The 144,179-nt window shown below is 33.8% G+C and overlaps 12 protein-coding genes and 1 long non-coding RNA gene across 26 annotated transcripts; 9 read left to right on the forward strand and 4 right to left on the reverse strand.

Annotated features, from left to right (window-relative positions):
* Positions 1-763: 763 nt before the first annotated feature.
* Positions 764-7,072, reverse strand: LOC128187103 (uncharacterized). The gene is made up of 7 exons (XM_052857271.1): positions 6,904-7,072; positions 6,346-6,538; positions 6,064-6,254; positions 5,680-5,797; positions 4,083-4,279; positions 3,697-3,849; positions 764-2,187 (listed from the first exon to the last, which is right to left on the reverse strand). The coding sequence occupies exons 1-7, from the start codon at positions 6,916-6,918 to the stop codon at positions 1,645-1,647; spliced, it is 1,410 nt and encodes a 469-aa protein (XP_052713231.1). The 5' UTR covers positions 6,919-7,072; the 3' UTR covers positions 764-1,644.
* A 90-nt stretch (positions 7,073-7,162) lies between these two features.
* On the forward strand, positions 7,163-12,698 carry LOC128187104 (uncharacterized). Its single transcript, XM_052857274.1, has 9 exons — positions 7,163-7,320; positions 8,450-8,874; positions 9,374-9,599; positions 9,709-9,879; positions 10,138-10,297; positions 10,434-10,564; positions 10,673-10,780; positions 11,357-11,498; positions 12,226-12,698. The coding sequence occupies exons 2-9, from the start codon at positions 8,636-8,638 to the stop codon at positions 12,354-12,356; spliced, it is 1,308 nt and encodes a 435-aa protein (XP_052713234.1). The 5' UTR covers positions 7,163-7,320; positions 8,450-8,635; the 3' UTR covers positions 12,357-12,698.
* Positions 7,461-8,450, forward strand: LOC128187105 (tRNA-specific adenosine deaminase 2-like). Its single transcript, XM_052857275.1, has one exon. The coding sequence runs from the start codon at positions 7,885-7,887 to the stop codon at positions 8,410-8,412; it is 528 nt and encodes a 175-aa protein (XP_052713235.1). The 5' UTR covers positions 7,461-7,884; the 3' UTR covers positions 8,413-8,450.
* A 1,566-nt stretch (positions 12,699-14,264) lies between the features above and the next one.
* Positions 14,265-16,468, forward strand: LOC128190532 (uncharacterized). Its single transcript, XR_008244364.1, has 4 exons — positions 14,265-14,412; positions 15,387-15,510; positions 15,913-16,045; positions 16,317-16,468. It is a non-coding gene; the product is annotated as an uncharacterized LOC128190532 (long non-coding RNA).
* Positions 16,469-17,265: 797 nt separating this feature from the next.
* LOC128189741 (uncharacterized) lies at positions 17,266-20,597 on the forward strand. Its single transcript, XM_052861476.1, has 4 exons — positions 17,266-18,113; positions 18,227-18,365; positions 18,460-18,589; positions 18,802-20,597. Exons 1-4 carry the CDS (start codon positions 18,057-18,059, stop codon positions 18,815-18,817), a joined length of 342 nt encoding a protein of 113 aa, XP_052717436.1. The 5' UTR covers positions 17,266-18,056; the 3' UTR covers positions 18,818-20,597.
* Positions 20,598-22,085: 1,488 nt separating this feature from the next.
* On the reverse strand, positions 22,086-32,760 carry LOC128190084 (pre-rRNA 2'-O-ribose RNA methyltransferase FTSJ3-like). Its single transcript, XM_052861992.1, has 19 exons — positions 32,627-32,760; positions 32,363-32,515; positions 32,001-32,080; positions 31,807-31,906; positions 31,374-31,686; positions 30,360-30,468; positions 29,989-30,089; positions 29,474-29,548; positions 29,221-29,310; positions 27,569-27,704; positions 27,271-27,473; positions 26,724-26,823; positions 26,076-26,169; positions 24,772-24,996; positions 23,605-23,707; positions 23,169-23,253; positions 22,749-22,841; positions 22,536-22,630; positions 22,086-22,327 (listed from the first exon to the last, which is right to left on the reverse strand). Exons 1-19 carry the CDS (start codon positions 32,691-32,693, stop codon positions 22,096-22,098), a joined length of 2,454 nt encoding a protein of 817 aa, XP_052717952.1. The 5' UTR covers positions 32,694-32,760; the 3' UTR covers positions 22,086-22,095.
* Positions 32,761-33,182: 422 nt separating this feature from the next.
* LOC128187955 (uncharacterized) lies at positions 33,183-40,801 on the forward strand. 2 transcript variants are annotated; one of them, XM_052858676.1, is made up of 4 exons: positions 33,183-33,264; positions 35,632-35,840; positions 39,327-39,497; positions 39,598-40,801. In XM_052858676.1, exons 2-4 carry the CDS (start codon positions 35,633-35,635, stop codon positions 40,092-40,094), a joined length of 876 nt encoding a protein of 291 aa, XP_052714636.1. In that variant the 5' UTR covers positions 33,183-33,264; position 35,632; the 3' UTR covers positions 40,095-40,801. The 2 variants fall into 2 exon arrangements, with proteins under 2 accessions (XP_052714636.1, XP_052714635.1); XM_052858675.1 differs by lacking the exon at positions 33,183-33,264 and having other exon boundaries at positions 35,449-35,840.
* Positions 40,802-41,534: 733 nt separating this feature from the next.
* LOC128187952 (multidrug resistance-associated protein 1-like) lies at positions 41,535-62,320 on the reverse strand. Of its 2 annotated transcripts, XM_052858671.1 has the most exons (29): positions 61,732-62,320; positions 60,576-60,752; positions 60,286-60,402; positions 60,040-60,168; positions 59,728-59,841; positions 59,452-59,513; positions 58,803-58,937; positions 58,346-58,573; positions 57,578-57,764; positions 57,040-57,360; positions 55,508-55,645; positions 55,072-55,300; positions 52,780-52,843; positions 52,422-52,548; positions 51,723-51,899; positions 50,999-51,166; positions 50,324-50,501; positions 49,824-49,869; positions 49,359-49,548; positions 48,734-48,971; positions 48,310-48,620; positions 46,355-46,554; positions 45,136-45,262; positions 44,739-44,840; positions 44,159-44,305; positions 43,884-44,042; positions 43,592-43,758; positions 43,154-43,348; positions 41,535-42,631 (listed from the first exon to the last, which is right to left on the reverse strand). In XM_052858671.1, the coding sequence occupies exons 1-29, from the start codon at positions 61,855-61,857 to the stop codon at positions 42,517-42,519; spliced, it is 4,674 nt and encodes a 1,557-aa protein (XP_052714631.1). In that variant the 5' UTR covers positions 61,858-62,320; the 3' UTR covers positions 41,535-42,516. The 2 variants fall into 2 exon arrangements, with proteins under 2 accessions (XP_052714631.1, XP_052714632.1); XM_052858672.1 differs by lacking the exons at positions 48,310-48,620; positions 48,734-48,971.
* Positions 62,321-62,414: 94 nt separating this feature from the next.
* Positions 62,415-67,044, reverse strand: LOC128187953 (uncharacterized). Of its 2 annotated transcripts, none has more exons than XM_052858674.1 (5): positions 66,840-67,044; positions 66,252-66,613; positions 65,087-65,754; positions 64,605-64,860; positions 62,415-62,808 (listed from the first exon to the last, which is right to left on the reverse strand). In XM_052858674.1, the coding sequence occupies exons 2-5, from the start codon at positions 66,565-66,567 to the stop codon at positions 62,537-62,539; spliced, it is 1,512 nt and encodes a 503-aa protein (XP_052714634.1). In that variant the 5' UTR covers positions 66,568-66,613; positions 66,840-67,044; the 3' UTR covers positions 62,415-62,536. The 2 variants fall into 2 exon arrangements, with proteins under 2 accessions (XP_052714634.1, XP_052714633.1); XM_052858673.1 differs by having other exon boundaries at positions 66,844-67,043.
* An 11,799-nt stretch (positions 67,045-78,843) lies between these two features.
* LOC128189647 (uncharacterized) lies at positions 78,844-85,996 on the forward strand. 2 transcript variants are annotated; one of them, XM_052861330.1, is made up of 3 exons: positions 78,844-78,941; positions 79,057-79,589; positions 83,851-85,996. In XM_052861330.1, the coding sequence occupies exons 2-3, from the start codon at positions 79,351-79,353 to the stop codon at positions 84,866-84,868; spliced, it is 1,257 nt and encodes a 418-aa protein (XP_052717290.1). In that variant the 5' UTR covers positions 78,844-78,941; positions 79,057-79,350; the 3' UTR covers positions 84,869-85,996. The 2 variants fall into 2 exon arrangements, with proteins under 2 accessions (XP_052717290.1, XP_052717289.1); XM_052861329.1 differs by having other exon boundaries at positions 78,893-79,589.
* Positions 85,997-107,260: 21,264 nt separating this feature from the next.
* Positions 107,261-110,906, forward strand: LOC128188608 (uncharacterized). 2 transcript variants are annotated; one of them, XM_052859774.1, is made up of 6 exons: positions 107,261-107,376; positions 108,163-108,348; positions 108,679-108,872; positions 109,018-109,217; positions 109,317-109,508; positions 109,831-110,906. In XM_052859774.1, exons 2-6 carry the CDS (start codon positions 108,175-108,177, stop codon positions 110,202-110,204), a joined length of 1,134 nt encoding a protein of 377 aa, XP_052715734.1. In that variant the 5' UTR covers positions 107,261-107,376; positions 108,163-108,174; the 3' UTR covers positions 110,205-110,906. The 2 variants fall into 2 exon arrangements, with proteins under 2 accessions (XP_052715734.1, XP_052715735.1); XM_052859775.1 differs by having other exon boundaries at positions 107,362-107,380.
* Positions 110,907-113,290: 2,384 nt separating this feature from the next.
* On the forward strand, positions 113,291-115,576 carry LOC128188733 (uncharacterized). Its single transcript, XM_052859966.1, has 6 exons — positions 113,291-113,944; positions 114,047-114,228; positions 114,777-114,853; positions 114,961-115,122; positions 115,216-115,287; positions 115,394-115,576. Exons 1-6 carry the CDS (start codon positions 113,744-113,746, stop codon positions 115,408-115,410), a joined length of 711 nt encoding a protein of 236 aa, XP_052715926.1. The 5' UTR covers positions 113,291-113,743; the 3' UTR covers positions 115,411-115,576.
* A 3,800-nt stretch (positions 115,577-119,376) lies between these two features.
* LOC128190290 (protein MTSS 1-like) lies at positions 119,377-143,969 on the forward strand. Of its 9 annotated transcripts, XM_052862299.1 has the most exons (18): positions 119,377-119,764; positions 122,420-122,481; positions 122,612-122,685; positions 129,833-129,917; positions 131,683-131,774; positions 132,026-132,100; positions 135,113-135,270; positions 135,513-135,674; positions 135,884-136,024; positions 136,574-136,594; positions 136,925-137,044; positions 137,768-138,179; positions 138,982-139,085; positions 139,817-139,915; positions 140,731-140,911; positions 141,143-141,202; positions 141,399-141,524; positions 141,814-143,969. In XM_052862299.1, the coding sequence occupies exons 1-18, from the start codon at positions 119,693-119,695 to the stop codon at positions 142,551-142,553; spliced, it is 2,784 nt and encodes a 927-aa protein (XP_052718259.1). In that variant the 5' UTR covers positions 119,377-119,692; the 3' UTR covers positions 142,554-143,969. The 9 variants fall into 9 exon arrangements, with proteins under 9 accessions (XP_052718259.1, XP_052718264.1, XP_052718263.1 ...); XM_052862304.1 differs by lacking the exon at positions 141,399-141,524; XM_052862303.1 differs by lacking the exon at positions 139,817-139,915.
* The last annotated feature ends 210 nt before the right edge of the window (positions 143,970-144,179 follow it).

Genomic DNA, 144,179 nt, shown 5'->3' on the forward strand with positions numbered 1-144,179 from the left:
TACTATGAATTATTTTAGGTTGGCACATATATAGGGACAGTGTCTATTGCATTTTGATGAGCGAATGTTTGGGGTTAAACTTGAACAGGTATGGATAGATTGAGTGTGTGAACATCCTTGCTTTATCTAATCTAAGTGTTTTCTAACCTTCGATACAAAGTGTGCGGTCATTCCTGCCCTGTATCGCATTAATACAAGTGTGCAGTCATATCTGCTTGTATTGGTGGTGGTAGCGGCTGACCACTAATGTATGGTCATCCATGCTGGTGTTCAGGCCTTTCTAGCGCAAGTGTGTGGCACTCCCTGCTTGGGTTAGGTTGAGCTGTTGGTGCAAGTGTGCGGTCATCCCTGCTTGCGTAAACGTTGGTACCTGTTGAGTTGCGTAGGTGTGAGGTCATCCCTGCCTGCGTAACTTTGAGTCCCTATATATGTGCAGGAGCGGTGATTAAAGTCTGCTCTTGTAAATATTGGCAGCAATCAGGGCTATCCAAGTTCCAAGGGGGAAAAATGGATTTTATTTATACAGGATCTACATGTATTATTGTACATTGTCCAGATTGTTTGTTTTATGACTCCATGTAGCTGACTTTATCATACCTATTGTTCCTCAGGTGAGCGATGTGGCCCATGGGCCTCTTGTTTTAGTTTGAATTAAAATCTTTCAAATTTATTAAAAGATATAAAAGATACTTGTTACCTCATTCCATATTTACCTGTAAAAATAACTTCTTTTTTTTCCAAAAAGAGTCACAAGATACCTGTATGATTTCATTTTATTAATTCATACATTCATAATACACAATCAATTCTTTCAACAAACAACATCTGAACTCTGCTGCTGCTGCTGCTGCTAAACTTTATCCGGCTAACTGCAATTAAACATATTGCCTACACATTGCTGAATCCATATACAATACACGTATTTTCCAGTTATAAAGGTGCATGATGTTCAAGGAGTTTAATACTTATTGTAGCAGTATGTGGCAAGAATTTTTTTAAACATTTAATTCTGTAGCTGAACCATGAAAGATAATACATGACTTTTACTTATAGGGAATTGAATTGAATAAGGGGGTTTTTATCACATTTTCAAAAGAGTTTAAATCAGCTCATATCTGCCTAACATTTTTTTCAGTGAATTATTTTGAGTGTTATTATTGGCCAAAATCAACACCATCAATAAATTTCTCATTCATAAAAGTTAAGACTAATATCACAATTATTCTTCCATGTTAGTTTCTAGGTCCCTATTTTAGTCATAAATATGAAAACATGTTCATTACTAAGTATGAACAATGGGCACTCATGAAGTCAAACAAATGTGCACAGCAATCCCTTTAAAAATATGCATGGGATACCGTATCTTAAATTAATTATCTTTGATGCAAGTGTTTTATTGGTTTTAACAGTTATTATTTCACAATATCTGCTGCATACATGCCTAAGGTGATTTTGAAAACATGATAAAACCCCCTTTAATTCCTGCTAATACAGTAGGTACATTACCTTTGGTAGATCTAATATATACACTTCAATACTGTATTGCCTTTTTTCATAAATAATGATTTAAAATCTAAACACAAAGTTACTACTGTACTTCCACAACAACAGACATTGACTTTTCTGTGTGGCACAGATTACTGTCTACTCTGGCTTGAAGCGTTTGGGAGGGGGTGCACCATCCACTCCCACCTCACCACCACCACATTCCTCATCCTGGGGTGTTAAATGATGAGTAACCTGAAAGTTTCCAGCAGAATCAATAGGAAGGGAATTATAATTGATGCATACTACATTGGCAGATTCAACAGAATTTTCAGCTAACTTTATTGAGTCATCATTTTCTTGAGCACCAATCGCCACAGTATCTGCCTCATCTTCCTCCTGATCAGTAGAGTTGTCAAAAGTCTGGCTGACAGTAAACAGTTGGGTGTTACTTGCAGTAGCTTTATCAGTGCCACTGTCCGTGTGTTGTAATGGGACCGTGGACTCTTCAGGACAGGTAATGGTGTGTAACTTATATTCCCGTTTTATACATAACAGCTGTTGATATAACAGATCCCTATGCTGAGTTTCTAACTGCTTCATAAGATTTTCTATATTTTTATCTAGTGGCACACTTATTTGTTCCATCAGCTCTTGTTCTCGCTGCTTACTTTTATGCAACTTTTCTTTCAAGTCTTTTATCTGTAATGAAATATCAGAAACTGAAATATGTAACATACTAATCAAAAGAATAATGACTACTTTACAACCATTGAAATTACATTATATATCGTAATTTTCATAAAGAGTATTTCAAGTGTTTTGTGGGGATAATACATTTATCATGAATATTTAGATTGCTTCATGAATTTTCCTTATTTTTCAACTACACTGTATATATACATGTACAAGGGTCAATAAAAAAAATAAGAAGACAGTGTGGCTGTCTGTTATATATTTTTCAGTAAAGTCATAACTAACAGATTAATTAATGTAACAATACTTATATTATCGATATACAAAGTTTCATTCCAAATGATGTAAAGGTATTTTTGTTACCCAATTTTTAAATCAACATGTTTTGTCACAACGGTGCACGGTAACATTGAATACATAACGTCAAGATGACGCACGCACAGTTAATAGAAATATCCAATCTTTATGTCTCTCTGAGTCTTTTGTGCATTTTACCATTCAATTTAAATCGGCAATATTTCACTTGTCATCAAATTTGTTCAAAAATCATAGGTTAGTTCCTCAAAGTTTCCTTTTTTTTCAATGCATGTCTCTTCGTTTACAGTTAAGAAATCTCTGAATGTCAGATGACGTTTATTTTTTGATCAAATATTCATAGATATTCTACTATATTTCGTATTGTTTGATGTTCAAAATACATTTACCACAACCCCACAAAATGTGTTGAGAGTTAAACACAAATGTGCAAATAATTTTTAACCTATTTTTCCACCATTGAGCATTTTCACAGTTTTTATCAGCTTTTGCCCAAGTTAGATGCATACATTACTATTTATACTTTTCGTTGCGCCGTGACGTCCGGCGATGTCAATGCTTTTGGTCAATTTTAAGGAGGACTCATGTATGTCTGTTCAACAAATCTATATACTCCGTCATTATTTTGCACATGGCTTGTCATGACAATTTTTGATTTTAGGTTTCAATTTTCGTTGGTTTTATGACCAGTTTATGGAGATATTACTTTCAACATAATATGCTTTATTGTTCACACAACACAAAGTTTGACCGTGCACCGTGACCTCATTTTTTGCAGGATTAGGTTCTAAATAATTCTCAGAAATAAAGGAATATATGAACTTTCTTGATTTCAAATTGTTTGAAACAATTGCATAATTATGTTTACTAAATATTTAGTAATAATATGACGTTAAATAACAAAGCTATGGAAAAAGTCTTTGTATTTTTTTATTGACCCTCGTATGCAATCATTTGGAATGCTCTGAATCAACCTAAATTTTATGTGTCTTTAAAGTTTAATTAATAAGTGTGCAACATATGAAACATCAACTGTATTATTATTAACACTTAATATACATCAATCTATATACAAAATGTAAATAAAAAAAATATACCCCTTTAATCATACTGTTACTTTATCTGTAATAGATGTGCTAGTCATCTTTTAACTATTTCTATAACAACCTAAGCATATAAACACATCCAACTTTTGCTTACCTCTGACTGCAGGTTCTCTATCAATAACTTCAGATGAGCCTCCATATGATGTTTGTCTTCCTGTAACTTTTCATATTTCTGCTGCATTTCCTCTATCTGGTTGTTTGAGTTCTGATGAACAGCATGTTCTTTCTCTTCCTCAATACCTACATCCTAAGAACACAATAAACCATCAATAACTGTTGCATGCAGAATTGTTCATGATTTGCAGTGCTCAGAGATGAGCAAGTTATTTCAATGATAACTGTTGAATAAAAATCAGCATACGGTACTCTACATTTTTCAATGTGATAATATGACCGGAATAATAAAGAGCAGCCGTTTCAGTTACACATATGCACAGCCTATGCAATATGTATACATATATATATATAATTGTATGATACCTCACTGGAGATGATCTGGGTGGTGTATGTATTTCCATCTTCGTTATCACCAGTGTCCTCATGAATGATCATGATGTGAGTTTGAGCATTTTCGGAGGAATCTACAGTCTCGTTGGCTGCCACAGACACTTGTACAGTACCATCAGGAGACTTCCCATTTGTCAGGCTAACCTGGGTTGATGGTGGGTTCAGAAGAGCTAAAATATCATTTTACACATAAAAATTACCCCACAACTTAATGTTCAAAACATATAATAATAATAATAATAATAATAATAGTTTATTTCCAATCTTGGGCCCAGAGGGCATACAAGATTACAGATATTAGATAGATATGCCTAAATAATAGATTCAACATATAAAAATAGTCCATACACATACATGAACTTGTAACAGCCGGGCAAATGTACATCAGTATGTCAAAACATATGAACAGTGTGCATATAATATATAGCCATAAAGGTAATTTATACAAATATAAAGATAGTATCATGATTTGTATAAGTAATTCACCGGTCATTTAGATCTCAAAGTATTCTGTCTTTTTTTGAAAGCATTGATCAGATATTACCATCAGTTAATCAAACATATTCATTAATTTACAAAGTATTTCTTAAAACTGCTTGGTCCGATTTTATTTCAAAATTTATGTAAGCTTTTAAACAATTGTTTTGCTTTATGTGTGTATAACAATAGGCATTGCAGTAGTTGACTGGTCAATAAAGCCATATCTTAATGGGAAAATGATATACAAAATTTGTTCACAAAACAAACTTAAAGGGTAATGTGCTATTTTGCCCCTTATTAAGATTTGCCCTAAAGTTCAAGGTAGGTATGACTGTATTACGTCTTTGACAATTGCTATAAAAAAGGAAATAAGATTTCAAAAATGTTTAGGCTAATCAAAAATAAACCCATGTACATTTTTTTACTTATCTTTTGGAAGTTTGTTTTGTTTACAATCGATGCATATAAATATGCGAGTTGAATAAACCTAATCAGTTAGGGGACAAAATCAAATGGTTCCCTTTTCAAAACATGTCCATTATGTACTGTAGAATCATTTTTAATCTTGGGGATCAATGTTCGTGGGTAGCCAAAATTTTCCTGGTTCGTTGGGACGTAACTTCTTTGGTCATGTAATCAGGATAGTTTTAACAGATCTTTAAAAAGTGATTGCGTATATATTAAGGTTCATGGGGATGTAAATTCATTGGCAAGGGTTACCCACGAAAGCCACGAACATTGGTTTCCAACAAACAATGATGATTCCACTGTATTTGCTTTGTTTTTTTTTTGGTTCCCATTTAGAAATTATTTCTATTTACTTTGAATATTCATATCTTGGAAAGGAGGTTGATTCTGCTGGTGTAAGTGGGTTATAGTCCATAACTTAATTTGTAAGATAATTGTTTGAATGGAAATCTATTGATACAGTACATGTAAAATAAATTGGCCCAAGCAGCTTTTTATAAAAATTGTTGAATTCATAAAAAAAAACCATCAATTAAATTTCATCACTTATGTTTCAAAGCCATATTAAAGTAATGCATTTATATACATAAAAATTTATATTTATAGACACATGAAGACATACATTTGTAGCCATTGTCTGCTAGGCTGGTGGACATAACAGCTTGTGTGAGGACAGGATGGATTGAGAGTTCATTTGGCTCCATAGAGTCATCTGGGTAAGAACATGGATTGTTGATTTCCTGTCAGACGAAAATAAATTGATATAGCTACATGAATCCTGAGAGTGATGATGTTCCACGAAAAAAAAATAAAAAATCAAAATAACCAATATGTTAAAGGGATCTCATGTTTAATTGTTTTATAAATACATTGTGTTGTAATTTGTTTATGAAATTGAAAATCATAAATATATGATCAGATGCAATTTTAGATACACTGTAGACAACTTAGAGTTCGATAGAGTCATTGAGATAAGAAGGAGATATAGTTTTATTGAGAAACATACCTGAGCTATTTGGATTTGAAACGTGGTTTGTGGATTTCTAAAATGGGTTTTGTAGTGCTTTATGGCTTCATCCCTTCTATTGAAACCATTTCTACACTTGTAGCAGTGCCAGTGAGCACCTTTAAATTTCTTTTCTCCTTTGATGATACCAACAATATCACAGTGGTCACAGCATCTCAAAATTTTAAGCCCTGTAAGTTAAATATAATCAAGTCATCATCTGTTATCTTTATTCATTTCTTTGAAATGACTTTCAAATTGCAATATCAAAAGCCTTCAAACCTGCAAAATCTATTCCTTTATCGACATGCTTTACACGAAAATGAGCTTTGAGTATGACAGGATCATGATAAAAATCTCTCTTCACACAAAAAGGGCAGTGCATGTGAACTGAACTATCCTGGCATCTGTGGTCCATACATCTGACAGGATTATAGTTGTTTTCTGTGCCTTTTATTCTTACACTTGGATGAGTCTTCATGTACAAGAAAAAAAACAGACTTGTTAGATCAATTTTGCAAACAAGTAACAGGCCAGAAATTCTCTTTTTAAAAGTTGACAGTCAAATTATTAATATATCCGTCATCCATATTCATAAACTTGAATCGTGTTGATGAATGAGACTGAAGGCTGTGCCTCTCAACTTCTCCAAAGAGACATGGTCTTCTTGTATAGCATACAACTTGTATGAATAAGTACATTTATTTCACAACTAGTTTTCATAATGCATAATGGTCACTAAAACTGAGGTGGCAAGGGTTTTTTGGAACTTCAGGCGTAAAATTTTAAATATATGACACAATGACATTCTCTTTATGTGGCATCAAGGTAGGTACTTACGACAAATGTATTCATTGTGCAGGAAGTTATCTTCTGAAAATCAACAAGAAATGAGATATTCAATTATCCATGCTGTCAACAGGTAAAGTTTGATATTCCCTCTGCCTTTCTGTGTGTGTAACGTCAGTAAATTTTGCTTATGCTGAAAAATGCGTGACGTCATAACTTTAGTGGTAATAGTTGTTAAGTCGTACATGTATCCGTTTCTTAATTGGTCTTCATGCTAGCCTTAAAATTTTATTTATGTTAAGCTTTAATGTTATTCAAAGTTTCAGATTGTCTGTGCATCTGTTTTGTAACAAACGAATAGGCTGAAGTAAACTTTTCTGATTGCATTTTGAAGGCCGACCCCGATGAGATATTTTGGAAAATTTGAACTTGACTCTACTGGCAAAATATTACAAAGTATTGCAACAGGTAAGTCCTTTACCTTTTCAAAATTCTACTATGCTATCTTTTTCTAAGAAATCGTTTTTAAATGTCTACATGATTTTTTTATTTTTTTAATCAATTTATCAGTTGTTATAAAAATTCAGATACCAGTTTCAGCCGACAAATTCATTTAATTGATCTCTGGAAGGTGTAAGCATATGCCTTAACCGATCAGTTCAAATATTATCTATTCATTTGTAGCTGAATATATTCCAATTCAAAAAAAAATCATGAATAAATCTATTCAGTCATCATCAACTATGTCATCATCCTAATCTGACATGCTACCATTGATCATTATCATCACCTCTTGACATTGTTTTATTGGGTTAAATATCTTGATTGTACTGGTGTCAAACTTACCTTTTATTGTATTACTTATAGGAAACAAAGTTAGGCATAATTAATTTACATACTAGTCGTCCTAAAATTCTACATCTTGTCTGGATCAGGTAAAGGTCATTATCCAAGATTCCAGTTATAAGTACTGGTAAATGTTTTTAGCTTAATGCCCTTTCTTTCTTCTTTTGTTTTTCAATAAGTGAGAGAATGGACGATATTCAGCAAAACTGGATGGTGAGATCTTTTAACTTTGCAGAAGAAGCTTTACAAGCTGGAGAGGTCCCTGTTGGGTGTATAATTGTGTATGAAGATAAAATCATTGCTGTAGGAAAGAATGAAGTGAATGAAACAAAAAATGCCACCCGTCATGCTGAAATTGTTGCCATTGACCAGGTGTTGAAGTGGAGTAAAGAACAGGATATAAACTCTGCCTTAGTGTTTAGTAAAAGTGTTTTGTATGTCACTGTAGAACCGTGCATCATGTGTGCTGGTGCTCTGAGGCAGGTTGGGATTCCCCTGGTTATATTTGGATGTCATAATGAGCGTTTTGGAGGCTGTGGGTCCATTCTTTCTATTCATGATGCCAGTCTTGAAAGTCTTGGTCCTTCTTTTCAGTGCATAGGGGGTATAATGAAAGAGAGGGCAGTTGACTTACTGAAAAGGTTTTATCAAGGAGAAAACCCAAATGCCCCAGAGGATAAGAGAAAAGTAAAGAAAGAGGAGCAAAAAGTTTAAGATATTAAATCTCATAGAAATTTTATTTTCTTTACAGATGAACACATGAAAAAGGTGCTATATGTTTCCAATATTGATAATATCGAGATTTGTGAACAGTTCTTGTTACCAATGATTGCAAACTGTATATTCATTTTACTGGTACTGTGAATGAAAACTGAGAGAGTGTTTTATTGAAAAGCGAACCATACAGTGAATCAAATTCAGTGTAAGCCAAGAGAAGATGTTCCATTTGTCTAGTCTAAGGAAGTGTTTCCCATTAAAATCAGGATTGCTTTCCAAAACATTTGCCACCCAGACAGGAAGAAAGAAACTAGTAATTCTAGGGACAGGATGGGGAGGATACAGTCTGCTCAGGAATATTGATAAAAAATTGTTCGATGTGGTGGTAATTAGTCCAAGGAATTATTTTCTGTTTACTCCAATGTTGGCAAGCACAACTGTTGGAACTGTAGAGTTCAGGTATTGATTAAACTTTTTAGCAAAAATATTCGACCCACTTCAGGTGTTTAATATGTAATAACTGTTATATCTTCATCATGTATGTATCAATGATATTCATCAATCATTATGATTATAATATATATCTTACTCCTAGTTTAGAACTACTTTTTGTTAATCTTATTATATCCAAGTAATGGAAACTTTGTAAATACATTTATACAAAGATCAGCACTGTCAGTTACAGTTAGTGACATTGATATATGGACTATTAATATCTCTACATAGATCTATTTACTATTGTAAACTTGTTTGCTGACTGTTTGGAGCCCAGTTGATTTATATACTAATGCTTACAGGATTTGAAGTACATGTACCTACTTGCTTGTGTAGAGAAAACAAAACATATTTGCCCATGGATGTGTTAGACCAAAGAAAAATAAATTAGCAAATGTATGATTTCCATAGAATTCCATACTTGTAACTTTCTAGTTTCATCCATATTTGTTTCTCCCTGAAGGTCCATCATTGAACCAGTCAGGAACACCACTTTCCGACAGACAGGAGATTTCCATCTGTCGTATGCCACTCACTTGGACATGAAGAATCAGGTTCTCCATTGTGAGAGTGTGCTTCAGCCCCAGCTGGGATACACAGTCAACTTTGACAAACTTGTCATCGCCGTAGGGGCTCGCAGCAATACTTTTAATGTCCCTGGAGTGGAGGAACATGCCTTTTTCCTCAAGGTAACAGGTGCCTTATAGTTGGGTTATTTTTTTGTAGCTTGATGTGGATATATTTTTGAAATGTGTAAAATTTGATCTTCAGCATTTTTTTTACATATGCTTTTTTAAGGATATACCAGATGCAAGGAAAATCCGAAGTAGGATTATACGTAATATTGAGCTTTCACTTCATCCAGGGTTAAGTGAAAGTGAAAGAAAACAGTTACTGAACTTTGTGATTGTTGGGGGTGGACCCACAGGAGTGGAATTTGGTGCGGAGCTGTACGATTGGATTGAACAGGTATGAAACAGATTTTGGATATTTTGATTCTGTAAATTAGTGGTCATTATCTGTGCATGTGCTGGATACTGTATATTTAGATATGAATGTACCATAACCAAAGAGGACGAAAGATAACTTCTCTACTCTTGAAGTAAACATTCACATAGTCCATCTGGGATTTGACATTCATGTACATATATAGAGAGAAAAAAGGGGAATTTATTGTTGTTACGAACAAAGTAGAACTGTTTAATGATAGGTTTTATTTCATTTTAGGATGTTGCCAGAGTTTATCATCAGAGAAAAGACCAAGTTCATGTGACATTAGTGGAATCCAATCAGATTTTATCCTCCTTCGATGAAAGTTTGAGAAAATATGCAGAAAATAAAATAAAACAGAGGGAGCGTTTTCAGCTTGTCAAGTCATCTGTTACACGTAATTTTTCATAAACAGTTTTCTTTAATACACATGTATATATATAAACTTTTACTCTGTATTCCTTATTCCTCAGTTTGTACTTTTAATATAAGTTGACCTTTAAGGTATGCAATGACTGTAACTGTCTTTAAAGAGGTGACATCGGACTGCGTGAAACTGAGCAATGGAGAGGACCTGCCCTGTGGATTAGTGGTGTGGAGCACAGGGCTATCACCCACCCAGTTTGTCAAGTCTCTGGGGGTGGACAAGAACAGAAATGGGCAGGTACACGTTCAAGAATTATACAACCCCTCATACACATAGAAATAGTCTAAAAGTGGAAGGATTGCAGGATCTAACCCCCCTAAACTGAAATGAAATATTATGTTGTAGATTCTTACAGATAAAAATCTACATGTAATTGGAGATCCAACAAATAATGTGTATGCCCTTGGAGATTGTGCAGACATCAGAGATAACCCTCTACCTTGTATAGCACAGGTAACATCCAAACAGGAGTCCTGTTCACACAGGCTCACACTTGATTACATATCTGATTGAATGAAATAAATTTGAATTGCAGTTTAAATGTTTACTCTAGGTTTTTCATCTTCTAAAAGAAGTTAACTTTGTTGATGTTTTTGGCACATTCCTTTGTAATGAGTGAAAGACCCTCTGTGATCTTATGAAACATATGTTTTTGGACTTTTGACATTTAATGATTTATTAATGCACAAATTGTCATAGAAATAATTCATTATGGGAAAAAGTTCACTGTACTTTTCAGTAGATGGCACAACTACACAACGTAATTTTGATAGAGTTTGATACTTCATCTACTTATTAAGAAAAGAGAGTAGAAAAAGAATCAGATATATATCACAATTCAGTTTTTGTCCACCAGTTTTTTGGGTCTATTTTGACAGCTATATGTACATTAGAATTTTTAATACAATTTTATTACAATGTAACAAGTTTTGCTTCATATGATAAGTTTCATAGAAATAAGAATATATATAACTAAAGTCAGGTTCTCTCTGGTACCGTGTTTAATTGTTTATATTTCACATTGATTAGGTTGCTGAAAGGCAAGGAGAATATTTAGCCAATCTTTTTTGTGGAAAGGCTGAAAAGGAGTTTACTTTCCAGAGCAAAGGGATGTTGGCTTATATTGGACGCTACCAGGGGGTGTCGGACATTCCAAAAATAAAAATGCAGGGTATGCACTACAGGAACAATTATTCACAATCCAGGCACATTGAAAACAACCAATAACTGTTTAGAATCTAAGATGAAAGAATGTTAAAGTCATTTATGTTTTTTATTTACATGTAACTATAAGAAATTTTGTCCTCTTAAAGTTTTGGATTTGTAGCTTTTTAGACTGAACATGTTTGAACTAATCACTTTCAACTGGCTTTAATAGTGTTTAGATTATACATGTAGTAACCCAATTAGTTGGGATACAAACTGGACATAAGCAAGTACATGTACTTAGTTTGTTCTTGGATTTAATACTTGTACCTGAGTTTTAAGTCTGTTTATCACCAAGGTTAAATTCATAAGAGGAAAGTAGATGAAATTTTATTGGAATATTAATTTTACAGTGCTTTTATAGTTCTGCATAATATTTGTAAAATATAGTTCTTGACTCATACATACTGTAAATTCCTTATTTTACACGAGACTCATACATATGTCCAAAAAATAAAAGCAAGATTTAAATTGAATTAAAATTTGAGATGTTTTTTAAAGGAATTTTTTGTGGATATTAATTTCTTGGGATTGATTAGGAATCTGCAGAACTATATTATGGGGTTTTTTTGTTGTTGTTTTTTTTTTTTGGGGGGGGGGGGGGGGGGGGGGTAAAGAGTAGAATACCAAGTAATGTGGGATTCTTGATTTTCTACATATGCATTCATTGTGTTGTGAATTGATAATTACAGGAATATCTTCCTGGTTTCTTTGGCGATCGGCTTACCTGACCAAGCTGGGAAGCTGGCGGCTGAGGATGCAGGTCCCCATGGACTGGACCAAGACCATTCTGTTTGGTAGAGACATTTCTAGGTTTGACTGAAGCCCTGCTGTCTGTGTTAACTATAGTGTTAGTGTTTGAAACATGACCTATTATAAAAAGAATGTCTTACGAAAATGAAACAAATTGTTTTGTATATGAATATGAATGAGGATTGAATGCATTATTTTCCTAAATAATGGAAACATAATCTATCATTTATGTATATGAGAGTAATGTGCTACTGCATGTATGCAGCATTTTTTTTTTATATAAGTACATATATATATATTCTATTTATAGATTTATACGTTACGGGTAACTAAAATTTTACCCTAGATTCATTCTGTGATTTTCATGAAACGGTTGACTGACAATAGTAATAAATTCAAATGTGTATGAATATGTTTTGCATGTTGCAAATTTTACCAATGTAAAGTAAACTGGTAAATTCTATTAAGTTAATAAAACATTATGAAAATAGTGTAATATAAAATCAAATAACAGGTATACAATACCACAAAGTGTGATTGTCTTTTCTCTGATAAGAATTCTTTAAAGCAACTTGAATTTTTTGTAATGATTCATTTTAATATACATGTATTTATTTGCACAGCATTAATTTATTGGCAATTAAGAAAATATGTAATAAGATTCCTTAAACATTACCGTATATTGCTTCATGGACGTTCTTGAGACACGTGGCCTAAAAAATTAGGTTATGAAAGTAATTCTAAGCAAGTCAGATACATGTATAAACAATAAATGCATCGGAATTTGTTTGTTTGGAACAAAATACATTCAACTAGATCTGGAGTGCCTTTCAAGTGAGGAAAGTGGGAATAAAAAAAAAGATGCTGGGATTTTTTATATATCCATGAATTGTTTCGTTGGTAACCAATATTCTGAGAGTTTGTGGGCACACAAGCTTGTTTTGAAAACATTTTATCCTTGATAACCGTTAATGGTTCAATATTATTTACATTTCCAGTATATCTGTCAGGGATAACGCTACAAATAAAAATTTGTAAGGTATAGTCCAATGACGCAAATGACATATTGTTGGGGCCCAAGCGGGGTTTGTATAATTATGCGAAATAAAAAAGATAACGTTATAATGCATATACTTTAATTGATATTTATTCAAACAATCGCAGAAAATTAAAAACTATAAGTAAAAAGGAATCATTCTTTTGAATATCATAAGATATCATTACGGTCGGAGCGTGAAAAATATATCATAAAGCCCTTCGCCCTTTATTGGATTTGATCGCGTCCGACCTGAATGATCATCGATAATGACTCTCAAAAAAAAATTCTTCATTTCTAAATAATTCAATACAACATAATTTCCCTAGGTTAAGGACAACATACAGATTTTAAATGGTTACAAAAATCATCTTTAAAATACTTTATAATAAGGCCGTAGTGTTTTCTTGATAAAAAAAAACCCCGCCAAAATAGACACTTCAAGAACGTGTGTTTGTATCAAATACTTCCATAAAATTAGGTTAATAAGTCCTAAAACTAGCACGATGTTTTAACAAATTGGGTTAATTAATAAGTAAAAAAAAATATCTCATTTTTTGTTCACCGTAAACTAAACACCTACGGTATGCATGTTCCGAAGAGTTACAGTTCTGCAGCTCTTCCAGGCAAAGACATGTGTCTTCTTTGTTTATAATGGGGAGAGGCGTGTTGTTTGAAAAATAATTTTATCCAATTAATATTCTCGGTAATTTAATTCACAGGTAGTGTAATTTCTTCAAAGAATTAGGAACTTATATGTTGCTTTGAATTAATGAATTTATGGAATATTGTGGGTCTTAAAAATGTACTTGTATATATAGCAGTAAATAGATTGGATTTTTTTCTACCTTTTTTAAAATTGTATATATTTCACTCTGGAATACATTTACTGTAATGTGGCCAATTGCAATTGACATTTGCGTATTGGGGATATCCCATAATTGACTTTATATGATCAAAATCCTAGGATCCATTATTCATAGATTTACTCTATATATACGTCAGGTAGTACACGTACTGTGTTAACATGAACCTGCTAGCATGCGGTCTGGTTCTTCTATTTGTGGTGCTGGAATTCGACTGCATCCAGGTAAAAGTTTCCATTGATATTATGTTCCTTTTTTTTATTATTATTTCGCACATTTTTTTGTTAAATAAACTATGATCGAAATCATGCAGTATAAACAGGTGCTAATTTTCAGGTTGAACAAAAATAACGTGATTTTTTAGATTATTATTCTTTAATTTATATGGTTGACTTTTCCTTCTGCTAATGATAACTTGTACATACCGGTTTATATCGACATTATAGTGATTGATTTACAGTCTTTACTATGATAAATGTTTATATTTTTTTAAATAACCAGTAATATCTACAGTGCACACAGGCATTGAGTTCACAGATTTATGCAACAGATGTTCAACTAAACATGTATAGTGCGTGGTTGACTAAAACTCGGTACTTTTTTGATTGCGAGAATTACTAATTAATATAATCAATGACATTACACCGGGGTTAATTAAATGGAAAGAAATAATTGCATATTCAAAATTAATAATCACAAAAAACTTGTGTGGTGTATACAATATAGTACCAGGTAATTACAATGAACACGATATTAAAAAAAAAAGAGAGTCGAAAGCTCACAAACAGTTATAGGAACTAAGGATATATAGTATTGGGGTTGCTGAGAAAAATGGAGGGAAGCCCCCTCATTGTTAATCAGTTGTGTTACGGGTCTTTAAAAAAAATATAGAACGATTTATCAGAAATCTGACCCCATTTTATGATAAGTGTAAATCTTGGTTGAAGAATTTAACCCCCCCCCCCTCACACATACGTATTCATTGAGGTGATGTCGGACTCCTTCTACTTTTGAAAACTGATGAAAAGTTACGGCAATATATCCTATGATTTTTCTTTCAATTTCCCATAATTATTCCAAATATCGCACTCTATGAAGCAAATGGATTACATCTGTACGTGCATGGATATTCAAATGTTCAAGAAAGTTCTATGCTTATAATTGTTTTGATTTATAGGCGTTACGATGGTTTTTACAGGGGCAATGTTGTGCCAGTGACAATGATTGTCCACAATATTACTGCTGTGTTTTCCCAGTGAGAGGCAGACGAGCCATCGGATGTGGAAGTGGGACCTGCACCCGATTTGGCGCCCGCGGTGAAAGTAAGAACACAACAAAACAAAATAAGTCTGCTATATATATAATATCAGTATAGTTATAATTAAGACATCTAAGTCTCTGCTAATTATCCCCTCTTGATACTTGATTTTTAACTATAAATCCCCTTCGGCCAAGGGTGCTTTGTGCCAAGTTTGGTTGAAATCGGTCAAGCAGTTTTTGAGAAGAAGTTGAGAATGTAAAAAGTTTACGGGCAGACAGACGACAGCAAAATGTGATCAAAAAAGCTCACTGGAGTTTTCAGTTCAGGTGAGCTAAAACTGCAACTTTTGAGTAACACAAGACATTCATGTTAATGTGTATATACAATTTATGTATTGCTGTTATCATTTTGAACTGTATGTATATATGTTTTTTGGGTTTTTTAAATAATTTTCTCACCACAGAATGCCATGTGGGTCATCATGTCACGTGCCCTTGTTTGTCGGGCTTGACATGCGTTGGGACAGGGGAATTTGAGTTTCCCCAGGGGGAGATTGGAGTTTGCCAGAGATACCATTATGGCTAAGAAGTCAAAAGGTATACAGTACTTTTTGAAATTCATTCGGGATCACCGAACATTCATAGCTTGATAAACTGAAATGACAGCTAAATGATACAGAATTAGATTATTTTAATCCACCCCCCCCCCTCTACATGAGAATTTGAATACCAGTTTGTTTGGGGTTTTTTTTCAAATCTAAATAAGAACTGTAAAAACGTCTACTTTATATATTTAGAACTAGAGAATACTTTTATTTATAAAACTTTTATTTTGTTTTTAATTTATTTTATTTCTATTTTGTTTTAGGAATATGCATATACGAAGAGAATATTCATATTCAAATGCAAAGCAATCTTTGAAATAAATATTACGACATACCAAAACCCACTGATTTCTCATTTCTAGATGTTGTCACACCACAAACATCTCAAACTCCCAGCCTTCGGACAATCACATCAGTACCCCCCCTCCCCCTCTTCTTTTCTATCTATATTTGGGGGAGATTTTAGAAAAACTTCATTAACATAAATAGAATATATACTGCAAAAAAGACATTAGACCCTGTTAAGCCAATCTCCAAAACTCTGATTGTATACATTTACATATGTAGGAGTTATATATATCTGGGGGGGGGGGGGGGGGGAGGAGAGAGATATCAATTAGAGTATACATGCAATCATTATGTGTATATACAGATAAAAATAAACATTTCGACCTGTGTGGATTCGGAAAACTTACTTTTTCTTCTGCAGTTTCTGATCCAATTCTTGTAATATCTTTTATTTTAATTTACCCTCATTAATTCAATCTTAGTCTATTGTCATGACTACCATTCTTGTTGATAGTCAAAATTTATAGGCGATATTGATATGTTTTCCTCATTAGTTATTATATCAGTTTGCTTCGATGTTTAGATCGATTACTCGTGCATTTAAGGAATGAGGAATCATTCTTCTAGTATTATGAGGTACGTGATAATTTTGGCCGGGGCATGCACAGGGGCCAAGCCCGTTTTAACATTAGTTTCAATGTAACCATTATGGTTACATTGAAATTAATGTTAAAACAGGCTTGGCCCCTGTGGGGGGCATTGTCAAATCCAATAAAAGGCCGAAGGGCTTTATGATAGATTTGACCACGCTCCGACCGAAATTATCACCTCATAATATTCACAGACTGATTCCTTATTACTTATATTTATATTATTTACAATTAGTACACTTTAAGGTACTACCTCACTACAGCCAGACTTATACTTTTTAAGACACTACGTCACAAGATGGCGATTAAAATGTTCTGTTAAATTGTTCATATCTTTCGATTCGGTAGTATATCGTCGTACCTAAGTGGTTAAAGTATTGGGCTTCTGAACCACATACCATGAGTTCGAATCCGCGCCTAGTGCTTTTGCTGATGTTTACTGAATTAAATTTTCGAAAATGTAATTTTTCATCCAAAATTGCACATTTTTTGCCTACTTGGCTTAAATGCTTCTTATCCGTTATGATATCTATCATTATCAAGTAATTTTCTGCTGATTTGAGAAAAAAATTTCAAGGTGTAGTGAGCCACCTTAAACAAAATTTTAAAACCACGATTTTTTCGCGAACATGCTATGTATTACTACGCGGCGCAGCCATTACCGTTTGTCGGTTATGCTATGAGACACGCCCATTTTTTGTCGCTCATTATTTTATTAAAATTTTTAGCTTCAAAATTGATTCGTAATGTTAACACAGACAAAGACAGTTGAAAATGTAAATATTTGATTATATTGCCAATGAAAGAACAGAATGCAAAGGTAGAGACAAGGTGGTTCCCCGGCCCAGTATAAAGCTTACCATTTACATACAATGTATAGAACCGCGCTTAAAACTGGCTAAATCTTATTATACCAACTTTTGGTTATTCATGAGGGTTACCAAGCAAGACATTTTACAAGAACAAGGAAAACATTAATTATACAGTGCATCAAAATTCCCAGGTCAAAATAATAAAATCCGAAGAACATGTTAAGTCTGATTAGAGCAGAAGTCGATAAGAAACATGAATGTCCTGTTATGTTCGGTCGTTTTCATCGTAGCGATTTTGCAAGTTGGGGAGGTAAGAAAAAAAATTCTTTTGTACTCTTCATTGCTATTTTCTAGCCAAAAAAAAAATAGGCTGAATTTGTCATTTAGATTTTTAAAAATTATTCAATCTCTGCTGTCGTGTAGTGTTCGGACACCTGTTGTAATGATGACAGCGATTGTCCCGAACTCCACTGCTGTGTTAAGCCGCTCAGGGGCAAGCGATCCCTCGCCAGTTGTGGCAATTCCGGCGGCAGATGCACGCGTTACGGGGGTCTAAATCAAGGTACGTCTACAATGTCAATTATCTTCACATCGAATGATTTGGAGGGAAATTGGAAAGTAATGGTCAATAACCATTTTCTTATGAAAATTGGTAGGCTGCCACGTTGGTCACAGATTCACCTGCCCCTGCCTTCCTGGACTTACCTGTGTAGGGACGGGGCTGAGAGAAATCCCCCAGGGAGAAGTCGGGGTTTGCCGAACACGGTCTTACGGCAAGAAATGGCGGTAATCTCTTTTTGCATCATGTACATTTTACACATGCGCGAAGAATATAGCGTATGTTCAACCACCCTCGATTTCTTTCATGTTTTGTGTGAAAATAATTACAGATTAATAAAATTAATTTTAGACCAAAAATAAGTAATTGATACATGTAGTTCAGCTGTACTGAAAAAGTATGAATCTACAAAGCTCAATCGTTTTCTCTATATTTGCAGGTACCAACTGGGATAATTCTTCAGATTATTTGACATATCCCGTGAAGAACAGAGCAATTTTATTTATTTCTATGTCTTTATTATAAATAAATAAAAAATAAAGATTAGTTTCGACCCGGAAATGTCATATTGTGGCGTAATGTCTTTAGTCAAAATGTAAGAAGTCTTCAACATTTATTTCAGGGGAACGCAACCTTTTTAAAATGGAAAACCGTATAAAATTAACATTTTTTGGCATATCTAAATCGTAGGGTCATTCTTATAATTGTCTTCAGAAGTACAGCGTAATAAATGCGTCATTTTAGCAAGTCTGTTTGTAACTGCAAATAAAGTCGGAAAATACTGTACATTTTCAAAAGTTATATCAATATAGACAAAATGTTAGCTCGTCTGAAAAAACATTGACGTTCAAAATCTTCTAAGGTGGTATGCATGGGGCACCTGTCGATATCAATGTGGATAAAAGTACATTATAATCAAAGTAGAATTTAGAATTTTCAAATCTTACAATATTTGACCAAAAGATGTGTTTTAACATTTTTTTTGGAAAGGTAATAATTATAAAGTCCTACCTGGATTTGAACTCATGACTTATAGTGTCCCATACCACCTTAAAGTCAAGATCTGGTAAATGATTCTACAGTGTCTTCTTGGTGCTAGAACCATTACGATACATGTAATTAATTTCTTTTTCCTGTTCTATACAGCTTTAAAGGAATTATGTAGAAAACGAGACTGTACGCAATCAAAATATGTTTCATTAGTAAACAAGAGGCCCATGGGCCACATCGCTCACCTGAGGAACAATAGGTATGACAAAGTCAGCTTAATGGAGTCATAATACAAACAATCTGGACAATGTACAATAATACATGTAGATCCTGTATAAATAAAATCCATTTCCCCCCATGGAACTCGGATAGCCCTGATTGCTGCCAATATTTACAAGAGCAGACTTTAATCACCGCTCCTGCACATATATAGGAACTCAATGTTACGCAGGCAGTGATGACCGCACACATACGCAACTCAACAGATACCAACGTTTCCGCCAACAGCTCAACCTAACGTAAGCAGGGAGTGCCGCATATTTGCGCTAGAAAGGCCTGAACACCAGCAGGGATGACCATACACTAGTGCTCCACCTCAACCACCACCAATGCAAGCAGGTATGACTGCACACTTGTAGTAATGCGATATAGAGCAGGAATGACCGCAAACTTTGTATCAAAGGTTAGAAAACACGGATGTTCACACATTCAATCTATCCACACCTGTTCAAGTTTAACCCCAAACAGTCGCTCATCGTAATGCAATAGACACTGTCCCTATATATGTGCCGGCCTAAAATAATTCATAGTATCTAAAAATTGGAAATCAAAAATAAACAAACTAATCCGGCCTAACCCAAAACTTCTTATGCAGAACAACTTATATACATTGAATATTATTATTGTATAAAAATAATCATCAAAATAATTGGTTAACAGTGGATGCATTAATTAAAATAATCAAGAATCAATAAATCAAGGGCAATAACTCAATACAGTAATACAAAAAAATTCTAATGAAAAAATAGCTGCCTGCTTCAATTTTATAGTCATATCACATGTTGAGTATTGCAGTTCACAAAAAAATCCTTTACAATTGTTTATATATGGGATATTTAGCTACATCAAACTCTGAACCTTCTTGTGAGGCCGAAGAATTGTCCTGGAGCCAAAGTTTTAACAATTATAAAGAATCATCTTGCTGATTAGTTTCTGAGAAGAAGATTTTTAAAGATTTACTCTATATATTCCTATGTAAAATGTTAACACCCCACCCCCCATGTCACCCTACCCCCAGGGATCATGATTTTCACAACTTTGAATCTACACTACCTGAGGATACTTCCACACAAGTTTCAGCTTTCCTGGCTGATTAGTTTCTGAGAAGAAGATTTTTAAAGATTTACTCTATATATTTCTATGTAAAATGTTAACACCCCCCCCCCCAATGTGGCCTCACCCTAACCCCAGGGATCATGATTTTCACAACTTTGAATCTACACTACCTGAGGATGCTTCCACACAAGTTTCAGCTTTCCTGGCTGATTAGTTTCGGAGAAGAAGATTTTTAAAGATTTACTCTATATATTCCTATGTAAAATTTCGACCCCCCATTGTGGCCCCACCCTACCCCCAGGGATCATGATTTTCACAACTTTGAATCTACACTACCTGAGGATGCTTCCACACAAGTTTCAGCTTTCCTGGCTGATTAGTTTCGGAGAAGAAGATTTTTAAAGATTTACTCTATATATTCCTATGTAAAATTTCGACCCCCCATTGTGGCCCCACCTTACCCCCGGGGGTCATGAATTTCACAACTTTGAATTAACACTACCTGAGGATGCTTCCACACAAGTTTCAGCTTTACTGGCTTTCTGGTTCTTGAGAAGAAGATTTTTGAAAATTTCTCGAAATTTTCCATTAATTCCTAATTATCTCCCCTTTAAAACGGGTGTGACCCTTAATTTTCACAACTTTGAATCCCCTTTGTCTAAGGATGATTTGTGCCAAGTTTGGTTGAAATTGGCCCAGTAGTTCTTGAGAAGATGTTGAAAATGTGAAAAGTTTACGGACAGACGGACGGACAGACAAAATGTGATCAGAATAGCTCACTTGAGCTTTCAGCTCAGGTGAGCTAAAAAGGACAAGACTCAAGACTTGTTACTTATTTCCTTTAAGTTATATGAAACTGACAGTTAAAAACAAGATTTTGCTTTGTGTTTACTTAAATTTTAAGCCCTTGTACACCCTAACAAAGAAAGAAAGTGGGTTCTTCCCACACCAATGACCCCCTCGCGCTAACATCCGTGCCAACGACAGATATTAATATAAGTTGTAGAACTTGCTTATCAATCGTTGTAAAATAAATAAAGTTTGATTTAAAAAAAAAAAAACCCAAAGAAAGCTCTTGTTATAGAGCATTATTAAAAGAATTTATATCCTTGATTTCATAAACCTGTAGGCATCTTTCATTAGTAGATCTTCACCCCAATACCGAATTCTTGTACATGTATAAGTTTTTTTGTTATTTCACAAATGTGAAAAATCAATTAACTGATGGCCTCACCAAAAAAATCACCCCTACACCACACACAAAATCTTCCAACACTTTGCATGGCAACACGACTAACTTTTTTACCCTCTCCCTAGAGGTTTTATAATAACTATTGTGTATATACCTTTGTGTAATCTTACATGTAGCTTAGTTCAACCAACAACAAAAACTTCAAGTATATTACAACTATCTTTTATTTTTGCCCATTCTCTTGCCCCCTTTAGCTTTCCCTTTCTTTCCCCTGTTTTTAGCAGACTTCTTGTCTTTGAAGTTGTCTTTCTTCATCCGGGGGTCTACCACCTTAAAGGGCCCCTGTACCCCTTGGGGGCGCCTCACTCTTTTCCCTGTCCCTTTCTTGGCCACTACATAAGTTATTTCCTTCTTCTTCTTGGACAGTAAGCCTGCCTTTTTGTAAATTCTGAAAGATATTCAACATGTTTATTATGCTTTGCAAAAAAAAAAATAAGTACACTACATAGAAAATAAAACTCTTTTCATTTCAGCAAAGACTTATAACTCGTTTGAAAATACAAAAGTATTAGAAGTAGTTCAACTGTCAATAATATTAAAAACATCAGAGTCTATTTGGCAATACAATTTAAAAATCAGCCTTTTCTAAAACCTACTGTTTAATTTGCATCCATTTATCACGATCCGCTACATCAGCTGTATCAGAAATAGCCTCCGCCTTTTTTCTAACTCGTTCCAGTTTTTTCACCTCCTAAAATGTTAAAACAAACCATAGGTACATGCATGATTTAGTTCACAAAATATTTCTGTTATTGAATATGATAATTAAAATGCTGAAATATGTATCAAATTTCAGGAAACCAACCAACCTTTCGCTTCTTGCGGGCTTTAGCTTCAGCTATCTTTTTAATTGGTCGTGCATTTAGCGCTTTCATTTTCATTTTATATTCTTCTATTTCTCCCTGCATAATGAAATAACTCAATTTATAGAAAGAATGATAAATGATGTGTGTTTTAAACTCATATTGCATAATTTGGAATTGAAATGATTTTGATGATGATGTACTATTTTAAAGAGGGAAAACTTGCATCAATTTTCACTTTGTCATAATCATCTCCCGAAAGAGAAGAGGTTATGGATATTTTGTTATTGATTTTGATTTTCAAAAAGAGCAAAATTCAAAAATTGGTACAATGTTTATCTTTTACCAATCTTTACAAAATCTCACAAAGCGAAACTTTCTAATATACAGTGTGTTAAATATCAAAGCATGCTAACATCCAAGTACCTTTGTCACTGGAAGCGTCACTCTGCAGTGCTTGGATTCATCTTGACGAAACCAATCAGGAAGGTTATCATCATTAAACATAAACCTTTAAAAAGGCAACAACATTAATACGAGTACATAGAATGTTGATATAAGTACATACAGTATTCTCTCTTCCCTTTTAATGTCAAGCATATAATCACATGAACTTGGTTAGCATCATTGTGATCAAATCTTTAAAGAACTCTTGCATGTATTAAAAATGTGATAATTTAAGTTCACACTCCCATTAACTTTTTTTTCAAGACTGCTTTTTGTCTCCTAAAGGTAAATATGACATTTTAATGCTAAAAATTTTGAAAATACTTTACATTACTAAACTATACATGAAAACATACAACTTTCCTGCAAATTGCAGAGTTTATCTAGTCCATTCAGGTGTTTATTAGTGCATTACCTGTGGTATCCTCCCTCCATTATCTCCCTTTTCCTTTTCCTGGACTGAACCATCTGGGAACCAATAGCCATGCCGGCAGCATCAAGTCTGGGGAGGTTTTCATCTGGAGCCATGTAAATTTAACGTTTTCAATTCAATATATCAAATACAAGCAAACCGATTAATTAGTAGTTTTTGTTTAGCATACTTTGTATTCTATTCTGTAACCAAAGACAATTCATCAATTTAATTTGAAGATTTTCATAAAAACTAAAATATAAATTAATAATTGTGCCATATCAAATCCAAAGAAAAATAATTAAATTCCATCAGTATGTGCTGGTTCACACAGGTTATTCACAGTTTGTACTTATAGACTGGATTTTGATCATTATCTAAACCTTTCAGACCATGATGTTATGTATACATGTGTATACAAAATGTACACATAGAAACATTTCAATATTCAAGAAGACATTATGCAAATAAAGGGTGCCCACAAAAGTCATAAATTTTCACCACCCCCTTCATTGGTAAATCATGAATGGGTTAAAACTTAAAACTTCTTACACTAACATTTTTCCTCAGAGCTTACAGGAAAATAAAGATCTGTGCCTCAGTGAACATTTTGCACAACTTTACTTTATATATATCTATACTACTATATTAAAATAATAGACTCAAATTTTTGGGCTTTAATACCGAGAAATCGCACGAGTACTGTCTTTTGTTTTCTATATTTTAAACATCATTGGTATTTGAAGATTACCAATTTGTTTTTATTTTTTCTCAATCAAGCTTCGCTAATTAATAATCAACGAAAATTCCTTTAAAAAAACTGGAAATCATCTGGATTTTTTGGATTTTACAATCTTGCGCATGCACATTACATTCACGCTAAATCATGGGAGGCTCTTTAGTTCATGTTTCCACAATATCATATTTGCATGGATAAACTCAGAAACAATAATTCAAATACGTGTAAACTTTTATTGAAAATTTTCTATATATTCTGTTCGTCAAAGAAAATAAGGGAGATAACTCTAACTCGGTGCATTTAATAAAAAAATCCCTAGAGTTTCGAATGCACGCATGGGTCAAAGTCTAGTTAATGTTAAATAATATTGTCATACATTCTTGGACTATAGAAATTCAACCAAACAATTAAGTGTAGAATTTAAATATTACCTTTAGGCACAACTTCAAATCCTGCCTTTGTTGAAGTCTTGTCTTTTTGACTGTTTTGTTTGATTTCATTAATGTCATAATCACTATCTGATGAAGAATCATCATCGTCATTATCATCTTCTCCATCTTCACTTTCAGCATCACTGGAACCATCAGAACCCATTTTATCATCCATATCATCATCAGATTCAAAGTTGTCATCTGAAACCCCACTGTCATCATCATCTGGAAAAAAATAGTGATCAATTAGTTAAATAAAACACAAAATACTGTAAATTTCTTATATTACGCGAGTACTTACTTCCGCGACAGTCTTCGAAATAACCTGGGAGTCCGATACCCAGGGCCTGATAAATTTTCAGGCGGGCATGTAAAAATTGCCAAATTACATTCCGGGCATGTTTAAATTTTCTGTCAATGTACAATATGTTTACTTGCCATTTCTTTCATCGTACCCAAGTTATTTGCGTAACTTGCTTTGCGCAGTCTACATTCTCGGTAAGACTTGTCAAATAAGCATCAATCGTAATCATTGAAGTGTTTAGTTAAACCTATTGTATATATGTTTGCTAATTTACGAGACGTACATCGACGCCACGTGTAGTCATGATTGGGCTGTCATGATACTACTTTTGAAATAAGCTAAACCGGTCAAACGACCAGCAAGTGACTCTTAAGTGAATTATGAACAAAAACGTGTCGGAAAGTTTCAGCACCAATGGCAGAAAGACAGGCCATGGCTAGTGTATGACTCGGAAAACAATCTGATGTCTTGTGCATGGTGTAAAAAATTTGAAACATTGTCCCTAATACAATAAAATTGATATAAAACCTTTATTTATTTTGGTTGCACCATACATGTACCGGTAAATATAAGAATTTTGAGTTGGGCATGTAAAAATTGGAATGGGCTGGGTTTAAATGTTGGGTCTACATGCCCGAAGGGCATGTGCTGAAAAAAAATTGTAGTGAAGACTGCCGCGATCCCGCTGGTTTGTATCAAATCACGAGAATATAAAATCGCGAATTGGAAATTTTCTCCTTATTTCTTATAGTTTTAAACTCTCAGAAAATAATGGTGAGATCTTAAAATCTGTGAAGGATGCTTGAATGAGCTTCTCGTGATTTTACGCGGATATTTATTCCTTGCGTTTAATTAGGAATCTACAGTACTGTACTATGAGTGACGTCATCAAGCATGAATTTGTATTATTGCTTCATACAAACCTCATCAATGATGTTTTAAAAATCCCAAGAAACAACAGTGTTTTTATAGTTTTGTGAATAAATAATCCAAAACTGACCAGCAATTTTCCCTCCTTTTTTCTTATAATTAGCTGCCATAGTTTGAATTTCCATGTCTTCATCTTCATCATCTTCAATCCCAGCAAATGAAGCCTACAGTTAGAAGTAAATATTCAATGGTATCCCAAAGTGAATATACATTCTCATAATGTAAAAAGATCTGGTATGCAGTCATGTTTATTTTAGATGACAAGATATGACATCAATGTTTATGAGTAAACAAATTGGCCAAGGAATTAGATGACCATCAAAGTCATGGGCAATCCATCAAGTCTTAAAACTGATAGACTAGCTAGTTCATTATTTCTTACAGTATTAATTATTGTCATATTGTATCTAGAGTACATTGACCCTTGTCCTAAAAATCAATCGGTCAACTACTTTTTAAGATAACCAGTGTATCAACAGCAAAGTTCTCCAAAACATTAAACATTTTTTTTCAAAAAGAGTGAGGGTTATGGGAAGGAAATAAAAGCATACTCATATTTAAAATTGTTGATTTTTACTAGATTTGTGATGGGTTTGATAAAACTTACATTCACATACCAAAAGCAAATACATGTGTATAACCTAACACTCAAAATAATAAAATTCACCCTGCTTGTAATAGCTTACTGGACACATACAGTACATGTACAGTGCTTTACCTTACTAAACCAGGCCTTGGATCGGTTTTTGACCATGCTATCTTTGTCCTGTAGACTGACCACTAGGGGATTCCCCTCCTCCTCCTCATCTTCAAATTCTCTGCAACAAAACACATAAAATGTTCAATGGCCATCCATTACCCAGCAGTGGTCAAGATCTAATAATCAAACTTGATTGTTGGCAAAAAAACATTTAAAAAAATTCTTTTTAGCAGAAATTTGCAGAAACAGATAAGTAATAGACATCTTTTCGAATATACATGATCAAACTTTTATTACATTTACTAGATATAGAATGCATTCTTTGTAACATTTTAATTGCAATCATGCATATAAAAATGTCTTGGATCTAATTTCTTTAAAATGCTTTTAAATCTGAAAAGAGGTTACAGTAACAAAGTTAACTTCCAGTTATCCTTTGTGACATCATTCATCACCCCGTTATTGAAAATCTCCCTTTACATTCTATTATATAGGTAAAACCTTATAAACTGTTAAAAATGCAATTTTTTGCCAAGTTTTCATTCCATTTACAAGTCTGACTTACATGTCGTCCTCAGCTGAATCATACATAAACTCTGGTTCCTCCTCACCCTCCTCATCAGAATATGGGTCAAGGTCATCCAAATGATCTTTGCTGTTCCTGTCATATGACTTCATCTTCATGATAACCCTATCCACTTCTTCCTCTTCTTCCATTGCCAGTTCATCCGCCTCCTGGGAGTCCCCTTTTTCCACACTGTCCAGTTGCTATTAATTAACATCATCATGTGTTACAAACATCCAATCATGACTCTTTTGCCCTCAGCTGATATAATTATAACAAAGACTGTAAAGGAACTTACTGATTTGTTTTTGATCTTGTTCAGATTGAAGAGACCAACATCATCTGAGAAGTCCTGTATGTCCTCAGGAATGACCATCTTAAGATCCATTTTATGCCTTAACTTGACCTTCTCTCTTCTCACTTTCTTCAGTTTCCTTTAAACATATACAGAAAACTTACAGGTTTGGTATCAATTTCAAGATGAAGCACCACAGCTTATGATTCATTTAGACACAAATGACATGTTGTGTGGAGATCCATGCACACTGCAGGGATGGGGTAATCATAATCAGTAATTGTAATCAGCTGTAATCGATTACAGGTTGCTGAGTAATCATGAGTAATCAGTAATCATCCATTTTTCTGATTACAAGTAATCGTAATTTAATCGATTACTCTGTGAAAAAGTCCTGTAATCATGATTAATTTTTGATAACTTTTATGATTACAATGGCAAAATTCAATAGGTTGAAATCATTATTCATTGGATCTTATATTTAGTGAATAAGGTTCAGTCTTAAAACTGGCCAGTATTCCTTTATTGCCCTTGGGCATGTTTAAATTCATGTCCAGTCACGATACAATGAGTTTGCTTTTCAACAGTCCTTGCTTTTAAGCGCATTAGAAAACAGTTCACATACTGTGCTTATTTAATTTCTGATCTTCAGACCTGATAGATGCATGCTAAATGACTCTACATTTCAAATGTTAATGATGATAAAATGCAATGAAAAGGCTTGTAAATAATGCAACAAATTACACTGATACCAGAATAAAGAGTCCTGTAATAAAATGCACTGTTTTTTTAAATGAAACATTTAAACTATGAAAAAACTGAAAAACAAATAATGTAATCTAAAGTAATCACAAGTAATCATGATTACAATGATGAAAAGTAATCTAATGTAATCGATTACTTTAAAAAATGGATGTAATTAGCGTGTAAACACCCAAAGTAATTGTAATTTAATCGATTACTTTTGAAAGTAATCGACCCCATCCCTGATGGCAAAATTCAATAGGTTGAAATTAAATCATTATTCATTGGATCTTATATTTAGTGAATAAGGTTCAGTCTTAAAGTTGGCCAGTATTCCTTTATTGCCCTTGAGCATGTTTAAATTCATGTCAAGTCACAATACAATGAGTTTGCTATTCAACAGTCCTTGCTTTTAGGCGCATTAGAAAACAGTTCACATTATTTAATTGGGAAAATTATTTAAAGGGTCACTTTTAGTTGGACTTTGTTTAGAGAAAGATGTCTGCTGTACAACATTTTGAGTTTTCTGATGATCAACCATCATCGGGTAAAAGCCAAAATGTAGATACTGTTCTGCATACATATCGGGGAATGCAAAAACTACTTCAAATAGTAAATAATGCAACAAATTACAATGATACCAGAATAAAGAGTCCTGTAAAAAATGCACTGTTTTTTTTAAAATGAAAAATTTAAATTATGAAAAAACTAAAAAACAAATGATGTAATCTAAAGTAATCACAAGTAATCGCAATTACAATCAGGAAAAGTAATCTAATGTAATCGATTACTTTTTAAAATGGATGTAATTAGCCTGTAATCGATTACTTTTAAAAGCCAAAGTAATTGTAATTTAATCGATTACTTTTGAAAGTAATCGACCCCATCCCTGGCACACTGCTTCTTCTTACCTTTTGAGGGCCTTCTGTTCTTCTTCCTTCAGCTCAGCTAACTTTTCATCAAGCAGAGCCTCTTCATCTTCACTGTCTTCTTCCACCTCCCTGTCATCAATTAGTCATTTTCATTTTTTAAACATGATTACAAATTAGTCCAAAAAATGAAAAAAAGAAATGAAAATCTTTTGTCGATGCTTCATTATTTTTAACATATTGAAGCTACATACTAATTCATGTTAAAAAGTTCATTAAATGATGAATGTCTTACTGTTTTGCTGATTCTGGCGGAGCTTTTGCAGTGGCAAGGTCTGCCTTCAACTTCTTCCTCCAACTTATCACATTTCTACAAAAAAGGAGTTTTGATTTATCCACAGTCCACTGAAATGTACCATGTTTCAAACTTTTTAAATGCATCGCATACATTCATTTTTTTAATTAAGGTTTCATTTGATGTGAAACACACTGTCCTGAATCGTACACTAATGAAAAGTTAGAACTTTACACTATTTTAGAAGATCCTCGAGCTTTAATGATTTTATGGAAGATACCAATACATTATCATTTTTAGGATACATTTGCATCTCTGAAAAATCCATGTTGTATCATAATTGTCCTTTTGATCACATGCAATAAAATATGAGGTAGTTATAGAGGCGTTAGTGAACTTAAAGGGGGCACTATACAGTGCTGGGGTCCTGAGTGGAAGGAATATGATACACCCACACACCTTAATTTTAAATACCGGTAGTTTCAACAAATTAAGGATAACACATATAATTATACCTGATCTCCCTCTTGCCCAGAACCTTGATATCCTTTAGACATTCTTTCAGTTCTGTTGTGGTTTCTTTGTGGTTAGCTATTTCTGGCAGATCAAGAATTACCTACAATTACAACAATAAAAGAATAACTGACATGTACTATTTTTTGTATATTTAAACAGTTAATTTACATCATGTGTCCGACTGCAGTAGACAACATACAGGTACATCACACCATTCATTTCAACTTAAACACTGTTATGAATAAAACAATCTTCTTTTCTAACCAAAATGTTGATCAAAGGGTGATCTGAACAATGATATTAAATCTCCATACAGTTTTTCATACACCAAACAAAATGCAAAAAGTTCTAAAGACTAAAAACATCTTACCTCATTTCTTTGAGCCAGTAAATTAAGGTAGTTGTCGCTGTTGATGAATTCTGATGCCTTCAAGCTGTGAAACAGGGTATAGTCTCCCTCTGGGTATCCCTCTCTTTGCCTGTAATTAATGAAAAATATTTTTAAACAATGAAAAAATTCATAATACCATTTGAAAAAAAAAAGCTTCCTCATGTTTATTTAACCATTTAAATCTTTACACACACTGAAAGTCATATTGGTGTCAAAACAAAACAAGTGAAAAGCTGTCAACGTGACAGCAAACCGGGTTTTCTTTTATGTAAACTGTATCCATAATCCATGTCAACCCTTATCCAGTGAAATGGAGTACCCTACATGTATATGCAACATTTTGCCAAAAAATGACTAAGTTCAAAAGCTGGTATTTTTTTCATAAATAATCGGAAATCAAAATCCTAGCAATATGCACACCTCTGATATACGTACAATTGATCTGCAAAAGAACAACTTCCTATCTTGAGAACTGTAGGAGGAGTTATCCGTACAATGAGGGTACCCTATATGCAATATTTTGCCAAAAAATGACTAAGTTCAAAAGCTGGTATTTTTTCGATAAATTATCAGAAATCAAAATCCTAGCAATATGCACACCTGTGATATATGTACAATTGATCTGCAAAAGAACAACTTCATATCTTGAGAACTGTAGGAGGAGTTATCCGTACAATGAGGGTATCCTATATGCAATATTTTGCAAAAAAATGACTAAGTTCAAAAGCTGGTATTTATTCGATAAATTATCGGAAATCAAAATCCTAGCAATATGCACAACTCTGATATATGTACAATTGATCTGCAAAAGAACAACTTCCTATCTTGAAAACTGTAGGAGGAGTTATCCGTACAATGAGGGTACCTTTTTGGCAGCCGCCCGCCCGCCCGCCATTTTCACCATTTTAATAACCGGATTTTTCCGTTGGAAAACCCGGTTAACAAAAACCGATTAAAAGAATGAATATTTCATATATTTTTGTCATGAAATACCTTGTCCTTTTCTCAGGATGAATGAGATTAATGCCTGTTTTTGGTTCCTCTTCTACATCCTTGAAAACATACTTTGGATCCAAAAATTTTGGATCAATTTTATCAGGTGCCAAGAATTTCTCACAAACAACAAAGATCTCAGCTGACTCATTACGGGAAGCCTGTGGTTTTGTAGCATGGACATGTTTAAACAACTGTTGGAAAACCCACATTAACGAGTTGTAGTCTTTAGAGCGGAACACTTTTGTGACAAACCATCCCCCTTTCTTCAGAAATTCTGTGGCCAGCTTTAATGCCTGTAGTGCCAACTGAGCTGTAATATGATGCAAACACTTAACAGACAGGTAATTATGTCAGTTATACTGAATTATATAATCTAAATGAACACATATATGTATAATTCACATTAAGCAGGAAATTAACTTGACATTACCTTGCTGGAAAGCATCATGCAACCAATTTTTCCCCACATTAGGTGCACCATCATTGAGAACTACATCAGCTTTCCAAGTGTGGAGCTCTTTTTTCAAGTCCTTCAAGCAAGTAAGATAAATTAAACTAAAAAAACAGGTTTTTTTCAAATTTTAATAAATGAATGAGAAATAAAACAATCATTTCAGCACATACCTGTCTACATTTGTCTGTGGTAATGTCGTCCACCAATGTCTTGACATTTCCAATAGGGCGAATTGGAACCAGATCAACACCTAGTGACAAATGACAAGGAGTTCAGTTAAAATCACTCTTATATTCTTTTCATTTAAAAAACATTCTCATACCACACCTCATTTAAAAAAAAAAAACTTTCCTTTAATATCATCCACTATCATAAAAAATTTAAATTATATAAATCTAATGAAAAAAATTTCATATCTACCTTTCATAAAATACAATATTTTAAAACAATACAGGATACATCAGTGGGGGTTATCAACCATCAAAGTCAATGAACATGTACAATCACTCCCCCCTCAAACCTATGAACCTACCAAGTATAACACTGGACACGGGTGTGTTCTCTGCCACCACCTGCAACCATCCTCCTGGTGCAGCACACAGATCGATTACAACTCTTGCTCTTTGAAGAAACTCAAACTTTCTATTCAGCTGAATCAACTTGAATGCAGATCTTGCCCTATAACCTGAAGAGAGAAAAAATATCAACCAACATAGACTGTACTGCTCTCATGTTTTAAATCACTTGATTTTGGTAAACTAGGCTAAATTGACATGATTATATTAAAAGAAAATACCTGTCTCTTTAGCTAGATGATAGAACTTATCCTTCCGGGACTTTCCTGTCTTTGATTTCTTCCCCATTATGAATTACTTACCACCTACTGACCTAGTCTAAAAAAAATGTCAGACACATGTGCATCTGTTTTTCTTAACACACTTCCGGAAAGTGTAAAATCCGAACGTAAAAGGTAAGATTCCGGAAGTATGATGCGCTAACCAATATGCAACGGATTATTGTCATATTTTTTTAAAAACAGAAATAAGAATTTTGACTTTAAAACAATGAAAAAAAAAACCCTTTACTTTCACACGACTCAGAATCACAAGAATTTTCAAAAAAGGGTTTGGGCGTGTCAAAGTTTTGTATGCATATGTAATTTTGGGACCACAATTTGCCATGAAGATCTAAATTTGGAAACATAACTGAAATTCATTATTGTACTGAACATTAGCATAATACATAATAAGAAATCGAATCACTAACGATTTATTATTTATTTAGAGAAATCCAAAGTCACTTGAGTGTTTTAACACTCGAGTACATTCCATTAAAGGAAGAAAAAAAAAGAACAAGATTTTATGAGCGAAATGTCATTGGTGGAGGGGTGGGGGTTAAAGCAAAGAAATCGAAGTGAAAATAAAGAAATTAAAGGTAAATTGAGGTTCTGTGTATATTCCCCCATTATAGGTTTTTCATGATTCGCATGAACGTTTTTTTTTTGCTTGTCAAGATTTTTTTTGGATGAGTCTGGCCCCTTATAAACACCATGTTACGTACCTGGACTGCGTTTTACAAAAGAACTTACGACAAAGTGGTAAATATTTTCATCTCATGGAACGGTTTTTAATAAACAAAACTTATATCAAACCATTTATTTACAACTATTTTGATTTCCATAATTATATTTAAAACAAATATTACAATAAAACATTGATTAGTTCGTGATTATTAAACATTCATTAATTTGGTCGTAAGTCGCAAGTTCTTTTGTAAAACGTAGAACACATAAACCCCCTTCCCCCTCATGCCAACCTATAGTATAGGAAAATTAGGCCTGGATTAGATTTCCCTATGCCAATAGGTGAAAAAAATTTATAAACTGTGGAAACTTATGGTGGCCTATCTCTGCCCCTTGTGTGCAAGTTATTTTTCTAATATGTAAACGGTGTGACCGTTGGACCGAGCGCAGATTTAACACAGTGCAGTTTGATTTTTGTATAATAAAATCTATTTAAAACGCACAAAGTAGGATCCGCCAGTATGGTTGCATACTCAAATCATTCGTCAAAGTTAAACTAAACGTCGCGTGCTCAGTCTACATTATGACGTCATATTTCAGACGTAAAACGTTCGTTTTGTCTTCGGAAATAGCCGAAGAGAGTTACGTGATTCCGAATTTTTTTTTTATTCTTTCATTGTTTATCAATTTAATTCATATGAATGTCAATGTAATAAAATTGAATACTTTATTCAGAATCTAAAAGATCAGTTCCTTGACGTTAATGTTTTTATTTTCCATCTGATAATTGATAAGACATACATAGAACAAGTCGTGTTTCTTGATTGAAGCACTATTGAAACTTATCTGGTTTCCTTTTTAATTTCTTTTAATTCAAATTACCTTCTATTGAAACACTGGAACTTATTTAATCGAGTTTAGGGGCAATAAACATCGATAAGTACCAGTCAATCAATGATCGAACTAACTTTTTAAAAACAAAATGGCTGCCAATATGGCGGCGCCCAGGGCTGGAAGAAATTTTTTTTGGCCTTAGTACCCCTGATTCAACTTTCATTTTTTACTGATTTTCTTATATATACGTGTTACCATTAATCCTCGCTTCGCGAGGCGGGCTTCGCCCGCCTTTTGCTGCGCTCGGTATTAATTATGTCGACATGCAAGATAAATATGTTGACATGCAAGATAGTTATGTCAACATGCAACATAACTATGTTGACATGCAATATAACTACAATCAAATAAGAATTATAAAAAAACCTCAAATATCGCCTACATGTGACATCAAAGATGCTAGATACGCTACCTATTGATGTCAACATGCAACTTATTTATGTTAACATGCAACTTTATGTCGACATGCAACTTAGTTATGTTAACATGCAAGATAAATATGTTGACATGCAACATATTTATGTCGACATGCAACTTTGTTATGTAGACATACAACTTGTGAGTTGTATGTCAACATATTTATCTCGCATGTTAACATAACTAAGTTGCATGTCAACATATTCATCTCGCATGTCAACATAAGTAAGTTGCATGTCGACATAAATAAGTTGCATGTCGACATAAATAAGTTGCATGATGACATAAATAAGTTGCATGTCGACATAAAAAGGTAGCATCTAGCATCTTGGATGTCACAGGTGAGCGATATTTGAGATTTTTTGATATTTTGTATAATTCTTATCTGATTGCAATTTTCTTGCATGTCAACATAATTATGTTGCATGTTGACATAATTATCTTGCATGTCAACATATTTATATTGCATGTCGACATATTTGATAGAAAAATAACTTGCACTCAAGGGGCAGAGATATGCCACCATAGAAACTTATTATTATCCCATCACACAAACCCAGTAAAGAGTCGACCCCACTCTGGACAAAAAGCTAGACTTTCACAATCCGTTTCCGGAAATGTCGTGTTTCACTTTAAAATTTATTAGATAATTAATGGATAAATCACGATAACTATTCAATTAAAATTAATTTTCATTTGACATGGCTTAACAAAACACTTTAAAACCATGCGCATTAAAGTTGTAAGAGTCTATATAAGTGGGGACATCCAATCTATAGCAAAATCACCGACACTGTATGCTTTTTTTTAATCGATAAAGTCTCTTACACTTACATTAAATCAGTGTGGGTTTTTTTTGAATCAGTAATTTTTTACAACTCTGGCAAATGCGATGCACCTTAGGTTGAAACAGAAAGTACAAATTATCGGAAATGATAACGTAGAGTGCGCATATTGTTCTTCACCAGGATGTCGTGTCTGACTGTTTTCATCCTAGTCGAGGCGCTGATCTTCCTGGCAGGAATTCTGTCCCCTGGATGGGTCAGGATCGTCCAGGAGAGTTTGACTTATGGCACAAACAGCACAAACTACGGACTCTTTTACTACATGAAATGTACGAGGGATGGCTGTTTAGCTAACACATTCTATGAAGACTCGTTCAACCACTCTTACCAAGGTTTGTTATTCGTTTAATTTGATTAAAAATGCATGATCACCATTACTCTATTTGTATCTGTATGTAATGTTAATCTCCCAGCCTCTATATAAGTATTCAGAATGACATGAGCAATGGCCATGTCGACTGGGACATATTAAAGACTACTGGCTTATCGCACGTATTGTTAGGGAACAGTTGTACTCTGAGCTTTTTTATATTCCAGCATTTGTTTTATGTAATGACTAAATTACTGATATCAGTTGTCCATGTGAAGAAGCCATTCATTACAGTGTTTTATACTATTCTTGCAATTGATATGTTTACATTCAGATATACTTTTTATGTCAACAGGTACATTTGCTATTGCAAATTTATTTATTACCTGCAGAGCCACCTTAGATAACACGTACATAGACAGATGGTTGTGAGAGCTTGTCGCGTTATCTAGCGCGAGATTAGGAGCAAAACACGTGGCGTGTATGTGATACAAGGGTTATATAAGGCGGGAAAAGGCTACATTGATCTCAATCAACAATATCGCTAAGTACTGATCCTAAATATATCTCTGTTCAATAAGGCACGGAAAGCACCGTGGAATGCTGTAAATGTACTTTTTCTTGTGCACAATATTCCCGGCCTAAACAGAAAATTCAACACAGTGTTGTTTTAAACCCCTGTCACACCGGAGCCTTAAATAATGTTAATCGCCACGGTAAACGCACGGTAAATGTCTCCTACAGCGCCGTAACAAAGCAACGACATCTTTGTCCGTCGCGGTGGGATCGCCTTGAACATTTAAGAACGCCATGCAACGGCGCGCACTTTGAACATGCACAAAGTACGCGCCATGACTCTGCGTTCTGTTAAACACGCCATAGAAGCGTAGTGAGGTCGCCGTGACAGCGCCGTAAGGTCTCCAACAGCGCCACGAGAGCTCCGTTGGCGCGCTCAAGGAACGCAGCTAATCGCAGCGTAGACGCAGTGATAAGTCAATTGCGCTTGCACGGAGACCTCACGGAGTCCTTTAAGATCTCACTGCGTCTCTATCGCGCTCTCACTGCGCATCCACAGCGTTTGAACAAGTTGTTTTTCATTTGGCTGCGTTCACACAGCGACCCAAAAGAGTCGTTGCTGCGTTCATCGTGTTCTCTTGACGTTTCTTCTGCGTTTATACCGCGCTCCCACGGCGTTTCTAGTGCGCTGTCATCAAGAACACAAAACCTCGAACAATGGTTGTTGTACAATAGCAGGCGATGTAGCAATTATTCAACTGGATGTAGATGACTATGTCTGTAAAAGTAGCATTTGCTAATATTCCATGACCTATCAATGGACGTAGATGGAATTCATGCCATTTGGTTCTGATGTTCTTACATCTTTTCTATGTTTTCTAACAACTAATAACGGATCTTTTTTTAGACCTGACTACTAAGAGCTTTGTCCTAGTCCTTCACAAATTGTTTAGAAGTATAGTTACGTTTCAATTACAATGTACCTTTTCATAATTTATGAACAAAACAATTTTTTAATCATTTATTTACTAGTTATAAATTCTAATTCGTTTCCCATACGGGTAACCTACCAAGAAGTAAAGAACGTCTTGTGTATGTGCAGTCAGCGCACAAAGCACGCCGTGGACGCGCGGTAAAAACTCCTAGCACGTCATGAGCGCTCGGTGGAGACTCAGCGAGAGCGCAGTCAATCGCGAAGTAGAACTATGTGGAAACGCAGTTACACGCCGTGCGCGGGGGTGTTAAGGAAGCATATGGAATCTGAGTTACATGTAATTCCGTGAAATGACAAATCTTAATTATTATGTACATATTCAAATACCTAAGCAACGAAACGTAGATCAAAAACAAATAAAAAATACTGAAGACAATTTTTTTTCAGAAATTAGTTTGTGTTACGTAGATTTACACATTGATGACGTCATGACTAAAAGTTGAATGTCGTGTGAATTTGATCGGAAAGCATTGTAAACATATTCAAAATATAACTAATCTAAGAACTCTGAAAAAGTATTGTGGTGTGATTTATTGAGAATTGAACATAAGAATACTGGGGGAGATGTTAGTTTTATCAATCATTCTCTAAAAGGTATGTAAATTTGCTTTTCTTTCTCGGCCAGGCTTTCCTCTGTCGTTGTTTACGATATAAAAATCCGACTAGAACAACACTACCCCGTATATATTGAACTTGAAATTTTATACGTATCGTTAGTTTGATCAATGCTTAAATTGAAAAGTGCTGCTAGAATCCCATGATGTGTGTTGTTTTGATGCAATTTGCCGTTTTCCGTGCAAACTATATAAAAGTTGGGAAGGTTTTACAAGAACCGGATGAATAACTTTTTAATAAGGAAAAACATAGGATTCTAGCAGCGGTTTTGATTAAACTGAGATGTTTTGCTTTCGCTTGGTATGTTTATTTTATTTTGGAAACTGCGGGGTAGTGTTGTTCTATCTCATTTTATGTTAAGGAATATACGTAAGCTATTTATAGTTGTCACGTGATAATACACTAATGTGGCAGTAATGTACTACCCGATTTTATTGCACTGACATCTATTTTAAAGGACAATACTAAGTTTTTAATCTTATTCAAAATAATTATTTTATTCCACGATTTTGAATATAACAGTCAAAATAAGACGCTAAATTGGCCATATGCTTCCTTAACACCCCCGCGTGGGAGCTCCGTAAGAAATCCTCGGTCGCCACCAAGACGCCGTGACATCTCCACTTGTAAAATTTTCAAATAAAACTGTACATTTTTTCTGAATTTTCCTTGCGATCCTACGGCGATTCCATGAATTTCACAAAGCCGTGAACACGCCGTGGGGACGCAACTTGGTGTGACAGGGCCTTAACATAACCGACTGCAAAAATAATAATATTTCTTAATTGAACCTACGTGTCTAAAAAGAAATGTAAATATTTTTTTTCAATAGGCCATTATGCGTATATACAGTAGCATGTAAAACTGACGAGATTTTCGCTTCACAGTTTTGTTTATTACGGATAGTTTATTTGTAAAAGGGCTATATATATGGTTTGAGCCTATAATGCCCCCCCCCCCCCCCTTTAAATGACTGTAATTCATTTGAAGTTTTTTCATAATTTTCATTTTGTGCCAACAATTTAAAAATATGACATCATAAAGGTAACCATTTCCCACAATTTTCTTCGCATTTTTAGCATAAAACGGCTTGTTTTCAAGCAGTTTTTCTTTTTAAAAAAAAATTGAGTAATTGCTTGAACAAACGAAATATTTTCACTTATCCGTTTAAGATGTATCTCTCCAGTACTTATAATTAACAAAAATTCCGTTCTTGTTCAAAGAGTAGCTCTATATTTCCCATTCGAAAAAATATAAACTATTCTAAAAAAAAAAGTAACACCACAATTTAATGTACCTGAAAGACTTTTAAAAAATGGCGAATTTTAGGGGCCAAATTTGACTATTATCATATATAGTTATTTCCCTCTTCTATTTGTTTAGGAGATGATTTATATCCAAGGTACATTGCAGCGGAGTTCAACGTTGGTTTTGCGGTCATCCTTAATTTCTTTGCATTCATCACAACAAAGTGCGCAACCAGAAGAAACAGAGTTAATACTACGAAAAACGTGCTGGAATATGTGATACCTCTGTTTCTTATGACAGGCTCGTGTATGTACATGTAGTTTCAAATGCCTTTATATAAGTGTTGAGTTTTATTTACAAGTAATCATTTTGATACTCATAACTTGTAAGTTTTTGTATTTTGCAGTTTTCATAATGTTTACGGTCATCGCTGAATACGTGACCATTTATCTCCTGGCAAAGAAGACGACTGGCACCAGCAGTATTGACGTATTCGATCCTGTACATGTTGTATCAAATGTAAAGACCCCGTATTCTTTGATAATCACAACTATCGCAATGTTGTTCAAATCATCCATCATCGTCTATTTAATGGGCAAAATCCGTAGCTTGCCCGAGGACTCGCCTGTCAACAACGAAACTCTTCCCCCTCCGTATCAATCATTCAGTAACGTAGGGAGTACCCAAAATAACCCTTACACTACAAACACAACACGGCGACCAGGTTCTCGTTCTACAACGCCAACCCCAGTGTATTATGGGTCATCCGACGCAACGCAACCCCTTCTTTCTGAACCCCGAGAAGTGTTCCCAAATTACCATGGAAATAACACAATGGAGCGGCCATTACCGAATGCCCCGGCACATTACAACCCGTTTGACGAAAGATCCGACCAACCATGATCCACAATTACTCCACAAATGGTATAGCTTAGAGACTTATCTTTTGACGAAAAGTTCGACGACCCTAAGTGGATACAATTCTAGAGACCGTACAAGTTCACACCGTACAAGTCCTTTGACGAAAGTCCGACAACTGAAAATGTTTTATTAATGATGTTATGTATCTGTGGTTTGACGAATGGCTCCGTCCAACAACGGTAGTATGACAAATTCATATTTAGTTTAGGTAAATGAAGTGTATATATCTCGAATGACAACTTGCATAATTGACTCTGTTTTACAAACTCGCACTATTGACTTTATCACGAATAAGCAAATTTAAGCACATTTACAAAAGAATACGATTTTGATCTATTAATAATCTTTGTGATTTCTGTAAGAGAATGTTATCCAATCGGATTTTTATAAAGAACTCAATTTCATCATAAAATAGGAACCGTTACAAGGTAAATGTTTTGAAATGAATTATGTTTATAAAGATAAGTTGTTGCGTCTTTACTTTGACTGCTTTTGTTATGTCATTTTCTTGCCACGTGTATCTGTTCTTTTTATCATGATTTCAAGTTGGTTGTTAAGATAATAGCCTATTATTTTAAGCTTCATATATTCAAACAATTTTTGTCTATTTTTGGAGAATGAAGTTATGTCTATGTTTCGAAATTCATGTTTTATTTGTTTTAGAACTGCTGTATATTAATTATACATTTAAAAAAATACAGATTGCCTTATTTAAGTTCATATACTTATACCACGCGTATGCAATTTTACTTCCAAAAGCTTGCAGTTATTTCATTTGCTGTCATTTGATGTAAAAAAAAAAATAACTTTAAAAAAATGACCGCGGCCCAACTCCCTTCATATTTATTGTTTCATTAATAATTTCACGCCATTTTCCACTTTCACACTGATGAAAATTTTATCAATCGCATTGCATCTATCAACAATTTCAAAAAATGATCCTTTCCTAACATTATCTCTTAAAATTGAAGCCTATAGATCGTTTCCTCCTCGGTAGAATGGGAATGACAAAACTTCAATGAGTGGGTTTGCAGTCTGTAGTATGGGCAGCGGAGAGGGCAAAAATTACATTTTTACAAAATCAATGGTAATTTAAATTCAACAATGCAAAATAATATTATCAATGACCATAAATGCAAAACCAACAGTAGTCCTATGCGAGACTGGCTGTGGGTTTCAGAAGATGGCACCAATATGTCGGAGTTCAAAACGTTGGACTTCACCACAGGTACACATTCCTTTCCCGTTCACAAGTGAATCAATGAAATATATGATTGTAATCGAGCAAACCTTTAAAATTCTTCAAAGTTGCAGAACTGATAGCAATGAGATGGTAGACCTTAAGAATATTTTTGAAACAAACTGTGAGGTTTATATGGGAAAAGTTGTTATATATATAATAGACAACAATGCACTTGCTGATGCAATATGTAACTTTTATTGAAACTCTTTTACAATTTCACATATACATGGTATTGGTACAGAAAATAAGTATATAACATAGTATTTCGTAAAACAGTAATAAAACAGAGACAATTCTGGGGAGTCGGTAATGGGACCATACATGTTCACTAGTATAAATGGAAGGGTTTCAATATGCAACTTTACTGGCATTATGAATTGAAAACAAAAGACTGCAACTGTTTTGAATTCTTTTAGAAGGAAACAGTAATTTTCTTTATTTATTACAACGAAGATGTATTATTAATGTACATGTATTTCATAAGCGCGTCTCTTTTGAAAGTAAAATCTGTTTCCCTCTACTACATGTCTAATTTGATAAATTGTTTTTAGTTAGCATTTCACTACAATAGTATACATTAGTAGTATACCTGCAATAATAGAGTTAGCGCATCAAAGCATCATTGCAATGATAGTCACGTAATCAGTGCATGTCCTGTGTCTCCCATAAAAAAGGGTTTCACTCGATTATCAACATCCTTACCTGATGGATAATACAATATAGTAGTCAGTCGATAATATGTATACTAGTAATATAGCAGCATGGACTCTGCACACCGATCATAGACTCTTCTTCAAACGAATCATTTGCTACTGGTCTTATTAGGTCTTGCTTGTCCCGTTGTATATTTTCTAGAATAATGAGACAATACATCACGAGGTTCAGAAAAAAGTGCTGCATTGCATCGTATGGCCCGCAGTTACTTCGATCAGGTGTTGTAATACGAGAAAAAGCTACTAGGTTGCTTTGATGTATTTGAATCAATACAGTCTTTGCGATCATTATACATTTTTTTAAAACATAACATAAAATAAACATTTTATTAAGTACTTCAATGGGTGTAATATGTTGACTGCCCAGGCCCCTTAAAACATTTACATGTGTGTACGTCATAATGCTCTCAAAAAAAATATTGTACACGTTTTTAAAACTGCGTTCAATTTATTTGAGAATTCCTGCGTTTCTTGCTAGCTCATAAAACAAGCTGTTGGGATCCTTTAGAAGGTGATTAGGCGTATCGTACTCCATTATACACCCTTTGTCAAGAACGATAATTCTGAAAAAAAAATCCAGTATATTGTATTTCAAATACTGACGTTTTTCTGTCTGAATATTTGATAAAAGCACTACAATAAACTTAGATGTTAATATTTTTCAATTTGAGCTTCTGAAAATACGTCAGTTTTAAATAAGATATGCTGGGAACAAATTATCTAATTTAATGTGCATCTTCGTGTCAACATAAAACTTGCCGTCATTCATTGATCGAAATGTTGATCAACCTATATGTATATACATTAAACACACGTTTGGTATCTAAAGATACATTCTAAATCTTGTCGAACTTGTAGGTAAATAATTATCTTAAATAAAAAAACACAACTACTTATGTGAGAAAGAAATGTTAACCATATTGTATTTTTACAATTTTTTAGATGAACATTTTGAGTAAACTAAAAGCAACCAAATTTTGTTTTGGCCATAATATTAATTAAGACTAACTTAAGATATAAGTTAAACGTCTAAATGGGCATTATTATGTAGGTTCCATTTATTTGAATCACCTATTAGCTCTAACCTGTCATAATCCAGCACCGTGTTTATTCTATGTGCAATAGTGAGTACAGTGCAGTCCCGAAATTCCTCTCGGATGGTCCTCTGAATCAAATCATCTGTCTCCAAGTCTACAGCAGCTGTTGCTTCGTCCAGTATTAGAATTTTAGTTTTCTGAAGTAGAGATCTTGCTAGACAAACTAACTGCTTTTGACCCGCACTGCAATAAATCGAGGCAAAAAATATTCATTTACGCTGGATAAAAAACATCAGTAATACAATAAAACAAATTATTCCAGTAATCTTATACAGTCATAATCTTTTCAATTGCTATAACTATTTCACTCTTCCTTGTTTGCGTTAGTAGTGGTCTTATTAAGTCAAAACAAACAAGCATATATATTCGATCGTATCAATATTTGGAATTGCAATGTGGATGCAGGATTTAAGTGGGAAAATTTACCTTATATTTCCTCCCCCTTCACCACATTCAAACTCCAACCCTGAAGGCAGAGATTGTACAAAGGACTTTAGATGAGCATGTTCTATAGCACTCCAGATCTGCTCATCTTTGAACTGATTTAACGGGTCTATGTTCATCCTCAGACTACCAGAAAACAACACTGGGTCCTTTTGAAAGTAGAATGTTAAGTTGGGATTAGATTATTAAACTTTAATTTGCAATCCATGCTTATAACTTTTATAAATCAAATGTAGCATATATCTTAGACGTTATAAAGAATTGTTCAAAGAACCTGAGGTAAAATCGTCAGCTTTGATCTACAGTCATGAAGTCCTAGAACAGTTAGATTTTCTCCGTCAACTTCAATGTTTCCCGAAACAGGCTCTATCAAACGGAACAATGCCATAGCCAGGGAAGACTTACCAGCGCCAGTTCTACCAACAATGCCAATCTGTAAGATGATACAGATTACATGTAAAACAACACAATTCGAGTTTAAATTTTACTTGAACATTATGGTAAAATGGCTAATAAAATCATTAATCGAAAGAATCATCAATCTCGTACCTTAGATCTTGGTTCGATGACGACGTTTATGTTTTTGAGGACCGTGTCCAGATTGGGTCTGTGTTTTGTGGAATAGGAGGAAAATATAATTTGACCTTCATCAGGCCAATTCTTTGGAGGTCTGTGAGTATCGTTAATTAAAGCAGCCTAAAATTATAAGAACATATAAGGAGACAGTTTAAATACAAATCTGGAAAATATATGTGAATGGTTTGGTTATTATAATAAATATTACGTGTATATATCAATCAATATAATTGCACATCTATTAAATGTAATTGTATATTTTATTATTTTTAAAAACAAATATTTTTTTCAATCGTTATTCAAATAAGTTTTATCACCCAGCAGGAGATCTTACCTTAATGATCTATAACTTACAACAAAATTAAGAGCAAGCATATTTGCAAGCGACGATAAATCCTTGAGGACCTCTAGACAGCGGATTAATAAAGGGATATCACGGAGACCCGGGATATCTATTATTGGATATTTGTAATCCCACTAAGATATTATAACATAGGGAGTAATAGAGGTCATGTTTTTTGTTGTTTTTTTTTTTTAGATAAGAGACACTGACCTCTGATTCTGTGTCGATGTATTCGGCAATCCGCTCAATAGACACTACATTTGTTTCCACAAGAGTCAAACAATACACCAACCAATTCATTACTCTTGTCACCTATTTGTCAAATAAAAATGAGCAATTATACTGGCATATGCCAGACTGAGAGTCAAAATTCCAAGACAGGCTATACATTTGCAATCAGACTTGTTTCTAAGATATGAGGATATGTAGCAAAGTTGGTAAGCGCCAGGTATCGATGTTGGATCAATAACAAAATCAAACGTGTTTAACGTCATTTCAATGTTGAAAAAAAGTTAATGTGCCTGCTTGGTAAAAACAATAAAAATTTGTCTTTTGACGTGGTTTTAGTTTCAAATTTTGAACACAACAATCAGATATTAGTACTTACTTGTAGAGAATAGGATATGGATAATCCGGCCATTCCTGCACTGATGGTGTCTCTGGACGCCACCGCCATCAAAGAGGTTGACAAAATTACTACACATCCTAGCAGCTCTGTCAGAACGCACTTCCAACTTTTCATAAAGGTTTTGATATAAAAGTGAAAACATTTAAAGTAATTAAAAAGTTTAAACTCGGCACATCGTTTTAGAAATGACCATATGCAATAAACTAAGGCACACAATGGCATTTCATATTTCTACAAAATTTTTAAATGGTATGATTTAACACGAATCTATAGGATTGAACACTATTCAGTATTTGTATGTATAGCCGGCTCGTTACCCACTCGACCATCTAAGTTTATCATCAAATTTTGCTTTTCATGATAAACATAAAAGGCGAAAACGAAGCATCAGTTGAGTGAATCGTGTCATATTTATTCACATTATACAGTTATAGGTTATTGCAATTCCTAAATAAAAACATTGAAGGGGCATGGTCACGATTTTGGTCAAATTCTATTTTTTTGTTTTTATTATTTACAATGCTTTAGAAATGCATTTCTAATGATCAAATGAAATTTAAGAGTCAGTCCATGAGTTTTAAGCAAGATATAGTGTTCACAATTCTTTGTCATGTAAACAAGGCTCATGCCCTGTTTTTGTTTACATTGGTTCAATATACCAATATAAATATTTTTCAAGCTGATTTGACTATTCTCTTATTCATTTCAAGCATAAATACATGTATACAGTTTCTAACGTTTAGCACATTCGTTTAAGGTCTAAAACTGGAGTTTTTACTTCAAAGTTTAAAATGCAAACAAAAGCTTTGTTTACATAGCACAGAATTTTAGGATCCGTAACTCGCTTATAACGCAACGATTGACACTCAAATATTAAGTGCCTATTAAAAATGCCTTACTGAGGCATTGTAAACTTGAAAATCGGAAAAATGATTTTTGTCCAAAATTGTGACCATGCCCCTTTAATTCTGTATACATTAAAACATTTATCCCAAAGACTGTGTAGTGTTTGACATCCTTAGGCGGCGGAGTGGTTCACGGCTGGCTAAACACTTTTGGATTAGTGTGTTACCCGGTATGTCGCGTAAATTCTTCGTATCATGTTAGGCAGAAAAAAACCACAAGATCCATCTCCACAAAAATACATAATAAAAGTATTCAACAGATGTTGTCAAGGCTGCAAATGACTAATAAATACCCCGATATGGCTACGTCGGTCGAGTTTACTTGGTGAAGATCATTAATCCTTTTTTGGATTTCCAGCATAAAATTGTTCTCCTTGCCAAAAGCCCTAATGACACTTGCACCAGCCAGTGTTTCGCTGAAATAGCTGTAAATTGGGGATCTACAGACAGCTTCTATTCGTTTTACCTGTCTTAACGTTGGTATGTAGGCAGTCTAGACAAAATTAAATACCAATAAAATAAACTGATTAGTTTATAAAATGATTACAGTGTATTTGCAAAAAGTTCGTTATATGATAAAATTTTCAATTGTTCTTCACTTTCAATACTTGAAAAATATCACTATTATACTCTGTCTCCAGCACCTTTTCTTGAATTATTCGGTATTCATAAATACCCATGATATCAAATGTGTTCATTCAATACGATGAAAAAATCCAAGGATTTGAAACGCCTCCACTACCTTGTCATATTTAAAAAAACAAGATATCTGTGAGCCAATGCTCACTAGTGATACCCCCGCTCTGATGTGAATATGCAAAATAAGCAAAGTCGACATTTAAAAGAAAGCTGGCATCCGATTGGTACAAAAATATATCCCACAATATGGCATGCCTAAACAAATAGTGTGTTAAAATTTCAAGCATCTGCGATAAATAGCTGCTAAGAAATCTTTGAGGAAAATTTGTTTGAAAAATTTGGCTAAAAATAAACAGTCATTATTTAACAGGAAGTTGACGTCCGATTGGTACAAAAATATATCCCACAATATGGCAGGCCTTAACAAACACTGTGTAAAAATTTCATGCATCTGCGATAAATAGCTGCTGAGAAATCTTTGACGAAAGTTTGTTTGAAAAATTTGGCTAAAAACAAACAAAGTCATTATTTAACAGGAAGTTGACGTCCGATTGGTACAAAAATACATCCCACAATATGGCAGGCCTATACAAATACTGTGTAAAAATTTCAAGCATCTGTGATAAATAGTTGCCGAGAAATCTTTGAGGAAAATTTGTTTGAAAATTTTGGCTAAAATAACAAAGAACTCATTAAACAGGAAGTTGACGTCCGATTGATACAAAAATAAATCCCACAATATGGCATGCCAAAACAAATAGTGTGTTAGAATTTCATGCATCTGCGATAAACAGCTGCTGAGAAATCTTTGACGAAAGTTTGTTTGAAAATTTTGGCTAAAAATAAACAAAGTACCCATTAAACAGGAAGTTGACGTCCGATTGGTACAAAAATACATCCCACGATAAAGCATGCCTGTACAAATACTGTGTAAAAATTTCAAGCATCTGCGATAAATAGTTGCTGAGAAATCTTTGACGAAAATTTGTTTGAAAATTTTGGTTAAAAAATAAGCAAAGTCGTCATTTAACAGGAAGTTGATGTCCGATTGGTACAAAAATACATCCCACAATATGGCAGGCCTATACAAATACTGTGTAAAAATCTCAAGCATCTGCGATAAATAGTTGCTAAGATATATGCGACAGAAAATTTTGTTACGGACGGACAGACAGACAGACAGACAGACGGACGGACGGACGGACGGACAGACAGACGGACAGACAGACGGACATACAAGGGTAAGACAGTATATCCCCTCCTTTGGAGCGGGGGTATAACTAGAAAAAAACTATGTGAATTTTTTGTTAAAAAAAAACCCCGATAAAATGAAACGGACACGCTAATTTGGGACAGACTATTATTAAACGTATATCTAAAAAGAAATAATTAGATTAAACAGGTGAGGATAACATTCCCACCTCACCTTTGGTATGCATTTTGTTTCTCAAAGTTTCTCTGTAAAAAAAAAAATCAAACATAGAAAATAAGAACATATAACGTTTATACGCCCTTCGATCAAATCATATCTAATATAATATTACTGAAGACATTTTCCTGTATATAACTATTATATGATAAATATCGTATTATGCAATGAAACTTTTACCATTAGGACAAAGTATACAAGTCCAAGAGGAATAGCCACCAACAAGAACCATTGAGCAGCATAAGTGATGGCAGCCAATGTGCCGAGCAGCACCGTAAAAGAATAGAGGGACATTTCAATGTAAAATGGAATCTTGGTATCTACAGCACTCAAATCCTGAGAGAAACGGTTCATTATCCTACCGGACGGTGTAGTGTCAAAGAAACTGATAGGACATCGTAAAATGGAATGCAAAAGGCTTGAATGAATTATATGGGATGCCGATATTGTTCTTGTAACCCACAAAATTCCAAACAGCACCATACAAAAAACTGTAAGAAAATAATTCAATTTGAGTATATTTTGCGACAGAAAATACGTTAGGTATTAAGCTATTTTAAGATAAATCTGTACTAGTAAACAAATCCTCTAAAAGATGTGACACCTTGTCCTATTCCAAAACTGACATAGCATCCGAGATAATAGACGTTTCGTTGTTGGAGCTCCTTGTGGTCTTGCGTTACATTAACGGCGGAGTTCAGTATAGGATCCTCCGTCCAGCGACTCAGCCAGATGTTTCCCATCAGGGACAATCCTTCGCTCGCTTCATATAATAGCATCAGCAATAGGCAGTATTTCAAACCAACGGCCTTAAAATAAGTTATAACCCTTTTCCATTTTACCTGCAAACCGAACAACCAGTGTCATACATCAGTAACATTTTTATCTTTGTGATACTTGAGTTTCAAGTAGGCATTACGGTTGTAAACATGGAAGGAATATTACATATTTTTTGATTATTACAACCATTGTTCACCAAGTCTAATGAAACCACAAAGAATAATTTTGTTCATAATACATCCATTAACATTTTTATGGGTTTTTTTTCTTCTCCATATTATATTCAACCCTATATAACCTTATTTATGTAAAATATCGCATCATCGATCTAGCTGCTTGATGGATAGAAAATCGAGTGAATATTTTATCTTGGATACTTTCCAGTACATGATTTAGTTTTTTTTTTACACACAGGAGAAAATAGTAAGTGAATGCGAAGTATCAGATACCTTTCCTTCCTCTGTTGTTTCCTCCTCTATAAGAATATCTTTTGTCATATCCTTCTCGAAATCGGCATGTGGGAAATCTGAGGATTGTTCTGTTGTTTTGAATTGAGTGTCTAAATTCAGTGATGTTCGATTCTCAAACTGGTCACTCGAGGTTCTTCTTGTTCGTGGATTAAGATCACGTAATGACTCACTAATAATGAATATAACAAGAGCAGTGTTTTAAGTCATATACTTTTTAAAGTTTTGACGATACTAATTATAATTTTAAAATCAAATTTGATAAAATACACGTTAATATTCATTAAAATAATTTGTTTTTTATTTTACTTTTTAAAAATTTAAAATTGATCTTGATTAAGACATAAAAAGAGAACGTTTAAAAACACAGAGAAAATATTCAGTTATTGTGTTATCTCTATTTAAAATATTTTTTTAATTATTATTTTACACAAATCTAATATTTACCTGTGACTCTTTTGGGATGTAAGAGGTCTTCTTAAGCCATCGATGTCTACAATATTTCCAGTCTCTCGAATAATTTGCAATTTGAGGACAACATAATATGTATCATAGAGGACAACATAATATGTATCATAATCATAATTATAATAATAATTAAGGTGATATGGGACACCTGTCGATATTGATGTGAATAAAAGTACATTATTATAAATTCACCGTAGTAGAATTTTCAGAATTTACAATATGTAACCAAAAATTCAGCTTTTTAAAGGTTTTTGAAAGGTAAACTTAAAAATGCCCAATGGGATTCGAGCTAATGATTTACAGACCCATAGTTCTAACCCATTTCGCTACGCTGCTAGATTTGGGAAAGAAAAAAATATAATTAAAAATCATACTTGATCTGATTTTTTATTTCAATAAGAAGTACGCTACGATATACATATAGGGGTGTCCATATCACCTTAATATTACGCATAAGTTCATAATGCCATGATATTTACTTCCGTTCTGAAAATCATTAGTTTGATTTTTAACGTTCTCCAGAAATTCAGCAAAAGGTCCAGCATGATCTAACAATTCATCGTACGTTCCATTTTCTGATATTTTACCATCAGATAATACAAATATTTGATCCACCGATGGAAGCCAGTGTATTCCGTGGGTTACCAGAACACGTGTCTATCAAAGAAAATGCTTATCAAAATTACCTGATCTATTTTTTTAGTTTCAAACAAAATTATATTTTTGCCACTCTCTAGGAAGATCAATTTTAGTAAAATTTATGACTTGCGACTTTGACCCTATATATGACAGGGAGAACAAAACTGTCATGGCCCAAAGGTTTAAGAATTTGTGGGGTCGGTAGAGTCCATAGAAGACTTTACCGACCCCACCCATTTCAGTAAACAGTCAGTAACAAACCTAATACGTAATATTCTATCGACAGACTGATATAAATAAATCTTTGAATGGGGATCAAAATGATTTTAATATCTTCTTTTGATTTAAAGTTCAAAACAAAAAAATACAGCTTGAATTGTCTTGATTTTGTTTACAAACATTGTGAAACATACATATATAGGGGAAAAAAAACTATTGTTACTAAAACCTTTCACAGTCATAGAATATTTTGAATAAGTAATTGCAAAAAATACAAGGTAAAAATTACTTATTACTTTGTCTTTAAGCATTCCAGTTGGTCCAATGACCTTGTTAAAAAGATGACTGCCGACATGAGAGTCAACAGCAGATAGTGGATCGTCTAGCAAGTAAATGTCTGCGTCACTGTACACTGCTCTGGCAAGACTTATTCTATGTTTCTGCCCACCACTTAGATTGACTCCCTGAAAAAAAAACAAGCATAAAAAATCGAGCAAGCAATGGATTTGATCAAAGTGTTGGTGATTGTATTGAGTTTAGTTGTTTTTCGAGGCTTATGGTTGTAAACTTTATATACAGCGATTGCACCCTTTAATGTACTCTTCTCGCAATCTGATTCGAAAGTAAATGAGAGACTTTACATTTAAATATTTATAACCGTAATATATTTTAGCAATCGTTATTAAATGATTATCATAGCAGAAAAAAGCCTTATTCAATTTTCTTTACAATTCATTAAAAAAAATTATGCTCTTCACAAATGTGTGTAATTCCACATGCAAAAAGGAACTTGGTACACTGCGGACCTGGTACATTTTTCTGAATGTGGATGTCTGTTATATGACTTGAAAAATAAACTTTTGTACTTAAGGATCTCAAACAACAAGATCTGGTTATTTTTGTGGTTGTTGCTGAAGTCATTGTGCTATATTTAGTATGAGTTTCATGATATTATATACAAGTGTAAGCTGGTTTATAATGGTTATTTTAATTTTGATATCAAGATGTATGCAAGCTAGCCTTTTCCCCAATTTCGGTTTGATCCCCTGCTGGAAGTATGGTTAAATCTGGAAGAAGAGCGCAAGTTTCAAGGACTGTATTATATCGTGTTCTGTCCATCTTCATTCCAAAAAGAATGTTGTCCTCTACAGTAGCATTTAGAATCCAGGCTTGTTGCGGGGCATATGCTACTGTACCCTGGAATAAAATGTACATATCATAAAGATAACCATTACTTAAGTTTAATAAACGTGCTAATTGATAATGACAATTGACATATCATGTTTTATTGTCAAATATAAGTTTTAAGATTAAAAGAGCTTGACTTTAACCAAAAAATGATAACAAAGAATTACCAAGGCTTTTCTCACCTCCTCAGAAGTATAAACGCATTGCAAACTTATTGCGTATTTATAAAATATTTTCGAAACACAACTTTAAAATAACGAATTGGGTAGGCAGTGTCTGTTTATGCAGAAACATTTTCCTTACTTTAATGTTTCAATGTGTGTTTCCTATTCATTTTTACTGCGTAAAACCTTTTAAAAACAACATTTTAGAATTCAACTAATATCAAAAATATTATAAACTGGTATATAAAAGTCAAAGTGCACGTTCACTGTTTTTTAACCCACAAACTTTTATTATTGTAAATCTTCCTTTTTAATAAACGAATGTTCAAATATGCTTTAAATGCTACCAAACACAACAACTCATCACCTTAATATTGACGGTGCCTTTCAGTTTTGTCAGCTCTCCTAGAATAGCTGACAACAATGAAGATTTTCCCTGACCAACATTTCCCACCACAGCTACAAGTTTTCCCTCATGCACCTCCATATTTATTCTAAATCATAAGAAAAAACTGACGAGCATACTATTAATTATATAATGTTACTGTTTATCTTGATCAAACTTGCAAAATATCCTATTAAACAAAACCAAATGCCGAGAACGAATGAAATGTAGTCCTTATATAGTGAACGTTCCTTGCTTACTAAGATATATTGAAACTTGGGCCAGATTAAGAAGAGGTATAGTAGGTATGACGAGAGTTGGTTAAAAGCTTTAAAAATACCTTTCTAACACACTGCTGTTCCAGTTCCATGCAAACGTTCCATTTGAAATCCTAATAGCAATTTCTGACAAAAATATTTCTTCTGAATGAGACAATGTTTTTGATTTTACATATGTTTGATAGCCATTCGTTTTAAAAACCATTCAAAAAATCTGTATCATTGTCAAAGTAATCCACGTGCTCAGTCATATGGCAAGCCAAATTCACAAAAATGAGCTAAACATAGTTTCACAGTCGATAAACTAGGTTTATTAGCTGTTAACTATAATTTACGGATTCTAAACTATAGTTAACGATTCGTTAACTATAGTTTACATCTGTGAAACTATATTTCACGAATGTAAACTATAGTTTACGAATGATAATCATAGTTTATCTATCTGTAAAAAACGTTAACAATAGATTTTGCGGATAAATATAGATTCACATTTGTTAATTATAATTCACATTCATAAACTATAGTTAAGAGTTGTTAATACTAGTTTCACAAATCGTGAAACTACATTTATCAGACAAATTCACAAAAATGAGCTAAACATAGTTTCACAGTCGATAAACTAGGTTTATCGACTGTTAACTATAGTTTACGGATTGAAAACTATAGTTAACGCAATAATCTGTTTCTCATCTGTTAACTATAGTTAGCACTGAAAACAATCATTTGCGATTGTTAAACATAGTTTATCTAATAAATATGGTTTCACTATTATAAAACAATGATTAACAACTCTAAACTATAGTTCACGAATGCAAATTGTATTATTTAGACATTAAGGCGCCAAATTCACAAAAATGTGATAAACATAGTTTTACCTTAGGTTTACAAACATAATCCCTCATTTAGTATCTGACATGCGGAATTCTCTGTAAAACTATATTTTACGACCCTAAATTATAGTTTACGATTGAATCTATAGTTAACTAGAGTTTTGTTCGTAAATCATAGATACGTTAATCCTAGTTACAGCAAGATAAGCCTTAACAAAGATCATTTTCATTGGTTGTTATGATGTATCAAAAGGTTCGCTGGTAACTTGGCATCTCAGATTATCGAGCAGAGAATTAATTCTCCTTATGCAATTTTGTACAGAGGGCAAATTCGCACGAGCTTCCCTATGAAGAGCCATTTATTTTCTACAATGGCGCACATTTTGTATCGCCTCTCACGATTGGTTACTCGAGATTTTAAATTGAAAACTATAGTTAACACACATTTATACTCATAAACTATGTTTAACAGACGTAAACTATAGTTTACGAACGTGAATTATAGTTAAGGACGATAAACTATGATTAACAAACGTAAATTATAGTTTATCTCTCAAGACTATAGTATAGGATCGTGAATTTATAGTTTATGTTTTTAAATATAATTTATAAATATAAATGACAGTCAACTATAGTTTAGAACCGAAAGCTATAATAAACGATTGTAAAACATAGTTTATCTGATAGATATAGTTTCACAATCGTGAAACTATATTTACCATATCTAAACTATAGTTTACGAATGTAAACTATAGTTTACAGATCTGAATCTATATTTATCAGCAAATTCTATTGTTAACGTGTATTTCAAGACAGAAAAGCATGATAGATTAGCATTCGTAAACTATAGTTTACATATGTGAAACATAGATAGACGTCGGTAACTATAGTTTAGGATCCGTAAACTATAGTTAACAGCCGATAAAGCTAGTTTATCGACTGTGAAACTATATTTTGCTAAGTTATGTAAATTTGGAGTGCTTTAGATTTGTAAACCGTAGTTTACTGATCAAAAAACCTTATGTATCAGATAAACTATGTTTAACAACTGCAAATGATTGTTTTCAGTGTTAACTATAGTTTACAGATGTGAAACATAGACTATCGCGTTAACTATAGTTTACAGATGTGAAATATAGATTAACGTCGGTAACTATAGTTTACGATCCGTAAACTATAGTTAACAGTCGATAAACCTAGTTTATCGACTGTGAAACTATATTTAGCTTTTTTGTGAATTTGGCGTGCCATACAGTCAGCGTGAGTCAGTTCGATGAGTTTTTTCTCGTTCTTATTAATTATTCAAGCTTTATATGCTCATAAAGGAACTAATCGCGCTCACGCTTTCGCATGCTATTTAAAACGATTGCAAGTTTTTATTACATGGTGATCCTTTTTTTTCTTATAAAATGTTTCTCGTTTATCATTGGTAGATTGAAAATAAAAAGAGATCAACTGTTGACCGACAGTCAGGTAGCATATGTGAAACTTGCTTAAAAAAGCATCGACTTTTGAAAGTCTTACCTCTTTGATCCATCCTTTTCATATTGCACTCTATGAGATCATCACTGTTTAAGAATTTCTGTATTCGTTTAATTGCCACATAAAATTTCATATTTTCCTGTACAGATCTTGAAACCATTTCAATGGAGAATTTTAAAATGTTGAAAAACGAAAGGGAGACAAAGACAGTCTTTGCGTCCAAGGGCCTATCGTTGATGAGAATGTAGGTAAGAAAAGTAGCAAAAATCACCTGTAAATCATGAAAATAAAAATTCATCAAAAAGCAAAATAAGAAAGATAAAAAGATATTTTGTTTACAATCAGAATCTATTTCAAATTTCGTTTTCTTCATCAATTTAATAAAATCTTGCAGACTTATTTCCAATGAATCTAGAAGAAGTAAAATTAAAAATCTAATATTATTCAACACATGCGTTTGTAAGATTGATTTACTTACAATAAAAGGTGTGATGTGAAATAATGTTTCTAAAATACGTTCTAAGATCTTAAGATTCAGTAATTTTCGTAATTCGGTTTTTCTCTTTGCAATGATTTTGTCTTTGAATATCATTTCCCAGGCATAAAGCTTTAGTATCTGAAAAGAAAATGAAATAAAATAAAATACATGATATATAGTTAATCTTAATACGTCTATATATACTAAGTACTAAGTAGTATCTGCAGTTACTCAGTTTGGTAAAATTTTATTTTGTTATGAATCAAGTTTATATATAGATTCACAAATTTATATTTCATTCGTGCCTAAAAACTCTAAGATTAGCAAAGATTTTGAAGTCATTTGATACTCATTGTAAACCAACAAAATGTTAATTTCAAACATCCTCTATGATAAGTATTCATGTAAATCGTGTCATGTAGACGGTACTTTGAGGGTAATAGTCAAAACAATGCAACAGATGATTATACTATGAGAGTACTACAACGAAAAAAAAATCAAATACGCAGATCAAAAGTTCGAGCTGCAAAGGTGAGGCCAATATATAATCAAAGTACTGAAGAACTAATGGGAGTTGATCTTATTGATTATATAATTATCTTCAATTCAACGATATGTAATTCGCAATGCAAATTTAATTTCATAGCGGTATCTGAATTATGGCGTACATTGTTTCTAATATTCCGGGAATCATGTTGTGTAATTTAAAAAAAAAAAAGAATTAACACCATCAAACTCTACGGTGCATTACGTATCAATAATCAAAATATTTCTGGTAAATGGTATTCAAGCAGTTTTGGAATATGGCGTAAGAATACGTACGACGCCAAAAAATATCAAATATTTTCGTACCCTTTAAAGCTTGACTATTTTAAAAGTATTCATAAATACATAGATACATTATATCGACTCCATCGATTATTTTTAAGTATATTGTCTTTTATCGGTGATGATTTGTGCTTAGGTCCAAACACTGCTTCACTTCCGGTTTGCCAGAGTAATTGCATATGAGAGTTGATTAAAATCGACTCCCAAAAATACTAGAAATTCTATTTTACCCCAACAATCGCTCAAAGTTGGTCAATTTGTTTTTGGAGCTATGGAAGCGCACGAGGCCAGTAGTTATCCGCGATTTCCATGGTGCTTAGCGAATGAGTCATTGACTCCTCTTGAATGGGACACTAATCAATCCTGGGTCAACTCCCAGCGTAGTTCGACACCGAATTTCAACTAGATATACTGAGACAATGTATGTAAAGTGCCTTGACTTGGCTCAATACACAGCATCAAGTGACAATAGCCGGACTTGAATCAGGGACCTGTGGGTTACAGGCCTTAAGCCTATTACCATTGAGGCTTGTTCTCCACACAATCGCTTTAGGTTTGGAGTAAAATCAAAGAATAGATCGGTAGTAAATCAAGAGGTGTTCAATGATTCCGAGAAGGTTCCTAGTACTGCAGACCCTTGCAGAGATGAGATATGTTTTTACCAAAGATTTTGTGTTATTAAATGAACCATCAGCATTACGTACCTTAATTCCATTGATAACTTCTGATAAAAGTTTGATTCGGTCGTCATTGAGCTTCATATGATCTTCAATAACTTTAAATGATTTTGAGGAAAGATACGCGTTCACTGGTACCAACAACACCATTAAACCACATCCAGCAAACACGGCATATCCAAGAATTTCATAAAGAAAATACAAAGAAAACATTATCTCCAGAAGACTTTCAAACCACATCCCGATTAACGGCATGGAATCACTTATTGTGGAAGTGTCCACTGACATTAAGTTCAATATTTCTCCAACTGATGATTTTTGCCTTGAGATATTTCCGACTTTTAATACCTTAAAAGTACAAAAGAAAATAAATTTGAGACACTAATATTAGGAGAATACGATTAAAGATGTAACTTTAGTGCTTAAACATGACGTCTTAATGCAGGATACAAATACAATGAGCAAATGTTGTTGGGTTTTTTTCATCTAAATGTGTTGAATGTGCTCATTAAGTTAAAAATAAATTTCATTTGAGTGTATATTAAGATAAACAAGATAACCGCACCTTTCTGTACAAGGCTGACATAAGTGTGGCCCTGACTCTCACACCCAACTTCAAAGCTGTGGTTAAGGAGTGAATGTAAGTCAAAACCTCAAAAACAGAAACGACAAACAAAGAAATGGCGAGAAGGTAGCCACGACATGACGCATCTTTCTCTTTTGCTGGTTCTGATAATAACCCGAGTAGTAAACTGGAAAAAATGAGTATTATAAATCAACATAGCGATTTTATTTAATGAAAGGACAACACTTTCTTGCAATACTGCACAATTACATTGGCTATAATTTTTTACACCATTTGGTTATCATTTGGTAATCGATATCATTAGAAAAGGTATAAAAGGGGAATATTATCGAACCTCTTAAAATTTGAGGGATAGCTATGATGATATAAAACTCAGTAGCTTTAAACTCGATTAATTGATACACTTATTAGTTTCACAAAATAGTTTACCTTGTAAAATACATATATTGAGTTAAAACTAAGTTGCGACATATAAATAGAAAAACGTCTGTTGCGCTGTAAAACAATTGCTGTTGGGTTTGCTATTTTCATTTCATAAGTTAGATTGTTAAAATATCCAATACTATTGCACAACATTGTATTAATGGATAAAGTATCCAGATGTTATTCATATCATATAAAGCTTGGTGCTGATTTACAATGATTGTGTCATTAAATGCCACGAATATTAGATTTTGATTTTAAATTCAGAAAACCACAGTACACGAGATCATGTAAATTTTAATTGGATTTTTCTCTTTTACTTACCTCAGTAATTGTGGGCTAGCCATTTTACAGACAGAATTAAAAATAGTTAATACGTGGAGAAGTAGAAATTTCCAACCAAACATATTTAGGAGGGTTAGTAAGAGAGAATGACTGGCGTTGCCATGGTAATCAGAAGCGTTATCTTCATTCTCTTCTTTTGCAACTAATGACTCTCCAGCATCAATTTCTGTTGCCGATTCTAAACTGGGTTTTCTCCTTTCCATACACCTTGAAATGTAAAGTAACTAAATTTATTTTAGATTGATTTTACTCAATTCCGCTATAAATCTAAAATACAACAGAAAAAGGAGAATCGTTTTCTTTGGAACTTGTTTTTGCTTTGTTTATGCAGTGTTTTTTTATATAAAAATCTTCAGTTTAACTTTAATGATATATGACATTTAATGACTGAAATTTTATATTGATATGAAGCTATCGTTACTAAAGTGGTACTCACCATTCTTTTACATTTTTGCCAGATTTTTCCCAGTTCTTTTGGAAATTCAAAAGGAGATGGTCAGCTTTGTCTTTGGACTCCAAAGGGAAAGTATCGTCTTTTGTAATAGGTTTTCTATAGCCCCTTAATATCAACCTGCAGAATGAAATATCTAAAATTATAATAATTAAACCCTGGTACATTTACGTCTTTTGTCATGCAAACTTAACCTTACTTATTCAAACAAGATGAATTTTTTTATATTGCATATGTCGGGTTTCTAAAAAAATTAGGTAGTTTTGGTTAAGGTACCATTTAATATTGGTCAACAAAAATTAACTAGAAATGATAATTAGTGTTGTTTATCATCCGATGTTGTTCTGCTTTTTGGGTCAAGCAAAACAATCTTCCACGAGATCTGAATAGTGTTGACTGTTTGTCAATATTGTAAATTTTAAAGTGTAATGATCCCACTGAAGACCATGTCTATTTTCCATAGCTCATATGATAATAAATACGTATATCATAGTGTATTAATGTAATAATTGCCAACTACTTAATAGATGAAATACTTATCTACAGAAAACTACATGTAGATGAGTTGATGTCGTCGTTTACAAACCTCATACTAACAGTTAAATGAAGCAGGAATCTTTAAATGTGTACTCACGAGAAGACCCATAAAAATAAAAGTCTGCCTGGAAATGATGATGTTGAATATGGATTTTTCTCCTACAAAATTACTTGGGGTTACAATATATTTACGATAAAAAGTGCTAAGGTCCAAGGACATTAAGTGAAAAATGAAAAGTACAAAGTACTAAGGATCGATGAAAGAAAACAAAAAGTTTCGTCGATACTCTGGTTGATTTATAATTTTAAGGGGAATCTAAATATTTAGCACTGGCAATTCGAAGAGTTATTTATCCACAAGAAATTGCCTTACTCCTTCTGTTGATCGGGTAGATATTTCCGCAAAACATGAGATAGTCCATTGTAACCAGTGTGTTGCATACACAGTACAGAAAATTAAAAAAGACTCTTTTTCATGTGAATACATCTGAAATAATAAAATATGCCAAATAAATGTACATTTATCAAACTAATGTATTTGTTGACACGCATGATAAACCTGTTTTTAAAATCATTGATAAAAAATATAACCGTAATTTATGTCTCTTTCATTGAGGAATACTTTAAGAATGTGTTGTTATATTTACTGAATATATGCACATACAAACTCGTTCAATGTACTCACATGGTGCAGAATTTTGTTGTACATTGACATTGATGTACTAATAATGGACACAGCCCAGTATACGAACAGAACTCCAGAAGAGACAAAGCCTTTCCATCGCTCAAAATATAGGAACACACCAACCAAAATCTGTATGAGGATAAATCAAGAACAAATTGTTCTTTCATTACTTCTCTGTAAGTATTCATATTGAAAATGACATTTCACTGAATGTTGTACAACTGATCAATATGAAATTGGTCCTACCAGTGTGCTAATTTGCAAAACTGCCTCTATTGTTTCTTCATGCAAAATGGAGTTTCGAAGTTTGAGCTTCATCACTAATTGCACAATTAGGAGTATCACATTCACAAAGAGGAGAAGCTGGTGAGGTAAGACAAAATACAATATATAAATTTTTAATTCTACAAAGATACTCCTTAGAAAAAATAGCAAACTTCATATTGAATTTATAAGTAAATACAATAAACTTGTCATTATACTTTATGAAATGGAAAATGCAATAAAGTATTGTAGAATTTTAATAGTTCATGTACGGTTTTTGTTACGAGATTCCAGTTTATTCTGTTTGGCTTTGTTTTCTGCCTGAGCAAATAGTACATATAAAATGGTGTGATAATCCACATCCAGGCATGCGTCACCCACACCGGCATGATGTAATTGGAACAGGAAGTAGATATGAGGTGCTGGTCTGTAGTGGTCAAGTTCCGGTTCTACAGGAAGTTGAAAACCAATTCTTTAATACAGTGCCAATTTGATAACTTTAGCCAATCTTCCAAAAGTTCTTCCAAATGATAACTTATACATATGACGTAATAGACCTTTACCTAGACAGTTTTTTTTATTTAAACAATATTTTATTCAACAAGTTTGAATGGGATTTTGCAGCAGTCACAGTATATTTCAACCTTCTCTCTACATTAAAGCCTAATGAGAATATTGAATGTTTACAACTCGGAGTTTTGAAACAATGTGGAAAAAAACTCAGAAGAGGAACAAAATGTTCGGATACTGGTTTGGAAAAAAACTACATGTTTTCTCATGAATATTTAGACAGAGCGTTTTGTTACTGCAATAAAAGCATCTAATGTATCATATATTTGTACATTGATATTAAATTCATAATTAAGACTACCATATAACAATAAAAAAAATACTTAAAGAATTTATGAGTTTATGATCGTTTTGGTATTTATCACATTTTTACCTTTCAATTTAGATTAGTCGTAAAGATAATAAAATTTAAGAAAAAATAATTTACCCACATGATGCAATTTCCCGTAACCTTTATTTCACAATTTTTTTAAATTTCTGTGAATTGCCTAGCAACAGGCGATATCAATAAAGAAAAATTAATAGTTTTTGAATGGTCATTTTATATTTATATTAAACATTTCCATTTAATGAGTATGATTTACAGAAATTGACTTTGAATAGACTTCTTTTTCATTACAGCGACCCAAATAGTATGACAGTAAGGCAACATGTCTAGAAAATAACAATCTCAGAGTGAAATCCTCCCTAATGAACCGTTTTACCATTCGGATTTACTTGTACCTCAACGTAAAACTCTTATCGATCGACCGTTCGTGCTCATGCATACTTTTGTAGCTGGGACCTCTTTATCCCATGTTTTACTTCTATAAAGCCACTTCCGGGAGACATTATAGCACAATTATAATCAGAACTTACCCTCAGTACTTCATTCATTGTTTGAAGTTCAGTCATGTCGACCTCTGCACGGACTAGTAAGTAATGAATAGGATACCTGCGATTCCCAGTCTTAAATACATGTATAGATAAGAGATGAATTTCCATAAATGGTGAAATAATCTATGGAAGCTTGTAGGGATATAACAATATTACTTGTTTTATGATTATCAATCAGACGAAAAAAAATTACACACGGATCCATGCATGTTTATTAATATGAAGTTATATATATGAAAACTTTAAATAACAAGTGTTTTATACTTTGATAATTTTTCTCCGTATTTAACTATAACTAAATATAATTATTATTATTCCATAAAAATGGCGTGGTCATTTAACAATCTTTAAAGCAATTTAATTCAAGGATGCTCGGTGAAAAGTTGGGTTAAAATATGGTAAGTGATTCTATAGAAGATAAAAATGTGGAAAGTTTTACGACGACACTGTCAGTAGGAGATGCAAAGCAATCGTTTATATCTATATATTCTTAGTTGTGACCTTTATATCATTAGCTATTTCTTTTAATCGAAGATTTACTGAAAATAAATTATTGAAAACCCACATAAATCAATATCAAAACAAATATCAAAAGGGTATTCAAGGGTGCAGAATGACTTATGTTTATTCTTACTAAGAAAAATATGTTTATTCTTATAAAGAAAAAGAAAAGAAACTGACCATCAAAAACGTGCTTCTTTCCTAACGTTTCATTTATTTTATCATTTCATGCAGTACAATAATAAATAATAAACAGAATGATTAGCGACCAAGCAGTGATATGAATTCATGCTCGTTTATGATGTTCAATTTTTGTCTTTATAAGATGTAACTGCTGTCGAAGTTTATCGATCTCTAGATTGTTGCTGTTTCGTCTCAGTCTCAATGACACGTGCTCACTCAGCGCCACCTTGTGGTCACTCGGAAGCTCCTCGTCTTTTATTGATTCCTCTACGGCATGTAACTTCATCTTCAGAGATTTGTTCTCTTTTTCCAGATTCTTTATTTTCGTAAGGCATTTTTGGAATTCGTCTGAGCTCCTCACATGTGTTGGGAAATCTGAAATACAAAATACTCTATTTTGTAATATTTACGTTTGCAAATAGACCTTTCACGATAAAAGCGGGAGTCTCTTGCAGTCACTTTGCTGAATTTTTTTTTAGGTCAATAAAAATAAATAATTAAATGGTGTAATTGAAACAATTAACAGAACGTCATATTTCACCTATTTACGTCACTTTGCCCTAAAAAAGAGCAGTACCGCAGTTACCGTAAAGGGGTTTATTATGGCATTGAATGAATTATTTTGACTTCGTCATGTCAAAAACTGCCATCAGGTGACCACACAAATTGAATAACGCGCATTTGTCTGCTCCATTGACGGCTGTTATATTGACATATCGCCAGAAAATTACATAAAGAGTTTAATAGAACTAATTGTTTTCACAGAATTTGCGTATATATAAGGTTAATCAGTCCAAAACTAGCGCGAGTTTTTGTGCGCAATAAATACAATTTTTTTCAATGGCTGGGACTGCAACTCCCAGGTCGTCCCACCAATTTTTTTTCAGACCGGGAGCTACAGATCTGAAGCTAGTATGAAATACATTTTTATATACTACTTATGTAAATTACATGTAAATACATGCAGTGCGCAGAGATTAGGTTGTTGCATTTAGAGGCATTTAAAAAATCATAGAATTCAATGGGGGAAAAACCAGCAGAATATAGATATAATTATGCTAAATTCATTATACGAACATATACGATAGCGAAGCGTTTAGTGCTGTAAATATTTTTCGTTATATGAACTTATAGAACAGCGAAAACATTCAATTCTATGCCAGGGGGATCTTATCCGCTCTGCTCTCAATTACATATATATAAATAATACACATGTTTTATTTGAATATATGTCATAGAGAGCAGAGCGGATAAGATCCCCCCCCCCCCCCCCCCCGTGTCAGGTGCTTCTTTTGTAAAATGGATGTTTTTCTAGTCAAAGATTGGCACCGACCTTGTGGTTTCACTACATACTATTTTTGTTCCTAGTCTATTTTTTTTTATTGTATATACGTTGTTTGTCATCTATATTTTAATATGTTTTGAATAAATGGCCTTTCCTATTCCTGTTACCTACGAGTAACTGTTATAATTTCATAGGAGGGGTCAAACATTAATAAAAAATATTCAGCGGTCAATATTTTTCGTACGAGTTTTTGACTATTCGTCAATATTGAGTTACATAAGGAGAATATACTGCTGATATAACAAATATATATGGTGCTTTATGCCATTATGGTATTTATATACATCCAAAAATGATACCTTTTATATATATATATATATATATATATATATATATATATATATATATATATATATATATATATATATATATATATATATATATATATATATATATATATTGAAGTACAATAATGTATATAATTTAATCTACATGTATAATCACTTAGTTATTCTTTCAAATATCAATTTTTGCGATTTGTTCATTAAATTACATTGAAACTAGTGATAATACGAATTATATATTTTTTGCATTATAAAAGGATAGGTCAGTTGTGCCTGTTGTTGACTTCTAGTATTTTGACACGCATATATTGATTTAACCGAAATTAAACACTAAACGAGAAACCTTACCAATGCCATTAAGTAACACATAACACACATATGCCCCCAAATTTAGCAACTCTAATTTTTTAAAACTAAAATATTGACGGCATTTCATCTAAGACAGTCCGCCTCTACCTAGCATGGGAACCTTTGGGGAAAATAGCACTGCTTATGTCGGCTTTTTTGTGTAATGTTTACCAGCAACTGTTTACATAGTTTACCTGATGCTTCCATTGAAACAAGAGGAAGGAATGTATTGTCAACCAAGTAAGCAACGAACACATGTCTATCTTCGTTGTCTTGACTCTGGCCGTGGGGATAAAACTTTATTTCTTCGGCGCCTCTTGTTCCGATGTGAATGACATGCAAAACCAGTTGGTATCTCTGCGCTGTTGCGTATGCTAATAATGCATCAGGACATTCCGTGCGAAGAAATAGGCTCCATTCTCCCCCATCCTTAAACCCAATGTGTTTAAGCTAAAAAAATGATTTCGTCATAAGTTCCGGTACGAAAATACAAAGGACTAATTAAAATATAACCTTTTATGGTCCTTAATTTTCACCCATGCTTATTTTCCTTCTGATTCAGCGACCAAAAGTATAGTACCTAAGAAACAAGTTGTACTAATTTGATAAAATACGTTAAATATTTATAAAAAAATTAGACGTCAAGCAAACCAAGTCATATATCGCAAATACATACTGAAAATGGTGGTTGATTTTCATGTAAATGTTGGATAAGAACGCTTTTTATATCCTTTTTCTTCATTTCATGGCTTAAAGCCTCGGTGATATTGCGAAATCTACGAGGATCCTCCGACGGTCGCAACATGAGATGGTATAGAATTTTCCTGATGCTGTCCATTTGTTCTATTTTTTTATCATGTGTTTGTTTCTTACTTTTTTGAGTAGGCACAGGGATATTTGAATTTCCCGCGACTTGATTTGAATGGCCGGGTTCAGAAGAAGGTTGTTTCTGAGCCCTCTTCTCGCGGTGTAAGTTGAGGTATGATTTTTCAGAATCCGTTGTGCTCTCTTGTGACCCGGGTCTCTGTGGTTTTGAAAGCAGATTTGGTTGTTGTGATCTAGGCTCTAATACACCAGTTTTTCTATTGTTTAACGGAGATTTTGGAGAACTTGTGGGCATGGAATGACCTATTGGAGATTGGTTAAAATTTGTCTCGGTGGTCGAATTCACGGTTTTACGGGGTGATTTTGGTGATACCTGGGGAGAACTATTCATCCGTTTGATCTCCAACATAAGGTGACTAGAACTACCGTCCTCTTTCCGTTTTGTGTTTTGCTGAATGTCATATAAAATATTCATGGCTTGGTTCAGTTCAAAATTTTCTATTTCAGAAAGATCTTTATCTACAACAAAACAAACATGATACATAAGTTAAATGAAATGGAATTCTGTATCATTAATCACTAAAATATCTCTTTGGTGTTGAATGGTGAATACCCATTGGGATATTGAATTTGATTAACAGCCACCGATTTCAAACATTTTAAAAATCAATATGCGCGACGTAGAAACCCCAGAATAAAACATTATTCACTGAAATGACAGTTTAGATTTTCAAATGGTTGGTATCTCATTATTTGTTTCCACAAATCAATTTTCCAAACTGAAACGTTTTGATAAAATGCCACTTTGTCGCAAGTCAATATCGAGAAACTAATTTCAAACCTTTTGATGTTCATTCAAACTTTGTAACAATAGGTAATTATAGGTAGTAATAAGAATAGTCCATGTAAAGGTTCATAATTAAAAATAAAAACAAATCGAAGCCTGTGTACTCTCCTTTTTTCGGTCCATCAATTCCTTTAACGACCACACCTTTGACTATACAGGGTTATCTTACCTTCTAGAAGCTTCAGCTCCCCAACACACTCTAGCAGAGCGTCTTTGACCGTGAAGGTTTTGGGAGATATGTGCTCTTTTATCCAGTTCAGCAAGATGATCTTGTCCCTGGTGATCGGATATTTCTTCTCCCATTTTTCCTTCGGTAGATATCCCCACTGCTGTAGATGGTCTCCCAACAATTTGATGCCGGTCAGCGACGAGTGTCCTTTCCCACAACACAGAAGTGAGAGCACGTGATCTATCACCCTCAGGGGTTGAGTATTCAGTACTTGATCAGTGTCTTCTTTAATTCTGCTGTCGCGTTTTAATTCCATGGCTTATTATCACTGGCGCAACTACAGCTCGGCCTTCGGTCCATTACTGAAATATTGAACAACTTTAAATTTAATCTCCACTTGAAAATTGCATTAAATAAGAGCCAATACATGTCCACCTGTAAATGGTACATGCTTTGTAATGAATATGCGGATTACTTCAGTGAATATAAATATTGCTTTACTTTAATACGGATATACAAACAGCGAAAAATATGGTCCACAAATGGGAATTTTCATTGAAGTCAGAGCACACAAACAAATGTTCCCACCTACCATTTTGTCTCCTTTGCGTTCATTTAGTCGACCTTGTTTGAAAAACAGTCCAAGATTGAAACCGACAAACTTTTAAATGGAAGTCAGTGTCATTCAACGGCGAGTAAATGAAGAGTGATTATTTTGATCGTAAATCTTTTCTTTCCAATCCGTTTAAATGACCAGTGCTACCGCACGCTACTGTCATCGCTGCGAGCCACTTTAATTTCTATATCGACTATCGAAAATCAACATATTCACACAATGCTTTGTTTGCACAAAAGATCTCTATGTATCTATTATCTATGTTCGAATCGGAATATCTCGTGCACCTTACCCTCCTCAAAACATTGACTCCCTGCCAGTAGCTGACCTTTTGTAATCAGAGGTAGTTAGTGAAAAAGAAATTGTCATCTTAAGCTTGAATCTAATTTTTTTTTAAATATGTTGTCATACTGATAAGATAGATAAATAATATTATACAAATCAGAGAAAATTTATATGTAGGTATATTTACTTACGGTATTTTTCCGAGTGAACATGATTGTTGTGATTTTATATCTTTATAGCCCATGGACTATAGTAATTCGAACTCCATTTCCAGGCTCAGCCAAATTTATTCCCAGCCTCAACCTTCACCAAGCTTCATTGAAGTTCGATGTACATTGTATTTTACAAAATTCTCAAAATGCTTTTTTTCCTTGACTAATTTATTCACTTCCACTTAAAATGTGTTTCCATTAAAAAAGAACATCGAATGAACATGTATTGTTTTAGCTAATGTAAGGACTAATTCTTCCAAAGTGCTAGTACTATCATTCAGAGGCAGTGGCGTCGGAAGCAAATTGAAAGTGGGGGGGGGGGGGTCCAACATCTCGATATTTTTCATCTTTTGCAGGTTTGGGAACAATTAACTTTCCTGCGAGAAAAAGTGGGGTGCTGAACCCTCTATGGTGCTATGTGTCTAATGGTTGGGTCTAACTTTGCTAAAAAAAAAAAAGCCCCCTCCCCCCCCGGTTCCGACGTCTATGAGAGGATTGTTAAAAGGGGCTCCATGGTCAACAAATAAACCATCGGATCTGCCTTAAATGTTTAAATATGATGTTTGGGGTCATGAATCATTATTTAGTGAAGAAAAACTTCAAATAGTTAGCTATAAAATTTATAACATGAACTTTTCTCTATATCTTTGTACAGACCCCTTTGTCTAGCGCCTCTGTTTTGTTTGGTAGCTGCTAATGAGAAAGTAAGCAAATAACTTTAAGTCTGAAATCTTAATATTTTGTCAAGCACAAAAAACACTAATGATTGTATAGATACTATTGTTCTGAAATGTTTTAAAGTGAATATATTACCTTAAGGTGGCTCTATACACCACTTTTTGATGACGCAGTACGCAAAAAAGTAACTCTGGAAGAATGCAATTCCGGTACTGGCTGATTTAAACTGAGGCGAATTATATTGGGACCGCTCGTTTGAAAATTTGTTAAATGAATAGATTTAATTTAATTGGAAAATTCATTACTTAACAAGTAATGTGGTATGTGACACCTTCATGTTGTGTCGTATTATTTATCGAAATAGACAATAAAATCAAGTATAGTTTTTGAAATAGTAGTTTCTTTCCCATCACAGACATCTTGCAGCGTAGCGCAGTGGGATAGTGGGTTTACTACAAATCTGGAGGTCATGAGTTCGAATCCCGTTGAGGACAATACAATTTTTTACTTTCCAAAATTATATAAAACGTATTTTTTGGTTGAATACTTTGAAAGAAAATTCTATTCTAAACCTGTGAAAGTATTTCAATTATGATATACTTTAATCCACATTAATATCGACAGATGTTCCTTACCACCTTAAGGGGATGCGAGAGGGCTTTGAATTTCTCTCAGGTTGGGATACTTAAATCCTATTAGTTAATTTTTCCCTTTATTTATTCGACTTAGTTTTGCATTAAAGCGAATATATTTACTTATATAGGCCTGTAATGAAATATGTATGTATTTATTATTCCAACATGATATTTAGGTAATTTTCTTCAACTCAGAAATGAAAAGTCCCCAAGGTGTTTGGGCCTTGGGACTTAGGAAGGATAACTCTTAACTGAGGAACTTTCACACCAAATAAAATTTTAAATATTTTTTGTGTTTATTTGCAATTATTTCATTCAATTTTTTTATGTCACATTTATTGAAATACATTTTCTTATAACATCAAGCAGCTTTTTCAGATGATTTGTCAACAGAGTAAGAAAATATGAAAAATTATGTTTTGGGGAAATACTAAAAAAAAATGCTATAATAACATTTTTGAATGTTAAGAAGTGTTATATTTTTTTTAGGAGTCCGAAGGAAATATCCATCATCTGACAAAAAAATTTCTCTCAATTTGTTAATAGTTAAGTTTTTAAAAATTTATTTACAAAAACTCGAAAAAACATTAAAAAATTCTTTAAAAATACCTATAGTATCCCTATCTTCATTTTAATATTTGTTAAGTATATGTTTTGTGGTCTTCTATTGAAAATTGGAATAAACTGTGGGTGTATAGAGCCACCTTAAATTGTATCATTTGATGGAACGCAGTTGTCTTTCTTTTGTCATGACATTTCACAATATAACACATTTTTAAATAATTTGACAAAACTACAAATCCATCCCGAGATTCTGTGACAACGTAAGACGTCACCAACTTTAAGCATGCTACGTCAGTAAAATTGGATGTAACCAGCAATGTTTGTATCAACCGTTCTTTGGTGTAGATTAAAGGGGGTTAGATTTAATATCGATGTTTCAAACATCAACCCGCACCTCTTTTCAAGGATACGAGGCAACGGTGGCGTATTCAAAAATGAACTGCGCATGGAGACTTTTTATTAAATCCTTCTGTCTCAAAACTTGTCCCCAAGCACAGTTGAATCAATTCAATAACTTATATCAGACTAACATTTCGCAACAGGTATTTCGTTTTAGGAAATTTTTTATCGGTGTTTTTCAAATTATATCGCAAGTTATTACATAAGAAAAAGTTATCATTTGAATATTATCTCTCTGCCTGAAACCCCTGTCAAGGTCATCTGACACTTCATATAAACTTTCTTTTGTGTTAGTTTATGTTTACTTCCGAGTTATGTCATTCACGTCAGATAAAAGTCCAATTTCTTGTTCATTGAACTTTTTTCTTACAAATATTTTAGTACGGCACCAATGTTTAACCTAAAATCCACATTGTTCCTAGAGAGTTTTTAATGACTTCAGACTAATTCTCTTTTATTTCACCTTATGTAATATACATGTAATAGATATTTCGTATGTTTTATTTTTAAACGGTAACTTACATGCATTGTAAGAACTTTATCAATTGTAAATTGTGACATGTTTTGATTTTTAAAGCATAAACATCCATTGTAAAATGTGTGATGTTTCGACTTTTTACACATTAGAATATGTATAACATACGTATTTAATCCAAACTGATAAGAAAAAAATGAATTAACAAATGAAACAGAATTATGAATCATTATTTATGATATTTGCAATATTGCGACCTATGAAGGTAAAGCAAACCTTAACACAATGTATGCAATATGACATTTAAAAAATTCTAACATTTATCAATATAGTTTTATTGCAGATGAAATAGTTTACTTCTAGAAATATAAAGAAGTGAAATAAAGTTATTATTTGTTAATAATGTCAGATTTTTTTAGTCATTTTGAATTCCTTTGGGTCCTTTTTGGTAATTGAACGACTCTATCTAGACGACGACTGTGTAGAGCTAAAACAGACATTAAGGGAGATGTGCGGTCATCTTGTACAGGACAAATTTGTATTGTGAAAATTAGTGCATCGTGTCCAATGGAGCAAAGTTTTTACATGTTTCGAGTTTATAGATTACTGTTTATTCATTTTGAACAATGCAAATTGATTTTGTCACCACAATGTATTTTTTTTATTGACAAAGTATTTAAACCCCCCTTTCCACCTACTTGAACAAATAAGGAAAGAGAACAAATTGCAGCTATAAAGCCCCCCCCCCCCCCTCAAAAAAAGATATCATCGTTTAATTTTATCATAATTTACATATATTAAAAACGATAGCTTCGATATACTTATATTTATCAAATTTAGAAAAAATACTGGTTTGTTGTTTTAACGTTTATGGCAATTTTTATACTAAAAAAGAGGCATGTAAAAATGTAACGTGCAAGGGGGTCACTGCCTGTGATCCCCGCGGGCCCGTACCCGAGATAGAATCGGATAGCCCTGATTGCTGCCAATATTTACAAGTGCAGACTTTAATCACCGCTCCTGCACATGTATAGAGACTCAACGTTACGCAGGCATGGATGACCGCACACCTACGCAACTGAACAAGTACCAACGTTAACGCAAGCAGGGATGACCGCACACTTGCGCCAACAACGCAAGCAGGGAGTGCCGCACACTTGCGCTAGAAAGGCCAGAACACTAGCAGGGATGACCACACGCTAGTGCTCCGCTGCAACCACCACCAATACAAGCAGGGATGACCGCACACTTGTATTTAACCAAAAATATATTAATAGGCTACCCGCTTCAAAAATAAAATCTAACTATTCAATGCCTATCTTATCAGGTATAAGCATGTACATGTATTCTTTAAAGTTGAGAAGAGTTTTCCCACAGAGCTCTATCTAGATAAAATGGGCTACCTTGAGATTATTCATCATGCCAACGCAACAGTGGCATGCTACTAGCTATAGTTTCTCGGAATGATCCGTTGTTGATGACACTTATAACGCCGAGGACCGAGGACTTGTCTTATACGCTCGTTCTGATTCTATTACAAGTTCGTGTCTTTTTTTTGCACGTGAAGATTGTTGAATGTGTGCTTTAAACTTGAAACCAATTTTAAAGAGGTCAACACGATTTTCCATAAATTACACAGTAAACTATATATTTGTGAGAATTAAACATCTCAGAGTGGCAAGCTACTTTGTAATCAAAAGAACCACGCTTGAAACTAACATTGAAGTGTCAAAATATGGCTGTACCTTTTAAAAGTAATTTCATTTTAATTCCAGGTAAAATGAATTAGTATTTGTGCACGATAACTAAAAATATCAGAACTAGCCAGCCAATTTGGAATCCTCAGAGTTTTTTCAAACCTTGTCTATTTTTATATCTTCCCTTCATATTTTTATGGAAATTCTTGCAGGAAATTATTAAGAAACAATATATTGAGCATCTCGATTGCTAAAAGATGCTTCTCTACAGTTTTAATATTCAGCTGGGGTTTGATTGAAATACATACATGTATCTAATTATCTATTTTATAGTAAGAGACTACCAAAAAAAACATCAGAATTACTGTTATATGATACAATAAGTTATATGTATTTAATTGTATTACTTAAATCATAAAAACGCATTATTTATTACTTATCAGATGTGGATACTAAAGAATTCCAAGGAACTTATTTGAAATCAGAAAATTTTACCAAAATCAATAGCATCAACATTTACGACTTTTCTACACTTTAAACAACCATCCCCCACGATAAATTAAAGTCCAGACTTTTTGACATCATCGATAGCTGCTTTTTCAATAAAAATGGATCACGCAAATTTAATTACCTTTTCATCTGTCATTTGCAGAACTATATTGTTAAAAACCATTCGGATTGTGCGAACAAGTACTCTGGAGTGGATATTAAAAAGATGCTTGAGTTTCTTGTAGACAACATTAATGTAGTTTTGGAAAATCAGGTCTTCCAAAAATCTGTTGGAATTCCCATGGGTACCAGTTGCGCCCCATTATTAGTAGACCTATGTTTGTATTCATATGGCTACTTATGTTCTTGCACACTTACCTTTATTTACTTCTATATCGCAGATTTTTGACAATATCATTACCCAACTGCCACACACACCGGGTTTCAATAATTGTGTGACATTTTTTACAACCATAATACACAAGAAAAAATATATCAACCAAAAAAATTCGTTACTTAACTAATTATCACTTTGCTCCGTGTAAACACTTAACTAATGCTCTAATTTCCTGATCTGGAACAAGGTAGCGTACATTTAGAGGATCTGTCATTAGACAGTTTGAGATGACCAAACGACTTAACGACTGATGGAAAAAATCTACAATGGTAAATATCTGTAATCATTGTTTTTATTCCGAGGTTTTTGGGTTTTTTTCTTTTGTTGATTGAAAGCTTAATTTGAATTTCATATTCAATAAAGAAATATGCCACGATAAATAAGAGGATAATCTCCCGACCTTATTCCATGGGTTTCCTGTAAACACCCACTCATTCTAACTCTCCGAACCGGATCGATCAAACTAGAAGCATGCGTTGGCTCCATCCACTCTCGGCGATTTCTAATTGCATTGCATATAATGTCAGTGATCAAACGAGGGCTCAAACCTCACCATTAGCTCGGCAGTCTAAAGTCCTGCAACAGTCCTGGTAAACCAAGATAACCAAATTACCCAGAAATGGTTGTGCCTTATGAAATTATGACAATAGCGGAACCGTCTCTCTGCTTTACAAAAGCCTGCAGTGATCACTGCTTGTATCGATATTCACTGGCGAGTCGACGCATTAAGTCACCACATCAACATTCATTCCATAGTTACTTATGCAGATTTTCTGGAAGCATCGGGAAACAAAACCAAAACTCAAACCAGTGGGAAAGGGTTCGTGAATGTATTTACTAGTACTTTAAACATGTTTAATGAATATATTTCCCAAATATTGACATAATTTTTAAATTTCCAACAAATGTGGCAGCATTTATGAATTTTCTAAGAGTAATAGCATTTCGTTGAGTTTCAAAATAGTGTAACGACCCTCTTTATATAAGATTTTTAGTACATGTAGCTAACGATTGCCTCTCCTTTTTTATGATTCTTTATATATAGCTTATTGCCATCGAACTGGTTACGTGTAGATAAGGGTAGATATATTGCAAAAGGAGGTAGAATGATCCAAGATACCGACAGCATAGAGTAGTCGTATCGAATGTTTCATTTATTATTTTACGTATTACAATTTGTTATGCAATATTTGTACTGTTGAATAAATTTGCGAGGTTTTCCGGAAACTGGACACCACTCCAACTTCCGTAAGAGCTAATTGTAAGACTATGGACATTTGGTATGATGTGACAATCCATCTCTTGCATCAAAACTAAGTGGAAATTATGCTGTTCTTAATTACGCACTTTGAATTTTTTTTCAAAGTGCGTTAAATTTGGGACCATCTTAACGCACTTTGAAAAAATAATTTGTTTTTTCAAAGTGCGTAAATATCGACGATATCAACGCACTTTAAAAAAAATGTTCATTTCTTGAACTTTTTGATCAAATGAGCAATAAAATTTATTCCTATTTTATAAGTCATACACAAATCTATCTATCTATCTATCTATCTATCTATCTATCTATCTATCTATCTATCTATCTATCTATCTATCTATCTATCTATCTATCTATCTATCTATCTATCTATCTATCTATCAATCTATCTATCCATCTATCTATCTATCTATCTATCAATCTATCTATCTATCAATCTAGTACTGAAAAGATTTTTTTTTCATTTCTTGAACTTTTTGATCAAATGAGCAATAAAATTTATTCCTATTTTATAAGTCATACACAAATCTATCTATCTATCTATCTATCTATCTATCTATCTATCTATCTATCTATCTATCTATCTATCTATCTATCTATCTATCTATCTATCTATCTATCTATCTATCTATCTATCTATCTATCTATCTATCCTATCTATCTATCTATCTAGTACTGAAAAGATTTTTTTTTCATTTCTTGAACTTTTTGATCAAATGAGCAATAAAATTTATTCCTATTTTATAAGTCATACACAAATCTATCATCTATCTATCTATCTATCTATCTATCTATCTATCTATCTATCTATCTATCTATCTATCTATCTATCTATCTATCTATCTATCTATCTATCTATCTATCTATCTATCTATCTATCTATCTATCTATCTATCTATCTATCTATCTATCTATCTATCTATCTATCTATCTATCTATCTATCTATCTATCTATCTATCTATCTATCTATCTATCTATCTATCTATCTATCTATCTATCTATCTATCTATCTATCTATCTATCTATCTATCTATCTATCTATCTATCTATCTATCTATCTATCTATCTATCTATCTATCTAGTACTGAACAGATTTTTTTTTTTACGAGTTAATACTTTCTGGCTCAGGGAATGGATATTTGCCATTTACCTACTGTGAAGATAATTTTAAATCATGACTTAGTATTTAAGTACAGATATACGATTTTTTAAAGAATTCATCTAAATCAAATTCCTTTGCGTTTCAACACAGACATAAAAGTCAATAAGGCATCTCCTTCTCACTTCATTATTTTTGTGTGTGTGTAAAGAATACTTTATTTAAAAAACAAGTAGTCCTCGCTCATATTACGTATCATAGTTCCATATTTCAAAATGTCTACGCGATTCTTACGACGAGTTCATATTTTTCTTCTCGAATTGAAATTTCAAAAGAAGTAGCCGTCAAATTACTTAGCATTTAAGTTTGTCCAAAATTTAACGCACTTTTTGATAAAATAAAATATATCGGAAAGGACAATATTGATATGTAGTGCGACATATCATATGTCATGTCGAGTGGATTTTCTTTTTCAGTTACTTACTAGGAACATATGACGGATGTAAGAGTGAAACACATATGATGTCATATGATATCAACTTAATATGCATAATGGATGCTGTATGCTATATAGTATGCATATTATAATCTGATGTGTTGAATGATAAAATGTGAAGTAGCAAGATTATATCTAAAATGTATATAGTGTGAGATGAGGTGTTATATGTTTTGTTGTGTTTTTACATTATTTATTATGTTGTAGAATGTGAAACGTAAAACGATATTCAGAATGATATACATGAATTGTGTAACGGTATAGTGATATGTTTAGTGTCTGTGATTTATTAGATTCACGAGCATGACTAGTTTCTCGCTAGGTCAACCAAAAGCAACGATGAATTACGGGTTTTTTTTTTCCAGAAATCGGCCAATGATTAACCCACGAAATGGCTGACATTATCTTTTTATAATTCATCACTTAGCCTCGCTTTTTTAATTTTCGTAAAACATCATGAAATGCATCATCGATTGATATGCCTAAGACCGATTTTCTTAATCTTATGTAAACACAAAAGACGAACTGCATTTTTAACATTATTTAAAGGGGCAAGGTCACGATTTTGGTTTAAGGACGTTGGATCCTGCAATCAAAAGTCTCTAAGTTTTTTTCTAAAGTATTTTTTAAATATCTACACACAAATCTAAACCAAAATTCAAAACAAAATTTTGGGGTCTATCTGCTCCTTTCGGTGCTACGGTGTATTTAATATGACCTTTCTGCACTGAGAATGCAAATTGCACATAAATCGCTTTTCCCTCTATAATTTTTTATCGAAATGAACCATGGTATCAAATACAAATTTACATTATTTAGAATTAATAAAATTAATATAATCATAATGAAAAAGTTTGCAATTGTTTCACCTTATTGATATTTTGACCTTTTTGCACTGAAAAAATACTATTTTTATTCATAAACGATTCAACATGAAATTAAATAATTTAAAAGTCTCAAACTTTTTCTCAAATTATGACAGACTTGCCAAAAGAAACTTAAATATTCAGAAAATAAAACCAAAAGTATGGGTCTATAATGTAAATTTTGAGATATGGCATGAAATAAGCTAATTTTAGGGGAAAATTGGAGTTGATTTTTTCTTTACTTTTATGAAATATCACTTAAACATGCCAATATATGTCGATAGAAATATTGAAATATTGTTGAAATATGTTCTTTGAAACAATACGAAGATATCCCAATGCATAAACTATCTGAAAATTTGGTCTGCACGGAAAATAAGAAAGCTAAAATTACGGTACTCTAAAACAACTGAGTTATGAAAAATGCTCATTTTCTTCTTAAAAACCTTCCGCCACAAAATATAGTCCCTTACTACACTCTCTAAATATGGAATTTTTTCTTCACTATTTTATTCAATAGAGTTTATTTGACATTGTAAAAAAGGAATTTACAAGTAGAATTCATATATGACACAGAATTTCCAGACTAGAGATGACACAAAATGGCTACCCAAAATCAGAGGATCGAACCTCTTTAAAAAAAAATTCCGATTTTAATATTTACATTGCTTCGGTAAGGCATTTCTAATAGGCAACAAAAATTTAAGTGTCATTCGTTGAGATATAAGCGAGTTAGAGAGTTTGAAATTCTTTGCTATGTAAACAATGCGTTTGTTTTCATTTTGAATGTTGAAATGAAAATTTCAGTTTTAGACCTTAAATGAATGTGTTAAACATTCCGAACTGGTTATCTATGCTTAAAATGAATAAAAAGATAGACACAGTAGCTTAAAAAAGATTTTTACGGGTATATCGAACTCATGTAAACAAAAAGATGGCATGAGCCTTGTTTACATTACAAAGAATTGTGAGCCCTGTATCATGCTTATAACTCTACGAATGACTCTTAAATTTCATTTGATTTTTAGAAATGCATTTCTATAGCATTGTAAATAAGAAAAATGGAATTTGACCAAAATCGTGACCATGCCCGAAGGGTTTTATGATAGATTTGACCACGCACCTCATAATATTCAAGGAATGATTCCTTATTACTTATATTTACATTATTTCCAAATTTTAACTCTAAAACAACATTATTTCAAAACCAAATTTTTTTTTATGTAGCATATGCTATGTACTACTACGCGGTGCAGCCAATACCGTTAAGCTAAAAGACACGCCCACTTTATGTCACTCATGTTTCATGAAGTTATTGGGTTTTAGGGTTCAAAATTGATTCGTAATGTTATCACAGACAAAGACAGTTGAAAATCTAAATATATGTTGTACATGTATAAGTTTAAAAATCATCTTTGCAAAGTACAAATGCGTAAGCCCATTTATATACATTGTAACCGCACGCAGAGTCAAAAGTTATAGAAACTATAGAAATCTCCATTTGAATGGTGACTACAAACGAGCTGTCCTTAAATTGCTGGTATATTTGTAATAACTGATAAACATTACAGTCAGATATGAATAGACATATGAATAAACAATCTAAACAAAAGTAGGCTTTTCTCGGAAATGTATTCAACCATCTAATTCCCGGCGAAAAGCACATGCCGTGGAAATTACAAGTTTATACATATTATTTGTCAAGCCTTCTTGGCACACTCGGAAAAGTTTAAAGACAAAATTTCCTGTGCATTGATTGCTATATGTAACATGTTCACCCAGTGTACATAGTCTGTCTAGAAAATGAGCAGGTTGCCTTAAATCATATGCAGATCTCTATCAATTTATAATGTTACGTAACATGATTAAAATCGCTAGATGTTTTGAATTACATAAGTCCGGAAATTATCAACCGACATGGGAAGGGAAAGATCATAGGCGTCGGGGGGGGGGGGGGGGGGGGGGGGGGGGCTCGTAATGTACGTTTGAAAGATTGAGAAGTTGGAGTCAAAGGCAAACTAGCCTTCCCCCCTCTCCCCCACGGATTAGGAATTTCGTTAATTTTGAAAAAAAAGAAAATTTGGTAGGTAAGATTTTTTTATTGGAACTATAGGTATACCCCCCCCCCCCCCCCCCCCCCCCAACGGATTAGGATTTTCATGATTCTGGGAATTAGGTTTTTTTCTCTCAATATTTCTGAGGATCAGTCTTGCCCCCCCCCCCCCCCCCCCCTTTCAATTTGCTTCCGACGCCAGTGAAGATTAATGATTGGGTCCATTTTTAATTCTGATAATTTAGCATTACATTTTTTTATATAAACATACATGTGTATGTCACTAAAAAATCTCGCGTGATCATACGTTAAATCCCATAAGTGGATCGATTAGGACGAGTATATAGATTCCAAGAATTTTATTTAAATTTCCGAACTGATAGATTATATAGCTTGGATAGAAGTAGCAGCTATGGTTCATCGTTTATCAAACCGACAGGATCCATATTGGAAACAAAAATTCATCGGTAATTTCCTTGATTACTGTATAGTTCGAGATTGTATTTAGTAAAACGTTTGTTAATCCCACCTACACGAATCGCATGCCGTTGTTGGCCTGTATATTTACACGTCTATTTTTAGAACAAGGAAGTTGCGTCTATTCAGCTATTGGTTAGTGGAGAAAATGAATCGATGAAGTGGTCTCTGATGATCCCAATGTACTTCTGTACAGAGGAAAAGTTGCTCGCTCTATCGCAAGGTTAACTCAAGGGAAAAAAAATAAAACAGAATAGTTATTAAGGGCAGTTTCATGGACGAAGGACGAGGAACACATGGGTGAAGGCTGAAATTAATGACATAAAAGCACTGAGACCTGGATGAAAACCGGAGGAGGAAGTTTGGTTAAGACGTGAATAATAAATGGATAGGTGACCAATGTTTCAGAACTGCCTGGGCATTCTGTGGACTTCTCTCCGCTCGTCTGAGGACAACGAGATGTTTACCCCATATGAACTTCTGACCGTGTCCCTCACGGTCAACTGTTGTGTCATTTTTTACTGTCTCGTGATGAGATTCCAAAACAAACTCTCCTCAAAATGTTGCTGTGAAAAGTGCGGCATAGTCGTAACTGTGTGTCAGACCTACCGTGCAAAGCCCCATTATTTGCCAAAAGTGTAAGTACACGTATATTATTCTCTTAGTTTGATTGTTCTCTTAAAGTGCAAATAATTGGGTTTTTTTAAACTTCAAGTTTAGCTGTATAGTAATAAGGCATTCGTTCGCCAGATTACAAAATAATTATAAAAACATTTATGAATGAGGATATCCATAAAGCTTTACGATAAAGAAATGACTATATGATTATTAAGTTTGAAATCGATTTATGTCTAATGCAGTTAATATTTAGTACTTACTTCAAATGAATGATTTTATTACTTGGAATCGTTATTCGAAAACACAAGTTAACAAAAATAAACATATAAGTAATATCGACAATATTTTCCCAAATAAACCCAATTTAATCAGATATGTGATATAAAAAGTACTTAACATACAGAAAGATATAGGGCATGTTTTCCCGTTGTTTCGCCTACTGAATGACTGTAACATGTGGTATAGTCCTACATTTGGCGATTTTGACAAGATACTAAACTGCACTAAATTGTACCGATGCACATTTGTGCACTAATCTCACACCGGGAAGCCATCTGATAGCTTTGTTTACAATTTTTTAATAAAAAACAAAAGAAATAAATTAATTCTTGAATTTTGAGCGATGAATTTAAAAATCCGGCATTCATTCTTTATTGTATCCTACAGTTAACGAGATCTCATACAGCCTTTCCATCTTATCATTTATCAGTAAGCTGTAAGTCTGTTATCGATAAAATAATCCTTAAATTACACAACCTAAATTTGGTCTTGTCAATTTATCAAGTTAAAGTGTCTTCTGTTTTAAAAGCACACAAGACCTCAATACTTCCTGGCAACCTGTTGTCTGTATTACGTAGATCGGCGTTGCTATCTGATGTTTGCAGTAATAAGATTCCAGACGACACTATACGCCTCACAATTTTCTTTTCTTTTTTTTCTCCTATATATGCCAAATATGAAGGGTGGGTCCATTGCAATTTTAATGGAAACTTAAGGAGCAAAGAATCTTATTACATATAAACTGTGTAGTGTGCACTTATAAAAATGAAAGTCCGTCTCCTCTCTTATGTATAGACATTTACTGTTCGATCTGAGACCTTACTCCAATTTTCATGAAACATTTTAATTCATATCTGCTTTGTTGTATTGATCCTCTAAAATGTGTTCATTTGATACCAATATCATTGCGCCCGGAAGTAACGCCGTTATCAGACGAATCATCGGAGAACCAAATCACATTATGCTAGAGGTTCCAGCTACTCGCGTTTGATATCCGTACGCTTGGTTATGCAGCGTTATTTCATACGATATGGCATTTCCTTGTTTTTGAGTGTTTCGGCTTTATCTGTTTAAAAGCCAACTGATTTCACAGAATTACCTGTAAAATATAAAACATACAGCTACGATTGGTGTAGAAAAAAAAAACAGAACCAGGAACTAAGGCCCCGAGGATTTTCAGATTGTAAACATTTAGCTTGCTTCAGTGCGTTCGTATTTTGTCTAATAATGCAAGTGGGTTTTAAATACAGAAGTTCTTAAAAGAACTTCCTCATAAAGTTTCCAAGTTGAGAACCGACTTAAACTCTTCACTACTTCCTAGACAAACAAAATCACTAAAATACGTCATCAAAAAATCCAAATGCGTTGATAAAATGTTTGCTGTATCGAAGAATACGGCTGTATGTTATTACAATTCTTTTATATAAGACATGAAATCTGTTATTTAAAATAACCTTAAAGTTCTTCAAGGCTTTTGATGACAGTAGCTGGTGTATTAACAATCTTGGTCTTTTTAGCTACAGTTTAAAGAAAATGATAGACGAACCTGAAGAATATCATGCGTATTATAATCAGGATTCCGTTTAAGGTTATTCCTAATAATTTTATATCAAGCTGTACTTGTACAATCCTTTGTCATGTTACTTACATATTCCGTAAGTTCATATGGATTTAATTAAGTCATATTAAGAAGAGTCCGGTGGTTCGTGACTAGTTCAAGTGTTCTAAGTAGGTTATGGGTTATCTAGAAAGAGCCTTGTTAGTCGAATAGATGTTTATTCTAATGATTGTTGAATTAGTTATATGTATCATATTGTAAAAAAATCATCCATTTAGTGTGTGTATATAAACACATTTAATACCAGAAAACACAGTTAATATCAATCTTTTATGTGCGTAATGTATCATGAACAATTGTGTCCCTAATTGTCCAATTGAGAAACTAATCTTTGATAGGTATAGACTTCTTTTGCATTGATCACTTCGTTTAGCTATTATAAAACTGATAGGAATAGAGTAATGTTGAAAGAGTTGGCAGTATTTCAAGGTTGTTTTACAATTTTCTCTGTTATAAGGTCAAACGGAAATGTAGAACTGGAATAATTATATCTGTTAAACGTGAAATTGTTTCTTTTTGTATATGTAACCAGAGAAAGAAAGGAAACGTGAAAATACTTATAATAATTAGTACTTCTCTGATTTTTTATGATCTAAAATCTGGAAGTTAAGCTTGCGTCCAAAAGCCTTGCATGTTCTAGTTCATTTTATCCTGAGAGGAGAGGGTAATCACGGAGCCTTGAGGAGGCTTCTCGTCAAATTGAACTGTCAAGAACGACCCTTGTGCTTACAAATTAATGTACAAAGCTTGAAGGACAATGCACTTATCATATAATAGATTCAACGGAGCTTCCTTTGCAAAGCAGTTGCATGTTCAACGAGGGTGTTCTTGTGTAAATATTACAAATAAGGAGACTGTACGTGTAATGCTAAGAACTATTATGCAAGACGATGTCAATAACATCACCTGTGAAAGTGAGTCGAGCATTATTGAGGCAAAGGGCATTGAATTACGTTATATATATTGTACTATACAAAGCACCGATCGATATATCTATAGAAGAGGCAGGTCGGTTTCCGCTTCCGGGTCTGCGCCTTCACTTCACAGATCATAATTTAATGTCCTTTATAAATGAAAAACGTAATCTGGGTTAATTAATAGCTTTACCTACTTGTAAGAGCAGCTGTATGATGAGCAGTGCTAAAATGCCCATGATATTGATTTTCCTTCGTAAATAGAAGTGAATGACTTCCTCGGGATATTTGTCTCATCGAAAATAGATGCTTTGAGTAATACCTCCCATGAGAACTCTAGACGCATCAAATAATTGCATTTTTGAAAATCAATGCTCTCTCTGTAAACAAAAGAAGTTGTCAGCTGTAATTTTGTCCAAACTTAAATAAAAGAACCTCTAATTTGTAAGTCATTCGTCACCATCTAACATGCATGACCAACTGGCCCAGCAGTTGATGAGTATCTTTAAATTTGTTTGCAACTAAAGCATTATACGTCCTGTGACTCTGTGTTGTCAGAAAACATTTCTGTAAAAAAAACTATTGTTTCTCTTTGTTTTTAAAACATCAGTTTCTTATATGAAGCGAAATAGGATTGTCTTACTGGCGTCACGTTGTGGTCGCATTTTGTGTCAATTTAATTATGATTCATTTAAGCCAATGTTTCAACGACAACACAAATAACAATACTTCAAGAAATATATTATTAAGCTGTATTATGGAAAAAAAGCCTTACATTGTATTATGATACGATTTTCTGGTGAAATAATATAGCAAATCAATTTTGTACATGGCGACAATGATGTTAAATGTGCCCAAATTGGAGCCTGTAAATAATATATACTGGGAAATATTTTTCCCGTTTTATTTTCGCCCCTTTTCCCCTCATTTTCGGCGGGCGAATTTAAGACTAGGCGGTTTCCAATGTCTCAAATTATCTCTCTTCAAACGCAACTGTGTCAGCGCGAATTCACGACATGCCGAAACAGTTTGCAATTCTAGAAGGGCTAACATTACTTTGGGCAAAAATAACCCTGTGTACAGTAGCTTTTTCCACAAATAAATGAGTAAAATTAGTTTGTAAACCATTATTTGGTTTGTCATTTTTTTAGTTAATTACAATTTTAAAAGTTGAACATTTCATCTCAAGTTGTTAAAATTGCTCTAAATCTACAAGTTTAATCTTTAATAAGGCAAAGGGATCATAGTCATTTAACAATAGTTTTCTATATGTATAATGAAAAAATTGATATTTTTGAAATGAAATGGAATTGGATCAATAATGAAAAAGAATTCAATTGATTTTTACTTTTTAATGTGTTACAATAATAAAGTTAAGTGAACTCATTTTTTGAGTTTTAATTCGACATTTTTGGCCGATTGTTTACTCTCCAGCCTCTTTTATTGTGTTTTTTTCTTCTGTTTTTACAGGTTGACAGAGCAGACGTTTGTTTGGGTGACGGTGGTTCTAAGTCTGACTGCCCTTCTAGGGTCAGATATAACGCGCTACCCTTTCAGTGGACGCTCGGATTCATCCATAACTGACTTTGTGGGAATTATTTTAGCAATAAACATTGGACGATATATCTACCTCATTTCGGTAAACGTGTACCTTTACGGAGAAGGCGAGTCGTCCAGAATAAAAACGGAAGCTGTGCATCACGTGGTCACTATTGTATGCTATTCCTTTTTCTTGGCTTATCACCAAAATCTGTTGCTGTCGTTGGTAGGAATGACGATGGAGACAAATTCGACAATAATCGAAATTTCCAAAATACTTAAAGAAATGGGTAAAAACCGGACAAAGTGGTACAGTAAACTGTCTTTTATTAATTGTGCTTTAACCGTAGTGTTCCGTGGACTGGTGCCTGTTGTGTTCTTGGTGATAGCTATGTTTCATGAGACCCCTTTTGTGATGCATTATACCACGTTAACGGTATTCTTTCTGAGTATTATATTTTTCTCTGTGATAAATGTTTGGTTAATTTTAGCGACTATTCAAAGACTAGTCAGGTCCTTCTGCAAGACGACAAATGAGATCGACAATACGGAAACTGTTCATGGCATTCAAAGGGTTTGTCACTCACATTTAACAACAAGAAACAACCTCGGCTACCTCCGCAGGTATGACAATAAGAATTTGTGCATGGTCGATGACGAGAAACTTAACACAAACAGAAAAGAGACAACCAAAGAAAACTTTCCCAATTTACATTTTCTCCAAAACGGCATGCGAGAGTTCATTCCTCGACAAAACTATAGGCCAGATTCAGAAAGTGGGGAAGCTTCTTTAAACGCAACTCCGAGGATAGTAGAGAGCGTACCGTTGGAGGAAGTCATAGTGGATGGCCCGCAAAACGGCAATGTGTTACGAGATAGTTCCGCATCGGATACGTCAGCAGGAGCTTTGATAGGACCCCGTGAATCCGTGGAGAGGACCGCTACGTGAGTAAACTCAATCTGCAGTGGATCACGAATAAGAAATGTGGGAGACGAGTCCGTCCAGCTTAAGATACAAAGTGTGAATGGTCAAAGGCCGATATGTTACAGTCATACTCGCAAGGACATGTTACATTAATTCATTTATTTTACAACACTATTTTCTTAAGAAGTATTTCTTTATTTTCTATATGATTAATGACGCACGAATAAGTTTCAACTCAAATTGAAATTTACTTAATCTAAGTGTACTTATGAGAAAATATATATTAAATATATAAAATGTCTTTATAAATTTTCTCCAACAGTCTTCAAAATGTCCTCTCTCTCTCTCTCTCTCTCTGCTTATCGGTTTCAGCCATTATTTTGTATTGTAACCACTGGGTCGCTAAAACCTACTTTATCCTAATGTAGTCGAATAACTACCCTGCTTATTCAACTCTTTGCGATTAAGGGTTCAGAATACCATGCATGTAACATTGTATTGCTAATGTAATTATGTCAACAACAAAAGCAACAAAGGAGCGGGAAAAGCTATTTTAGTTACATTTTTGAGTTGCTAAAACTACGTTGCCAAAATAATTTTTTGAAATAAGATATACTCTCTATGCAGAAAGAGTATTGTTGTAAAATACATTATACATTTACGTCGTTCCTACTGCTAAAACCTTGACCAATAAAGGTAAACTTACTCGAATTTCTATTCTTACGAATAGTTAAACGCGGAAGTCTTATCAAACTTTAATCAAAATTGACGTCATATTTCTGTAAGATATTTCCTAAGTGATTCTAAGGGAACCGTCGAAGTATTTCTGTATTTTAGTTTGCTTTTACAATTTGGAACCTTTTCCTGCCAGCATTTTTATATTGCTTATAAGTTTGATTGTGAGAAGTTTTTTTTATATACTCTGTGGTTGTGTGTGCATAATTTTTAATAAGCAATGTATCTTACTATTATGTATAACTCAAAGCAAAATATTTTTAGAGAGAAAGCGAAAATTTTGTTCAATGTTCATTGACAGGTTGTAGATTTTATTGATTTTGCATTGATTTTTTCCTGTAAATTGCTGTTTAAATACTTTAGAAAGGGTTTCTTTCATGTTGCTCTATGTTTACATTAAAGTATACACCAGTTTTATATCTCGCTTTATTTCTTGATCAAAATTTTTACACACAAATACTTGCATAACATTAGGTTGAAAAAAAAATGTTCATTTATTGACTGACCACCAATGTTACGGTACAAAGCGGCACTGCTTTTGTTGATTTCTTTTACTTACTTTACACAGAAATAATGCAACGTAAAAATTAACTTGAAGAAATACAACGTGGACCAAAAAATAATCAAAGTACTGAAGTACTGAAAGCCCGGCTCTTTTGGTGTGTCTTTATGCACATTGTGTGTAGTAAAGACTGTTCAAATCTCTCTCTCTCTCTCTCTCTCTCTCTCTCTCTCTCTCTCTCTCTCTCTCTCATGCTTTTAATGTCGGCAAAGCGTCAGAGAGCGACCAAATTTTGTAAGCGGCTATAAACAAAAATATGTCTATCAATAGAAAATTTCAACAGTTGCTGCCTTGAATTTTGCAACAAACGTTATATATTCAATCCCCATTTCTTCAGGGCGCAGCGAAGTAGTTCATGGAAATTCATGCGCATTGTATGTGTCCAAAGTGCATAGTCTTGTTTTTAAAACACGTTAGTAATATGAAAACTAAAAAAGATAGACAATTCTCTCGAAATTAAAAAAAAAAGAAACAAAATGCCAACACTTTCGACAAAACGTGGCTCTTTGTGTAACTATTTCGTATAGCGGAAGCTTTTACTTTGACGCTGTTTGGTTTTTTGTTTACTTTTGAAGTTGTGCTATTTATAGTAACATTGGCGATTTGCCTGTGGCTTCAGCCAGGACTCTGCTTTCAGCAGAGCCCGGCTAAAAATGTATTAGAGGCTGACTTGCTTTTGGAATCACCTACATATGACACGATTAATGGAATGATTTTATGAAAAAAATATTGAAAGGCATTTCCGTCTTGACACTTCTCGTGCACTCTTATGAACAAAAACATTTTGCTTCAACAAGTAAGTATTTTCATGTCTTTCTTAATAAATGTTAAATTAGATATTTGATCAACCCTAATATTTTTTTTATGAAAAAAAGAGCCGAGAATTTTAAAAATGTGATAGACTATAATTTTCGTTATTTCATTCGATGCAGCTACAGTTCAATATTTATCAAAGGAATAAGACGCTTTGCGTGTCCGATTTAATCTAATGCTGTACCACGCAGTTTTTTGCTATTTGATTGGATTAATTTAATTATAGCACGGGAGTCATACTATTGATGGACATGAAAGCAGAAGCCTAAGGCCAAAGTACTACTGCGTGAATATTATAATATTGCCCCTAGTGCAAAACATAGACGGGTTTACTGCGGTTAATGACAATATACACTATCTAACTGCACGCTATATAGTTCTTTTTCCTCATTTATCGAAAATATATTATTGCTTGTGTCAATATGTGACATGTTTTCAAATACTTCCAAAACAATACATATGAACAGCTGCAAGATGTATCTTGTATTATACGTCTTAGTTAGCACTGAGCTCACATGTACGAAAACAGCTTTGATTATTCAATAAGCTCTGCTACTATTTTTTCTGACATTGAACATAACCTCCCAATAAATTACGTTTTTAACCATGGATAATAGTAATAAATTTCTGTATGTTTAACCTGATCTCTGTCCGTTTAGATATTCTCTATATATATATTTTTTTGCTTCTCCATGGACCTTTGGAGGGTTATCTTGAGCATATTTGTGTACCTCTCCTGTAACCATATCTCGCGCAGCCCGTACGGCTTGTGTAATAATAATAATACCATTAAGTACCATTACATATCAAGCACGTGTTGACAAGGAAGAAGATACAAGATAGTGCACTGTGTAAGGGGAATTTCTAGGAAGATTCGCAATAATCGGATAGCTGGGGAGATTTGATAAGGTTTGGAGTGTTTTATGGGAAGAAATGATATAAAAACTTAATTTATTTTCTACAGAATCCAAGTATCTCAATATCACTCATTGGTATGATGTAAAATATTAATGCTGGACAAACTTAATACATTAAATGGATTTTTTTTAAGCAAATAAAAAATATGTATCAAAGTTTGTTAAATTTATCTCGTAAAAGTATATTTAATTAAATAATTTACAATAACTTTATTTGATACCTTTATATCATAAGAAATTTCGATTCGATTATAAGGGGTTGTCACGCAAAATGAAAGTTGGCCTTGATTATTCCTGACTTTGAAAACAGCTGTTATCAGAGCGTCTTTCCCCAACCAGGAAGTCTATTTTTTATTTGTAAGGAATAACGACCGTCTATTTGCACTGATTTCCACAAAAACACAAAGCACCAGACAAATACTATTTCAACGTACAACAGCTGTTGAGGAATAATTAAACAAATATATGTCAACACCTCTCGCTCTCCATTTAAGACCCGGAAGAGTATTTGCTGGCCTAATTAATCGTCTTATCACGAAGGTAAAACTTTTTCCCAATCGACTTAAGATGCATTAAGTTTGCTTGACTCTCTAGGTATTTTGATTACACCTTGTGTGTTAAAGGTTACATATGACACGATGTCCCAGACACCAAATTATTCTTAATAATACAGAGATCAATGAATTTGAATAGAAATAAGACTTATATGGAGGTCACAGTTTTCGATCCCGTTTATCAAATTTGCACTAATTCCAGTGCGGAATTGATTTTTCACCCAATTAAGATAGCTCAGTAGACTTTGAAATAGTTTCTCAAATCAGCAGAAAACTAAAAAGCAGTAAGAAGTATATAAGTCAAACAGATGAAAATATGTAGTTTTGGAAAAGTTGCTCAATTGAGAAACGATGTCTCTTGACGGAAGTGTAACACTGAAACTCCATGTCTGAATACCATGCAAACACACCAATTATTTATCTCAGATTAATTGTTTATTTCAACACAAACAAACAAAACACAAAACAAAATATAAAACTTCACCTCGGCAAGAGACCCATGAGTCACATCGCTCACAAACAAACAAATTTAAAAAAAAAAACAAAAAAAAACAACAACAACAAAAAACCACCTTAATGATTTATCCTAACAAGAGACTCATACATGAGAATACCGCTTACTTTAGTTACTTGGCTCAATACATGTGGATACCACATCATGTTACCACAAACTTTTAAAAGAAGTTTTAATATGCTGCTTATAGTATATTACCACACAGAAGAAAAAAAATAAGTGATAATGTAATTACTCGATACAACTTGATATTGATTTTATATAGTGATAATAGTGTATTCTGAACACAAACAAGAATATTCACCTACACAAAATACAGCTGATTCGGGAAACTGAGAGAACCAACGACAAATTATTGGACAATTGTAATGTCGTTTTGTTTACAAACATGAGAACCCCTTTACGTTTTATTTGCATTAAGACGAGAACACGGCAACACCAATTTTTATTTTATTAAAAAATGGAGAAAATAAAATCTTAAGGCCAAGAGTCCTTTATGTTTACCTTACGATATAGGGGTAAGATGCAAGCCATAAAAGACGGCGGCCTCTTTGAGTCGATGTCGAAGTGTGAGTCTGTAGAGGCACCAAAGACAGGAATGAGTCTACTTGAACATACATATAACTGGACAGAAGATACCAGCAGCAATGTCTTCGCCACTAACATACTGCATGTATTTATTTGTTAAAAATTATGTCTTTTCAAACACATTTATCTGAAATAAGAAAGAATGGGGTACAGTCGTAAGACTTTATTTATAATGGTTTCAAAATTACCACCATATTTTGCATTTGATAAAAGTTATATTTATATAATTCACAATAAGTTAAGACACAACTGATCACTTTATTGTGATTTATTCAGACGTAATATTTAGATAGCCCTCTTTGTTCTTGCGGAAAAAGGGGGTGCATATCATTGTCATTATCATATCATGTTTCTTTGTAGAAAATATTCTATTGTTAAAAATAATCTTTTCAATTGTCAATTTGGACTTGACTGAAACATAATACATGTAGATACCCAACTGTTGAGGTAATGAATATTTGTCTTTGGATCTTTTCTGTAAAATGTGATGCTATTGTTCAAAAAGTCATAGATGACATGTTGCATGATAATTCTGTAAAATTTGTACAACTGTATGTAATAAATTACAGTTACTTGTACCACTGCATTTACCGTCGTATGTATTAGTTACACCTAGTTATACCACTGTATATATTATTAACAGATATTTCTACCACTTTATAAATAAATTCAATTCAAAATTGGTTTTCTAATATAACTGTGATTCAGGAATTATAATTTGCTCTCTACCGTTCTTAAAAGGCATCAAAAATATTAAAGAGAGCACATGTTATCAATATAGATATTTGAGCAAGTCTAATTTTGAAATATATCAATATTTCAAAATTCAAAATTTTAAAGGGGCATGGTCACAATTTTGGTCAAAATTCATTTCTCTGTTTTTATTATTTACAATGCTTTAGGAATGCATTTCTAATGATCAAATGAAATTTGGGTGCCAGTCAATGAGTTTTAAGCAAGACGCAGGGCTCACAATTCTTCGTCTTGTAAACAAGGCTCGTGTCCTGTTTTTGTTTACATAGGTTCAATATATCAGTGAAAATCTTTGTCAAGCTGATTTGCCTATCTTCTTATTAATTTTAAGCATAAATAAACAGTTTCTAACGATTAACACATTCATTTGAGCTCTTAAACTGAAAATTTCACTTCAACATTCATAATGTAAACAAAAACTTGGTTTACATAGTTAAGAATTGTAACTCTTTAACTCGCAAGTAACTCAACAAATGACACTCAAATTTTGGTTGCCTATAAAAAATGCCTAACTGATACAATGTAAACATTAAAATCGAAAAAATAATTTTCGTCCAAAATCGTGACCATGCCCCTTTAAAAGTGGTCATGACACTGCATGAGCGATAACTCTCCATGTTACACAGTGCAAATTTATTTGAGAAGGAACTCGACCCACGAACCATGAAAAATGGCCTAGTCTCAAAAAATTGTGATTTTGTTATACGTTGTTCTTTAGAATGTCTACTTTCAGGATCTGTTTTTCTTTTTTTAATGGCGCTAATATTTTTCTCGAATGGCGACCTCAAAGTTGGTGTCATAATTTTGTACAATTGCCCGTCGTAACGTCATGCCTATATACATGTACATGTATTATACATAATGTGTTCGACACTGTTACACAAATATACGTATGCATACGCATATACTGAGTAGCTACGTAAATAAAATTTTGATTAATTATAATGTATTAATGTGTATTTGATATAAGAGAAAACTAATGAGAAATACATCACATATTGAGTCTGGTGTTGTTTGATTTTACATAAGAAAATAGCGTATTGAAACTAGCTATTTTCATTTCTTGCCGGTAGTACTGACTGGCCAATGCGTAGGCGGCATACGTGTAACGTTATTTTAATTAAAAATCAATGTATAAAATTATACAGTTAAAAATTATCTAATTATAAAATAATAATTCGATCAGTAGAATATTGACCTCGTCATTATCAGTTCAACATGTGTTTCCACAAAATATACTGAATACCTCTGATAGCAATCCAACGTGAAACCGGTCCCGGTAAATATAATAATTTCGAATTTACTCGATTCCACATGCTGTCATTGTTGATTATGCAGAGGCCTTTTCAGAATTGATGGTTTGTGTTTTGCTGTCTTCAAAATAGTCAGTAACACTTTTTGGGTGTCAATGATTTAATTTTATGAAATGTCATTGGTATTGTTCCATCATCATTTGATACGATTCACCAAATACACTTCAATACTAATCAGCTGATTGCATCTCTCAAATAACTCCTTTACATGAATTTTATATTACACTTTAAATATTGCATACATCTGTGAAAGTTTTAGTGCTGTGCAATTTCATTATAAGTGCTATAATGAAAATATTTGAGAGAGAGAGAGAGAGCATGTACTATATCATGTGTATATAGAGTCAAGTTTGAAGCTCTACATATTTTAGAAGCAATTTTAGAAACTTAATGAATAGAAACTACATGTATATGGTGACACATTCACAAAGATTAAATTGGGTACAATTAACTTTAATTGGTGAATGATAATGTGAAAAATATTCTAAGAATATTAGTACATAAGAAATCATTTGTTAAGTCATACTTATATTCATGCACTCTCTCTCTCTCTCTCTCTCTCTCTCTCTCTCTCTCTCTCTCTCTCTCTCTCTCTCTCTCGCTCTCTCTCTTTTCCACCCACTCACATCTGTCAGAAATAATATTTCTTATCTAAATACATTTTGTATCAACAATTGACAAGGAATTATTAAACTTACAATCAATGATGTACATGTGTATTATCAATTGTCATATTATCATTTGACAATCAATGCAGCTTAAGCTTGTTACATGCAGATTGAGACAACATTCAGTCTTCACAAATCAGAATGATGTTAAAAACAATTCTAAACTAATACAACACAACTATTACAGTTTTTAAAAACCATGACAGTACATGTATATGATGAAAAAAATATTAATGTGATACATGTGTAGTTTAATTTATGAAATATATTTACTTTAAATTTATAGATATAAGTAGGGAATTAAAATGACTCAGATTCTGTACACAATATAAAACACTAACATGTATTTCTAATCAAATAAGAGTTTGGCAGATATCTGTAAATCAAAGTGAATGTTAATTAAAAGAAAATATATTCACTTTATATTAACACAATCCTTAAATTAATTACAGGATGAAACAATAAAGTTAATTCATTCCTCTGGTTCACTTTCCTCACTGTCACTCGAATTGTCGGAGTCATCGACTAATGAAGCGTCACTGATGAACTCACCCCAGTCTCTCACACCCAGTTTACCCTCCTTGTGGTGACGAGCATAGCCAACATACCACAGAATAGCTGCCACATGGGCACACATTCCTACCACTCGTGCACCAGCTCTACATTTACAGTACCACCCACAGATCTCACCTGCTTCGTATCTTATCCACAATAGGTAGGATTTAGAGGAGACATGGCGGCTCTGCAAACGCACTCGTAATAAACCTGGCTCTTCTTTGTGTACTTGAATGGCACAGTCGCTTTCAATGTGCTCCTGGGCATAACTAGGCGATAACCTTCATTGGTATCTGCCACATGTCAGGGATCTTAGTTGGTCCTCATCCAAGCAGGGAAAATCAGTAAGATCCTCAACTTCCTTCCAGCAAACTGTTCGACGATCTAGTTTATTCAGTTCCACATGCTGCTGCAGTGTGTTTACCTGCTTGGAGAGGTAAAGCATCTTCGAACCAAGAGCCAGGTCTTCTTCGGCATCACCAGCAGGAAGAGGTTTTAGATACCTAAGACAAAATACATGGATGAGCAATTGTAATAATGTAAATGATAATCTAATAAAATATGGATATTCAACCAGTTTTGTATTGTCATAGAAATTAAAGTAATTTTAAATGTATAATCTAACAGTTAAAAAGCTTATAAGAGTATAGATTATATATGCATATTTTAATTAATATCTTTATATAAATACATGTACTATTATATGTAGTGATATACAAAAGGTACGTGCCTGTTAGATATGGCACACACAATGCGGACAAAGTCCCCAATGTGCGGAATTTGGTTTTCATATTTGGTAGGCCAAAAACGTTAGCAAGTGGGTCGAGTTCTTTAAAAATGAATTTGGTACTCAATATTTACAAATAACAACAACACATATATACTTTGCATACATGCAGCTAGCCCTGTACGCTGCACGCAATACGAATTTTATTAAACATTTTCTTTAGGTACATGTGTTCATTTTCTGTAATATGTAATATAAAACTTTTATATAACACATTTCAACGTTAATAAGTAACCGCATACAAATAAAAAATGACATTCCAAAAATAGCCTTCCTTCTATAAAAACACACCATAGCTAGGCAGGAAAAACTTAGAAATAAAAAACGATGCAAAATCGTGAAAAAAAATGTAGGAAACCTGTATCCGTTGACCTCATATATAACATATAATTTTTTATCATTCTACTCCTTAACATAATAACATGGTAAAAATAACATCCGACAAAGAAATATTTTATTTAAACAAAAATTTTGGTCTATCTAGCACATCTACATGTATCGTGCCGATTTAGCCGTGCCTATCCAAATTATTGATCAAGCACAGAATAAGACAGAATAAACTAAGCCAAATAAAAAGACCCACCAATTTTAAATATTTCTTAGAAATATTCTTTAATTTTTATATAACTATATATCGTTCATACCATGGCTGATCATATTTGTATGGCAAGTTTGAATGTATGTTCATCATGTATGTTTATAAACACTGTATACTTTTTATTATTTTTGAAATTATTTGTTCATGTACTTTAAAACCAAAAATATGATGACTTGAAACATAATCTTTATCATCTTGAGATTTTTAGAAGTCTTCTGTAATACATTCAGTCGTTGATAATGTTTATGTAGCCAGAATCATCGTTGGCAACAAAAATTACTAATGTCAGCAGGGTTGTAATGAAAATGGTTTCGTAGAGAAGCTTCGTAGGGAAGAACTAATTTTACGATCCCCGTTATTTTGAACCATGTTGTAAAGGGGTCTGATTTTCTATCTTGCCAATATCTGAAATGACGAACATGAGGACATTGTAATGTAAAAGTCAGTAGTTTCTGCAAACGATGTAAACAGTCAAAGATCTATAAGTGTTTGTCTTAGATTACCGAGCCATGCATCGTGTTCTTCAAACATAGGTGGTACCGGGTATTTATCGCACTGAAAATATTTAGGCTTCTTCAATTCCCCTATCTTACCATAAAAAAGGAAAACATCTTCTCTCACAAGAAGATAATTCGAGGAAACTCAAACAGGCGACAGTCCATCTGAAAACCATGGTAAAGCTACATAAAACTTTGTCTTGCATTTTGAGATATAAACATATTTTGTTGGTTTTAGTGCATATTCAGCTTTGAAGGTAAGTTTGGCCAAAAAAACAAAAACCGAACAAACTTGTAATTTACAATCATTTGTGTTATTATATTTAAGCATTGAATTATTATTTTTTTGAAAGATAAATAGAGGATATCTATATTGTGTGATTTTATATTTGCTTTATCTAACGAGTTGAAATGGTGTATAATCACACAATTATAGATGTTCTATTTATCTCATACAATTTGATTTATATAATGAAGCTTTTGAGACAGTCCCTTGCATGACCCGAATTGAATTTTATTCAGAGATTAAAAACGATGATGCAACGTTGTTTTATGTAGTCTCGTTCAACCAGACGCTCGGCTGTCTCCGTAAATCTCCGACGAGCAGCTCGTCGGAGATTACGGAGACAGCCGAGCGTCTGGTTGAACGAGACTATGTTTTATGCGGTTATTGTGACCTTGCGCCATACAATTTAGTACGTCATTTTTGAGATAAATCTTACTGTTTTAATGTAAAGATTCACTGAAATAAACCAAGGAATAATTTTTTAGCTCTAAATAATTTTTCTTAGAGTTTATTTATTTTAAAATTAACGGAAGAGTCACTGTAACAGCCACGCGCGTGAACTTTGATTCTTGCTTGTGACGTTGCATTTTACAGCGTTCAACGTTTGTGACGTCATTTGAGTACACTGTGTGTGTTGCAGTATCTTTCCACACACTTTACATGTATCCCCGAGTACCCAAACTCCGTCACCATAAGCAGAAAACCTCCCGCGTTTTTCTGTAAATTATTTTTTGTGGTTTTTTATCATTTGCAATCACTAAATATAATCTGAAACAATATAATTTATAAAAGTATTAACAAAAATATTCTTATTTTTGTTCAAATAAGCCCTCTGAATACGACGTTAATCACACGTGCTATCATAACTTATGAACCTAACTCCGTCACCCACATGCTCTATGATATGGCAGGGAATGAAGACACATTATTAACAATTTAGTTAAAACTCAATTTGTATCTAGGCCAAGTTATAATAGGTAAACATGGTGCATACAATTTAAATTGTATTTAATTTCATCGAAATGAAATGATCGCCAGAATAAAAAATGGGTCCATGTAACAACAATCACAATGGCCTTTTCAGAATGTACGGATGCCGTTTGATCTATGTCCTTATATATTTCAAATATTTTATATCTTTAATAATATATTACTTATTAAATTATTTATTTATTACATTTTTAGAAATGTAGCATATTCTAAATAGCGATATACCGGATATGTCTATACCCTGTATAAGGCAAAAGTATCGGCATGAGCGATTTGACGTTATCATCAAGAGTAGTGCATAAAGGCTATTGCGGTCTGAAAAAAAATGTATTAATTACCTTAATCAAAAATGTATTACATGTGAAATGTTTTATCTTGACCACTCTAAAAATGGCTGACCACCGTAAATGATCGAATGGGCCCGCATGTCAGAAATATCGATATTTTAGTGTACCCGTGAAAAAGTTTTAGTTGATTTCACACAATTGATGGTGCATAAAATGAAGAAGGTTTAATTCTGTTATTTTTTTTTTTACATATTCTTAAATTTAACCGTTGCAAATTGTTGACATTTGATTAAAGATTTTTGACATGTAAAAAATGACGTCATAATCGTACTTGATTTCAAACGGCGAGGAGTTTCCCGAAAGTGACGGAGTTAGGGTAGTGACGGAGTTAGGGGGCTATGCGATATACATGTATATGCATGTAGTACACTGAGGTTGCCTTTACCTAATCACTAAGTAAATTAGCGTTGTTAGTACGTAACCAAGCCCGAGTTAAATTCATAATACAACATTGTTTTATTGTACCATACTTGACTCATAACATCATATATTTCTTTCCCAACAACCAATGATTAAACAAAAATTATCGCTGTACTTTGATGAACGATGTTTTCTCCTTTAGCGGATCATTTTCTCCATTACCGAATCACGTGATATACAGCCGATTATTTTTTGTTAGGGACAGTGTCGAAATATTTTTTTTAAGTTTTAATATGCTTTAAAGCATGAATAAGAAAAATGGAGAGACTAATAATTTTTTTCATTTTGAGTGAAGTGTTCATTTTATTGAACCCGACATTTCATGAAAAAATAAAGAATTCAATGGTAAAAAAAATTACTGCATGATTTGTTAACTTTGATCCACCAATTTATTAAAAATCATTTAGTTTTCAGTCATTGTAAGTCATCAATATTGTTAATTTTATGAGATACATGTATATGAACATCTTTTCATGAAATTACAAAGAAATATACACGTAAATGGATCGAGAAAAAACCGAAATACGACATACGAAGGTTTTCCCAAAGCATAGACAAGTGACGTTATTCAGTTCATAGAACTTACAGAATGATGAAGTTTGTGTCGCAACGGGTTCAATTTATTTGCAATGAAATTATGTGTCGATATTAATTAAATACTGTAGCAGATTGGGTTTTCATCATAGATTTTTCATGCGGAGCAACGACACTTAGAAATAAAATAAAATAAACATATAGAAACTTTAAGAATATCGCGAGGAAAATAAGTCATCGAATAAAAGATTTAAAAAAGAAGAAAAAAATGAATTTAAATTTCTGCATTGTTTTTTTTTAATTCATTCAAAAAAATTTAGCCATTTCGAATTTTTTAAAGATTTTTTAGCACGTACGTTAGAAAAGTTGAAGTTTGAATACATAACGGTAACTAATTATAAAAAAGGGTTTTAAAAGATCTAGAAGCATATCCTAAGGCGATTTTAAAGTAAACAAAATAAAATACACAAAATTGCCTAGAAATGTGTTTAGTGGTTGTATAGTTAAGCAACCAAAAAACAAAAACAGGACCAAGTATTGACATCCAGCAAAAAAAAAGAAGAAGAGAGAAATGGACGAACAAATACCGGGAAGACAGACGTTTTGAATCGGCGATCATTTGTACTATGAAATATTTTAAAACAAATCTAGAAATGTATAGTGGATGACTGAATGTGCAAGCTGGATAGGTGTTCAAGGAAAATAAATATTTTCAGGATTGACCTGTACATGTATGGAATCAGCGATCGTTTGCCACGGTACTTATGAAATATTTTTAAAACAAAATTAAAGATGTATAGTTAATCTGCAAACTGGATCCATGTTCAAAGAAAATTATATTTTTTAGGAAATAAACTACTAAATGTCATCGAATAACGAATAACTTTAATTTGTAAGGCATGCTGGTTTTTAAATCAATAAATATCCGTATTAATACAGGGAATTGGGGAAACCAAAATATGGTTGAAATCATTATCAAATGGAAAAAATGTTCTAAAAAATGGGAATAAAATGTGTTTTTAAAATCTTTTATTGTTGTTTCTCGTTCTTTTTAATTGAAGCAGATGTGCAAATAATCGTAGCGGTATCAATTAATTTTGACATGACCCCTCCGTGATCCCCGCATCTCGGTGATTCGTTATTGGAACCCTGACTACCCACAACATTATAGCTAATATAATTATTCTCTGATTAAGAAAGTGTTTGACGCTTTCAGTGCTTGTAGACAGATAATTTTATTAAACATCTGTACCAAATATGCTTACATACAATGAGCCGTTCACATCAGAGCCCAACCGAAAAGTGAAAGTAGTCAGCTGCACGCATGCTTTTTGTCTGCGTCTTCAAAAAGCTTGTTCATGTTTGTTTCGAAATTACGACATAAAACAATATAAAATTTAATAATTTCGTGACGAATAATTAAAACAAGAATAACTCTACATAACAGGATATGTTAAGTTAAGTATTGAACCTTTAATAGAAAAATACAGAATTGTTTATCTGAAAGTGATTCGTTAATGGAGACGATTCGTTAATGGCAACCTCACTGTATCATGAACTGACGTACACAATTTATTCACATTAGTTCATTATTTTGATTCTTCTCTCACAAGAAATCTGCTTTACATATTTAGATATAAACATATTTTGTTGATTTTAGTGCAAATTCAGCTTTTACGGCAAGTTTGGTAAAATAAACCGCAGGGGTGTTAAGGGAGCATATGGAATCTGAGTTACATGTAATTTCGTGAAAACACCAATCTTAGTTATTAAGTACATATTAAAGTATTTAAGCAACGAAATGTAGACCAAAACAAATTAAAAAATACTGGATACATATTTTACAAGAAATTAGAATGAATCACGTAGATTTACAAAAACACATTGGTGACGTCATAACTGAAAGTTGAATGTCGTGTAAATTTGATTGCATAGAAAGCATTTTAAAGAGATTCAAAATATAAGTCATCTAAGAACGCTAATAAAGTATTTTAGTGTGTTTAATTGAGAATGGAACAAAATAATACTGGTAGAGATGTTAGTTTTATTAATTATTCGTTAAAAGGTATGCAAATTTGCTTTTATTTCTCGACCAGGCTTTCCTCTGTCGATAGTTTGATCAATGCTTAAATTGAAAAGTACTGCTAGAATCCTATGCTATGTGTTGATTTGATGCAACATACTGTTTCCCACGGAAACTGAATAAAAGTTGGAAAGGTTTTTTTGAGAACCGGATGAATAACTCTTTAATTATCTAGCAACGGTTTTGATAAAACTAAGATGTTCCGCCTTTTCTTGATATGTTTATTTTTTCGTGGAAACCGCAGGGTAGTGTTGTTCTATCTCATTTTAAGTTAAGGAATATACGTCATCTATTTATAGCTGTCACGTGATGATGCAACGATGTGCCATTGATGTATTACCCGATTTTATCGCATTGACTACTGTTTCAAAGGAGAATACATAATAAATTTATTCTCTTTTGAAAAGTGGAAAGGCATAGCTTACATCCACTCAAGCCCTCATTTTTTGATTCTGGAAAACGTGTAAATGTCGGAACAAAATACGGTGTACGCTTCGACCAATGTTTCGACCCCAGTTTCCCTGAATTTTCGTTACAGACCTATAATTTCTACATTTTAATCATTAATGCATTCATATAGCACAAACAAATCAACACTAACCCGCTGTCAAATCATTTTCTCAACTTCTACTTCCCGGGTTTAAATATTATCAAAACCGATTTGGTTTGACTTTTCCTATAGCGTCACGATCATTTCTGTCAGCTACGTCATGCATAAATTATACACGCCGCCGGTGTGAAAACTATATGATTGGTTAACTCCTATTTTTAGGCCGAGTAATCAGTATACGCTTATGCAATGCCAGAGCTGAAGGATTTCTCAGAACAGTTTATTTCCCCCCAATATTATTCATTCAAAATCGACTATCCCGTATGTTTAAATTCTGTGCTAAACTCTCAAACTCTCTCTCTCTCTCTCTCTCTCTCTCTCTCTCTCTCTCTCTCTCTCTCTCTCTCTCTCTCTCTCTCTCTCTCTCTCTCTGTGTGCAAACGGGCGTTAAACCATAGCCTCAAGCTACGGTCCAGAGTACGGCGTTATAAAAAATATAATATTTAAAGTTGCATGTGCTAAGCGTTCATTTCATGTAAATACCGTAAATGTATAATGCACATGTATTACCTACTAACTTGCCAGTCAAAGTGATAGGTATGAATTCCTTGATTTCTACACCTTTCGATCGGCAATCGACAGTCAATAAAAGTATTGAACGATGGTGTGAAAGAACGAGACAGAAGTGGAGAGCGCAAGGAGGTTTGTACATGTGCGTCTTCATTAGGCAAATGTCCGATTCGTTTCTCTTCTGTTGCCCTATCACTTTCGGTGTAAATATATATACTAAAATATCCACAAACCATTTACTGCAGATTTCTTTATTTTACCTGTCTCTGAACCCCCGATCACCCGCTCCATACATGAACACTGGTTTGTTTACATACATAAAAAATACAGTTCTTGATCCGCTTTCCGAGTACGGTTAAAGGTTGTTTAATAGGAGAAAGTTTGGGGCGGGTAAAGCTACAATTATATTAACAGTAGTAAACTAAATGAAGAATTATTTAAATGGATTATTTGCACAAAATGTGGTATGGTATGATGTAAATATTTTTAAAAAATAGTGTTATTTTTATACGCGGCAAACTGCCGTAAAGTTTTTTTGTACATGTAAGTATTGTATGCACTGTAGCTTTATATTTTCTAACCCAAAAATTTATACACAGAGCTACAGCTATATATGTTATGTACCGTATGTATTGTTTTATCACAAGTGTACACTTTCGAAAAATAGCCCAATTTCGACAGTCACGAGTACCCATGTGAATTTTTCATTCTCTGATATGTTGTTGTTCTGTCCGTGCATAATTTAGTCTTAGTTAACCAGCAGCCAATCAGCGGTAAGCTGAATCCACCAATAAAAAAACTGTGGTTAAGGTGCGGGTATTGTTTATGTATGACGTAGCTGAAAAAGTTGAACGCGACGCGATCGGAAAAGTCAAACCAAATCGGTTTTAGTAATATTATGAGGTCGCTCGCTATAGGTGGTTTAAAAAGTAGAAAATTTAGAGTCGGAAAAAAACGGAAAATATTGTTCTGATTGTAGACTTACGATTAAATGTATTTTTCTTATAATTCAAAGAGATATAAAGAATGGTTTACAATTTAAGACAAATTTAAAAAATACGTAGATAAAATAAGTTAATAATTGGGTGTCACATAAAACAATAAAACACCTTTATTTTAATCTTTCTTGTATACAATATTAATTAATGTTTAAAAAGCAGGTGTAGTAGAGGAAAATTTGTCACTATAAGAGATGATTAAAAAAGGGAAGAAATACTACTGTAAATTTGTGACTCAGTTTTGTTTGTACGTTGCAAGATTAAGTTGATTCAGGAACGTTTTCGACATTATTTTCTTAAATAGGTTTCCAATTTTATCCGAAACACAAACATTTTATATGCGCTGACCTAGATTAACAATGTTATACACAAAATTTAAACTCGGGGTGTAGGAGTTGCGAAAATGATTTGACAGCGGGTTAGTGTTGATTTTTTGGTGATATATGGATGCATTAATGTTTAAAATGTTTAAAATGCAGAAATAGTAGGTCTGTTATGGAAATTCAGGGAAACTGGAGTCGAAACATGGGTTGAAGCCGTATTTGGTTCCGACATTAACATACGACGTTTTCCAGAATCAAAATATAAGGGCTTGCGAAGAGAAGTGGGTGTAGGCTATGCCTGTCCACTTCTCAAAAGAGAATAGATAATACCAAGTTCCTGATTCAAAACAGTTACTTAATCTCACGATTTTGAGTATATCAGCCTAAATGAAACGCTAAATTGCCCATTATTTGTGTTATTGATATTATGATCTGACGTACACAATTTTTTCATATTTATTTTGTTTAATATGGGTTTAATAATATGTTTTACGGTGCGACCGTTGGGGCGAGCGCAGCAGGTGATCAAAAATGAATTATAATAGATCAAGAAAAATAAAAGTAGTGACGTAATGTAAATGAATTTGAATGCAAAATAAAATAAATATACCTATTTTTCCAGTAAATTTTCATTATTCATAAGATTTTTTATTTGTTTATTATACCAATCTGCTTAAAATCAGATCTTTGTAACGCTCCGAAATTCTGAAAGTCGCTGAACAATAGCGACATCAGAATTTGTTGGAGCGGATCAAAGACCTGATTTTAATTTAGATTGTTTATATACTGGTCGCACGCCAGTATAGAATTTATCTCAGATAAAATGTTGTTGAATAATAAAGATTTTAACATAATGTACATTGCAGTTTATTTCCTCTTTACTTGCAGCAGACATTTTTCTTACACTTACAAATAAAAATTGACTTATCACAGATTTCACCCTCCCCCGTTTAAAAAAAAATCAAATAAACGTATAAAAACAATTTGTTGATCATATAAGGAAAATGGATCCCCCGGGATCATGTAATACTGTAAATAGTAGTGAAAATAAAGACATTTTTGAGCAGCTAAAGAGCTAAAGGCATACCATGCACTCCCTATTCCTCACCCCGATTAGAATTTTCCTGATTTTGAGAAATTTATTTTTCTTTTTGCATGTGAAAATTTTTTGAATGATGTTGCCACGCCCCATTTAAAAAACGTTCCTGGAAATTACCGTAAATATAGTGAATACTAAATGTGAGCATTCATCCAAATGAGAGCAAGTTAAAGCTGTTTCCTATCTCTGAAGAAATGTCCCGATTCGTTAGCTCTGCAAGATTTTGAGAAGATTTGGTATTTATATTTCAGCAGATTTACAATAACTACTTAGAGTAGTTTCCCCTTATTGTGACGTCAAAGTTCATGTCGGTCAAGTGTCGTCTGTCTCTAGAAAAAAAAACTAAGCGAAAAATACTGTTTTGTTCACTTAAAAAGCATATTGTTCTGGAAATTACACAATTTATCTGTTTCTCAAAAGTTTTACTTTGATTCTCGCGAGATGGTATCCAGTCTAGTGAGATCGGCCGACATTGAGGAATTGCATTGTGGGTCGAAATTTACTGACTCCGAAAAATTTTGTCGGATCAATGTGTAAAAAATCCATTGTGACGTCACTCGAAAGGACGATAACTCCGTTAGTCTTTAAAGTAATGGAAATTGGCGTTGTGTTATTTACAGTGCATGTACATAGTCTTTTATCTTGTTCTCGTGAGAGTGTGAAATGGGAAACCATAATTACAGGGAACTACTGGGACGATTAAAACAATGCATTACTGGTCCGATTTACTGACGCCAAAAAAATCCGTTGAATGAATGTGCAAATAGTCCGAATTTTCTATTCACACACGCCTTGCCGGTAGAGCTCGCTTCGCGCCGGCGCTGCGCGCCGGCGAGCTGCGCTCGCTATTACCCATAAAATGTACCATTCATTTAATAAAAATTTTATTCACAGATCTGGATCCTCCAACTGCTCATAATCAGGAGTACTAGTATTCAGAATTGGGTCCAGAGAACACTCAGATGTTATATACGTATATTTTAACACTTAGAAAAAGGAAATTACCTTAGTGAAGGGATATGGTAGCTTATAACAAATCACAGCAATCATTATCGAAAGAAACCAAAAGTTTTTCATGCATGTCGTGGTTTATGAATTAACAAAAAAATCACGATGTACACGGTATTTTTGGAATTCTTATAATACGTGACACCCAGGCAGTCATAGTCATAACAAACTCATAAAAAGCTGAAGCATCATACATTTTAAACTCTAAGCACGGATTATTGCATTTATCTGAGTTGGTGTCTTATGAAACTGAATTATAATTTTAAATCCTGAGATATCTTAATGTATTTATATACATGTAGATATGACTCTAAAATAAGTTTATTCAATAAAGTTTACAAATGAAGAAGTGGCCAGAGAATTTACCTCTTTGTTATTACATTGTACTATGGTTGTTCTTTCATACTAAAACGTTTATATGTTTCTGTTACTATAGGGTGTTACTATATGACGTTATCGCGACGTCATCACATGAGGGACAAGCAAAACTGACCCCCCTAAAGAAATGTTGTAAAAACGTGTTACATATACATCTATATATCAATGGAAAGAGAAAATGATAAATTTTGTAAATATAGCTTGCGTTTGATGTGAGATTTTAAAAGATTAGTGCGAATGTTTCTCGACTTGTTGCAATACCGCTGTTGTCATAGGCAAAATCCCATCGTGAGCCTGGACCGGTAAATGTCCGAGTAAAAATAAACTGGCGACTTCGAGAGAATAATGACGTATATCTCCGCTATTTTAAGACCCATCAACTTGAAATTCGGCATGAGTGTATCTCAGACATTACTTTTCTGAAAAATACATGCATGTTGCGAGTGTTTTAAAAATTAATTGATTTATTAGGCTTTTGAAGCAAGCTGGTAGTTTTTTTTATCTGAGTCAGAGTTAGCCCCTGTGGTTTCATGTAATGATAATCATTGATGTTACTAGTTTCCTTCGTAGAATGTTGACATGCGCGGATCCAGAAATTTTTTCCAGGGGGGGTCCGAAGGATAATTGTGTTTGCCAGGGGGGGTCCGAGGCATATTTTCGCGATAATTTTACTATGTAAATTTAATAAATTTTCATTTTCCAGGGGGGGGAGGGGGTCGGGACCCCCCCGACCCCCCCTCTAGATCCGCGCATGGTTGAGATTTTCATTGAAACTAACGTAAAATATTGTCTTGGAAGTGTATGTCGGTTGTATAAGGTGGTATGGGATATCTGTCGATATTGAAGTGAATAAACCTAAATTGCAACCTTAATACCTTCACAGCAGCTTTACAATTTCATAATTTTACAGTTATTTTTATTTTATTATTATTTTTTTTTTAATTTAGAAAAGTGAAAACGATAAAGGCCCCAAGGTGATTCGAGCTCACTAGCTTACATACTAATCCATTGCGCTGCTCTGTTAGGTAATATTTTCGGGAAAGAAAACATTTATATTCTATTGTTAATTTCGATAGCACCTTAATATCTTCGATGAGTGTGAAAACTCGTGTATTGTTTGCACATGCATGTTTAAAGGGACTTGGACACGATTTGACATTTTCAAATTTTATTTTTCCATTTTTAATGTTTAAACTGGTAAAATTAATATAGAAGTTTATAATGCTATGTCAAAATTTGAAAGTCAAATATCAAGTTATAAGCAAGATACAGAGTTCATAATTCTTTGTTTTGTAAATAATGCTCGAATATTGTCATTTTTACTTTTGTGTTGTATTGGTTAAAGTTTCAATCAAATGTATCTTGTTTTTGTTGATAATAGTATTTATGAAGATAGTGAATTATTTTAAACTGCTTTTTACATGTCATTTTGTCTAAGAAATGGTAATTCTCTACATTACATTTTTGTAAACAGCTATAAGACTCGATCTTTGTTTACATAACAATCAATTCTTACCTTTGTATCTCGCTTGTACCTTGGGTTTAACATTCAATATTTTGGTCAGTCATTTAAAATGACCAGTAAATCATTTTATACCTAAAAAATAAAAATAAAATTTTTGATCTCAAATCGTGTCCAAGTCCCTTTTAATTTAAAATCAGAAAGTCATGTAATGCAGTGACATGTTTATGAATAATCAAATATTTTTTTGATTTGTTAAAATACGATTTTTACAATGTAAGATATGTTCATGCACGAATTATTTTTTTTTAAATACAGAAGTAGCCAAAGAACTTTTTATTATAAATCAACGTAAGCTAGACAACTCTATCACCTCTTTGTTCACTAGAAGATGAATATAGTTAAACCCATTGTCCCAGAGTAATAATTGATTTTTTTTTAATATGTGGACCAAATTATCTCCAGACTATTATGATACTACATTAATAAAGAAAGAAGTTGGACTAGAAAATCGTGGGTTTTTTTAATCGTTGATCCTCCTTGAGAACTCAGTGAGAACAACGCAACTTAAAACTGTTGTTCAATTAGCGATATCTGGTCCACCAATCGGTGATGTCTGTTCCATCAATTGGCGATATCTGTTTCACCAATTGTCTATACTAGTATCTGTTCCATCAATTGGCTATATCTGTTCCATCAATTGGCGATATCTGTTCCATCAATTGGCGATATCTGTTCCACCAATTTTCAGTGAAGGATGGTCGTGGTCTTTTACCTCATTTAGACGCGAAGACATTTATACAAAGATATAGGAAAGTGTTAAACATTTTAAAGCCAAAACATTTGGATTTTTTCTCTACTAAATACTCAGTATTAGTTTGTGTCACTGTCATAGAAATTGAGCTTAAGTTTTTCATGTTAATGTAGTTAATATAATCAAATGACTTCATGCCCTTGTTATATTTGTTTTGGAAAAGAAATTTAAGTAACAAGATTCAATCTCTACATACATGTATGGTTTAAAATTCAAAGGGAGGTGATTGTGAAGATTTTAAGAATAAGTTCTTGCAATGTTTGTAAATACTAGTCTCTTGATCCGATGGGGGTCAATGCGTCTGGTGTTTATTGTGGGAGATTCCATTTGTTACAGTTTTGTAGTTTTGAATTATTCGAATTTTCTTTAATCTGAGATATGTAATCAGTCTTGAGGTAAATTTAATTTGATTCAATATTTTACTGCGGAGCATTTATATAGAGGACAATGATACCCAAAATGCAACGCGAAGTCCTATTTGATATATGCATATTTATTGTGATCTGAAGTCAACCTTGTACTAAAGAAATGCTACGCTTACATTGAGTTTTTCCTTTAATTTTAACATTGGGTTTAATTAAACCATATTCTTAAGTCTATACATAATTTGAATGTTGCCATTCTTAGTCGTTATGATCTTTTTTACCAGACGAGCCAGAGGTTACGAAGTTCATGCACTGTAATTTAAATAATTTATGTAAAAGGATCGAAGTGCGTAAAACATAAACAGTGAGGTCGTCATTCATGTTTCGTGTGATTTTTAACACCGAGTGATCTGAATATCCAAAACGTTGATTTGTATGTCAGCACAGATATGTAGGTATAATTTGCTGTACTGTTTTCTTATTTTTCTGTAGTCATTTTTATAAATTTTAAAACAACTTTAATTTTGCCCACCTCGTGACTTGGCTGAGAGCCAATTGTGTACAGTCTATTGAATGGTGTTTATGTTTTTTAAAGACAATATGTTTTAATTCTGTTAATTAACACTATGCGTGAGTTTTAAAAACTTGTTTTATTTCTTGTATTGATCAATGTTTGATAAAAATATCGTTTATTAATGACATTAATTATCAAATGAATTACCTCGGTTTACTTGTTTGTCATATAGGCTAGATCTAATATTTTTTATTCTTTAAAGTCGTTTATGACAATGTGTATCGATAAAGTCTTCAAATAAAATGCATTTTGGTGCGAGATAAAGAAAAAAACACCAAGTATATGGTCACAAAATGTAAGAGCAGCTACATTGTAGTTTCAAATTGCTGTTTACATTCTCGCCTACTCAATGTACTTGGCGTACTTTTTAAATGGCAAAATGCCAGCGATGTTCATGAGGATTTATTTCATTTATTCTAAAGAATTATCAATGAAATGTAGGTCGTGCGAGCACGTTGTGGTATTTATGAGACAATATCTGTTACCAAAGTTCAGGTACTTTAAGGTTGATTAAAATTTACTTGAAATATTGACTTTTAAAATAACACGGGCATATTGTATTCTATCAAAGTTAAAGTTGCGGTTTTTTTTTTTCAAAAACAAGCGGAGAAATCACTTATGTACAGTGAATGGGTATAATTTTAATGTACTCGAAAATTTCAGGGTTTTCTGACGATGCACACACCCTCCACTCTGATCCAAGCACTGTGCGTCTTCAGTATTCTATTTGTGGAGCTTGTTTTGACTAAAAGACCTCCTTGTGAGGCAGGCAGGTGGCGGTACTCCGAGGGCAAAGGTAGATGTGTCCGCTGTAGGTGTCCAAAGGGGACCCAGCTGTCTGGCAGCGAGGTTGGTCAACCTTATACATGTAGTTACCTAACGTGAATGTTTGGAAACAGTAGGCAAAATTTCAACGAGGTTAAGAACCATCCTGGTTTGAAACTTTTTAAAAAAAATTGTGATAAATACTTTTTAAAATTATTAAGTTGCAAAAAATGTCGCCCATTGCAAAATAAGAGCTATATTTCTTGTGAAACAGTTTATTTTCAAGGTAATATAAATTTATGTCTTAAACTGCATTGAAAGAAAAAAGATAGGACATCTACTTGTCTCAAGTACATGTATTCCAACAATTGTTAAGCAGGTACTTACTTTCTTTGTTTAATTTTATTTAAAAAGGATATTCCTCATGACAAAGTTCTCGGTGCCCTACAATGTCCCAACTGCACACGTTGTAACCCCGGCGAATTCAGCAATGGCAGGACAGGCTTTCTGTGTGTAGAGTGCTCAACACCGTGCGAAGAACGAAGAAGACTGACTAAAGTAGCCTGTGATGGGACAAACAATGTTGACTGTGGACAGTGCAAAGAAGGGTAAGGCAGCAATGGACCTACTGATATTTGATTATTCGTTTTCGTTATTTATTTGGAATAGTGTCCATTATTTAGCAAAGGCTTCATAATAACATACTTTTCTTCGAGTTTATAGCTTCATAATACCATTCTTTTCTTCCTGTAGATACTTTGAGAGATTACCAGGCGATGTATCGTGTATGTCGTGCACAAACGAGTTAGATCGAGCTGAATGTGTAGGTAAAATTATCTATCAGTCTTCTACAGCCCCACCCATTAATTTTAACAGTGAAACAACTCTCGTGGAATCTCATGGAAAAGAGGATCAGGAAAATGGATCCGCCAACAGCACGTCACACTCAAACGGTATGAAGAAAACGAAAACATTAATTTGTAACAGAGAGCCTTTCAACTATATTAAACTCTTCATTTTTACTGATATTCAAGTTTTTTTTATGTTTTCAGGAAGTCAGCTGATCGTAGTCATTCTTTGTATACTTACCATGGTATTGGTTATTGCCATAGCACTAGTTCTGATCAAATGTATTCCAAAATTTTGTAACATTTCGGACTGGATAGCTCAAAATCTTGGATCAGACTCAACAGTGAATTCTAATGGATCATCTGGCTCCTTGTTGAAAAATAACCTGGCAAACGGTAATTCATTTGTGTTAATGTCAATATCCGTTGAATATTGTGCTGCAAAAATTAAAGTCTTGGCTGATGCCTTAATTGTTCCTTCTTTAACTGGTCGTTATATTTGATTAAAAAACAAACAGGAAACGAGTACTACTTTTAAGTACTGCAGTAATAAAAGACAACTCATATATTGCTTTTAAATTGTCAATATTGTGTTTGCATTTAACTTAATATCGTCTGTGTTTTGGCGTTTTTTTTTCTTCTAGAATTCATGTACATACAGGTCTATGGTATGTGCTACCTTACGTTTGAATATGTTTGGCAAATATTTCATGTACAGATCTGGAAATGGACGCAGTGACTCCTGCTGGTCGGGAACCGGGATACCCAGAGTTAGATCCAGAGATAACTCAGAGAATGAAGACAACTGTTGTCAACAGAGATGGTAGTCTACTGCGGACCATCGCCACCAAGATTGACCAGGACCCAGAACCCGCGTTTTTGCTTTTGGATATCAGCAGAAGCGCGATATTTCAAGAGAAAGAAAATCTCAAGGGACGATACATTTCTGAATATTATTTAGCAATCCTTCAGAAGTGGGTGGAGAGAAATTATCAACAAGCCACTCAGTTTGTACTGTACATGGCTTTTTGGAATGCTCAGATGTTCACAGTCTGTGATATTATTTTATGTGACACTCAGTCCAATTGTTGAGGCAAATTTTTATGATTTGTTAATCTGATGCATATTATAACTTTTACACCTTTATCTCTGGAAATCTATATTTTTAGGAACCCCCTTTTTTAAAACGATTTTCTTATTTTTATGTATATAGCTTAGTACATCGAGTTCTTCTGGTCCCATCAGTGAAATCAGATGCTGAACAGTTAAATGGCCCGGCTTTGAAATCACTGAACTAAAGATTTAAAATAACGATTGTTTTGGTGTCAATATTAATAGGTTACTGCCATTCATTACTGCCATGCAGAGTATTACGTATATAATACGCTCTGTGATCAAATCAGATGCTAAGTACATTGAAGTGTCTTCAATATTTTTTGTTTTTAAAATGCATCTCTTCTAAAGAGGTTGCCATACTAGTGTAAAGATTAGTATTACAGGAATATATGAATATTTAAGAGACATCCATAAATGACATACATGTAGCTGTGTCAATGCTCACATCTTGTCAGCTTGCTTTTTTGATATTAAAAAATGGCAAGCTAGAAATATTGTCAATATATGCCGAATCAATGCAGATTGTTTTAATATTATCAAATCATTGTATATTGTTATGAATTTCTATCACAAGAGGGACGCTACACTCAGTGATTGTCGCGCGCTGATGTTTCTCTGTTGCTTGCATGTTACTAGTACATGATTGTATAAATGAATAAAAGATTTATAGATAATTTCTACTTTTATACAGTCTATAAATAATGATGATTATGTGTACAGACTTGAAAGTTTCAGATTTATTTTATTTTCTTGAAAACATAAATGTATTAAAATTTTAGCGCGTTGATTTTTTTCATTACTTTAACCAATTCTTAAAAAACGTTTCATCAAATATTTTGCGTACGTGATATAAAGATTTGTATGGTGGCATATCTCTGCCCCTTGTGTGCAAGTAATTTTTCTATCAAATATGTCGACATGCAAGATAAATATGTTGACATGCAAGATATTTATGTCAACATGCAACATAACTATGTTGACAGACAAGAAAGTTGCAATAAAAAGGAATTATAAGAAATCTCAAATGTCGCCCACATGTGGCATCCAAGATGCTGGATGCTACTTATTCATGTCGACATGCAACTTATTTATGTTAACATTCGAGATAAACATGTTGAAATGCTACTTATATTTATGTCAACATGCAACTTCTTTATGTCAACATGCAACGTATCTATGTCGAAATTCAAGTTAGTTATGTTGACATATAAGATGAATATATTGACATGCAACATATTTATGTCAACATGCAACTTAGTTATGTTGACATGCAATTATAAGTTGCATGTCAACATATTAATCTCGCATGTGAACATACCTAAGTTGCATATCAACATATTTATCTTACATGTCAACATAACTAACTTGCATGTCAACATAACTAACTTGCATGTCAACATAATTAAGGTGCATGTTGACATAAATATAAGTAGCATGTGAACATAACTAAGTTGCATGTCGATATAAATAAGTAGCATCTAGCCTCTTGGATGTCACATGTGGTCGATATCTGAAAATTATTGAGATTTTTGATAGCTCTTATTTAATTGCATTTTTTTGCATGTCAACATAGTTATGTTGCATGTTGACATAACTATCTTGTATGTCAATATAATTACCTTGTATGTCGACATATTTGAAAGAAAAATAACTTGCACACAAGGGGCAGAGATATGCCACCCATAGATTTGTATCAAAGGCACAGTGATATCGATTTTATGATAACCCCACACGTTCGAATCGCACTGTATGGTAAATGGGAAATGAAGCCACAAAGTTGATATATGCACCTAAAGATTTATAAAATTCTTTTTCACCTCCTATATAAACGTAAAACCTTGAAAGTTTTTAATCTTTCAATTCTTGCAGGAACTATAATTGAATGTTTATTTTGTTTGGTTCGAGTGAATCTGTTGGTATCACTATCTTATTTGATTACGTTCATCAGCCATCACTCTAGCTTCTTTTAACGAATGGGTGGCTAATTGTATGATATTAGAATGTGTGTTTATCATGACATTAGGTTCTTAACTTTCTTAAAATGTTTGTTTTTAAAAAAAGATATTGTCAAATATTTACATTTTACAATGTCTTTGTCTGATAAAATTACAAATCTATTTTGTATAATCCAATACAGTTCAACGATGACTTTATCATTCAATTATAAATACAATTCCTCAACATTATATTTGAAAAAAAAAGTAATACGGAATCATTCTTTGAGTATTATGAAGTGCATGATAAAATACCGTCAGGCGTGATCAACTTTATCATAAATGATAAATGGATTTGATCACCCCCGACCGTATTAAATATCTCATAATACTCAAAGAATGATTTTTTATTCCTTAAATCAACGAATTAATACTTCAACTAACTGATGGCGAGAGATTACTTAGTATTTCATTAACCACAAAGGTTAAATACGGGAACTGTATTATGTTCGAATGAACCCACTTCGTCAAGGTTTCGGGCAAAAAAAAATGTACTAGTGAGAAAACTCATAGCAATGTTTGTTAACAAATCCTTCTGAATTTAATGAGACGAGTTTTAGAAAATTTATATTTGTGTTGTTTAAATTGAGACTATTTGATGCTTTAGTAATTAAAATCAGTGTTGTCAACATTCCTGTCCAACGGATTGAAGATGATGGATTTAAAGAGATAAATCAGAACAAACCTTTAATCACAGACAATTAATTTTAAGGTGCAACATATTGAATAATCAATGGATCAGTTGATGGACTGAAAAAAGTCTAATATACTGAACCCACATTCATGTTCTTATCAGTATGTATAAGAATATAAACAACAATAGAGAATCAATCCGGAAAACATTCAAGTTTGTTTCGTTTTCTTGTCTTGGATTTTTTCTTCGATTACCTGTGCGTATTTATAAATCGGTATTTATAACTTTTTTATTTATATGTAAATATTAATAAGGGAGGGAAATTATAATTCTACTTTCGTTTTCTGTTAATTCGTGATCTGTGCGTGATCAGTTATTTAAAACAAATTTTATTTAGATAAATTTATTGAGTTCAATCCAAAAAAATAAATACCTTCTGATAAAAAAAAATCTACAATGCAATTTCTGAGCCAACGATACGAAAAAAACTGGAGTAAAGATCAATGATTACTTAATGCTCCAAACAACGATTCAGGAGAACCACTGGTTATATGGACTATTTGAGTATCCTCTGTATATTGCTAAAGTTACTGAAAATAGGCTTCGGACACCCACCCTACCTGGCAAGTAAAAAATCATCCGTCGGACCCCCTTACCCCAAAAATAAATCTTGGATCCGCGCATGGTCATTAAATTTATTATTATGTAAACAAATGTTATTCTTCTTTCGTTTTCTCGGTGTCGTGATATGTGCATGATCAGATTCTCATTGGACAACACAGTAAATTAGGCAAAAAAATGTTTTATTTTGGACCACTCAAATTCGTTTTTGAGCTTTGTTTATAAACAAAGATTATGACATTTTTCTGTCAAACCATATCTTGACTATGAGTTTGGGATCAAAAGTACTAACACAACTTGAAATGGGAATTCTTAAATTCTTACCCTTTTTGCTTCTCTTGCACCTGATTTCCTACATCGATGTAGAATGTGCTCAAATCAAATGCAAAATAGGTGTAGAACGTTATCACAACGGTGACTGTGTAAAATGTACGTGTTCTGAGGGAAATGGTCTCAGCATTTCACAGGTAGGTCAAAGCCAGACATGGCCCCAAAATATAGCTAAAGAAAAAAAAAGTATCATAACGACGACCAATTTAACAATTGCTCAAAATGATTTTTGTGAGTAGATGCTGTCCAGGGACGTTACGATGTGCCCGCCCTGCTCGCCTTGCTCGGTTGGTGAGTTTTCTGGACCCAAAACAGATCATATTTGTGTCAATTGCTCGACTTCCTGTGAGACTCAAAATAGAGTTACCGTGAGACAATGTGACGGAAAAAATGACGCGATTTGTGGACAGTGTCTGCAAGGGTGAGTGCGTCTTCCGATTTTCTGATACAGCCTCATCTATTATATAAATAGTGCCTGTTTGGGAGGGTAACAGTTGAAATTGACACCCCGAGAAAACCATTGTCAACCGACGCGAAGCGGAGGTTGACAATGGTTTTCGAGGGGTGTCAATTTCAACTGTTATCCTCCCAAACAGGCACTATTTATTTTGTTATACTGAATGTCTTTTTTTAAATTTTTAAGAAAATTTTACTGCTTTTATATAGGAATAACGTGAATTCTACAGCGAACCGTACGCGCATAATTTTCGCGCATGTAACATTTTTTAATGTTACCCGTTGCCAAGTGCGTTGCTAACGCTGAGGGTAATAGTAAATATTATTAACTGCGTCTTAACCAATCAGATTTCAGTATTTAACATGAAAGTATAACAATACTAATTGCTACACTTAAATGGTAGATATTTTGATTGTTACACTTGAAAGATCAAATCTTGAATTTTTTTTCGTTTCTTCGTTCTTGCTTTTTTAGCATTGCGCTTTCAATAGTCTTGTTTCGTTTTGACAAAGGTTCAGCGAGGATGAACACAATATCTGTTTATCTATGGATGAGCATGGGAGAAGGAGGCGAAAAGAGCTCAAAGAAGGTAGGGTCATTGGAAAAATATATATATACTTACACCGTAAGTAAATGCATGTATACACATGAGGGATAACAGGAAAATAATAATTTCCAATCATGTGAATATTCCAGAGGACCATACAGTTTACTTCGTCTTTGCCAGTATCGCCATTCCAGCGATGTTATGTGTCATCTGTTACTGCTGTCTCAGAAATAAGATTGGATCCTGGAGACGAGGGTCAGCAAAGCAGTGCACTAACCCCAGGGACTGTAAAGCCCACTTAGTATACACCAGTAAGTATATCTATCACTATCCCTCTACTGAAGAGTAAATATTTCAATTTATCTATTTACATGCATACTTATTTGTGGATTTTACCTTTGTAGTCAACGAAAGTTCTGTTAAGGTGACAACGTACGATCCTTGTGATTCGAAAATGGATAGAAAAACATTGATTGGTATATACTCTCTCTCTCTCTCTCTCTCTCTCTCTCTCTCTCTCTCTCTCTCTCTCTGTCTCTCTCCACTTTTTATATATTATCATAATTTTCCCGTGTTTTGTAGGAAACGAGGAGTCATGATGCGTCTAGAGGAGGATGAATATTGTGTGTAGTTTTTCAGAAGAACGTGTTGCTTGCTTCTTAGATATAAACACTCAATGCTCCATGGAATTTGAGATTCAGCATGTCCAATTGAAGAGAATTATATTTTATTACGTGTGGCTGTGGTTGGGAACGGGGGGGGGGGGGTAAACAAGCTGGAGAGGGCCACATTTTAACATTTAATCTTGTAACAACAAGATTTTATATAGAGTATATTAGGCAAAATGTCCTTTAATATCTGTTCGCTCTGATTGTGGTATGTACATGTACCATATATTGCTTTGTCTTGTTTTCATTGTTGTTGGTTTTTTTTCTTCTTTACAATATTGTGATTACATATGATATACGTAATTCTCTTGTCTGTCTATTTTATGCAAAATCAATGCATAATATTTATTGTATTATTGATGAGTTGGTTGCATACGCGGATCTAGCGTTTTCTGGGAGTAGAGGGGGGGGGGGTCCGAGGGATAATTGTGTTTGCCAGGGGGTCAGAGGCCTATTTTCGGTAAATTTACTCTGTGCGTTTATTATTTCAGGTTTATTTTTCAGAGGGGGGGGGGGGGGGCAGACCCTCCCCCCTTCCCCTCCACTAGATCCGCGCATGAGTTGAATGTCTCGTATTTTATGTTTTTTTTGGTGTTTTTTTTAAATAAATTTTGTTTAAATTTTTGGATAAACTTTTTTTAAGTATTGTATATACTTGCATTTTAATGTAAGCCATCTATATCGGTTTGATCTTCGTTATAAGAAGAAGTATACAGAATGTTCATTGATTTGTACATAATATTCCGACCCATTGTCTTTCAGGAAATTATATTTTTGTAAAACTTTAAGGTGGCAAAATGTTTATGTACGGGAGAAAGTTAATCATTTCTGTGCCATTTTTGAAGAATGAAATAAAAATTTATAAAATAAAGGTTTTAACGCGTTATAATTGTTAGGCAGAAAAACAATTTCTTGCAAAATGAACAATATATATATATATGTACGTGCGTAAAAGCAATTTAGGTATATAGATGATATGATGTCAATCAGTATATACACATACGTCAAAAATTGTAATTTTTTTATAGAACACGGCTGTATGATTTATCAAAGTCCAAATAGACACAAAGATGCTTTTCAGACGGTGATGTCCGCAGGTCTGAGATCGATAAATTCAGTTGTAGAACGTCTTTTGAAAATTAGATATCATAATATGTTTTCATGAAATATGTAATGAAACCAAACACTAGCGAATGGCTTTATGGGTATGTCAGTTGCAGAGCAAGTTTTTTTTCTTTTTAATTACAAATCAGTTCGTTATGCAAGCAATTTCCATATTTATAATACAGACATCACACATATTCAATGAGGGCAAATTATGCTGTCTCCATGCAAGTGTATGTAAAGGCTGGGAGTGTCGTGTATGTTACATTCCAACTGTATGAAACTTTGTCATATGACTATAATATTATCATTGAAACATCTCCCAGAATTGTGCCCAGGACCTGGCTGCAGTTCACGCGATTACACGCATTCAGTCAATTTGACTCGATGATTGTTTTTGTCACCAGTTTTAAACAAAGGACATATGGGGTTTAATTTTCTTCAGTTCTATAGTCATGAATGTTTCACGTGTTGAGGTCTTGATAATCATTATGGAACACTTTGCCGAACAGTTTAAAATCTGCAACAAGTATAGCCAAATTTAAGCAAGGCTTGCAAAACAATAACCCTGTAGATAAAATAAAATCTAAATTATACAACCATGGACAAAGAAATGCAAATATACTTCATTGCCAGTTAAGAAATTTTTCAAGTAACCTTAATGCAGACTTGTATAATCATAATTTAGTTGAATCATCAAAATGTTTAAGATGTGGGTACTCCTATGAAGATTCATTTCATTTTTTCTTTCATTGCCATTTTTATAATACTCAGAGAAATTCTCTGTTTAGATACATGAGTGATCATGACATACCAAAAGATATTAATATTTTACTACATGGTTATGATTGCTTATCTCCAGCAGAAAATATATCATTTTTTGACCAAGTTCATCAATTTATAAAAAACAGTAAAAGATTTTAAAATGTAAATTAACAATGAGTAACACTGTGCTAAATGTACTTCACATATACTAATTACTGAGCCAATTATACTATAACTACAATGTAGTACTATATATGTGTATATATATATGTCTCTATTTTCTTTTTTGTTCTTTTGTCTATCATTATATTGTTATTTATCTAAATCCTTTATAACTATACTCTTTATAAGTTAGTAAATGTCCATGTAAATCTTTGGAAAGTATATACTATTAGTATTATAAATATTTATACCTTGATATCAGATGGAGAGATCTAATATAGGCTAGTATTGCCTGCTGTTCAATCCAGATTCATTTATATACTTATATGTATATTTTTGAATAATACATTTCTGAAACTAATAATCATTAACCGTCGTTAATTCATCGAGCAACAAGATAGACAACTCCTACAGCCTACGATGGTAAACAATTTGAATACATGCAAGTTTGAGAACCGATTGCTATCTGTCATAGTTTGGTACCCAATTTTTCGCCTAAAAGTTTTGCAAGTTGCTTTACATGATTGAAGAGTTATGTTTACGATATGCGTGCATACATGTAAAGCGTGCATTCATCAATCAAATTCTTTTCTTGATTTTATTGGTCAACGTGTAAAGAGGAAAACAAAAAAGAATCCGGGAATAATTATTGCTGGGAGAAGATAGTATATTTTCTTTGATTTAAATAAATCTAATTTATTATGATTAACACGTATAGAACACACGTGTTTATAAATCTAATCGAGATGAGTGAAATATTAAGAGGTGATAGATTTGGAATCAAAGTACATGCACTACCTTGTACTTTTACACGTGGTTTATTGTCATTCTTTAATTAATGTAAATTTAATAGAATATAATTACTGTTACATGTATGAAAGAACATGAATGCTAAAGACCCATCGAATATACTAGTATACGCAGGGGGTTCAATCGCATCAGATACTTTGAATAACCATTTGTTTTGTTGCCCCGAAGAGACCATAGATCAGTGGCAAAATGTTTTTGTCCTGCCTGTTCGTCCGTTGGTGTCTGTCAAAACTTCAACTTTATTACCGTTGCAAATAAAATTTAGCTTGACATCCATTTATACATACGGCGCAAAAGTCAATACCTTCAAATGGTCTAAACCTCGCAGACATTTTTTATTAGAGAAATAAAACATACAGATAAAGAAAACTACTGGGTTATTTATTTTACGGTGTCTGTTGGGTCTCCCTAAATTTGCAACACACAATATCCATCTTAATTTAGGCCTACCATAGGCGTCGGAACCGGAACCCCCCCCCCCCCCCCCCACTTTTTTGCAAAGTTAATACCTAACCATTAGAAACATAGCAGGATGAGGGTTCAGTCCCCCCCCCCCCCACACACTTTTTCTCGCAGGAAAGATTATTGTTCCCAAATTAACCTTGAAAGATTCAGAAGTTGGATTCAGAAGCATACTAGCCCCCCCCCCCCCCCCCCCCCCTGCGGATTAGGAATTTCATGATTTTGGAGAGAACAAATTTGGGTGATTAAATTTTTTTTTGGAAGTATAGGTATACCCCCCCCCCCACGGATTAGGATTTCCATGATTTTGGGAATTATTTTTTTTCTCAATATTTCTGAGGATTAGTCAAGTTGAAAATAGTATCTACTTATTATAATCTTTACTTTCTCACTATCAACTGTCAATTTTTACAAAAGAAAATAAAATTTTCATTGGCTCTCAAATAATTTAGATCAAATTACTTCACAGGTACATATACTAAATAACTGTTTTCATAGAAGGACAATATTTGGGCTTTAGAATGAATAACCCTATTGGGGCCCCGTAGATTTATTTCGTCCAATCAGATGTCGTAATACAACTCACGTGGATTTGTTTCGTTCTCAATGCATCTATGCAGTCTATGGTAGCATGGACGTTACACATGAGGACAAGTGGATAACCAAACACACAAAATATGGATTATTTTAGTGGAAAACTCTGCGGAAATAAGATTTGAAGTCTGTTTATTCTAAATATAGGTAAATTGTAGACAAAGGGACGCTGTATTTATGGAAAAGTGTTCCAGACGTGGCGGTATCTGTGAATTTGAAATCAGCATTGTTTTTATCGAAAGTCTCTTCTGAAAAGCAGTTTCATTTCACTTGTCGCCTGCAAGCCGATTGATTTTTGTGGGTTGTCGAAGACAAAATGGAAGGTGGAATCGAAAAAGATTGTACAGCACTAGGTGGGCTGTTTCAGACTATCATAACTGATATGAGGGTAAGTTGGACCTTAGGAATCATTCTTATCAGGCCGAGCTATTGTTATTACACAGTCAAGACGTTTAACCCAGTAATTGATTGAACATGACAATAACAAAATTACGAATTGATGCTGTTGATTGAATGACCTAATTATAATGTTAAATCATCAAAATAAACAGCAGAACGAAAAATTGCACATTGATTTGTTTCTTTTTATCAAAGAAACTTTTTAAAATTGTGTGCATTAATATTTTCTGTATTTCGGTAGCTCGGGAACTTATTTAAAGCAAATTTTACTGAATTTTGAGATTATAGAATGAATAAATTAAGTTGCATTTTTAATTTAATGACCATATTGTATGTGTTATTTACTGAAAAAGTGCTGAATGTTGTTATAGCTATTCTTTTTGTAATCAGGGAGTTTCCTTGCTTTCTGTTTGATTCATTAACTTTCATCTGTTTTCAACTTATTTTGATCAGACATGTGTTAAGAACCTCAGCAGGTCTGTTAGGCAGTAATCCTTTTACCTCATGTATACACAGATTAGTGGCTATCTTTTGCCTCACAAAGAAAACCATGACTCAGACATTGGATCTTTAACTAGGTCAGATTAGATTAACAAGATCAATGATTGATTAATCTTAATCCCTTGGATTAAAAAAGAAAATAAGAGTTCTGGTGTAGGATTATAAGTTTTAAATCAGCAAAGACCTCTAATGCTACAGCTATATATTGTCCTTAAAGTATTTGTAATGTTCATATGCCGCCCATCCTTCCTTTGTAATGTTGTCTTATTAATAAGCAGCTTAATAATATGTACCAAAAACTCAACTATTTTGCTGTATGATGAAATATCGGACCTTGTGCCTGTCTGTCACTTTATTATTTATTTAAATGAAACAATCCTTAAAGGAATCGAGAAAGTGTTCAACCATGACTGTAGATTACATGTGTAATAAGTTTAAATTCAAAAATGTTAGTTTTTCTAATGCATTAAAGCAGCTGTTCATGGGTTGTTGCTAAACATAGTGTATGCACGTATTGAAATAGAATATATATGTTTCAATGTAGCATGCATCGAGGAAACACGATTCCCTTCTTTTTAAGTTTTACGTGAACACATTGTACCGGTAGTCATGCATGGGTTTTTTTTCTCCATAGAAAGGACTTATTAAGGAGTCCTTGCAAGATGTGTAGGTAACGCAGGTGTTATAGATCTACAGTTCGATTTAGTTATCTCATTTTGTAAGTAAGTCGCTGTAGTGAAAGAGAACTTTTTGACCTTAAGTGGAGAAGGGCACCTTTAAAAAGTTACCTGAACAATCATTTGGAGACTGATAACATCGGTTAGGCCAAATTTAGATCAGCACAAACATTTGTAGAATGTAAACAGCCATGAAAGTTACTGTACCATTGGTTTATACCATTGGGCTGTCTGACAGAGTAAATTTTATCTCTGTCAACACCAATGCAGGGCCTTGTAAAATGCCTCATAGATGGCATCCTAGTAATTGTATACATGTATTGAACCTAGACACACTTGATATGTAGACAAAATGTCGGGTGGTTTGTCTGAATGGGAAGTGCAACACACACCTGCAGCGAGTGTGCTATTATGCACAATTGATCCTTTGGTCGATCGGGTATAGAATCAACTGGTACATGTTAAAAAATATCGGCAATATTTAATCACATGGCGGGATTTATTGTGCAGCACTGCTGCAATAAAATCAGTGGAAGAAAAACACCCTTTGTGATCTTGTTCTTCAGTCTTCTGTGCTTTCATTTTGTAAGGAGGCAAGATCATTTACAAAGACTTTTGCAAGAGGTTTTAAAAAAAAATGAGGTTATACATGTAAAGATTGCAGGGAGGTACATTATATTTAGAGATATTGCATTTATATTAATAGCTCAGAGCCTCAGACATTGCTCTTACATCAAAGGAGAGTTTATTAATCTTGTAGATTTTTAGTAAACACTTATTTTTTATGGAGATAAATCGATTGATTCATAAATCAGTCCATGCTGCAAGTAAATGTACAAAGGTTTTGGATTTATTACAACTTAAGCTACAATAAAACAGTTTATTATGACATGTTTCTAAGAAGAACCAAGAAATAGTCTTGGAATTTTGATAGCTTTCAAGATTACATAGAGATAGTGGCCCCCCTGGGATGGAGGTTCATTGATCTACAAATTGTCTCTTGTCAGTGTCCAGAGTTATCTAAGCTGACCAGTGTGGGGCAGTGTCCTTGGGGCAAATCCTGTTATTTTCCTGTGGACTCTGAGAGTAAACATTGGGGGGTTTCCTGATTAGGGAAGCGTGCTTGTACACAAACTGTTGAAGCCTTATCTGTGTTGACAAGCACTGGTCTAGAGTCGACTCTAGAATAATAACTTTAAAATATATGTATTAGTAAAGTAATTGTTTGTTTGGTGTGTTCCCCAAACTAGGGGCTAAATTGCTTGCATGAATATGTGTGTGCCAAAAAAAAATAAATCTACATCCTTTGATGGTCAACTATGTTCTAATGTTTACATTAATGTAGTCTTAGACTTATGGTAGAAATAAAGCTTTCAGCAAACAGAAGTGTATCACAACCTATGGACTTTGTAGAAAGGATATTCCAATTTTAGTTTTGAATTAAAATCTTTGAACTTGTTTTTCAGGCCAGTTCTGTGGTTTGGGAAGATTTTACCAGTAAAGCAGCCAAACTTCACACATCTCTCAAGTAAGAATATAGTTTCTTTCTTGATAAAAAAGAAAACAGATCCCATCTAAAATCCCAGCTGTCAGATAATAAATAAATTGTATAATCTACCCTCAGTATTGAGTAAACAATTTGCACTCTTTAATTTCAGAGCCACACTGGCTGCCATTGGAGGGTTCCTGGAAGCGTTTCAGAAAGTTGCCGACATGGCAACAGGGTCGAGAGGTAAGGAAACTCACCCAAACACCAAGAAAACCAAAAAAATGTTGATAGGATTTATGGCCTTGAGATGCATATGAAATTCATTTTTAAAAGCGATATATCCAGAGGCACAGAGAACCAGATGAAGGAAGTTTTTCATTGTTGCATTGCCTTTTTCCTGTACTGAAGGGCTGTTATTAGTAATGAGTGGCAGTACTCTATTCTTGGCAGCCGAGAGCTGGATTACTGGGTGTTTGATATAAAGCTTATTTTGTGGCCTGAGTTGTTTGTTGCTGTTGTTGCGGTAAAGGAGAGGAAGACTATGTCCTCCACCCAGTAAATTTGTCATCATCTTGGAAAGCTACATTAATAACAAACACTTCATCAAGGAACAGGAAGTCTACTCACTGCTTTATGATGTATGAAATGTAAGAGATTTGAAATGTAAAATTGGGCCAGGAAACGATAGAATAAATGAGGCAGGATGTTTCATCTCAAATAATGAGACTTGATCATGCAATGTTCAAATGCCACCTGTACTTTATCAGTGGAGGATTTGGCCGGCATGTCATCTGTAAAATAATTTCTTGTATAGAGTTCCATCAATATAAACATTTTATGAAAAGGGAAAGTACATTTTATATACAAATTTAATTCATCAAGATGTGAATCATCTGGCATATATATATCCGACCACATCATGGAATAGAAAAAGCAGTGCTCTGATTCAAATGGACAGAGAGTCTTAATTAAGGGCACCAGAGGGAAGTCAAATATACATGGAAATAATTAAAAAAAGGACATTGTTAGCCAGAGAATGAGCCATGAGTAGCACCGACACATACTTGTCCCATTTCCTTGAAATTCATTTTAAATAGGAGTTTTAATTAGCAAAAGTTGAGTTATTTTGTGGTTTTGTACAGACCACCGGTTCTGATTGGTGTTTGCATACTTTTGTTGCATACTTGACCTCAACATTTGGTTTTAAACAATTTTTTATGGGCATGAAAAATACACAACATGTTGATGTAACCAAAAACCTATAACACCTTCAAGGATGTTTTTATTCACAAACCTAGTGGAGTATGGCTTAGTTATATGGAAGTGTCTTTTTGCTTTTGATACATGAATTAAGTAACCATGTCTAAACCATAGTTTGAAACTGTTATCAGATCTTGGTGTATTCTACATTTTGAATGATCCTTCATGAAAAAACTGCTAGGTTTTTCTCTGTAATTGAATTTGTTGATTTTTTTTATGCATAGTGGATTACTACAGTTTGGGTTTTGATAGGAAAGTCTCAGAAGGCCCTATCTGAACCACATGACATGTTATCACTGCTTGATATAGATAACTACAGTTAGAGATACAGGTTATGTAATATGATGGTAGAAATATAAGGGTCTTGGGTGGAGAACTGATGACTTATTGGTGCTGTAGAAATGTACCTCTTGCCCCATATGTGGAGAATCAAATCATTTTTTAGAAACTTGAATAAATGAGAGTTGTTTTTTAATCAGTACGTTTTGCATTTAGAGAAGGACTGGGACAGCAATACTTGTCTTATTTAATGTGTGGAAGATGGGATTGTCTTGTCACTCCTCATAATACATGTACAATGTATGAACAGATTTATTAAGGCAGAAGGAAGGTGTCTTATTGCCTCATCGCTACAGCATCTTGTTTGTTTACAATGTACATACATACTATTGTTAGGGTTGGTCTAGACAATTATACCTCATGTACACCCACTATGATATTCATTGACTCCCATAGCTCTCATAAATCATAATTACAAATCAGTGCTCTTATCCACTTGTCATATCCTCAGACTTTGTCTTGTCACGATCCACTGATCTCTTTCATTATTTGGACAACTGCTGTGTGGTTTTGAAATTGCACACCTTTAAAATATTATGACATATTGCATGTGCCAATTTGCACTTTAATATCCGTTGTTGGCATGTACAGGTACACAATGAGCACACCCAAGGAAATTTTCTTGTTCAAGCCTTTATTATTTAGTTTTATTTATTCTTAGAAGACGGTATCATTTTCCTGGTATGTTTATTACAAGTTGTAGTTGGATGGCTATTGCCAAAAATACAAGTATGAATCTTAAGCAGTAGTGTTAAAATATGGAGGTAATCTAGTATGAAAAAAAAGAAGTATTAAAAATACAATCAATGTACTTGGAGCCGTGTTTCTACCATTTAAAGATGAAGACTTAATTTCAAGACCCTTTGTACAATAATGACAGGTGCCAATTATTATTCATGTTGATACCCTGATCTGTGTCTTAATCTTCTGTTTGGTTACACAAGGCTGCACCTACTTGGAGCCATTACCTTCTGGGTAAGAATTGGATGAAATCTGAGCCGTGCACTCGTCAACCCATAAACAAGGTATACCCTAACTCAACACAGTTCTGTCATTGATGAGAGAATTACAAAATCAGCCCAACTCTATACAGGATACTACCCCCCAAATAGTCAATAGTGGATCACATCAGGTTCTTTCAAAAGACAAATGTTTTTTATTCTTTGTTAAGTGTGTTTGTGCAACTTCAGAAAATCAGATCTTTCAATATTGATAACTTCTTATACAAAATTTGAGGGTCGAGTGTTCCTTCATGAACAGATAGGGACACACAGGAAATGGGATTTAATTACCATTGAAATGACCTCGATCAATATTAAATCCCATTATGGTTGACTGGTAAAAGCATATTTTGATGGAATTGTTGATTGATTTTCACACTGTTTTGTTCAACCATGTGGAAGAAACCAACACCGCAGAGCAAGATGGCTCCAATATTTAAACCTCACACATGCTCTCTGTCCAATGTAATCTCACAGATCAGTTTTAAACATTTACATTTGCCCAGCATAAGTAGGTATTTTCAGAGAAAAAGTTTAAGAAAAGGATTATTCCATGTTTTGGGGATTAGGTTTTAAGGCAGACATTTTGGCTGGGAACTCAATTGAGGTGAATACATAGACTTGAGTATGTTATTGCTGTTATGTAATGTCCTTGAATGACTTGGTCCAACATTTGACATTAAAGGTAATAAAGTTAGCAAGCATTGTATAGATCACCTAAGATCTAATAAACACTGGCAACAATACTATGGAGGGGGTCACTATGAATGGAGTTAGTTACCAGTATTTAGTAAGGGTCTGCTGGTGCAGGGAAATTTTCCAGGTCATGTCATGTTGCAATCTTAGGAACGATGTAATGGAATGTGAGACACACCACTAATTTTTTATCCAATCAAGTCAATTATTCATGTACAACAGATGAACTCATTACAATGAAGGTTTCATCATTAAAAAAGATTGGCCCAAGGCTACAAACATGTAGCTTTCTGTAGGGTCTACATCACACAAATTTAATTAGTGCCAATTAAATTAAATGGCTCGGTGCTTGCATGATATTTCTGTAATTTGCGACAGTGAAGATGACCCGCTGTATTTCATACAAACAGGAGGAATGGATAACCAGTATTGATTTCATAGTTTGCTTTGATTCGCTGAAGTTAATGTAGAGCCATTATTTACAATCCAACTCCCTCTTGTTCAAGGAATGATCATGTTTTTCTGGAAAGAAATTTCTTGGGGGGGGGGGGGGGGGGGGGCTTCTGGACATGCATCAGAGCATTTTGAGATTTTGGCTTTCTGTCTAAATTAAAACCCTTTAGAAGTACGTGTTACAAATTTTTCTTCAGCTAAACTATTTTTTCTCTTCTACAAACTTAAAAATATTTTTTATGTAATTTGATCTTGGAGAGGAACCAATCAGTTACTAATCTGGGCTGTAATTAATGTGATTAGTGGGGTCCACCATTGTTCTATGGCAGCCATTGATCTGAGGGTGGATGTCTGTTTGCACTGTCAGCAGCAGTATGTGACGATCAATAGCAACACCATGACAGCCCGACCTAAGTCTATATTGACTTGTACAACCACTTTGTATGTCACTGATCAAGACTAGGAAGAGATCTGCTTGCATTGTTCAAGTCAATGGATTTGGTTGATTTTCAAGTTTACCCCTATCTGTTATTTAACCTTTCCTTGTTTTCATTTATGAAATATTTATTAAGTAACATGACCGGTAAATCTGTAACTGAAATACGATAAAAGATGAGGACATTCTAGGTATTACATGTTGTCATATGATATGTTGTCCTATAAGTTTGTGTATAGATCGTACTGCATTGAGGAGTCTGCACTGCTAAGAGAACCAGGTGTTAGTCGACATTAATCCTCAATAACCAGGACCTTAAACAGAGAGTGGCTAATTAACGGACATTATATGGCAATTGTACCTCTTGTTGTCTCTTTTATCTTCTAGTTGAGGGATCAAGTACTTGTTTGAGATACCAGTACTAGTATTGAACATGAAAAGGTTTGCAATCTTCACTAATCGACCTTTTGGCATACATGCTTTAGTTTTAACACCCCTGACCCGCTGTGATTTATGGCCTGATAAACAGCTGCCTTGTCCTGTAAGATGTCCTTAGCTGACTCTGAAGGACAACACTGAACAAAGTTTTGTTGAACTTGCAGAAATTGTGATTTTTGAGTGAGAAGAGAAACGAATCAGATAATGCCATGAAGTCATTTCTAAGGGCTTAGTAAGGGAATAAAACTTGATTGAATGCTAGATTTAAGAAGAAGCACATATTGATAAGGTATTGAGGACATTTGTCTTGAATATGAAATGTCCTTAATGATAACCCAGCAATGAAACAAGATGGTCGAAGGATTCTCAGTGAGGATGCTACAAGTTGATTAAAGTTTATTCAGGGTCACTGAAATGGCATCAATAAATAACAAGTTAACCCTTAGGTATTGGTGGGGTGTTGTCCAACTAAACAGGCAGGAGTGCCAAGGAAAGATGTGTTTTATAGTCTGCATTAAGTCTTTGATGTCAGCAGGGTCTGTGACCCCATGACCTTCAGGGTGTGAACACAACTTGTGTTCTATAGTGCATGACCAGCCAGGGAGATTGCTAAGATTATGCATGGTTGTGTGGCTGAATGTGAAAACCATTGATAAGATACCAGGCTGATGATGGAGTGCTCCATGAAGCAGAAGAACTGAGTGATGCAGGGAGAATTGGCAGAAAAAGAAGCCAAAACCTAGTGTATGGGATACAAAATGATACAGATGTTTGTATGATACATGGGGAAATCGTAATCAGTATATCCCCAGCTATTGAGCTTGAGCCCCTGTGTGTGCGAGCTGTATACATGCAGTCATCTCTCATTTCTCTGGAATGCTGATGTGTGGAGTCAATAGATACATTCGGAAGGCATGCACCAAATTGTTCAAACATTACTGCCTTAGAAGAAGATTCTTTTTTTGGGGGGGGGGGGAGAGAAAAAAAGAGAGATAGATTAGAGAGAGAGAGAGAGAGAGAGAGAGAGAGAGAGAGAGAGAGAGAGAGAGAGAGAGAGAAATATAGATTTTTGTTTCTGCAATGTGATACAATGAATAAATCAGCATAGATCTCAAAGCTTGCAGCAATCTTAAGGCCATGTGGTTTAACTTCTTGTAACCCTGACCATCAGAGCAGGAACTCATGCATTGTAATGAAATTACACTTTCTGGTTACCCCTGTGTGGGAAAGTCAGAGTGGGCTGGTGTGTAGAGTTTACAAGACTGTATATTACACATCAGACAAAACGACAAGGTCAGGACATATTAAGTATTAAGGTCGAAATATGGGGAGTCATGTTTTGACAGCTAATTTACATGTATTAAAGCTGATGTAGGCAGTATTTGACACACTGCTCTATTTTAGGAATTTATGTGTTAAATTAATCCCATAGCTAATTATTTTAGTGGAATCAATACTGGGAAAAGCAAGCTCACTCCAAAACCATGTGCAATGTTTTATAGTGTAAGGATGAGATGTGCATTACTCGGTGCAGTAAATTACTGGTAGTAAATGTCATCAATTACACTTCTTGGCTGACAATAATGGCAGCTATATGTGCAACAAACACAAACATTTATCTGGGGAATTGTCCCTCTGTCCTGAACCTGATAATGCAGGGATGTGAGTGAAGTAGAACCGTTCTCTATTTTATCAATACAGACAGATTTGGAAATCAGATCTCTGTATAAAATGGTATCTGTTGCACTGTTTGTAGAAGGTCGAAGCTGATCATTTAAACGATGTGTGCATTCAAGAGATATAGAGCTATGATGTTTATTCAAAAGCACGCTGCAGTAAAGACCAGGGAGAAAACGGCCTGTCTGTGCATTGAATTGTCTGCCAAGGAGTGACCTCATTTTGTGTTAAGATTGAAGACAGCCAGTCAAGATTGAATCTCTGATTACATAAAGCCAAAACTTGAAATATTTTAAGAAAACTTGTATTATTTTGAGGAATTTATGAGAAATCTTTTAGTTTGAAATATATAAACAGGAAAGGTACTTGAGACTTTACTGCATCCTGTGTTGACAAAATAATAATGGGAGAAACAAGTGAGAGGGTGCTTATCCCTCTCCAGTTAGATGAGCTAGTCCTGTTTTCTCTTAATATGCTCATTGTGCTACACCCGATGGCTTTTCTTCATCCTCTCACTCAGCAGAGGGGTGACATGATTTCAGGCAGGAAGAAAGTGCTCAGTACATTTTGAATAAAACCACATCTGTTACCAGCAGGGTCGACTCCTCCATTATTTTTGAGTGGCTAGCTATTCAGCATGCTTCAGACGTGAAGTCAGATGATTAGACATGTACTGTGTACAGTACATGCCTATTTACTGGTACTTGTAAATATGAATTGTGCCAGTGTAGATAGATTTGAATGCTGCCATGCTATAAATAGACATTGACCCTCCATGGTCAGTGGCAAAACTTCCTTCACCTGGTTGCAGTCTCTGATAATTGTGGCAGGATTATCTTGCCCGGTTCCTGTTTCTCAGTGCCTGATAAGTCTGAGCCTATCAGACAACCAGGTGTTAATAGGCTTATACATATTTATAGTACAGACTCATTACATCATATACACTCTCTTCTACTTCATCAAAGAAAACCAGCATCTTTGATAGCTCTGATATTTGTACTACCTATTTAAATATACATATATTATAGTGAATTGTTTTGACTAGTATTTAAATGAGCAACAATCATGATTTAATTCCTTTACTTTTCAGGTGCTACAAAGGAAATTGGTTCAGCTCTTACAAGACTTTGTATGAGACACAAGAGTATAGAAGCTAAGCTGAAGGCGTTAACAGGGTAAGACTAAAGACAAAAGCAGGTGCTATCAGCACACTCAAGTACAGGAAACAAGTTCCTCAGCAGTCCCCTTCCCCTAGTCCCCACTCCCTAGCAGAATCAGACAACACAGTGTAAGAGCAATCACATAACAGAGGCTAATTATGTTCTGTGACAAAGTCACCTGTTTCCCATAGTCTATTCTATGCGAGTACTATTCATTATGTTATTTGGTCCCTTATTTCACAGACTGAATTCAAGTAGTGACAGTGCCAGGCTTTGGGATTTAGTAACCTTGTAAATGCCCCGTCTCATATTTTTAAATCTAATACATACACAGTTTTTTAAGTACACATATTTTGTTCTGTTTTAAACTGAGTGCAAATCATTGGGTTTAAAATATCAGTATTCTCTTGATGTTTCGTGTACTTTCAACTGTGTTGCTGCTAGATTGGTAGAATTTTGTAAGATGTTCTCTTGCAGTGAAGGGATTATTGTTTGCACATTTATTGGTATTTTTGGGTATTTTATTGATGAAATTGGTGCTGGGTTGAAATTAGAAAAATATTTTCTTTGCAGTAAGTAATTACTCTTCACTCCACATTCCATTTCCTTTAATTATGCATGGTTTCCCCTGCCTCAGAAATCTGACTTGCATCTTTAACTTTGGTCATAGATTTCCTTTCTTTAGTAAATACATGTACTTAATTATTCTCTTTCACCATTCCTTGATTGTCTCTAGATCAATGTGAGCTTTGCATCAATCTGTGACTTCTTAGATAAGAAATCCCTGTGTCATAATAAATGTATGTGTACATATACAGGGAGAGATGAGACCGAGCCCGTTTATGAGGGGGCTCTACTGAGGAGGTTTACTGCCCTGTCTGTTGTGGTGTAATTTGATAGCTGTGTGTGACTGGTCTTCACACCTGGGTGATGTTTTCCCTATCAGTTACAGCTTTCTATTTGACAGTTTGTGAGTCCCATAACACCCCCAAGATTTACACAGCTTCACTCAATTGTAGTATAATCCTTGTGGTGGAAGGCCTGTAAACTGGACCCAGAGTCTGTTTGATTCTGGTTTTATTGGAACGTTATGGCCTGTTAATAGGGGGATTCTCATTGTGCTGAGCTGGAGATAAAATCTGACATTATGACACAGTAGAACTAGAGTCTCTCTAATGTCTCAATAACGGCAATATCCTACAGGAAGTCACACACAGCTCAGGACTAATGACCTTAATTAATTCCTCATCACAAGTGACTCTTCCTCTGCCTTCCATTGTATATCCTCTAAGAGCATCTTTACAAAGGTCACAGTGTATCCATTCGATGAAGCATCTCATCAGTTGGCCAATACATTGTAATTTCTTACCCCAATCTTAGTATATTGTTCTTGTATTTGAGTCCAGTAAACCAATGTAGAGACAGATATAGTTACATAACCCATCATCTCATCCCATTCTAAATGCAATCAGCAAATCAGGCTCTCTTAGATAGAATCTCCTTAGACTGTCCATTTATGTATATGTTTCAATTGATGTTTGATAAGTACATGTACTGTGAGTTGAGATTAACCATTTATATACATTTATATTAAGAATTTATATTTATATTAAGAATGCCCAATGTTCAGTGGTTTGATTTTGTTTCTTCTTGTAACAGTAATTCAAATATTTTCATTTGAATTAAAATTCATTATATTTTATCAAGATTTGAATTGAGCAATTCATGTAAATTATATAGAGATTTTTTTTTTATCAATGCTCTTTCCATTATTCTGCAGGTCCATAATTGATAATCTAGTCAATCCAGTTCAGGAACACAGTGAAGAATGGAAAAAATCAGTTGCCCAATTAGATAAAGAACATGCTAAAGGTAGGAGACTTTCTAAGGACATTCCAATCTTTTTCAGGGCATTTGTTATCTGTGATGTGTTGAAATCTTAAGTCTATGCTGTATTTAAACCGGTCAAATAAGTTTTAAATGCCAGACTTCATAATGGTCGGTGTTTGAAGTTTGTTATTGACTTGCACAATTGTTACTGCTCTATGACCAATTTTTGCAACCAATTCAATGCAATTCAGATGATTGAAATTTATATCTACAGTGTAATTTCTTTTTTCCAGAGTACAAAAAAGCACGTCAGGAGATCAAGAAGGCAGCTTCAGACACAATGAGGCTACAGAAAAAGGTCAAGAAAGGTCAGTAAGGTTCTTTTAGGGAAATTTTTTTTTTACTTGTGAAAGTGAAACCACAGTTATTAAACAGTTATTTTTGCATAAAAGTTATATTACCTATTTGCTTAAAGCACCTGCTAGGGTTGAAGAGATGAAAGATTATCTTCCCAAAGTTCATCAGATTTTGTTGAAAACAGAATTTGATATATTATGTGGTCAAAAATATTAATGTGGTCAAAAATAAAGAGGAGTCAAATATGTTGGAATTTTGTCATTTATTTGGAGTTTGATGATGCAAAAGCATTCTGTTTTTGATACAAATAAAAAGATAATGAAAGATTGCAGGAGTGGAAAAGTGTTTCCCTCCTCTAGCAATTGTATAATGTTAAGTATCTTTCCTCAAGTGTTACATTTAACAGATAAATCTTAGTTTATTTGATTGACACTGTATCAAAGGAATACAGCAGAGATTAGAGCTGTAGAAAGTCTAAGAATATTCCCATAAGCAAGATATGTTTCTTAGAAACTGTGTATCTCTCTGTAAAAAAGTTGGCTGACTGCTTTATCATGATTATACAAATAAAAAAATGTTAGAAAATTTAAATATTTTTAAAAAAGTACTTGAAATCCAAGAGGACTTGGTTGAATTATTACCATTGAGAGTACTACTTGTAAGTTAAATTTTGAGGTATTACTGACTTAGAAACAGGTCCCATTATCTGTATAATAGTGAAAAAATAGATAAAAAGCAGAGGAACCATGGATGTAGAACAAAAGTGGATGGAAAAAACCCCCCTTAAAAGCTGCAGTGGCTCTCTGAAGATGTAGCCAAGGGGAGGTGAACAGCTGACATGTCATATGTTAGGGAGAACCGTTGAACTTTTGATAGCCCTGAACATCCTGTAACAAGGAGAGCTAGATCCTGCCCCGGTGTGATACTTCACTTCTAACAGGCCTTGGTACTTTAGTTCTACATGTATGATATATAGCATGTTATTAACATGACACAAAAAGATGGAACCTGGGCATTCAGAGACCCTGCAATTGTTTTAGCAAATAATGTTGAATTTAATAATTTTGACAGGCAAAGCATGCCATTTTTATCAGGGTGTGTTTGAAAAGAGGAAATCTCAAATATGATCCTGTAGTGCTTAATGATTTTATATGATAAGGATCAGGGTTTGAAAGCTGATGGGGTCACTGAACTGATAAAAATTGTGTATCCTTTAAAGTCATCCCCAGAATTCAACACAACCCAAGTGAAATGGAAGATGGCATACACTAGTACACTGTAGTTGTATGTACTGGTGTATTTGCGTGTTTTGTGTGCTCTTGATAAAAAAAAGTGTCATTGTTGTTTTCTGTTGAAATGAGTTAATTTACCTCCTCAAAGGTATCTCATGTGTAAAATGTACATTAAATGTTTCTGGTTCAGGGGAGGACAAAGAAATAGTGTTGTGGTTAAGTTTAATCCATTTGGTAAATTATACTTGAGGAAATGTGTGAAATGAACCTTTTCCTTTTATATAAATAAATATTTTTCTAGAACGTAGTTAGTCAGAGAAGGAAATCTGAGTAAATTTGAGAATTTTGTAAGATGTAATGTGATCAATTGTATTGTTTTCATGTACAGAAACTTGAAAAGAAATAAATTGCTTGGCTGTAAGTTTTAATTCAAACGGTTGTATTTCAAATGGAAACAATCCTTTTGGATAGGATTGTGACAAGGGGTCTGAGGTACATACTGGGTGGAAATAGCAGGATGTTATCCTTTAATGAATAAGCATGGCAATTAGTTCTGTAAATATTAATTTACACCATATTGTTCAGGAATTATTGAGTGAGCGATTACATCAGAGTAACTTGAGAGCAATGTATCTTGCTGTCAGTTATCTTCTGGAGAGCTCAAATTTGTCTAGACAGAACAGTATGGTGACAGTGCTGTCAGCTAGCTATACAGTTGTGTATTGATGGAGGGGTAACTTAAGTCAGCCCAGATTTTATTTCGCTAACACTGACCCATTTTGTACTGGAAGTACTCTATTCATGGGCAGAATCTATCTCTCTCTCTTATACTTCTTATTTTGACAGTTTGCTGGAAGAAGATCTTTTGTAGAAAACATTTAGGAGGGTATTTATTTATGTTTTTATATGTAAATGTGGTATGATCAATCACAGCTAGGATACATGGTAATTGCATGAAGCCTACACTTTCCCAAACAGGTCTACTTAGTTATGCAATATCTAGGCGTGAATAGGGGCTAGTTAACAGAACCTACACCTGCATTTTAACTGTGACACTGATAACCTGTTGCCTTGGGTCGGTATGTAAGCTGACTAATGCAATGTGTTGATAAATAAAGTCAGCTTTGATTGATTGAAGTACATATACACACCAATACATCACAATATCAGCAAAGTCTGCTAATAGAAGGCATATCATTAGCAGGAGAAATTGCCCTTTCTGTTGGTACACAGAATGAGTAGAGGACTGGAAAAGTTTGCCCTGTTTTTGTTCTTTCCATAAAACAGGCTCTGGCAGCTCCATTTAGCTCTTTAAGTACCTGAAATTGCATCATTGTAATTAAAGTGGGCCATATTGACTTGGGAATTGTTTAAAATCTGCTAATAGCTGCTCATTCTTTGAAGAATATCCTGCAATCTAATATGAGATTGCTCAAGACTTTTGTATGATTGGTCACATTTTTTTTTTATGGTTACATAACAGAGAAAAGTTAAACCAAAGAAAGTAATGCTTAAAAAATTATGATTTTACATTGTAACGAAACTGATTTTAATACATGTAATGATCTTGGAAGAAAGAGAGATAAATAAGGAATTTAGATTTTAGTCATGCAAGATATTGATGAAAAAAAAGACGTTTTAATGAAAGATATGGAAATCACACATTCTGAAATTGATATATATATCTGTGTACTATAGATGGTGCAGAGAAGATCACAGCAGCAAGGCTAACCTTATTGTACATACTATATGTACCTGCTTACCACTGACAAGCTGTTGTTGTTATTTCAGGAAAGAATGAGATGCAGCTAAAGCTGGACAATGCCATGGAAGATGTTAACAACAAATACCTGGCACTAGAAATGGCAGAAAAGAACGCCGTACGCACAGCCCTTATTGAAGAACGCAGTCGCTTCTGTTTTTTCATTAGCTACTTGAGGCCCTTTGTTGTAAGAAACGAATGCCTGTTATATATAATTATATTTACTGTAAAAACTAAAGTTAATTTATCTGTTTTAATAAGAGGTTCTGGGAAATGAAATTCTTTTTCTTGTTCATATGCATAATAGTTATTTGTTAAAGAGGCTCTACATAAACATTAGGTTAGATACTTATGTCGACATCTGAATATGAATCTTGGTCATTGCCAGTATGGGTGTAGAAATTTTGATATTATGAATTTGAATTGAAGGACCATGAGGTGAGTTTGCTGACAGAGATCACACACCTACAGGAGATCATGGAGCACCTGTGTATGCAGTGTAATGACCCCCACACCCTGCCCCCGGCCAGCGAACAGGTCATCATGGATGTAAAGGGATTTGATAGCAGTAGTGTGTGGAACTTCTCACAAGTATGTCTCCATATATGTTATTCATCTTACATTTATAAAACAAGTGTCATTTATTATTTCACACCTGTCCTTGCATTATTTAAAGCTTAAACAGAACCTTGTCATATACTTGTATATTCAAGAACGCCTTACTTTCAGAGCCATCAAAAGATGTTGAGAGCTTAACATCCAATCAGAGATATCCAGAGTTGTTTTGTTTTTGCTTTCAGCATTCACCCCCGAGCTCTCCGAGTTCAATAGGATCGCGTAAATCCAGCATGTGCAGCATCAATAGTATTACCTCTTCCTCCAGTGGTTCCATCAAATCACACTCTCCCAGTCACCTCAATCATCTCAGAAACTCGGCTCAGGTTAGTGCTGCACTGTCCCATCATTGGCTTCCTTCTGTAGTTATGACAAGGGTCACAGCCTTCATGTTTTACCATTGAAACATTTGTAGCGTGAGGAAATGTGGGTCAGAGTTCTTGTAAGTTAAGTTGCAATTTAAGTTTTAATTGACAATGATTGAACTAACGTGAAAGAAATGGAATAGATTAGGTTTTAATTGAAATAGTAAGATTTACTTTATGAAAGCTCAAGTCAGTGTACCATTTGTGATGTGGTGACCCTTGTCATTTAGTCAACAATAAAGGTGGTGGTGAAAAAGATGTCGGGTACAGGGAGACAACTCCTTTGGTTTGCATGTACATCCTATTTCCTCCCTACATTACCATGTAATAATGTGACATTTTCTTCTTGTGCTATAAGTTTTACGTTGCTTGGTTAGCTTCCCTTATGCATGTTTTTCCCATATAACCTTCCATGTAGTTGCTAATGCATTATAGGTAGACAAACTCTCATTAAGTTTGTGCAGACTCTGGTTTTGTGTGAATTGAACAATCTTCTTTCTATTCTCTCAGCTGCTCCCCAGATTTCGATTAGTAAGTGGTATTGTAACCCCTGCACCACACTAACATTTTCACAAGTCCTTTAAAACCACTTTGTATCCCTCTTTCAATGGAGTGTGCATGATATATTTGTGGAGGTGTGAATGTTTGTAATTACATTTCTCAATTTGTTTGAGGAAAGAAAATTGTTCAGATTTGTGACAGATAGACTATACTTCTCTATTTTCCAAGTGGCTCTTTCAGTGTTACAATAAAACAAAAATTTGGATTCAGTTTCATTAGCAGTCGGTCTATTCTTCTCGATGTCTTTTTTGGCTTCGGAGTTGTAGTTTTGTCAGTTGCATGCTTTATTTTTATAATCAGACAATACCAATGGGTACAGCACGATTAACGAGCGTTTCTTCCCAGGACTCCGGATTTACATCACAAGATACCCTGTTTCTGCGACCTGCTACTCCCACGTCATTAAAAATTCGCCAAAAGGTACAGTCCATTACTTCCTGTGTGTAAAGCTTCACGGTCTACTCCTCCACCATTGCATGCTGCTAGTTAGACCATCACCAAACCCTGTGAAATCATTAAAATGATTGCAAAACAAAGTTTACATTCATCCTTTGTATTTTATTGAATCTATGCATTAATCTATGCATGAATTTCAATTTTCAAAAGCATAACTGAGTAAATAGGAGTTATATTTGTAGTAAAAACAGTAAGAACTAGTAAATAGGAGATAGATTTGTAGTAAAAATAGTAAGAACTAGTACTCTATAATTTGGGCTGACATAAAAAAAAATTCAAGCATGCAAACTGTCCCAGTACAATCCTAAGTCATGATTGAATGATTTGACAGAAAACATACCCTTTCTTGTCTAAAACATGATATGAAATATTAATTTTTGATGGTCAATTTATTTATTAAAAAAAATTCTCATAGGAGTTCTCTCTTTGTTGCCTTGACAATAAAATGCTTTGATTTCTTAATTGGCAGTAACATATTTTCTTATGGTTTTATGGAAATTATTTTTAACCATTTTATTGTTATTTTTTATTTTTGAAATCGATGTATTTAATGTTGTTTGCTTAAAGCTTAAACAGCTTCTGTACTATTGATTCTATTATCTTTTCTTTGCTTTTTAATCTTTACAATATGTTCTTGACAGTAACTTTTTAAGTTATTACTGTATGCCATCTGGTTGTTTGACATAGGATGCAGATCAGTTAAGTACAGATAATGCTGATGCAGACTCCCAGTCATCAACGCCCTCGGACAACACACCGTCTGCTAGCTCCACGTGGACCAACTGGCCAAACCCACCCAACACCAACTCAAAGGCAGAGGACAACAGACCACACACAATATCTTCTGCTTATGAAAAGACTCACAACAGACCAGCCCTGTCTGCCAGTCTCTTTGAACCACCCTCAGAAATGGCAGAAGAGGAAGACGTTCAGATGAGGAACAAGAAAAAAGAGAGGTCAAATTCCTCATCCAGTTCTGGGTCGGGACACTATGCCCGACCACAGTCTGCTACCATCAACAAAATGCAGCCAGTGTTGCCACCCCTTGCCCCGAAACCAAAGTCCAAGGCAGTGCCACCACCCAAAGTCCCAACACTAGGTCTGTTTAACATGTAACCCATTGTTCATATTCAAGAAGAACACAATTGTCTAGAACATTTTTTTATTGCAGTATTACACTTGTTGAAACTATTTTCCTCAAACATTACATAGGGAATAATGCATACCTTTTTCATACTATACCCGGTATCAGCCCGAGACACCAATATCAGCCAGAGGGTCGAATACCTGAGGGTTGATATTGGTCAAGGACTAATACATGGTGTAATATGGAAAATGGTATGTATTATTTTATGTATTACATAATTATAGTAATTTAATATATCGAAGACATGATTTTTGTCCCAATTCAACGTGATAACGTGTGAATCATGTTAGACTTTGTTTTGTGACGTATGCATTATTGCCTTAAATTTCTACCTAATTCTGAACTGAAAAATTCAGAGAAGTTCCAAGAAGGTGCGATACGGATCCGTATCTACCCTGTAGATCTATATCAACCATGCAGAATCCATATTAGCCCCTGAGGCTGATAGGAGTATTATAAAGTTAGCTGTAATGCATATGCAAAAAGCCTGTATTTATTACTAAGTAGGTAATAAAGTACAGTATAACATGTTTATAACGAATATGCTTGTAAAGATTTGATGCTCACAGCAAAGTGATTTTCATTCCCTGTGACTTAACTACATGTTGTAAACTTGACGGATATAATGAACTACGCTGATAACGAAGCAAAACTGCCATTCCAAGGCACTTCATTTTTAGGGTATTAAACTGTGATTAAATGTGGAATAGATTGTTTCTCCATATTTTGATTAGATGTATATTCCTATTTTAAGGAGAGGCACCTGCCTATGTGAACATGAGTGATCTCGCAAACATGGCTGCCAACAAGCGAAGGGAGTCGGAGACTGATTTAAGTCCACAGCCCGGGTCTACGGAGGTATTCATAATAACACCAGTGTCATTTCCTAGCTTTCACAGAAATGTTGCCATCAGTTCACAAACGCACCTATTTGTAGCAGTATGAAGCTCCATTGTTTTAGGGAAATAATTAGAATTGTGCTTGAATAAAGAAAATAAACACTGATCATCAAATTACCTGTCTTATTTTGCATGATTTTCTCATTAAATGGTGAGAAATATTTTCAGCTTTCTAAAACGCCTTTAATTGCTATAACTGTCATGTGCTAAGCAGCTAATACAATTATCAACATATGCTTGGAAATGAACCATTTTATTCAACTACAGCACAAAGCATGAATTAAAAATTTATGTTCCAATATTTGTATTATTTTATTTTATCCTATTTATGTATTTATGATTTTGTTTATGGCCAATATTGTTTATATTTGTTTATCACTTGGTCAAAGTTCCAGATTTGTGACCAGTACTTTGAATAGTTTTCTATTCTACATTGTAAAAATGAGGTGCTGAACAAAACTGGAAATGCTTTGAGTTTTAAGCTACTTTTAAACAAGTAATTCATTACCGGTAAAAGAAATTTGAAACACTGTTATTTGGTGCCAGGGAACCTTTCTGATAACTATTTAACAAAATAACAGACTTCTAAAACTCTTGTTGTAGCTTAAAATTAAACTTTCTTCACTATTGCCTACAATTTTATTTTCTGTGGCCTTTTGAACTGTCACTCTTTTCTGTGTAAACTACTAGCTCCCCGAGGACCTGGTGGAAGCAATGCAACAGTTAGATAGTGCTACCGCTGCCTTAAACAGCGAGTACGAACAAGAGGAAGAGAAGCACCAAGCCAAGGCAAGGACTCTATATTATCAGTAGAAGGGTGCTGGCTATCTCTCAAACTTCTCTGCACTTTTGTATTGTAATGTGACCATGTTGTGAAATGGGAATAATACTTATATTTTATCTATTTTCACTTCTGTACAGGTGTATCAGTAGTTCTTTGTGGTACTGTGATCTATATACTGATATTTTGCATCAAAGTCTGTGAACAAAATCAAGTATTTGCAAAACAATTTAAGGAGAATATGAATTTTATTGTTTGCTTGCATGTTTTTATTGCATGGATTTTAAGTTTGGCACTGATCTAGAGTAATACATCTTTCACAAATAACTAAAATATCAGACTATGTATTTTAGTGGATGATTTGTTTGCAGATAGATTTTAGTTCTTTTTTTTTTTTAATTGAAATTTAGATGGATAACAAAATTTGCCATAGTATAAAAGTAAGATTTATCACGATATCACTGTTTGCAGTTGGACTCACTCTTTGGAGATTTAGACATCTCATTCTCACACTATGACTGTTGAAGAATTATCCAGACAACTTTATCTTAATCAGATTGTCACTCGAATTTATATATGTGGAAAACCATGCACCATATTTATTTGACTACACTAAAACAGAAAATATACATGGAGCTTAAATATTGATTTACCTAAACGTCACAAAATTTCATTTTATAGCATTCCATTCATGTTCACACAATCATAGAACTCGTAATACTTTTTACTTAGATTAAAACAAAAAAATAGTGCATTTGTTTGAGCAACCAGTAAAGTAATAATGGTTTTAATAGTGAAGATACCTTGTAATTTATTTGTACAGATGAAAAGAAACACAATGGAACTAGCGAAGGCAATACAGGAGCTTGAAGCCAGCACGGCGGCGCTCCAGTCCACTTATGATGGAGACAGCAGCACTAGTCAGCACTCCCTGCAGTGTTCCAGTGGTTACGGTACCATGAACAACACACCAGCTCATTCACAGGACACAATAGCCATGGGAGGTGAGAGTTACTGCCTTGCCAATCAGGGAAACATCGTTTCCTTGGTATTTTCTTAATGATTAGGTTTTTGTTCATTTTTGTTTTGTGCAATGTTAAATTTCCAATTTTGATTCATGATTTGGTAATGTAGTGCTTTTAAGCTTTAATCAAGGCATGTGTTTGAGTTTTTCTGTTAATCAGAATGATTTCATTTCATTAACTGTCTATATCCTTATATTGTGATATTCTCAGGAAGTCTCAAGAGACGTTATGTGCAGACTCTCAGCATGTCACCTGCTTCAAAAAAGTCTTGTAAATATTGAACTTGTCTGGAATATTCACCTTTGTTTGTTTCTTAATGCATGGTTTGTTTAAAACTTTGTGCTGTGCTCTACCAGAGAGACTTCTTCAGAGTATCTGTTCTCTTTGTACGCAGATGCCTCCAGAAGTTTTGCTTCTTTTTCTCTTTGTGTTTTCACTTTATTTTCCTATTACATTGTGTTTGCAGATTTTGATCATAATACTTCAGAATGCATATCTGGCAATGAAAAATATTTCACCATCCCTCGTAATTCAGAAATAGGGAATATGTTCAGAGCTGAAATGCAGGCTAAGCGGCCGGCCTCCACTGCAGGTGTGTTGGGAGTGAGATTTAAGCGGCACTAGGTCCTGTTGAATATGAAAACTAATCTATCACATGTCATGAAATGTTTTTGTGTTTAATACAGAAATGCATGTCTTTGTATATGTTCTCTTATGTTATTATAGACAGAATGACTAATACATGTACTGTATGTCAAACTATGTATGCTACTATTTTTAATATTCTATAGTATTTGCATATAATCAGATCCTGTAAAAGCATGCTTTTGAAACATGTTTATCAATGTGGGACTTGAGTAACATCATTTCGCTGCTTGTAGGTATCCCTGTGTCCAGACAGACAGGTGCCCCTATCACACGCCGCAGTTCCATGAACACTCCAAAGCCACCGCCCCCTGTCAGACGCTCCTCCTCTATCACCACAGCAAATCCACAAACTCTACAGCGACTCAGAAACACTCCCCCTAGACAACTTCAGTCAACTTCTCATGGTCAGGATTCGGACCCAAATCGTACATCGCTACATCGCAGAAGTAACAGTTCAGGGGGAGAACCAGCATACGCTGAATTACAAACAATTCAAATGAGTATTCATGCTCGGCAACAGTTACAGTACCAACCTGAGGCCAGTCCATACGCTTCAGTTGACACACAGCAGATAGCTTACTCAGCCCCTCCAACTCCCTCCCAGTATGGGAATAGATCTATGCCACCAAGTGGACATTATCAGCCCTCCAGTGTTAATCAGGCAGAACTAATGCAGAAGCTGAATGCCCAGTTCTCAGCACTGAATGCTCCCTATCATCAGGCGGATGATAGTCTCCCCCCGCCCCCACCAGAACTAGTCCAGGTAGACCCCGAGTTACCTCCCCCTCCCTCAGCAGCAGAACTGGAGGAGATGGAGAAAGTGTACAGCACCCCTGCTGTACAGCGACCTCCCCCAGTAAACCCTAAACCAGCTCACCCAGGGGCAGATCCCAGTAGACTAAGGGCTTCGTTAGTGTCAGAACTAAAAGGATTACGTAAAGTTTCTAACAGTGAAAATGATTCCGAGTGCTGACAGATACCAAAGGAAAGTTGGAAACAGGCACTCTAATGATATTGAAGACAACAAAAGACAAATGATTTATTCTATGATTGTTATTTTATGAACAGATCATGTAAACAGGACATGTAATGTTCTTAAACAGACACTCTTATTTTACGTGTATTAACTGCTGTAAGTAATTTGCCATTGTAAACATCATCACTGTTTTTTTTAGTCTGTTTTTAACTTATTTTTAATAAAGTAGTATTTGACTTGGGATAAAGTCATTGTGATATGAAGGCAATTATTAATCATTTTTGTTTTTCATTTCCATTTTAGGTACTTGTATGTTTTGTTTGTTTACTGTGGTGCAATTACTGACTAAACATAGCTTTTTCAAAACACACCATTTTGATTTGCATAATATATAATTTTCGTTATTACGTTTTTACAAACATAAAATGTTAAGATGTTCTTGTAATAAGCAAGCTTTATTAACTTGCAGACTTAACAAAACTTTCCTTAGTTTCAGCTGATTTCCTACTAAAAAATAACTTGTGACATTTGTGTTGAAGGTAAAGTTTGCCTATCCCTGCATTTATTAACTATTAACGTCATATTCAGTAAGAATAGTTTGTCTTCTTCACGTTTTCTTGTGTGCCAACAATTGTACATTAATGCCATTGGTTTTGTATATTCATTGATCTTCCAGAACAATCTCATCATGTTATATATTAGCATCAGGGAAAACTGTTGAAATTACTGATCACATAAAGAGAGGGTGTACAGGGATGCGGTGTGTGAGTTTTGTTTGTGTGACGTGAATGTGTGGTCAATCATTTCATCCCAGAATAGACAAATCCTCACACTTCATGGTTCAACAATACATAGTGCAATTTTCATGTAGTGCAAGTCTTATTTAGTATTCATTTTACCGTGTGCTATTGTTTGTAATTTTTTTTAATCTAGTTTTATCCAACACAGTACAGCAGCTTTCTCTGTTATAAGAGTTGTATGCACACCATCAACATCACTTTACATTGTGTTTTAATTTTCAATACTTACTTAGACTTGTCAATCTTGTACATGTATAACGTAATAAGAATGAAGATACAAATGTAAAGCTTGCCACCAAGTGTCGTATTAATCTTTACAACTTCCTCTGCAAGACAATATTCATTATATATGAATCTTCATTGGAAGCAATAATTTGAAGGATTAATCCTGATGATAGCAATAAAACAGAAAGTAAGCAGATTACCACTTGTATCAATGTTATTATAATCAGTTTGTTAAATTCTGTCATATTTACTATTTTTACAAACAGGTGGTACTGATTATATTGCTAGTAGCTTGTGATGTCATGTTGTCGGTAAATGTTGATAACAGTTAGGACAATTCTTGATATGTTGTGCATATAAAATGCTGGAATAAAAAAAAATGTGTAAACGAGTGTTGTCACTGTTATAATATACTTTATGGAAGCTATATTCCTTATACTAAAACATGCACCTTGTCCTGTGCCTACTTTGCATACAGTAAAACTCAATAGATTGCAGTGATCGGTTTACATATATATATACTTGTAAGTATTGCATTTGTTAAGATGAAAAATATGGTACATAATTCATATGAAAAGCAATAGAATTGTATGCACCA

Source organism: Crassostrea angulata, chromosome 6 (assembly GCF_025612915.1).
Source record: "Crassostrea angulata isolate pt1a10 chromosome 6, ASM2561291v2, whole genome shotgun sequence".
NCBI classification, from domain to species: Eukaryota; Metazoa; Mollusca; class Bivalvia; order Ostreida; family Ostreidae; genus Magallana; species Magallana angulata.

What these genes read in the sequence shown, in the direction of transcription:
- LOC128188733 (XM_052859966.1), top strand. Translation starts at nt 113,744, where the DNA reads ATGAGTTTGGGATCAAAAGTACTAACACAACTTGAAATGGGAATTCTT. An exon ending in ATGGTCTCAGCATTTCACAG is followed by an intron (nt 113,945 to 114,046) that starts GTAGGTCAAAGC and finishes TTTTGTGAGTAG; the next exon opens with ATGCTGTCCAGGGACGTTAC. An exon ending in AGCCCACTTAGTATACACCA is followed by an intron (nt 115,123 to 115,215) that starts GTAAGTATATCT and finishes TTACCTTTGTAG; the next exon opens with TCAACGAAAGTTCTGTTAAG.
- LOC128187103 (XM_052857271.1), bottom strand. An exon ending in TTCAAATCCAAATAGCTCAG is followed by an intron (nt 5,798 to 6,063) that starts GTATGTTTCTCA and finishes TTCGTCTGACAG; the next exon opens with GAAATCAACAATCCATGTTC. An exon ending in AGCAGACAATGGCTACAAAT is followed by an intron (nt 4,280 to 5,679) that starts GTATGTCTTCAT and finishes ATGATATTTTAG; the next exon opens with CTCTTCTGAACCCACCATCA.
- LOC128187955 (XM_052858676.1), top strand. Translation starts at nt 35,633, where the DNA reads ATGTCGTGTCTGACTGTTTTCATCCTAGTCGAGGCGCTGATCTTCCTG. An exon ending in GTTCAACCACTCTTACCAAG is followed by an intron (nt 35,841 to 39,326) that starts GTTTGTTATTCG and finishes CTATTTGTTTAG; the next exon opens with GAGATGATTTATATCCAAGG. An exon ending in GTTTCTTATGACAGGCTCGT is followed by an intron (nt 39,498 to 39,597) that starts GTATGTACATGT and finishes TGTATTTTGCAG; the next exon opens with TTTTCATAATGTTTACGGTC.
- LOC128187952 (XM_052858671.1), bottom strand. Translation starts at nt 61,857, where the DNA reads ATGGAAATTCATCTCTTATCTATACATGTATTTAAGACTGGGAATCGC. An exon ending in TTTTGCAAATTAGCACACTG is followed by an intron (nt 60,169 to 60,285) that starts GTAGGACCAATT and finishes ATCCTCATACAG; the next exon opens with ATTTTGGTTGGTGTGTTCCT. An exon ending in TTGTATACTTTGTCCTAATG is followed by an intron (nt 46,555 to 48,309) that starts GTAAAAGTTTCA and finishes AATTTTGTCTAG; the next exon opens with ACTGCCTACATACCAACGTT.
- LOC128187104 (XM_052857274.1), top strand. Translation starts at nt 8,636, where the DNA reads ATGTTCCATTTGTCTAGTCTAAGGAAGTGTTTCCCATTAAAATCAGGA. An exon ending in ACAAGAACAGAAATGGGCAG is followed by an intron (nt 10,565 to 10,672) that starts GTACACGTTCAA and finishes ATTATGTTGTAG; the next exon opens with ATTCTTACAGATAAAAATCT. An exon ending in TCCAAAAATAAAAATGCAGG is followed by an intron (nt 11,499 to 12,225) that starts GTATGCACTACA and finishes TGATAATTACAG; the next exon opens with GAATATCTTCCTGGTTTCTT.
- LOC128187105 (XM_052857275.1), top strand. Translation starts at nt 7,885, where the DNA reads ATGGACGATATTCAGCAAAACTGGATGGTGAGATCTTTTAACTTTGCA.
- LOC128187953 (XM_052858674.1), bottom strand. Translation starts at nt 66,567, where the DNA reads ATGGAATTAAAACGCGACAGCAGAATTAAAGAAGACACTGATCAAGTA. An exon ending in AAAATCAACCACCATTTTCA is followed by an intron (nt 64,861 to 65,086) that starts GTATGTATTTGC and finishes TCATTTTTTTAG; the next exon opens with CTTAAACACATTGGGTTTAA. An exon ending in TGTTTCAATGGAAGCATCAG is followed by an intron (nt 62,809 to 64,604) that starts GTAAACTATGTA and finishes TTTGTATTTCAG; the next exon opens with ATTTCCCAACACATGTGAGG.
- LOC128189741 (XM_052861476.1), top strand. Translation starts at nt 18,057, where the DNA reads ATGAATGTCCTGTTATGTTCGGTCGTTTTCATCGTAGCGATTTTGCAA. An exon ending in CGATTTTGCAAGTTGGGGAG is followed by an intron (nt 18,114 to 18,226) that starts GTAAGAAAAAAA and finishes GCTGTCGTGTAG; the next exon opens with TGTTCGGACACCTGTTGTAA. An exon ending in TTACGGGGGTCTAAATCAAG is followed by an intron (nt 18,366 to 18,459) that starts GTACGTCTACAA and finishes GAAAATTGGTAG; the next exon opens with GCTGCCACGTTGGTCACAGA.
- LOC128190084 (XM_052861992.1), bottom strand. Translation starts at nt 32,693, where the DNA reads ATGGGGAAGAAATCAAAGACAGGAAAGTCCCGGAAGGATAAGTTCTAT. An exon ending in CCAAGGCCTGGTTTAGTAAG is followed by an intron (nt 26,170 to 26,723) that starts GTAAAGCACTGT and finishes TTCTAACTGTAG; the next exon opens with GCTTCATTTGCTGGGATTGA. An exon ending in AAAAGGAGGGAAAATTGCTG is followed by an intron (nt 24,997 to 26,075) that starts GTCAGTTTTGGA and finishes ATTTTTTTCCAG; the next exon opens with ATGATGATGACAGTGGGGTT.
- LOC128190290 (XM_052862299.1), top strand. Translation starts at nt 119,693, where the DNA reads ATGGAAGGTGGAATCGAAAAAGATTGTACAGCACTAGGTGGGCTGTTT. An exon ending in GCTACTTGAGGCCCTTTGTT is followed by an intron (nt 135,271 to 135,512) that starts GTAAGAAACGAA and finishes TTTGAATTGAAG; the next exon opens with GACCATGAGGTGAGTTTGCT. An exon ending in ACCCAAAGTCCCAACACTAG is followed by an intron (nt 138,180 to 138,981) that starts GTCTGTTTAACA and finishes TCCTATTTTAAG; the next exon opens with GAGAGGCACCTGCCTATGTG.
- LOC128188608 (XM_052859774.1), top strand. Translation starts at nt 108,175, where the DNA reads ATGCACACACCCTCCACTCTGATCCAAGCACTGTGCGTCTTCAGTATT. An exon ending in CAGCACGTCACACTCAAACG is followed by an intron (nt 109,218 to 109,316) that starts GTATGAAGAAAA and finishes TTATGTTTTCAG; the next exon opens with GAAGTCAGCTGATCGTAGTC. An exon ending in GAAAAATAACCTGGCAAACG is followed by an intron (nt 109,509 to 109,830) that starts GTAATTCATTTG and finishes TTTCATGTACAG; the next exon opens with ATCTGGAAATGGACGCAGTG.
- LOC128189647 (XM_052861330.1), top strand. Translation starts at nt 79,351, where the DNA reads ATGTTTCAGAACTGCCTGGGCATTCTGTGGACTTCTCTCCGCTCGTCT. An exon ending in CCCCATTATTTGCCAAAAGT is followed by an intron (nt 79,590 to 83,850) that starts GTAAGTACACGT and finishes CTGTTTTTACAG; the next exon opens with GTTGACAGAGCAGACGTTTG.